Source organism: Apteryx rowi, unplaced genomic scaffold, assembly GCF_003343035.1.
Source record: "Apteryx rowi isolate R43461 unplaced genomic scaffold, aptRow1 scaffold_185, whole genome shotgun sequence".
NCBI lineage: Eukaryota > Metazoa > Chordata > Aves > Apterygiformes > Apterygidae > Apteryx > Apteryx rowi.
Window position 1 is genome coordinate 1,319,146 of NW_020448141.1, and position 122,613 is coordinate 1,441,758.

The 122,613-nt window shown below is 39.1% G+C and overlaps 2 protein-coding genes across 4 annotated transcripts; both read right to left on the minus strand.

Annotated features, from left to right (window-relative positions):
• Positions 1 to 40,672: 40,672 nt before the first annotated feature.
• On the minus strand, positions 40,673 to 86,104 carry MYRFL (myelin regulatory factor like). The gene is made up of 25 exons (XM_026061792.1): positions 86,059 to 86,104; positions 79,463 to 79,553; positions 75,236 to 75,303; positions 74,891 to 75,149; positions 73,360 to 73,451; positions 71,402 to 71,549; positions 67,952 to 68,147; positions 66,752 to 66,828; positions 65,687 to 65,797; positions 65,017 to 65,107; positions 62,058 to 62,258; positions 61,539 to 61,647; positions 60,937 to 61,046; positions 56,601 to 56,764; positions 55,914 to 55,977; positions 54,598 to 54,683; positions 53,766 to 53,837; positions 53,630 to 53,676; positions 53,350 to 53,514; positions 48,627 to 48,698; positions 45,763 to 45,850; positions 45,467 to 45,541; positions 43,604 to 43,712; positions 40,854 to 40,928; positions 40,673 to 40,759 (listed from the first exon to the last, which is right to left on the minus strand). The coding sequence occupies exons 1-25, from the start codon at positions 86,102 to 86,104 to the stop codon at positions 40,673 to 40,675; spliced, it is 2,703 nt and encodes a 900-aa protein (XP_025917577.1).
• A 2,743-nt stretch (positions 86,105 to 88,847) lies between these two features.
• Positions 88,848 to 114,548, minus strand: RAB3IP (RAB3A interacting protein). 3 transcript variants are annotated; one of them, XM_026061786.1, is made up of 10 exons: positions 114,276 to 114,548; positions 113,812 to 114,073; positions 106,614 to 106,709; positions 103,989 to 104,066; positions 103,406 to 103,609; positions 97,990 to 98,118; positions 95,917 to 96,029; positions 92,315 to 92,414; positions 92,145 to 92,214; positions 88,848 to 89,209 (listed from the first exon to the last, which is right to left on the minus strand). In XM_026061786.1, the coding sequence occupies exons 1-10, from the start codon at positions 114,524 to 114,526 to the stop codon at positions 89,127 to 89,129; spliced, it is 1,386 nt and encodes a 461-aa protein (XP_025917571.1). In that variant the 5' UTR covers positions 114,527 to 114,548; the 3' UTR covers positions 88,848 to 89,126. The 3 variants fall into 3 exon arrangements, with proteins under 3 accessions (XP_025917571.1, XP_025917572.1, XP_025917573.1); XM_026061787.1 differs by lacking the exon at positions 106,614 to 106,709; XM_026061788.1 differs by lacking the exons at positions 113,812 to 114,073; positions 114,276 to 114,548 and adding an exon at positions 104,350 to 104,526 and having other exon boundaries at positions 106,614 to 106,682.
• Between the last annotated feature and the right edge of the window lie 8,065 nt (positions 114,549 to 122,613).

Here is a 122,613-nt window from a genome sequence, read left to right on the forward strand (position 1 = left end):
ACCTGCTGGAAAGCAGCTCTGCGGAGAAGGACCTGGGAGTGCTGGTGGACACCAAGTTAAGCATGAGGCAGCAATGTGCCCTTGTGGCCAAGAAGGCCAATGGTCTCCTGGGGTGCATCAGGAAGAGTGTTGCCAGCAGGTCGAGGGAGGTCATTCTCCTCCTCTACTCAGCCCTGGTGAGGCCCCATCTGGAGTACTGCATCCAGTTCTGGGCTCCCCAGTACAAGAGGGATGTGGCACTACTGGAGCAAGTCCAGCGAAGGGCTACAAAGATGATTAGGGGACTGGAGCATCTCTCTTATGAGGAAAGACTGAGAGAGCTGGGCCTGTTTAGCCTGGAGAAGAGAAGGCTGAGAGGAGATCTTATCAACGTGTACAAGTATCTGAAGGGAGGGTGTCGAGAGGATGGGGCCAGACTCTTTTCAGTGGTGCCCAGCGACAGGACGCGAGGCAATGGGCACAAACTGAAACACAGGCAGTTCCATCTGAACATGAGGAAAAACTTTTTCACTGTGAGGGTGACTGAGCACTGGCACAGGTTGCCCAGAGAGGTTGTGGAGTCTCCTTCTCTGGAGATATTCAAAATGCGCCTGGACGCGATCCTGTGCAACGTGCTCTAGGTGACCCTGCTTGAGCAGGGGGGTTGGACTAGATGATCTCCAGAGGTCCCTTCCAACCTCAGCGATTCTGTGATTCTGTGATACTTCTCCCCACAATCAGTTCCCCTCGCTAAACAACTCTCAGCCTCTGTGCAGGGCAGGCAGAGCAGGAGGCATGTGTGTTGCAGGAGTTTTACATGAAAACATGAACATGAAGAGCAGTCGGGTTCTTTCATAGGGGCGATACTCAGTACAAAGATGTGCTTCATTTTCTGCTGCTGCTGCTGTTTGGATGTGATTGCCTCTGAAATACAATAACCATGCATACCCAACCATAATCATTCTGAATATTCACAAAATCCTTCCCAGGGGAGAAGGACAGCACTCCAAACCATTCCTGACCATTAAAAAAAAAAGAAAAAAAAGGCTCATTAATCACTTGTATAGTTGGGATTATGAAGCAATTAACTAGATAAAGTTATTTAAGACCAGCAAGCTGGGACTGACAACCTTCTCTTTTTTCACAAAGGTTCACAAAGCTCGGTAGTTACAACAAACCTCTAAAGGAGGCAACGTAAACAGATGCTTTTGAAGAGTGAAGGAATCTTCTAGCGGTCACCACTGTGAGACCAAATTCTGGTATGCTGCAGTTTCAGACATCCCAATGTTCATTTCAAAATTCTGAAAGCACCACGTTGCTAAAAAATATCAAAAGATCAATGCAGAGACTCTGTAACAAACAATACATTTCATTCCCACACAGTTCTTCCCCCAGGGTTACAGATCATTTAATGGAAGGATTGGTTATTTCAAAATGAACAGTTCATTATAGTATTTTCATTGACAGTTCAGTAAAAGTGTCAGCTCTTCTCTCTTTCTCTAATTCTTTTGATCAACAAAAGAAGATCTTGAACTCTTGAAATAAAATTATTTTGACACAGCTGGAACTGCTCCTTATTTAAGGAGACTGTCACATGAAAGAGCAAGCAACAGGCAATAATGAGAAGAGATAGAAAGAAAAAAATCTAACACATTTTCCCAAACATCACTTGTTACTTCAGTATTTCTGCAGACAAGTGTGGAAGAATTTATTTGGATCTGCTCCTGCTATCACTAAAGAAAAAGCCAATTCCCAGTGATTTGGGGGGAAGCAAGTTGTTAGCTTGTGTTGCATGAGTCAGATTTCTCCATGGTGCCATTCCATCAAGCTACAGAGATCAGTTTGGGTGTATAGTCCAGGAAAACCTGCCATGGAATACCAGTAATTGAATTTAGGCTACAACTCTAGTCATAACATAAGTGGTAGCCATGTAATCCTAAATTATAGTGGAAAGTGGGATCTGTCAGCACTTGTATTTATACAGATTTTTGTAAAATACCTTGCATAAAAAAGCCTTGATCCCTGGTTGGTAATTCATTAAGCATTAGTACATTGCATGAAAAACTGACCAGTAACATGCTAATTTAAAAATTAAACTGAAATTCATGTTCATTTTTGTCCTATTCCTTTTTCCCAAATGCTGAAATATGGAATAGAGAAAAAAAAAAAGTTGAATTCCAGTTACATTTTGGAATAAGAATAAAATCAAGACCTTGCACATTCACAAAAAGTACAGGAAAGCCTCCAAACATTGAAGAGCCGACTAGCTAGCAAATTCTTTGGATCCTTTGGTGGTCCAGGTTCAGATCCTTTGCAGTCTCTTGCGTTGCAAAAGTCAGGGCACAGATTTGAACCCAGGTCTCACCCATCCCCTGTGCCTCTCCTGCTCGTTTGCAGCTTTCCCTGACTGAACCTCAGAGCTCTTCCCTTCTCTCCCAGCATTGCAACCTCCACTGGTCACATCAACATGATGCAGGAACCAGATCTTGGCCATTAACTTCATCCTCCCTCGTGACTGAAAGCAACTGATTCCCTTTGCAGGATGCTAACAGCATCAGGCTTCACCCAGCAGCCTCCAGGAAAACCCCTGTGAGTGGGCTGAAGACAAATTTCCAAAATGGTGAGGGTGGTAAGAGTTGTATTTGGTTTCCAGCCAGAGAAGTCAACTCGGATGTATGAATTCAGGAAAAGGAAAGCAGCAACACCTATTGCCTAGCATATCTGGTTCATGCAACAAAATACTTTTTGAAAAGGACAATGCAGCTTACGGGCAGCTGGGGGACCGGGTCACTCATTGTTACCCTCCTTTGCTCCAACAAGGTCCTTGATTTCTGAACATTAAAGATTAGAATTGATTTTGTTTTAAAAAATGTTCTTGGCTTATAGTGTATAGGGCTTACATTATCTTCTAGCCAAAACAGTCACATTTGGGATTTCAGCAGAATGTATGAATGCTCAGCACTTCTGGGAATCAAATCACTTGGATTAAAGTATCTAAATATGGACTTAAAAGCTTAGCTTCTTGACATGCTCATTTGAAAGATGTGGCTACCTTGTTCCTGGTTATACATATATGAAGCAGCTGTAAAAATAAATAAATAAATAAATAAATAAAATAAAAAATGTCACTTAGCCTGAAAGATCGTATTTTGATGGCAGACAAAACAGAGGAGTGTCTCATGGGAGCATATCAAGGATGTCTGCGTTTAGCTGAGAGCACTGAAACAACCAGACTTGGAGACCAGAGGACTGGAAGATAGCTTGATTTGTCATGTCAAACCCAAGAGTTATGTGAAATTCCAATCCAAGTCTAACCCCTTGTTTCAAAAAAACGGTACTCAGGCGTGCTAAAGGCCTTTAAAGTTCAGCTACAAGCTCCAAAATAAAAGAAAACAGGAACACCCAACACATATCTGAAAGCCCTTGGTCTAAGCAGTAAAACACCTTGATCACTAGCCTTTGTCTAACCAGTGAATTTTCACAGTATGTTTGAGTTGGATAAAGTGTCTTGTTCACTCTGTAGAAACAGTGCAATTTAGAAAATCACTCCGGGCTTCACACAAACACATTTCCTTTGTGTGTTTGAATAAGACTATTCATATAAAGACACAGGGGTTATGCCTTATCTTTGCAGTGCTACCATTGTTTAGCCTATAAATGATCAAGCATAAGAACTGAAGGAACCAATAGAGCCCAAATGCAGTATCTGAATCCTGCAGTGATAGCAAACTTTCTTTTTATTTGATGGCTTAATTTTTTTTTCTTCCTTGCTCTGTAGCTCTACTAGAAGCCTCCCAGTCAGATTTCTTCCAATTTTGCCATTTTTTCTATTTATCGGACATTGATTATTTTTACTCCTGTGTTCCTAATGTAGCTTGAAATTAATGCAGCCTTTTTATTTATGTATCAGCCTCCTCAATGATGTATGCACAGTTTGAGGAGAGAAATAATTACAGGCTGTTGCAGAAGAGCACAACAGGCTGGTGTCATTATGTCCTAGACAAACTCCAGCTTTGTTTGGAATTCAGAGCATATGGGATATTTTTTTTTCAGATGTTTGATCTGAATGTCGTTTCTCTAGACAACATAATAGTTTAAATCAAATCAGGACGCAGGCAGTTTCATATTGCTCCTAAGCAGTGCAATGTATACAGCGCCTTGTCCAGCCTCAGAAATAACAGAAAACAGGGCTGAGAGCAGGGCTGAGAGGACATGCCCCTGCTGCCTGCTAGGCAGGGACCTGATCTTTCATCCAGGAATTTTTGAACCCAGACAAGGAACAGTAATGTTTTGACTAATGTTTTAGTTCAAACCACTCCAAATTAATACAAATAAAACCAAGAAATTAAGACACAAAGCTCAGAAAAACCTACACTCCCTATTCAATGCCACCACTGTTGGCTCTGCAATATATTATCAAACCCTGGATAACTCCCTGCCAGAAAAAATCCTGATAAGTCTCACACTCCTATTTTGGAGCAGAGGTTCGGCTGTGATCTGCTGGGGCCAGCCATGGCTGTGGATTTCATATTGTAAGGACTGCAAATGAGGAAAACACCAAGTGTCAAGTGCCGCGTTTTACCTGGAGGCTCTACCTGAGGCAACAGCTGAAGAACAAGGAAAAGAGAAAAGGGAGAGAAAAAGGATAAAAAATTTCCAGTGCCACTCCAGCAGGATTCAGGGGAGTATTTTACTGTGGTCCCTGAATATTTGTATACAATGAATACAATTAGAATGAATATGCCTTTCTATTAAAAAGAAAAAAAAATCGTCTATCATTAGAACAGAAGTATTTCTTGGAAGCTTATGGATTTTGAAGAGAATTTCATCAGGAGCCTTCTTAGGAGACGAAAAGCAGGAGAGGGTGAAATGCCCACTGCCATGCACAGGGCCCTGGCCCCGCTTGGCACTCAGCTGCAGCATGTGCCGTGCAAAGCTACACCAGTCCCAAGTGAGGGGAGGGAAGTCACCTGCCAGTGAGCAAGAGCAGCAGTAAATCACGGCCACTCAGAATGGGTCCCAAGAATTAAAATTTGGAGGGTTTTTTTATGTGACTCATCCTTTAAGGGCAGGAGTGGAAGAGTGCTGTCGTTAGACGTCCCAAGGTATTTAAGCTGTCCCTGAGCTGAAAATCAACATTGTTGACAGGCAGCCAGAGAGAATTTCTACAGAAAGAGCTAATTCCTCACCCTATTGCAGTGGTGAGTACCTGTAGCAGAGGGGTTTAAAAGTGCGAGAAAAGAGTATTTGCAGTTGTTTGCTGAGGACAGGGAAATGGGTGTGTCGCTCCCCTGCAGCCGGGGTTCTCGGGGGGGCAACCTGGCTGTGCCCAAAACACAAGAAATCCCTGTTCTTCGGGTGACCAGGAGATGAGCGCTACAGGATGCACTGCGGCGCGCTCCTGGCTGGAGGTCCTGACACAGGCACCATCACCGCAGAGTATTGCGAGTGTGGCTTCACTGAGAGCAGCGCCACGGATTTTCATCGAGGCATAAGAACACCATAACTTCACTGTATCAATTCCTTGGAGTTCACTGTAATTAAGAGTAATACTGGTTGGGAAATGGTTTTCCCATGCTATGGAAACCACTGAGTTTCTGCGATCTCTGCCCCTTTCCATCAAAAAAGAGATGATGGGTGGAAGCCCAGACTGGATATAAGAGGAAAAGGCAGAAGAACAAAAAACACCCCAAACTTTCAATATGTAAAGCACACATTTCATATTCAATAGAGCCCCATCTAGAGTATCTATGTATCTTTGCTTAGAGGAGGGATTTTACTGTACCTCTGGAAAGCAAGTGGGTTTTATCTTTTTTATTTATCATTTCTATTCATTGCTAAATTCAGTTTCCATTTAAGAATATTTGTTGGTTCTTCTTAATTTGATCATTTTACAAATGACAGATATAATATGAATAAAGATAGGAAATAATGAAAGAATTGCTTATAAAAATGAAATTCTAATTCATTTTAAATAATATGGCACTTACTATTATTTAAACAAGGTGCCACTTTTTGATTAACAATGTTATGATTTTTTTTCATTAAATAAGTTTGGATTTACATCCCAGGTATTGAAGCAAAAATATTTTGAGCATTCTCAGTGTACTGTGTGATCAATAAGATATTTCACAACCTCTTGGTCTAAAGACTTTTGTAACTGTTTAAGTCGCTAAATTGGGATGGGAATGGTAAATTTGTCTTGTTTAGACGTAGCCTACATTAGTCTAAACTAATCATCTAGGCTCCTTCTTCTGTCCAAGAAGAAAGAGGAGCATCTCCAAAGGGCAACTCATCTGTAAGTGTTGAAGATTAACAGGTTAAATAGTTTTCTGTAGGTGTCACTCTTCCTGCTCTGAATATAGAAAGCCTAGAAGAGTACTTTTGACAACACCACTTAATGCTGGACAAATGAAAATAGGGAGCAAATCTGCATTTCAGTAACCTGGTTAAATTAAAGCCAAACCCTTCATTCGTTAACTTTGTCATTAACTGTTACACTAATTACTAGGGAAAACAGGTGACATATTTTGGAAAAAAAACATGAAAACAGAACACACTGCACTTCAAAAGTCATTATTCCAGGTAAGCAGTTCTATATACAATGATAGGTCAAAAACCAATTTAAAAGAAAATCAAAGAGAGAGGAGAAAAAATTAACTTCCCTAGGTCAATACAATTTCAATCTGATAAGAAACTTTGGTAAAATTGCAGTTGGTTCAGTTGTACTCTGAAAAGCACATAAAAACATCTCAGAGGGAAATCTAATTATACTAGCAACAACAACAACAAAACTGCTTTTTTAGTTGACCAGCAGAGCAATGAGAAATAGAAAAATACCTATGAAGGTATTGAGAGAAAGAAGTGGATGGATTTTGTTTACTTTTACACAAAAAGTTTACTGGATACGCCACTATGTAAGTTTGGACAGCCTCAACTCTGCCGACCTCTCCATGCAGCTGGAGGTAGGGACCTGTGCGGCAATGTGCACTCTCCCACAAATTCCTCAGTGATTAGAAGAAAAAAGATTGGAGACAGGCTTTGTGCAATGGCACTGAGAGGTATAAGAAACCACACAATAAAACTAGGGGACACATGGCAAAAAAAAACAAACAACTCTTTGACAACAGTTTTTAAAAAAAACACAAGGCAAGGCACTTTCTTAGCACAAAAATAAGAAAACAGAAAAAATCATGGAAGACATCAAGGGCTATTAAAGACAAAGATCATTGTATTAATGACACTATTTTAAGCAGAGTAGTTCATATGCTGATAGCAATAGCAACACAATGGCTTATTTCTAAGTGTCTGTGACAGCAGTCTCGGTATTCCCATATTTGCCATATTTCTTCTCTGTGAGTTGGAAAGCAGCCATTTGATGCATATGTCAAGCATTTTGGGAACATATTCTTTCATTATCATTTAGTGCCACACTATGGGATCACATCAAGGTAAAAGCTCACTTCCAAGAAGGTTCCCTTCAGAAAGCTACACGTTGGCCTTGCTACCAGCTAACAGACCAAAACTCTTGGTGGAGAGAGAAAAGCATTCTTTGCTGTACATCTGAAAAGGCAAAAAGTAAAAATAAAAGAAGGTCATTATTTAAAAGAAAAGCTTGACTAATTGTTTATATTTCAAATGTTCTGCATTTCTTGAAGAAAGAACAGTATTCTTTTCATGACTGTTTTTTGCCCCAGGGACTAAGCAGACCCAGATCTCCACACACAGAACACTGAACCCCTTTCCAGTCCCAACCAGCAGGGTCATGTTAATATTTTTAACTCATGGGGCCCATTTGGGACATTGAAGTCACCACAATACCACCTACAGCTCATATTGTATCACTATCAGCTCCAAGAACAAGCATTCTATTAAAACGCAGGCTAGAGATATAGCAATCTAAACAATTCAAATGCTTTAAATAGGCTGCCCTAGCATGAACCTGAAAATTACTAATGTACTATTGTGCAATTTAGTCACAGTTTAAGTAGTTTGGAACTATGCATTATATAAGAGCCCACCAAGCCGATACCAAATCACTTAAGCCTATATTTATAGACATGAGAAAGTGGATTTTTTAAGCACCTTCTGCTGAAATTCAGTTTGACCTTTCTAGCATCAGAGGCAAGGTTTGGGGGAGTCTTCAGACCTCTCAGACCTTCTCTGATGGGTGAAACAGCTCTCCAGTCCACGGCACAGTGGGGGATGTGTCCGTGATGCTGGGGAAGGAGGGGGGTCACTGTGCTGTTGACCTTCCCCAGTGGGGCTCCTGGGAGCCCAAAAGCCCTCTTCATCCATCTCAGGTGCAGCCCCACACGGCAGCTGATTCTCCCAAAGAAAGGACCAGGTGTGGTGCTGTGGAGTAGGAGGGAGCCCATGGGATTGCCCCATAAAGGTATGAGGCACAAGGGAGGGAGCTGTAAGGTTGCTGGAAGTGAGGAGGAACATGAAGTGGAAGTGAGTTGCACAAGCCTCATGTCCAGGGGAGACTTGACAGGGCTGTTTTCTCCTTGTTGCCAAAGCCTACTTGTCTTGGTTCAAGAAGAAGAGCCATTTAAACTGAACAAAGATACTGGAGCCAGCCCCTGCCCAGTTACCACCCAAGCAGGTCCCGTGGGACGTGGAACCCTCCTGTGTCTTTTACCCCACAGTCCTGCAGCATGGCTGGTGCTTGTCCCTGGGGCTCTCCTCTGTGCTAGCAACCAAAGGAGACCCGATGCAGACAGAAATGCTTCCTCTCTTGCTGCTTGTAACTTGTGGGATCTGCTGTCGCAGGAAGCTGAGGAGATTAAAAAAAGGATGCAAGGTGTTTCAGGAAAAGTTTAGAAAAAGTCACGGGGGACATGTGTGTCAGGGGATGTGGCAGCCTTCAGCTTGGAAGTATTTAACCTGTCCATTGCCAAAAACTGGGAATCATCCAGACAGATAGACTGGAACTGCCACTCTATACTTGCCCTTGTTTTACATTTTTTCATTAAACAAACCCTTCTGTGAGTGCCTGAGACAAAGTACTAGGAGTGAGGAACCTTTGATTTGACCCAGGAGAGCTGCTGTTTTGACCATGCTGAAGGCTTGTGAGGTCTGGAGCAAGACTTAGTCCCTCCCTAGGATTGGAAAAGTTCAGAAAACATGGCCCATGCACATTAAGAAGAAAGAGCCACTGTTTATAGGCCACAGAAACATCAGCACTGTGTCCTGACCCCATGCGCTGGCTGGACAGATCCATTCTGTGCCCACTGCCCGTCACACAAAGCCCCTTTGTTCCTTGTGAAGTAAAAGTGTTGAATTTCACCCCTATGTGGACACAAAATGTTCTCCGCAGTGTTTTATATCTTTCTCTTACAAGATAGAACGCAAAATTCTGCAGAGCCAGTTAACCCCAAGCTGGTTAGCAAACAACGGCAGAATAAAATATTTGAGGAGAATGATTTTGAACACTATGATTATTTGACTGTAAAATCACCATTCTCCTTACTGAAACCAGTATCTGTTAAAATATACTACATTTCAATGTGATATCTTGTAAAATGGTAACAGTGCAATAGGCATTTGACTGCTGCAAAAGTTGTATAATTGGATGATTCAGGATAAGGAAAGTTTTTGGAATACGCTGGTTTTGTTCCTTTTAGTAAGACTGCTAACACTTCCTTTTAAGTCAGTGCATACATTTTACAGTGCAAAATCCCCCATTATCCTGGTAGTAGAAGGAAGTTTGGTTGGGCTGATTTACTTTCTCTGTACTGTTTGTCATTTTATATCCTTCTACCATGTCTCTGCATTCAACTCCTCTCTAAATGAAAAAAAATATATATATATATATTTTTTTTTCTCCTGCATTTCACAGAAAACTTTTCTTGCTATCATTAATTTTTATGGCACATTTCTGAGCTCCCTCTGCTCTGATAGACAACGTGCAAGCACAAAAGAGCACAGCATTTCTGGTAAGGGTGGACAGTGAAATTCTAGAAGGTCAAAATAATAATCCCACATAATTGTTTTTCATTCTGTTCCTTACACAATCTCACACTTAGGTTGTTATTTTTAAATCACTAAGCACGTTGGCTAGAGGTTTTCTGTGATCTGTCCGCAGTCACCTCTAGCTTTTCATCTCCATCCATTCTGCGAGTTAATCCAGAATCCCCTGGGGATCCCCTGTTCAAATCATTCCTGTCAGCAGCATGACAATGTCTCAGCTGGCTCACCAGTGCCAGCATCCCCCCAAAAGCTAAAGCTTTCAACCGCTTTCTCTTCAAGGCATCAGCATTATTTCCTTAAAATAACACAGACTCCATCCTTTGGCCCTGCCCCTTGCCCCAGCCGGGGACCATGGCGGGAGCTGCCAATTCCCGGCAGGATCTCACCCCACAGACTGTCTGTCCAAGCATCAGCAACGGCCTCCTTTTCTCCTCAGCTCCGTCCCGTGCTCCCTGCAGGATTGCAGTCTGTGACGGCCTGCCGGAGAGCCATGCCTAGGACCCCGCCACTTTCCCGCGCAGCCCAGACTGGCTCTGCTCTCGACATCTCGTGGCCCAGCTGAACTTCAAGCTGTCGCCTCATCCCAAACCTTATAACCTCACCCAGGAGACAGCTGCTTAGAGGGCTCAGCCGCCCTGCAACAAGAAACAGTCATGAATTTTATCTGTCATCAGATGCATTTTATCTATCAGCAGAAGGCACGCTCAGTGCTAACTTTCATTTCTCATCCAGGAGGGGCAGAAGTACTTTTGGCCTCCGCTCCCTGCTGTAACCTCAATGGCTTCTGCACCCCCTTATAAACACTAAGACACAAAAGCATTGGGTTAATCGCTTTTGCTGGTTTGCCTGTTCCAAAAGGGAAAGTTACTGTGAATGAATAATAAACTGTGCATTTGCATATTTTCATTTTTTCTTTCCTAACTTAAATATTTGATGTAATTTGCAAATTGTGTGCCTAGGTTTTTCTTCATCCCATTTTTAGGTTATTAATACATAGCACAAATACAGAATGCAGAAGTGCTGGTCTTCTGAACAGGTTCAAAACAGATTGCTTATTTTCTCTCTCTCTCAATTAGCAGAGAAAAGGCCGCATTAAATTCTGTTCAATTTGACTACTGTGTACCTCTGCTATTTGAGCCAAGATATTTCCACAAGATGTTAGAGGCACCAGAGTTACTTGGTTTCCTAGAGTCACTTCCCTTCTCTTGATTCAGCTGGGGTCAGAGAAACGACACAGTCGCATCCTGAGGAGTCCGGCCCCTTGGAAAATCCATGATGTGGTGACCAGTGAGGGATGGGGATCAGGCTCACTTAAAGTCTGTCAGTATTGACTTTGGGCAATACAGCCTCAGGGACACAAAAGAGTGTTTTCACGGAGAAAGCAAATTCTGCCTGGCTGGCTGAGCATAAAACCTGATGGAAACAAAACCCTGATAAAAAATCTTTCACCTCAGCATCACCATGAGGCAAAGCTCAGCTAAACAAAATACAGGCTTTGCCTCAAGTAACTGCAGTGTAATAAGAAAAACTATCTTCACTGGGATTTTTACATTACATTACTGGAGCTATTCCAGCGCTAAAACCTTTCTTGCAGTGAATACCTTAGCATTGAAATCAAGCTTTGCAAGATACTCCCACCCCATAAGAAACAGTTACTCATTCTTGCAGAGTTTATAACTTGTTCTCTTCTCTCTTGAAAAGCTTCTTAAAGGCTAACATTTAAGAGCAATTCATTTTCTAGTCTACCAGCAGAAAGCTTGAGTACAAATAATTGTGCTTTATGGTGCTTGAGAGAGTCCAGAAAGCAGTTCAGTGTTCGCTTTTGCACTGAGAAGAGCCAGCCTCGCAGGTTAAAGTACTATTAAACATACCAAAGATGTATAACTCTTGGTAAACTCTGAAGCTCATCATATTGTAAATGTAATTTCTATGATGACTACTTTGCCATTAATTCAAAACAACACCAGTCATGATTTTTTAAGCAAGCACAGTGCTTTTCGGGAAGTGCTGAACTGACAGCGCTGGAAGAGGAACTTCATCATTCGTAGACCCTGTACAGAGATGCAAGTGCAGTACTGGCTGCAGCAAAGTCGCTCACTGTGTGTGTTCGTGTCTATCTGGAAAAGCTGCTGCTTTTGGAGCGTGAAAAAGATCCATCCTTCGCTTGTCCCTGGTCTCTCTGAGGCAGCAGTGATCAGCAGGACATGTCTGCAGCACCAGCTTCGCAACATGTTCCCCAGACTGGCGACTCCCTAACACGCAGAATAACATCCATGACTAAAACCCCTCCAGATTACAACTGTGGGTGAAAACTCAAAGGGATGCCGGTCCTTACACTTTCGCCGTCCACAGGAACGTCCGTTCGCTTTCATTTCACGCTCTGCTTCTCCCAGATCCCCCTGCTGGAAGTCCCTCTATCGCTTGATGTCTTCTTTAGTGATATGACTCATTTTTCTCTTTCTATTCGTAACAGATTGGACACTGTGTGCCTTTCATGATTTCTGTAATACAGTAATGAGAAAAAATCTAAAAGTTGACAGTTAACTTACCTGAAGAAGAAATGAAGGGAAGCAGTAGAGAGAGGTGAAAAAAAGGAAGACATCAACAAATGGGAAGGGAAAATAATAGAGGAAAAAAGAAAATGAGGTGAGGATCAAGGAATAAATGAAAATGTGAGAAAGGAAAAGAAGAAGGGATTAAAGGCATTATTTTTATGTTAGCAACAGAGAGTCCCAGTTACAGGTGTGAGCTTCAGCGTACCAGGTAATGTACAGACAACTGGAAACATAAAAACTCTCTCAGGAACAGAATTTAGAGATTGCATTTTGTCAGCCATAAAATTATGCTTACTTTCTCATTTAGCTAAGAAGAGACAGGAGAACACTAATATGCCCAATATGATTTGTTTTGTTTTCCCCTTAGATCAACAAGGTCTCTTCGAGCTCACTCTGACAAAAGCCGAATGACTGAACCAACAGCAGCGCAAAGGTGGCATTTCCTTGAAATTATTTTGGGAGTATTGTTTTCACAGCACAGGAAGGAGAGTGAGCACCTCTCAAAGGCATCTGCCCATCTGGTCCATGGGTTATAAAACATTATTTGTGTCATAAAACATTAATATGTGTAATAATATTGTTATTTCATGTGTAAACCATCAATCCTATACGTGGCAAAGCCCTGTCCAAAGACATATACCCAAGATCAAACCTGAGAAACAGGGATGCAGCACCCTTTTCCCACCACTTTTTAATCTGCAGCCTATCCGCCCCCGGTTGCCGCTTTCCTCACCTCCAAAGCCCCGTAGCACCGGGCCGAGAGGGGCTGTGCGGCACCCCGGTTCCCGTGGTGGCTGGGAGCAGCCCCGGGGACGGGGGGCCCCGGCGCCCGGCCGCTCACCTGCCCACCGAGCAGGAGCCCCCGGCGCCTCCTGCGTGAGCAGCCTCCCCGGCCACCAGCCAGGAACAGTTTTCACAGCAGGCAACGGCAAGGCAATCCGGCATTTTCCTAGTGGTGTTCACCAGACCGATACAGATTTACTGCTTTATTACTTCTCAGTGAGAAGCGGCCTTCCTCTCCACGGAAGACATCACGGATACCAGGCAGAGGCCAGCGGGGCAGAGAGGGCAGCTGAAATCTCCACTTGGAGCAAGGGTCTCTCAGAGTGCATCCCGGAGCAGGTTTTGTCCCTTGCTCTATTTTAAGTAATCCATTGTGGTTTAACTAGAAGTCAGCAAGCCCAACAAACGTCTGTTTAAATACAATGCAACAGTTGTGGATTCATTAAAAGCCACTTGACTAAAAACATCTGAAGGCTGATAGCTATGCAACAAGTTTTATGTTTCAAAACTCTTGTTCTCCAATATTGTTTGCAAAAATCAATTGACACTTAATTAACCTTATACCATTGTCCCATTAAATTAAAACTAATAGTACTTAGGACATTTAACCCAATCTGTTAACAATGCTGTTTGTTAAGCAAAAGAATACCCAAAGTCCCAACTACGCTTTCATAAAGAAATTTCTTGAACACAGGTCCTGTCCCCCACTTCTTTTAAAATAAGGATAAGTCAGAACATATCAGATTTAACCAGAGGCAAAATGGAGGGCACTGCCGTGTCGTGAAAATGTTGCAGAGTCACATGAAGAGGTACTGGTCATCTGCACTGGCCTTCCTCTCACCGCGATCTCTGCAGAGCTGAAAAACACCCCCCATACGCTGCTGCGGAGGGCTCGTCCCTGATAAGCCACGTTCCTCTGTGCACTGGGGGGTGAAAACAAGCCAGCAGAGCCAACACAGCCATTCTGCCCTTAAAATTGAAAAAGGAAAAGAAAAAAACAAGTCACAGCCATGGTAAGTGCAGGGCAACTGAGATTCTCTCACTTATGGGACTCTAAAATGGCAAATTAAAAATGTCTCTGCAACACAAAATATAAGCAGGAGGTTATAATGCTAGATGAGGATGATGAAAGATACGGTACCTCAGGCATACTCTCAGTACACAAGATTTGGCAGACATCTGACCTAGCTGTGGATGCAGCTGATTGATTGACGTTTTGAGGTAGTTAGAGCCATAACTGAGCAACTAGGCTGAGGGGAGCCTGGATGGCGCATTTTATGTCCTTCCCCTAATTCACTGTGGCTATGAGACCGAGTATATTATTTGTACAAAATGCCATATTTAGCCTGATACCTTCCCCTCCACCCCAAAAAAAGTCTGGAGAAGTACCAGGATGGCAGGCCCACAGGGAGCAGCCTCTGTAGCTGCCCACACAAATGTGGTGAATTGGCCAAGGCCTCAGACCCACTGTGGGTTGGGCAGGACATGGTGCTCCAGGTGGGCACATTGCCCTTCACCGAGGCACACGTGCTTTCTTCTCCTCAGCCCCAAGAGCCTCCAGAATGCCAGGGGAGCAGCTGCCCTATGTTTTCCTTCCAACAGGGATGGCATTTCGGAGGCACCCCCTTGCCATGACGGGGCCCCCCAGCAGCACCCAGGCTGTAGTCCCATCAGATACACCTGAACAAGAGGATGCACTCCAGCTGCCAACAAGCCTGTCCACCTCACCTGAAATCACCCCTCTGAGGGGAATATGGTCGGACACTGGTCCTCAGTGTGGCCAGATTTGCTCTACAGGCAAATTCGCTCCTCCTGCCCTGTGATGCCAATGCAGACATGGCCACAGAGGTGGGAAGAGAAGGACTTCACCTCCCCTCAGTGCTGGGGGGCAGCAGCATTCATGGAGCCTGACTTGCCTTGCAGAGTGTCCAGGGACAACATCAAGCCCCAGGCTCTTCTCTCCCCACTTCATCTCTTTTGACCATCCCTTGTGCTGGCAAACAGCCAGATCCCACCTGTGAGAAAGCTACCTGTGAGAAAGCACCCATACACAAAAGACACTTAGACTACTGACAATTACGTACAAAGCAATGAGCCTAATAACAGAGATATACAGGATGATATCTTTAAAAAGCACTATTGGATTGAAAGGCTTTCAATCCAAAATACTACCTACCAGCCTCAGCTGTTACCGCTGCAACTGAAGTCTGTTTATAACTATGACGTATTTTTAGAGTTCACAGAAAACTTAGAAATATTAGAGAGTCCTCAAGACACCTTTTCTAGAGTGTAGCCTGCAAAAATATTCTCATTTTCCCTCTAATAATAATGCATTGGAGAAAAATTATAGGGATTATTGATACTCATGCATCAGACATAGAGTAGCTTGTGTCAAGAAAAATGCATTATTACAGGGTTTATGGACATTTTTTGTACCAATATTGGCCAGTATCAAACACAGGATGCTGACCTAGATGTGGGCCAGGGGTTTATCCTGGAATACAGTTCCTATGTCTGCAAAGCAGTGTCGACAACCCATTACCGAGAATCCCTCACAGATGTTTGTTAATCACCTTCTGACACGTTAAACCAAAAGAGAATTAAAACCCAGGGAAAGCACTTCCCCAAGAGTCATTTATGGCATGCCATATAACTCCACCTATGTACTGCAATCAGAGAGGCAACCACTGTGCACTGATAAAAACCAGCACCTCCAGGCAACAAGTCTTCAGGGTCAGCTTGAGCTAAAATGCAGCCAAACTCCCCTCACTTTTAAAGGTGCTGGAATGTGGGGTGTTCTTTCTTGGTGTCGCTTTATATCTAGGAGAAATAGTACACCTCCTGTTGGAGCTGACCTGGCACCTCACTCATTCCCAGTAATTCATTAAAATAAGAAAGTTTTGGAACCCACAACCTGTCTGCGATATTGCATGACAACAGCTGGAGAGAGGCGGTTACAACATATTTTTGAACCTTCTTTGGCTTTGGTTAAGGAAAAGGAATCATGTCAGTGACACTAAATGTGAATGTTTTATGATCTTACAGTAAGCAACGTCTGGAGCGACACACATGCATATTTGGAGGGATTAGGGACAAAGGCTTCAAGCTTGGCATGTCAGGCTACATGAAATCCCATGAAACTTTCAGGCACAGACAATTTTTGTTTGCTCATTTGCCGTATTCACACATTTCACTGTGATCCTCAGCCCGAATGCAACGTACTGCACCACTGCGCAATAGTGCAGCAACTACTGCTAACACAGGGAAGATACAGGAGCGCAAGGGAGGGCTGACGTGAAGGACAGACCCAGCCCTCCTGGAGCAGCACTACCTTAGATCACCTTAGGCGCCTTAAACTAGGCACACAGGCTTGCTTGGGAGTCAGCAAGTGGAGAGACATCAACATCTCTAAAGGACAACTCATCGCCAGATGGAGGAGCCTATCTCACTCACACCTTCTCTCCCCCCGCATCTGGATTGGATCAGACACCTCACTTTTGGAGAGAGGCCTGGAGCTGGATTCCCTTCCCTTTAAGCCTTTAAGAAGTTTTATGTTGATATTTTCTAAGACTGATCATGAACTCCTTGTGTAAAACAACCCACAAAGCTGAACGTGCTAGTGAGTGGCAATTAGCACCTGTAAGATAAGTAACAAGTCAAACCGGTACAGCCCTCGCTTCAGTTCTTCCTGGTACTTGTGTTTCATCTTGACGTCTCAGAAAACATTGGAGAAGACAATTATACTAAAACTTAGGTTTTAAAGAAAAACCCTTGTCATTCTCCACACTAAACCAAGCAACTGATTAAGTGCAACCCCACCGCTTTTGCAATGAAAGGCAAATGTTACATGAGCTTGAAACACAAAAGAAATACCAGAGGAAGGTTCAGTAAGGAGAAGTACCACTCAAATGCCTTTGGCTGAGAGTTAAATGCATTGGCTGTCAGGAACTTTACTTTGTGTCTGTGTATAAATATTTTCATGTTTTTGTGTATAAAGCATGTGAGGGTACCTGCAGGCAATATTTTAAGTGGAGGGCATGAGGCATGCTCAAAAGCCAGACTTGAAAATAGGATTTAATTGTATTTTTCAAACCATTTGATAAGCTCAGCATCAGAGGCTGAGACTGGGATAGTTTTGGATTAACTGATCCAAAGCTTTTCCTAAGTGCAGGCCCATATTTTAATCACATATTAAGGAAGAGCCATCATTAGCTAAGGTTTAGGTAGTACATGTGATCTAATTATTTATTTAGTCTAAACACACCTTTAATAACAATAAGTAAGTCATATTTTCTATGTTGTTTTCTCTCATCTATAAAATGAGTATAACAATATCTGCCTGTCTCTCAGGGAAGATACATCTTAACATTTTTATTGTGCTTTTACATTTTAGATGATGTCTAAGTCACTATTTATATTATTATTTCTCATCTGATTCTTCCTTACTGTTTCAGAGTTATTATACCCTGCCTGAACACATATTTCGGGAGACACATAGTCTCTCCTTTCAAGGGTATATTTATGATTACAAGTTTATTTTAAGTACAAAATATATGGAGTGGTTACCTCTGCTAAATACCAAAACAGTATTCAGTCAGGAGATTTAAGCTTATGCAAGAGACATCATTAACTAAAGACAAAGATCTTTTAGGAAGACAGAAGTTCTGTGCAATAATAACATGGTTGTATTAACTTTACAACAAAAGGCAATTTGACTGGATTTCTACAGCGCTGGTTTTGCTATTCTAGCTAACAATACGATTAACACTGAATAAATGGAAAGAGCCTTATCAATGTTTGGCTTAGCCCAAATTAATGTGGCTGATTGCCCTGTCTTTCTGCTCTGGCTGAAATTCCAGCATCTCCTAGGCCTTCTTTATCCAGACAGTCTCACTTTTAAGGGGTTTGACCCAAACCAGAAGCAAACATTAGCAGATGACTGTGAAGCTTTTGCTCTAACGTTTCGTCTTTTCCTATGAACATCCTGCTCCAAATTCTTATTTGTGGGGGTAAAAGTCCATGGCCCCCCTATTATAGAAGATCCCACTAGGCTCTCTCAGGACAGGTCTTAGATCTATTAATATAATAACCTTAGGAATCATTCCTTGCTCATTTTTATCTTAAATTATTGCCACACTCCACATATTGCCAATTATCAGACATCCTAGACAGAGACTAATTCTAGACTTGGGATTAGTTGCTTGTCCTCCCTCAAGAGTTTCCCCAGCTCCCCAAGATGCCATAAATTAAGCTGCTGCTGAATAACCTCTTTCTGCCAAACACCTGAGGAACCTGAGAAGACCATATGGGCTGCAAAAATGATAATATGCACATGCAGTGCCGTTTGTGTTCCCTGTGTGAAGACAAGTCCGCATGGATTGACATAAATGTCACTATGTTGAAGGCTGCATAAAAATACAAGCTGTAAATTTACCCTAGGAGCCTGGCAACCAGCCAGGGCAGGTGACAGCCCATCCCTCCCTCTCCCCATGCCCCACCTCTTTCACCGGAGCAACCCACTGCAAATATGTCATCGACACCGAGAGCCTTGCCTTTTCCTTTTCCTCATCCTCACCAAAGTGCAATACAGACCTCACTACAGAGGCAGTGGAAATAGTTTGCAGAAGATAGTCTGTAAACTTGGCAGTAGGCAGACAGCTTTCCATGATGCTCACACCCTGGGGTATGCAGGTATGGTAACACCTGAATCCATCCCCCTTCTCCCCCAGATCTTCAGCTTGATTTCTGGAACCACACTTATTGGTAAACTGAGTCCTGGCTTTATCCTTAAACACACACCACTTTCGTTTCATGGCTGACTCAAAGGAAAGCTGCTAAGGACACAGTTGTGCTGCACGGCCAGAGCACTCGCCATGGTATTGTCACAGACCAGCGGGGTCTTATCAACCACGCTGCGCCTTCTTACTGCCTCCTCAGCTGCCAGAAAATTGACTGTACTCTCCTAAATGGCTTTTTTTCCATATTAGCTTTATTGCTGTGTGGTAAACAAAGTTGCTGACATGCACAATAGCTCTGTGAATATCTTGGCTTCAATATAACCTACTTGTATTCAATATTTATTACTTTATACAATTTATTTCAAAGTAAGGTTCTTTTAATTGGGATTCAAATCACTTGAAATTATTTTTTTACAACTGCTTCAAATGTACCAAAGCACCGACAGCACTGATTCCCTGGCTGGACCAAATGCAGGTAAGGCCACAGGCTCCACTCCTATGAGCACTTTGTACTTATGTATTTAAATGGAAGCAAGTGCCTAAATACTGGTAGCACCAGCAGTGCTGCATTAGGGGCAACACAAGAGAGGTGGCTGACCCAAGCACAACCTGCAGGGCACAAAAAGGGGGCAAAAGCACCGAGTCCAATTAGCTGCAGCTTACCTGGTTTCTGCTTTTGCCTGGCAAGGTACCATGATGGGAGCAGTGGAGATAGCTCTGGGGAGCCAGAGGAAGCTGGGAGAAGGTGGGAGGAGGAGGCCCGGAGAAGGTGGGAGGAGGAGGCTTGAAGAAGGCCCTGTGGTTGGTGTATGGGAGAGGAAGAGAGTCAGCTGCTCAGATATCCAGAGAGATCACCGAAGAGAGCAAAGGAAGCCCCAATATTGTCATGTTACTTACCATTTTAAACAGCATACACATACACATTCATAGCATAAACAGGATGGCCTTAGAGAGGTATTTATAGGTTACTTAGATAAATCTGTTTTCAAGAATGATTGATGGAGAAGTTGAATGCCCTGGTTAGTACAAGGAGGTTTTTCCAAGCCAGGGAATAGGGTATTGATCAGTATTGTCGAGAAAGCGAAGGCAGCATCTCTGTTTTCAGCAGACTTGCCCCAGAACAGCAGCTGAAGGTAATTGTTCAGATTAGTCATTAGACAAATATTTCCTAATACAATTCTTAACACTATAAGCTAGGCAAATCTTAACTGCTGTGTTAGTTCAGGGAGGCAAAATCCAAAAACAATCTCAGAGTAAAGTTAAACGTAAAACCAGTTACCGCTGACTGTGAAGCATATGCCCATCTTAAAGGTCTTTGATCTTGTAGAATGGGTCACAGAAGCTTCTCCTTGCAACACATGTTATACTTACTTGAATAGTTTGGTTTTGGAGTCATTGCCCCTGAACAAACACACTGTTCCATATTAAAAAACAATTTGACTCAGAAAAAAAAAAAAATTCCTTCACAGAGATCACTGAAATCACCATTTTGGTCTGTTTTCATAAACTCATGTCAGACACAGAAAAGGAATTTGTGAATGCTCTCTCTAAATAGCATGCAAACTTCAGTACCAGTAGCTCCTGCAAGAGAAGAAGTCTTCTAAAGGTCTTTCTGGCATCTGCAGTGTATATGTCTGTGGCAAGCAGAAACAAGCCAAATCCCCCACAAGTCCTCTAAGACGAACAAGAGAAGAATAGGAAAGCATTCTAATATTCTTCCTGGCAAAACTCTACAGAAGCTTAATTTTTTATTACCATTGTGTAGATTATGCCTGCAAAAGAAAACAAAATGGAAAGGAAAAAGAAAAGGTTTCTCCAAGGATGCGCATATAATTTTCATAGCAGAATAAGTCCTTGAGTCATACAAAGGACAAAACTGTGATAATGCTAAAATAGTATCACCATGTTTTCAGCCCTACAAGCTCTAAACGTTTCATATCTAGCAATGTTTATGTGCATTTTAAAAGGTTAAAATAATGAATTACTACAGAAGCAAACATTCATGCATACATATACATAATATATATTTGACTCTTGACTGGAAAAGATGTGCATTAAATTGGAAAGCCCTATAGCACAGAATACATGAGAATGAAAAGAAAACAAAACTCCATTCCAGTAGAACGTATTGTCATAGTTTGTCCTTAATTAAAAAAGGGATCTACAATTAGTTGTGAAGACTTGTCACTGGGACAGACGTGTAGTAGTGTAAGCAAGAGACAGGAAAGACTATTGGATTCTGTTACTATTTCTACCACGGATTTCTTACTTTAGACAATTCATTCTCAGTTAATTCATCTATAAACTTAACTACTTGAACAAAAGGTTTTGTGGCACTTAACTACTTTATGCTTTTTAACACTACCCTTAAATAGAAAAGAAAAAAAGTATCATAAAACCGCCAGTACTGCAAACCATTGTTTCGATGATGATGATGATGATGGTGTTGAATCAGAGAGACTGACCATACACCCTCCTGAAATATAGTACATAGTCATTATCAGGATTTCTAGAAACAAAATAATAATATTAGTAATATGGCACTTAAGGTGGATATATAGGAACAGTCTTACAGAATATCACTGAAGGACTTGGTTTTGCAGAGTATAAAGAAAGGGCTTAACTCCTGACAAGGTAAACACAATGCCAGAGTCTGGGACAAGATACATATGGAATTGATTTCACAGCAGGACAAATATCCATGATCACTGCTATTGATAAAATACACTATATGTCTATTGATCAATCTATCTATCTACCTACCCACCTACCTATCCATCCATCTATCTACCTATCTAACTATACACACACTATATTACACATATTTTTTTAATCTTGCAGGTTTCCCCTCCTCTCACACACATACAGTTTTCCTGGCTGGCTGCTACAAGGACAGAAGCCATTTGTTGAAGGTCACCCCATAAGCAAACCTCTGGGGACAGACGAGAAGCCCGAGCCCCCTGGGGCCTCCTGCCTCAAGCCCTTTGATCTTGGCCACCTGGCTCCCCTCGGCAACGGGAATGTACAGTGTGCGCTGGCTCCCGGCCAGGCACATTTAGCGTCTGTGATTCCTGGCAGAGCAAGCGTGTAACTCATGGGAAGGAAAACCTTGTCCTGGATTCCAAGTGAGCAAAGCTAAATAATTCCTGGAAGGATACATAGCAGGGATTTTCATGCACAGTGAATCTAGGTATCAGTTTGCAGGGTCATAGACTGAACAGCTAACAAGACAAATGCAACTGGGGGCAGGAGGAGGGACAGATGGACCCTGGGAGATCTTATATGGGGGGTGGAGTACAGAGAAGATTCTCCCTCTTCGAGAGCCAAACATACTACTTCTGGCAAGAACATGATTAAGATTTAATTACTAGGTAAGAACAATCTTAGAATTCCCAAAGGAAAATCTTGTATTGTTCATGGCAGGAATAAAACATCAAATTAATTTTTGTCAGCACATATATAATCCAGGCTGAGGCAGAACTAACATTTGACTTAAAATTCCTTGTAAAGCAAATCTTTGTCATTCCTGACCAGTGTCAAATATCCATGAATACTCTCAATTGTGGTAACACAAAGCAATAGGATTTCTGGTAAAATAAACATACGGAATAAGGTTTTACAGAGCTCATTTCATAAACCAGACCATGGAGCTAATTTGGAAGGATTTTCAGTGAACCAAGCTTAGCAGCTTCACTTTGAGATGCCTGGGGGACAACTTGAATTCCAAGAGGGAACATTTGGCTACCAGGCTCAGCCAGCTGTTTCCTCCACAGCCTCAATTTCTCTTCCAGGAAGACCCAGCATCCTTTGTTTTCTGCATTTTTGCAGGGGCTAGAACAACCGAGTGAGGCAAGTTTGCCAGCTAAACATCTGCTTGGATAACATTACCCAACAATCACTGCACACTCAATAAGCCTCGGGTGAGATCACTGAACTTGGGTCAAGTGCTACCACCAGCTGCCTTCAAGCTCAGCACTGCTTGACTCTGCAGTACAGAGCTGAATTACTAGTCAGATGATCTGCTCTAACATCCTTGGTTGATTCCCAGCAGTGTGTAACTGAACAAATCATACATGGTAGACTAAGTGGCAGGAAGACAATCCTATCTTCCTTCAAACCAGTGTTGCTTCTCAACTTTTTTCACTCTTTTACTGCAAAACCAGAAATTACTGGTAGTTTACAAACTCAGATTTTGAGAAATGTGGATGCTTTCATACAATACTCACAAACAGCTGAAATTCAGTAAGTCTAGTGGAAACTTCCACTACAGTCCAGTTAAAATATTATTATGAACATCAGCAGCCTGTTGGCAATGCTAGCACGCTTTCTCAAGGTAATGGGGTGGAGGGCTGGTTTTAATGCCCTACTTTTTCCTTCCCTTATTGGGAGAAATTGAAGTCAGTATACAAGCAGTATGCTCATCCCTTTGGTGAAAACCAATGTATGAAGGATCCAAAGAAACAAATACCTGGCTACATGTTGGGAAATTGATTGCAGTAAATTTCCTTTATTGAGGTAGGGGAATAGGGTGCTTGTGAATTCTAGAGGGGCCCTTGTGACCAGGAAATTGGAGCTAGTCAAAGAAATTTCTCTGAAAAGAAATGTTTTCTTCAGTATTAGCACAATAAGCTTTGATGGTCTTCATGTTGGCAGCAAACAACTCATGAAGGCTTAAGCTCTTTTTTTTTTTTTCCTCATGAGCAAGCCTCTAGTCCTTCCCTCCAGGCAAATTTTAAATGCAAGCCAGTTGCTGGACAGAATCAAGAGAACTAAAACATTCACTGGAAGTTCAGGAATTGGGTGTTTGCTTGTTGTACAGTCCTCAGTCCTCAGGAGGGGATCATGAAGAAAGCTGCAGACAGCAGCCTGAAATGTTCCTAACGCAGGGTGCATAGAGATCTCAGCTCATCGTTAATGAGAACTCTGAGTCAGGACCTCACAGCATGTCTTTGATAAAATAACAGATAAAATAATAAGCACTAGAAAGAAGATATGAGAGCCTTCCTCCACCAAGCCACTGTCCCCACTGATTGTAACAGCAGTTGGTCCGAACCAAACCCCTCCAGTACTCTTAAAAGGCCAGTTAGACTCCCAGACATGCTGTGTACGCCTTTCAAACTCAGGCAAACAGTGGCAAAACTTCCAGTGACTCAATATTTCAGTACAACCAGGCCCCTTACAACCTGCACAGCTAATTCAGTTTCATAATTGTCCTCAGCTCAGCTTCTCCTCAGCCTAAAATTACATTTATGGCTTGGTCTACTGTTGGCTGAAATTTCCTAGCAAGTCTGTGACAAAATTCACAAAATACACATCTTCCAAAAAAAAACAATGAAAACAAAAGACTGAGTTTTTTAACTCTCCTAAGACCATAAAGACAGACTGAAATTATCATGGCAGTTAAATAAATGCAAGTAGGAAAGAATGAAGAACTTTAACAAGATGTTACACAGACAGAAACAGGAAGGGACCAAGAAACTCAGGTATATCTAATGGTACAAAGCTATAAATATCCCACTAGCCAATGCAAGTGAAGCTGCAAAATTTGGGGTTGCTTAAGAGCAAAGCTGGCTATTTCAGGCCTGAAGAAAGGCTTGCGTGTCCAAAACCTTGCCTGTTAGATCAGTTGAGACAGCTGGAAAATACAGATGATAACTCCTTCAGCCTCCAAGCCATGCTTTGCTTGCGTTCCTGGTGATGGAGCCGAACGCAGCTCCTAGGGCCACGCTCCAGACCCCTGCCCGGGACCCCCTGCGGAGCTGTGCCTGGGATGGTCCACATGTCCTGCAGCCCTCACTGCAGTCACCTCACCCCAGGCCCAAAATAGCTGTGCCAGCCCGGGGTGGCTCTGAGCTAAAGAGTCTTGGTTATTCCTGGGGCCCAGGCTTGAGCAGCACATGGTGGCACATTGCGTCACGTGCACACGCCAGCCCATTCGGCAGTAGCTCGGTTAGCTCAAACCTGCCATTTCACTGTGCACGTAAACATGCCCTTTGCACTGACGCAATCCTCTGGATGTTTAACGGATGCACACTCACACGTGAGCACCTCTGGGAGCAGCACTGGTGCTGTGCACGCTCCATTTCTTCTGCACATCGCAGCAGCTTTCCGCAGCGCCCGCTAATCATATTGCACACTGCAAATGGGACCACTTCCAGCATTTCTCGAGTTTCAAACAAAAGCACAAATCTACAGCTGAGTACTTCGGTGTCACCCTGGCTCCGAGACACTCACCGAAGGGGTGTGAGAGACGGAGCAGAGCAGCTCAGATAACCAGATGTACAACTGTGTCTGAACAGCAGCCGGCCAGTATGTCAGATGCAGCAGGAGCTCGCTAAAACAGGCCCATTAGCCAGAAATCTAGGGCTCTCTGACAAATAAATTTTTAACCTCAGGCATATTTAAATGCACTGAACATATTCAGTTTTTCTGCTTTTACTGCTTTTGCTGTACTCAGTAATACTTAGATGTCATACAGATAGCACTTTTCATTTCTAAATAGCAAGGTGTTTTATCTGGCTAGAAAAGCATCTTTATATATTTTGTAAATGAAGAGAAGGAGAGAATCTTTTCTGAGTCCTGCGGAAGATCATACAGCAAGCCAAGGGAAGAGCCAGAAATAGAAGATATTACAGCTTCTGACTCTGTCCAGTGCTCTGTCCCTCAAATCACTTTTCACTGTAGAGACATTACTGTATCTGCTACATGCTCATAAAGTTGCATGAATTCAGGCAAGGTGCTAAGCACGTTGACTTAAGCATACATGTTATCTTTTACTTAAGTGAACAGTCCCTTTGCTTGAAGCTGGACTGTTGGACTGTTTACATGGATAAAGTTATATACATTTTAAGGTTTAGCAAAGATCTTGCATTTCAAATTCCATAAGAAAGAAAATTTACAAAAATGGGAGAATCTGTTAACTTGCACAGTACCCTTTCCTCTTCATTTCTTCTTTCAAGTAAATGCATACTTCCATCCAATGGCACTTTGAGATATGTAAAGTAGGATGCTTTGGCCATAAGGAACCATAAAAACTCACAGCAGCAGCAGCACAGAATCAGAAACTGGCCAGATCCAAGTGAAATTTGATCCTCAAACTACATTTATGGTTTAAAATTTTTGACTGGGGTTGAACTTAAAAGAGTGAAATTCTTTCATTCCTCAGGTCTTTTTCTAATCAAGCCAAAACTTTTGAAAATCACTTGATCGTTTAAATCATTCACAGCTGAGGGTGCATTTTTCCTTAGACTGGACTGGGGGAGTAGAGACCTAAGTGCTGTAGGGGAAGAGCCGTAGTCTAAGAAACTCAGAAGTACGGTTCCTGCTGTTTTTAGATGGGAATTATGTCCTTCAATCGCACAAATGCTTTTGAACATTTATTCCGTCAATGCACATGTTCTTTGTAAGCCACCTGCAGAGTTGCACTGCAGGTCCTTTGGCATTAGAGGAATTCTGACTGCTCTCCCACTCCTTGTAGTCCTATTGACTTTTCCAGTGGCAAGTGGTGCCAGTCCCTGCCTTGTTTTACTTCACACTGTCAAGGAGCAAATAATCCACTTGTAGTACCAAGCGGGAAGCAGAGGAGAGAAAAAAAAAATTCCTTATATCAAATCATGTTGGAGCAGGATCATCTGTTCAACATAATATCAAAGAAATTTTTCCTTAAGTTAATATATTTGACAAGGCTTTTTGAGAGGGTCAGGGAAATAGAAACTACTTTTACACAGTCTGAAAAAAGTTATAGACAAAAACAAGTGTTAAAAAGCCTCTAACTCCGAAGAGTTTCTCCTATTATAGTTTCTTCTGGCTGTCAATATTTTAATTTCACAAAGCTGAGTTGAAATTCATCATACTAGAATGCTTTAGCACCATCTAGCTTGCATCTAATGTAACTGAACTCCATTATTTTCTCAAGCATGCAGAACCTTAATCACATAATTTCTTTCAAGTACAGCTGTCTACATGTGTGAGTGTGCTCCTTCCCCCCCCTCGATGTGCTCTCTCCCCCTTAACCTGACCTCCCCGTAAACAGCACGTAGACAGGGGCTAATTGAGCATGCGCCAACTAAGGCCTGTTTAGCATTCAAATATGACTTTGAGTCAATCATCTCCCCCCCAATAAATAGGGGGCAGCCCAGAGCCCATTGAGCTCTCCTGCATGGCAGCGGGCTGCACTGCAGAACCTCCCCTTGAGCAGGGACGCCTCTCAAGGTTACTCCTCGAGGTTGAGAGATTCCTCACCCACGACAGATCCTTGGTAAGTGATTAATAGCATGCTGAAACTTTGCGAACTTCGCAAAACTTTGCTAAGTTATATCTCTGACTGACTGTGCACATAATCCCTTAGACGTAAACTGTTGACCAAGTCTGAGGCTAGGATCGGATCCAGCCGCACCCAGGCTCCTTTCAGAAGGAGTTTGGAAAGCAAGGGGGTTCTTTCCAAACCTCGTGACTCAATGGGAGGGTCTCCTTCGCACACACTCCTTTAGACATGAACCATTGACCAAGTCTGGGACTAAGATTGGATCCAGCCACACCCAGACTCCTCTGAGGAGTTTGGAAAGCAAGGGGGTCCAGTCTGAACCTCGTGACTCAACAGGAGGGTCCCCTTTGCACTTGCATCTGACCCTGTCCTCCATGCAGTAAATAACCAAGTGAACCTTGCCAATCGAACCTCGTTAAATCGTTCTTATTTATGATTGAACTTTGTTAAGTCACTATCTTACCACAATAAACATAGAGCTGCTTATCTCTTACGAGTGAAGTGCATTACTCCACTCATCCACAACACATTGGTTATTTTGGGTACCTTGGCATTATAATCCAAATGAAAGTAAAATTAGTGAGCACACAGCTCCAGAGGTGAAAGAAGAAAATTCTTGAACAAATCTTCCGCAACACACATACGCAGCCCCACCTCAGAGCACCCTTGTACTGTTGTGCCTTTAAAAGAGCTAATGATTACAGAAAGGGTCACCAAACAGAACAGAGCCTTATCTACTGGAAACCACCTAAAGCACCCCAAAATGGATGGGACTTTCACTGAGCAATTCCTTAGGCTTCATCCTTATCTGTCTGTTTCTCTCTCCCCTCCTTTCTGGGCTTGAATTCTGGCAAAGATACATGTGCATGTTAATTTTTTTGAAAGTTTACATTTCACATTTTGTTTGCTTAAATAAAGTTCCTTAGAGGAACCTAAAAGAAGTCTGTTATTAAAGAGAACCATGAGTAAAAATTATCACAGTACAAATTATTGTTGTGAATGAAAAAGCACCAAATGGTAAGAAAAACAAACCACTTCAGAGAACAGTTAATGTTTAGAGGACAAGCAGGATTAACAGCAGGTGCCAGGAATGGGTTTGCTCACGTTGCTGGGAGGGACTGAGGTGGCACTCCCTGCCCATGCAAGGGGCCGTTGTACGCCACAGAAGCCACCTTGCTGTGCTCCCTGGCTCTTTGTCCAGCAGCTGTAAGAGCCAGATGGGGCTCAGATACAGGCAAGGCAGATAAGGAAGAAAAACCTTCAGTGAACCATTCAGCCACATGGGAGCTGCTTTTCAATCTGGATCACTCAGTGCATTACACAACACAAATCCGTTCACTACTTCAGTTGATATAAACTCTCCTGCCCAGACTCCTCCATGTGAAACTCTCAGTCAGGACAAATACCTGCAGATGTGTGAACTGTGATAAAAACTACCGTTATCCTGCTGCAGATGCCAGAGGACATCTCCTGAGGAATCAAGAAGGCCTTTCCTCTTTCCCTATTACTTGACACAAATGCCAAGTGAGTTTTTGCAAGCTGTGAGTGCTCTCCACTCTTGACTCCTCAAAGTCTCTACATGGCTCATCAGCTTGGGCTCTGTGCCGCAATGCTTGTGGCTACCTTGCTTCCATTTTGGAGTTGGTTTATATCTGACTTGATCACTTCTCCATGAAAAGCAGTGCATAGATGAACCCTCATTCATATGGCAAACACAAGCTATCACTGACTTCCACTGAGCAGTGGGTGAAACCAAATTAAGGAATCAAATTCCCCTTCTTCTGGTTACAAATGGACACAGCTGAATTATAGCACCTTGGTCCTGGGGTTCCCAGCGCAGGCTCCGTGAACCACATCACCCATTCAGGACAGCTACCGTGTATTTCACACGGGTGGAACAGCCACATGCTTTCAGTTTGAATGGTTTATTTAGGTACACTGAGACAATCCAGGAAGAATAAAAGGCCTCCAAGATGGAGACCAGCGTATATTCCCTTTGCAACCCATTGCACCAGCTCTGTTACACAAATGGCCATTTCCTTGTTCTGGCACACAGCATGGGCATGGAAAGAGAGAAATGTTTTCTCCAGATATATAAAGAAGTGGATGTCATAGTCAGTACCCATGCCTGGAGCAGAGCAGCTTAGCACTGCATGGCACTCAGTGGAAGCATGTTCATACAGTTCTTGCTCCATGCTGGCCCTTTTGCTGCATTCATTGCCAAAAAGCTTGGGCAAATCTATGGAAGAGAAAGGATTAATATTCCCAGAGATGCTGAATAAGACATTTCAAAAACAAAATCTGACATTGCTACACTGGAGCAGAGCACTGCACTGACTGTGTGTCCTGGGATTACCCAGAGCCTGGGGAGGGAGCTCCGTTAGCACTGTTAAAGCACGTTTGGGAAATGGACTTGTCAGCACATTTTGAAAGGTTAAATCTTCCCAGAGGGAAGGCAGTAATTGAAGAGATGACTGTGCAGGAGTCTTTGGAGGCATTTCCAAAATCAAGCTGGACAGGTACCTGCAGAAGAAAATTAACAAGAGTTTGAATGACTTGTAAGAGGAAACAAAGACAAGACACACAGGTGTTAGGATTTAGAATTCCATAATCCATACATATGCTGTAAATTCAAAATGGGTCATATGGAAAGCAACTCTGGCTCCTCTCGTCCCTTTCATACTGTCCTGTGTAGAACATGTGTTCCCAGATACACTGTGCAATAGTGGCTCCCTTTCCTTCCTCCCCAGAAGATGAGTCAGTAACTCCATGCAGCCAAGGGAGAACTTCACTTCTGAGATGAACACATTTTTCTGTTAGCCCTTTTGGAAAAATATAAATTTTATTCCACAGTCAGTGAGAATTCACACAACATGAAGCTATCTGTCACATCATCAGCGTGACCATGCCTGCGTTTCTGAGAAACATTATCAGACTACTTGCATTATCCTTCAAGCCTACATATGTTGGCTTTGCCACCTACTGAAATATGGGCACACAGCAGAGCTCATGAAGAGGGGTTAGGAGATATCTGTGCCAGAGGAAAAGTGAGCTGTTGGCTTGGAGGCTGCTCTGCGATTTAGAAGATGCAGTTTCTGCTCCTTCTTCTGCTATGGCCCTCTTGGGTAACTTCAAGTATACTAGTCTCTGTTTCTGCTGTCCCTGGCTCAGCTTGACAATTTATCCCCTTGCATGCATTTCATGGACGTCTGGGCTGCTTGTCAGTCAAAGTGCTCAATATTTTAAGATACACCATCACCAGTATTGATTGGTCCTGTGACATTATTCTTTTAAAGGCTGAGTCACCTTCAAATTCTGGGTATATAACTCCTATGACAGCTGTGAGTGAAAGCTCATAATTGCCTCAAAAGGTACAACAGCTGACTACAGCTGCTGTTGGTAAGTAGCGAGTTTGTTCCTTGAGAGAGAAAAGCAGCTACCCTGCCAGAGTGAAATATCTTTCTGTTAAGCAAAGATTATGTCACTTTCCCGTTTGATATAATGCATAGGTGCAGGCACACAGCCCATTTGTTTGAGATTTGATGCTCCCAGGTTTGCTGTGTTGAAGTGTTAGAGAGGTACTCGACAGGCTTATTTTCATGTTCGTGGCTTGAGCCCTAAACTGGCTGGTGAGTTATAAAGCGGTGATGCAAACCAAACAGCAATGTAGGGAGTCAGTTCAAAAAGAGGTGTATCTAGAGACCAAGCAAAACCCATCCTCTGCCCTACATTTCTGTCTAAACTGCAATTGGGAAAAGCCCTTAAGGCTGTCAGTCAAGAGCTTTAAACATCATTTTGCAACCATGATAAGCCTCCAAGACTTGAATCTTTTTAATAAAATTTGATGAAAAACACAGGGCCTACAATCAGTAGGTGCAGTGCCCTTCAGGGCAATTTAGAGATCTCCTGGTTCAGTACTATTCCAGGGCAAACCACTGTCAAAAACTGCATTTTAATGCCTGCAGGTTCTGACACACTCACAGAGGCAGAAAGCTCATTATTGGACCTAATTCAAAGCCAGTCCTTCTTGATTTACTGTCCACACATCATGACCACGCCTGAGTTTTTCTGCATATCCAGCCTCCATGAGGATTCCAGTGCTTCAGAGCATTTCCATCCCTGGGCAGGCAGCTCACGGGGCACATGGTGAGAGCATGTGCGCAATGACAGACAGCTCGTGTACTGATGACTTTTGGCAAAGCTGCATTATTTCACAGAGGACATGCCATCTGTCACTGTATTCTGCAACAGAAACTGACCTCACTAGCACTAAGGAAGCCCCAGCAGATTATCATTTAATGATGGTTCCAGCTCCAGCCCTTATAATTTTTCATCTTCTAGAGGGCAGACACAGAAGAGGAAGAAAGCTGTATATTATGTACAGCACGTGGGTCTTCTCTAAACCATCTCCTTTGATACTCCTGAGCTTGACAGGTTGGGATTTTTTCTTGAAACAATTTTCTCTGTATATATTTTACAGCAGAAACAAAACATCATCTGCTTCTTTTATATACATACGTAGTTTCTGTTTTGATTCGTGATAACTAATCCAGTTCAAATAAGTAAACACAGAAGATACAATTCTTGGTAGCTGCCTGAAGAGAAGCAAGGGAACTAAATATTCCTTCATGTCCAAGACAGAGGAATTGAGTGAGATCTTTCAGGTCAGTCTTTTTGTTGTCTTGGAAAAGACACTTAACCTCATTTTCCTAATGCAAAAAAAAAAAAAAAGCTTAAGGGGCAATAAGGGATACTCAGGGGAAGCACTATATTTGGTGGCTGAGCCTCTGCTGGCCTGTACTGATTTAGGTTAATGTTTGTGGGAAATAGTGAGCTTGAAGAGCAACTTACATGAGAAAGCACAGGGACAAAAATGATGGCCTGAAAGGAGGGAGAAATATGAAACTGACCAAAGAGATTCAAAATTGCTGAATATTTCTGGAAGATAAGGACAAGAATTTTGAAGTTGGCATGATATTTACCAAGCGACAAGGCAAGAGACTGATCCTTAAAGCAAGCAGATCACAAAGGAAAATGATTTAAGACATCTGCACAGAAGATAACTTAGGTGCTTCTGTCATGACACAGTAAAGGAAGCAAGATGGAAATTCAGGGGAAGAATATAAATTGAATGCAGCTATGAGCAAGTTCTGTGGCCAAAACCCTATCACTGTGTGCAGATATGAAAGAAAGCGCCCGAGATGGCACATGTCCAGTTAAAGTAACAGCTGCATAATCATGAGGAGAAATAACAAGGCAATCAACCTTCTTCACCCAGTAACATTTGAGGTTTGTTTTTTTAAGTAGTGCCCATGAACCTTCAGTATTCAAACAACCAGTGCTCGCCAGCATCCTGACAGTAACGAGGTTATCACAGCACTCCTAGTGCAAGTTTCTATGCCTTAAAAAATTAGAGCGTTGAAAATTATTGTAAATGCCTGGATAACTGACAAAAGTAAACTTGGAAGAGGGGAAGCCAGAACTAACTTTTCTGGACCCAAGACCCTCCAAAGTATGAAAAAATGAATGGCTTTTTGAAGATTAAAATGAGCAAAACTGTAAGGCTGCAGCAGCCTCCAAACCATCTGAGAAACTGAGAATTGTGGCTTCCAGGAGGGCCAACTCTGAAGAGGCTTATGACACCCGCAAGATAAAAAAACAGTTCAATTCACAAAAGACTAACTCCCAAATAGACAGAGCTTGTGTTCAAGTCATAGTAGAACTTGCTTTTAGGAAACCTCCTTTTCCTTGGTGTCGTGGAAGGCCATGTTTTTAACACAGCAGATACTTCACATTTCATAGCCCAACTCTGTCCTACTCTGCTGTAGGCTGGGTATCCCTGAAATGGTGAGAGACATGGTGAGCTAGAGGATTTCTTTTCTTAGAGTGAGAGAAAAATTTCTGGAAAACTCTGGCGCACAGACTCTTCAACTGGCATAACTTACAGCTCCCTTAGGAAGCTCAAAACAGATAACAATGACAGAATTCAAAAAACAATTTATTTTGAATAGTAAAAATGGATGTTTCCAAGTAAGTGTCACTATGGAGATAAAAGAGTAAAGTTTAAGGTCAGACTTGACTCCCAGTAGCAAAATTCCCAGGTATTAGTATGCATTATTATTTATACTGTGGCAGCAATCACAAGCATTCATCATCATTTTGTGCTGACTCTGCCCCTATCCTCACCCCAAATGTATGTATTGATACAGTCCCCACCAGCAATAAACAGTAGGGAAGAAAAGAGTGCAGCTAAAGCCTATATGTAAATCTGTATATTTACATAATATTTTCACTGAGCACCATCCTTAGGAGATGGTACTCATCTCGGCCAAAGTATAGGTGACATAAATACAGGATATAACCATATGAACAATACCTAGGTCCAAAGAGATCCAAATGTCTCAGCAAGCAGATCTGAGGTCCTAAACAGCCTTTGTGAAAAATCAGGAAAAGATAAATTATATTCAGATACTGCCTCATTTTGTTAACAAGAGAGAATTGAAAAAAATACATGCTAAAGTGATTGCCTAATCATCACATCAAACTAGTTATAAAGTCAGTTCATCATGAGCAAATCTTTTTAAAAAAACACACACACACACACACACACACACACACACACACACACCATGTTCGCAGTGCAGTGAACTCAAAAATGTTACTTGTTTGGGGTGAATCTCATTCAGCCTGGACAAATGGCCTGTGTGTAAGGAACTTCAGATCAAGCAGGACAGAGTCTGTACCCCAGCAGCCTTGGGATAAATTTGGGGAGTTAAAGCATCCTTCCTGCTGCTTCATCACCTTCCATCCGAGAACAGCTACTGTCCCTTTGCTGTGCATCCTGAGGAACTTCTGACACCCAGACAGGTACTTTCCTTTACAGCAACACCCTGACCTCCTTCTGCCAGCAAGTTAAAGGCAATGAGAGTCCAAATGAAGAGCTTGCCTGAATAAACCTGACCAAGAAAGGCAGGATTAGGCCTATTGACAACAAAAATGCTCAGTCTCTGGCCTATCCCATAATGACATTCTCTTAATCTAGGTTTTCACTGACGAAATAGGTCAGCCAAATACAAAAAAAAATTCTTGCTAAGTAAGTTGAAGAACTTTGTTCCAAACTTGTGTAAGGCTGTGTGGACGTGACGAGGCATTCAGGATGCAGCTTATTTTAGGAATCAGCAATATGCTTTAGGCAGAAATCTCGATTTGTAAATACTGCATTTTGCTCCAACAAATTTCTTTTCTGATAGACTATGACCACTTCATAATTCTAGGACAGAACCATGAAGATTAATAAAAAGCAGGAAGAGGATTTTAATCAACACAGCCAGCTGGTCTGTGGTTTAGATTATGTTGTGGAAAGGAAAGTGTAACATTAAGATTGAATGAAAAATTCAAAACACTGATTACCCCACAGAGTATCTCTGCAAGCTAAATTAACATTAAACTCAAATTTGCAAATCCTGTGCTTATATTACTGTGTGCATGCAATTGCAATATATTTAACATCAACAAGAAATTAAAGCATTGCCTTTAACAAAATGAGGGTTTTTTTTAAATCCTGTTCATAAAAGTCAGTTTCCTTCCTTCCCCTTTACTAAGAAGATGACCTACTTTAAATCTTATCCTTTAAAAGTATTGTAACAAGTTCCTTCTTTGGAAGGAGCAAAGCAGGACACAGGATGGCTGGAAAACAGCTAGTCAAGTAAGAGGAGAGTCAGCCTGCTCAAAGCCCAAGAGCAGCAAGAAGGTGAAGGCTTCTCCAGTATTTGGGTATGTAACCAAAGGAACAGAGCTGTGGTCTGAAGGGGAACTGTGCTGAGTGACTGGAAGAAGCCCAGCAAAGATGGCTCATCTGGGGGACCAACCTGGAGACCCAGCAGAGGCTACACCCTCGCTGTTGCTCCTCGCCTGCAGATGTAAGCTGTCGCCAGCTGCTGCAGAGTAAAGGGAGAAGAGAGGAAACAAGCTCCCTGGATCCAAGCCAAGGAGAAACAAAAGACTTATGTACCATCGCCACATTGCTCTGCCTGTGCTGACCGCCCAGCCTGTGCTAGTGCCATAGCAACTAAGGTTAAAATTGGGTCAGGATTGCCAGTGTGAAACCTATTATTTTGAATACAGGACTCGTACTTGGGCTGAAAACATTCATGTGCAATTTTGACAGAAAACATGCTGTTAGGGGAAGTTGGAGTGGGGGAGAGGAGACTACATTTATGAGGAAGTCAGGCTGCCTGAAGTACTTAGAGTCCATTAATTTTTCTTGTTTTAACCTATTCTGACTTGGACAAGTTCCCTCTATCCCTTCAAGAAGGGAAAATACTATCAGCTCAGTATTACCAATGAAGATTCAAGGCATAAAGGCTACATGACTGGCCCCATGTCTATAGAGGAGCAAGACTGAATCCAAAACTCTTTAGTTTCGAAGATGTCATCCAAAGCTCCAGACCTACAAACTAGAACGTCCCAAACAACTTGTCTGAAAAAGCACCATCTTCCCTGTGAAATCTAAGATACATCACTCAAGATTATCATTTGTCTGGAATGAACCAAATCTTGGTTTTAAACAGAACTTTAATTTTTCAAGCTTATACGATCAACTTGGCTGTTCTGCCTACAAATAATTTTTAATGCATTCAGCAATTATAATCAACTTTGATAGAGACTCAACTATATAACATTTCTACAAGATTCACGAAAATCTGAAGCTGAGTAGAGAAAAAGACCCAGATTAGTGGCCCACATACAAAGACAAGCACAATTCAATATTTTCAAAGGGAGGTGGAAATTCCCTTTGTGAGGAAGCAGCCAGCTTCCCAGTCAATATGAGAATAGCTCAAATGAGAGCTGGTCCTGCTTTTTGCCTTGTCAGGCAGGTAGGAGAAGTGAGAGGAAGTAAACACTTCTTGGATGGAGGATCCATGGAAGGCAGAAGAGGGGCTGAGGTTTCGGCAGTGGTGGAGTGTCAGGGATATAGAACACAAATCTGTAGGAAATTTAGTTTCTTTGTTTAGCTGGAACATTAAGTACAATTATTCCAAGATGAAGGTAAGATCAGTGTAAGATTCCTGTAATGACAGTTTCCATCGTTTGTGTCCAATGCTTTTAAGTCTACTGTAATGTCACTTTATAAGAGCCATGTCTTCATATAAAGCAGCATATTATAGTCTTAAAGCACTGCAACTAGTTTCTAAATCATGACTTTTCTGTGTATGTTGAAACACTAGCTTCTATACCTACAATGAACTGATCTATTTTTAAGCTGTTCTAACACTCAGTTCAACAAGGAGAGAAAAAGTAAACACAACATAAATCAGGTATTCATTTTTTTTCAATTAGATTGTCTCAGGTTCCATCTATGCAATAGATTTGTAACCTAAGAAATGAATGACTCCCGAGTGAGCAAATTACCACACTGTGGGTAGGACTTAACCTGTTAACAACTGTAGTGCAAGTATTTTTCTGATTACAGAAAGCAAGCTATGATCCTAGAAAAATGCAAATAAGCAGGACTTTATCAAAAGCTCACCTCTAGGTCTGCCTTCAGACCTGTGCAGTGCAGGACTTCAAACTCTGATTTTGGATCTCTAACTTCTCACAGCAGGCTCACATCATCTGACTAGATCAACAGAAATATCCTATTTATTACTTATCAGGCCTCTTCTGAATGAAAGAGATAGCTGTTTTATTTGAACTGAGCTGCAGCCAGAAAGCAGAACGCTCCTTTGCTCACAGCTGTATGCAGCTTCAGCTCGGGTTGTGCCTGAAGGTAATGCAGTTGCCTCAGCTATGCCAGCTGTGGAGTCATACCCCAAAATCACTCATTCTGTGGTTTTGCCTTGTGCTTGGTTTTCATGGGGTGCCTGTACAGGATTTCCCTCTTACAGCCTCTTCTTAGAGTATATGGCTTTCATGTGTCCTAAGGTGCTTGCTCCGTCTGCAATTAAAATGCTGCCATCACCACTAGATCAAACTGACTGAAACCAAAGCTAAATAATTTATGTCACAGTCAATAAAAATGTGAACTGTCATATCATGTTCTTGATATGAAAAACATGGCTTGTAATGCAGATGAGATCATACCAAATTGCCCTATTCTGGCCCTAGGGTGCTCTGCCTCCTGCAATTAATGGCTGGCTGTATCACCTAGAGTGGAAGTTTGCTCAGTTCCCTTTCAAGTTAGGAGAAAATACTTCAGCAATGTCTGGAATTGTGCTAAAAAGAGGTAAGGGAAGAGGGTTTCCCATTCCAGGTACAATGTATGTAAAACGTTAATAATGCATTATTCCATATCACAACACTTTTTCAAATTACGTTGTAATGACCACTGTTAAAAAGTGTAACCTTATCACTGAACACACAGAAAAGGCAGAAAAACAGCTGAAATGCTTGAAATCTTTAAGAACAATGTTTTTCATTCAGAAGAAAATCAATCTTTACTTCCTTTAGTTGTTCAGGAAGAAAAATGCTGCTGGCCATATCTTCCCCAGGGTATTCTCCTATGGACAGTCATAGTTCAATGTTGCTTTCTTCAAGGGATAACAAGACCAACTCACACATAAGGAAGGATTGCCAGAGGCAGCATATCACAGGTTCGGTGGTGTCAAGATGAATTCCACCTCTCTGGACGCAGGAAAGTGAAGGCTTAGCAGATACGGGAGTGAGAATCATTCCTAGATCATACCAAATCATACCAAAATGGATGAAAATCCAGACATCAACCTCTGTATTTAGGCAAGACTCTTGGGTTTGTTGAACCCTCTGAATATGCACTTTACAGATGGCCAGCACACAAATTCAAACTATTCTGAAAACATTATCCAGGTGGAAGGAGACTTACATCTCCTGGGATTTCACAGATGACCAGCAGCCAAAGGAGCCATAACGCAAGCATAGGCTGAACAGGGAGTAGGAAGTACTATGAATAGGAAGTATAGGCATGTACACTGGGTATCTTCTCTTGCACTTATGGACCTGGTGTAAGTGCTCAAACTATACATGCCCAGTGACTGTTGTGTGGTAGCTGTTGGTCATACAGAAATCCCAGGGAACAGCAAAGCTTTTCTTTTCCAACAGGACAACATTTCTGGATGGAAAAATACAGCATGTTCGGGGATGCTCAGGGTTCAGTTACACTGCTGCTATTTTCTCCTGGCCTCACTGATCCACTGACTCATTCAGTGGTACCCCTGCTACAATATAATTCACATCAAGAAGGGACAGAAGTCCCTTTTAATAAGGGGTAATAGGATAGGGATAATGCGATCCCTATTTAAAATGATCAAAACACTACTGTAAATATGCCCTCCCATTTTAAAAGTCTTTCAGCTCATTGTGACTCTCAGATTTTGTCAGGAGCCTGAAGACTACTTATCACAGTTCTTTCAATGCCAAGTATTTCATTTTGCCAGTTTTTTCCTAGCTCTTGCCTGACTTCAGGAACAGGCTGAGGTGGATTTTTGTTACCATGGACATGTTAGAACACAGTCTTTGTACAGCAACTTGTCATCTTAAATCTGAATCAAATCTTCAAGAGTGCCTCACCAAAAACATATGCCAGGAGTAAAGAACGGGTTGAAAATTCTTAAACTGGCAAATTAATTTCTAATAAAATCACTGTGAGCTTTTTCACAAAGAAACTATTTGCTCTCCCACATGCATCTCAGGCCAGATTCTAATCTTAGGAAGAGTTTTGATGACATTAAATACTGGGAGCTTATATTCTCCTACTGCACTGCTCTCAGCCATAGGAAGAGTATTTCAACCCAGAACAACATGTGATGAAAAGCAGGTGGGTCTAGAAATGTACAGTCTTTTTTCCAAAATGCATGTGCATTATCATCTGTGACTGGGTGAAACTTTTTAGGAATCACCCTCAGGCATTTACCACAGAAATCTAAAGGCAAAAACTTCTTCTGATCTTTTGGATCCATAGTTCCAAGTCCACTTAGTCTCTGGGATATTACAGAATATGTCATCTCTATTATAAATACTTTCCAAGCGAAAAAAGGCAGTTTAAGGTGAAGTCAAAGTAGTGAGTCATTTAAGGCAAACCAAACAAAGCCAAGGACATTGCAGTTAACCCTAATTGGAGCATATGCATCTCAAAAATTCAGTGAGAAGGTCACACTTAATAGAATCCAGCAATAGTGAGAAAAGAAGTGCCAAATGAAGGCACAGAAACAAATTAAACTCTCCCATCGTGTCATCAGGCAATAAATATACAATTAAGACATATTGGTGTTTACTAAGACTGGTCAGCTCATTTTTAGAGACATTTTTTTCCTCTGACTGCTAAATAATTTCATTCAGAGTAATGTTGTTCACATGTAACTTTTACATTAAAAATCTTTAAAAGCCTACAGTCTCTCCATTGCATTTACTTCCTTTCTCTACACAGAACAAATGATTGTTCTAGGCACACCCAACGCACAATTCATACTTGATTATTATATCTGTATTCCTTCTGTCTGAGCAACTAATATGAAATTTCATGCAAACAACTTTACCTTATAAATATATTTCCTAAGCACAAACAGAAAGATTTCTCCATGCAAGTGTGTATCCACATCCATCTTAGAAAGCTGTGCAGGCAAGACATTATTCTTCTCAACTATTTATTTTCATCCATCACACTAACACAAATCACAAACACCAAGAAAAAATAACCTGATATTAGGAGCAAATGGTTCATTCCTGCTGTACAATTAAAAAAAGGTAGCTGAAACACATCTCATTCAAACAGCAGCATCGTTAAATTGCACAGTCGTAATGGTAACGATGGTACTGCTTTCTGAAATGGAAATACTTACATGCACTGAGGAATCAAACCACTATTCCCTAACTTACAGCACTTATTTTAGAGCACATTTGCACTGTGCTACATTTCTCTCTCTCAAAGTTTTTGTTTTGTTTTGTTTTTGTATTCAGGAAAAATATATATATATAAATAAATAAATAAAGGCAACCGATACTAAGAGAAATACCTGCAGGACTGAAGCAGGCCTCTTGACTGCAAATGACATTTTATTACCATCTTCTGAAGACTGGAGTGTATCCCAGCTCAGTAGAGCTCCTACATATTTCTTTTTGTTATATTTACCATATCTTGTAATTTCACAACAACGTAATTATTTCCTTACACATCAGGTACTCCACTGCATCATGTCCTTTTAAAGCAGTTTCTGGAAGTGCAGAGCTATGGTCATGGTCAAATGCTTTATTTTTCTCCTTTTTTTAAGTTAAGATTAAAACAAACTAGAAAATGACATATAACTCAGCAAAAGGTTTTAAAAAAATCCAAAGAAATACACGAGTCTCTTTTTCATACCAAGAGTTTCATTGTTATTTCTCCAAAAAACAGAATGATTGGCAACATTTTATTTACACTGTCGATAAAAATAGAAGTAGTAATCAGTAAAAAACATTCCAGCGTAATAAGGATCTGTTGAGCAGTCTGCAAGATCCTGCAGAAGAAAAATAAAGGAGATTAATATAGGATCTTCTCTCAGCTCAGATGTTCTTTGTCTTTTGCTGTGTTCCCATTTGAAAAAAGCTTACCGGTGCAGCTACACGGAAATAGTATGCGCTGTCATACAACCTAGCTACAGGGAGAATCCAAATATGCTGATATCCCTAGATAATAAATGAGAGAGAAAGAGATTTGATAACCTTATTTCACATTCAGTTGGAGAGAAAGATAGGCTGTGGAAACATTTCATTGACAAATGCAGTGCATTCGATAATTATGATAACAAGACCTGAGAGCTAGTTGGAGCATTTAAAGACAAAGTGCTGACTTTAAACCTTGCAAATGTGGTTTTGCTCTGATCAGCTCTGAACAGGAACTGACAGACATCTGGCTCCCAGCGGCTCTCAGCTGGCTCTGAATAACTGAACTCCCTCTCTAGTCTTCAAAGCAAATTGTACAGCCAATAGGAGTTGTCACTGCTGTGCCAGGTGGCCTGAAAGCTGTAATAAAGGGAAATGGCAATTCTGCTGATTTAGAAGTAGCAACATTAGTCCTGTTCAGAAGGCAGTGAAAGTTTCTCTATATGTTCGAAAGATATGAGCAGCGTCTTCACCTTCACTCAATATTTCAAAAAGAGATGCTGGGAAGATTTCATTTTACTTTTGATTGCAGTGTCCTGCAATGTACAAATGAAATAATATATTTCGTATCTGTAATTTTTATCCTACACTGAATAAAATTCAACCCTCATCTTCTTTTTTTTCTAATGATCCATTCTGGTACTCCTAGGATATTTTTTATTTCATCAGTTCCTAATGTCTCAACTCCTTTCTCTTTCTTTCCTCACTCCACTTTCTGACATATTCTCTGTGTTGGAGATGATAGGCTTACATGACACAACTTATGTGAGAATTGCCCAGAGTCCAAATGATTGCTGTCCTGCCCTTTGGTAGGGGATAAGCCTTCCAGTCCTCAGGAAAATCCTCATGAAAAAAATTCTCCAACCAGGCAGTGTTTCTATTCTGAGTCAGGTCAAACCCGAATACTCACTGCTGCTGGAAGCTAGCTGGCTTTAGACTTTTGATGCAGATTTCAGGCTGACACATGAAATCTCTTCGGCCAGCTTTGGCAGTAAGCTTCAGGGATATTTCTGCATGGGCAAACTCTCTGGGTCTGATGTAATTTCAAGGAGTGTTGGAATTACAGTAGACTGGTCAAAATTTGGAGAACTTCATTTACTTGAGCCTGGTGGTTTTTTGCAGCTGTTGCAGACACGCCTATAACTTTTTGCAAAGGTAATTGGAAAGTTTATTTAAAGTCTGCGTAAGGATGCAGGTATCCCAACCGCTCTAAACTGACAAAGCACCAAAAAAAGTAATTTAAAACCAACTAAGAACATACTCTGTATGGTACCATAGACCAACAATTTAAAGTTGGTGAAAGGACTTCCAATTTCATGTAGGGTCCTCCTTCTGAACAGTTTGTTCAGAAATGCTACCATCCTTAATGCTACCATCCTTGCTTCTGTCTTTCCTAATTTTTTTGGCCAGAATAAACATTTCCAAGCAACGTGGACAAATCTGAGGACCTGGTAACATAAAGAGTCTTCTATTTCCCTAGAATTTGAAGGGAGTTTAAAGTCTTCATCACTTCCCTGGAGATGATCTACAGTTTTCAAGATCAGGTTTCTAAATAACTTTTTAGTGGTAAAAGCTAACATGTTTTAACAACTTTTATTCCCATCAAGATAATTCAGAGAATGACATGAAAATAATTCTTGCTTTTACACTGAATAACTTTCTCTACAGAGCTTTACTGGTAAACTCCTGTTCACACAGAAATAAATGGGAATACTACCACTGTTTTCAGTGAAGCCAAGACTTAAAAACTGGAATTTGCTACCCATAAGATAACAATGGAAACAGTACAATAGATGAGAATTTGGAGGACTCTGTCTTCTAAGGCCCTGGGCGAAAAGTACTCCCATTTCTTAAGTATCTCTGGAGATGTAATGAGTTATAGGAGTGAGTAGACTCAAAAATCTTTTCTAGGGTCTTTAGAGAGTCACTAGATGTTTTTTTACAAAATGCAGCAGAAAACTGACCCACACCAAAAGGTCACATCCTAGCTATCTGATTATGGCCATGCCAAAGCCAGTTATGTCTGGTAGACTTGAAGTATACCTGGATTTCTACCACCTTAACTAAGATCAAAATTTAGTGGCTAATAATTTTATGAGTCAGCTTCTAATGGGCTGTTTCTTTTTCCCAAGTGCCCATAAACGCACTGTTGACCCAGCCAAGGGGACTAGCTGCCATCAGCTACTCTCCTTTCCACACTTTGGAGATGGAGATCTTCTCCCTGGGGTCTTCTATCTCTTGATTGATTGATTCATTCATTCATTTCTTATAATCATGGCTCTGTGAGGCTACTCAGTGGAGCCAGATGTTATAACAAGTCTTTTCCATCTTCTGGATCTCCCTCTATACCAGAACGCATCCACACAACACCACTGGCGTCAAGAGCACCTACATTCAAGGGATCATGATGTCTTATCAATGAGACTTTGATGCTTTTATGAAAAACAGAGATAGCTAATAGAAGGAAACATCATTCTGGAGGCCAAGGGGAAAGGAGAAAGCTAATCAAATTATTTCAGTGCTGTATGGCTCCAATGGCCAAAACTGTCAGAGAATTGAACACTTTTTCCTCCACGAAGCTCAATTTTCTTTTCACTTTTGCAAATTACTTTTAATGGAAGAGATGAAAAAGCAGCCATGTGGGACACAGTATACAAATACGATTCCCACAAGCCAGAGTATTACTGCAAAAATATTACCTGTGTGGTTTCTGGGAAAACCTTCCCACTGCTTCGGCTTAAAGCATAATAGGGGCAATAATTTCCAAACGTGACTTTGCAGAGGAATACAATTAATGGTTCTGTAGTGCTTCAACAAAGAGAAAAAAATAAGGATTTATTCCACTGCTCTTAAATAAAATAACCATATATATAATACAATATAAATAATAGGGGGAAAAAAATCCTTACAGTGGAACAAAATATTAATTATGGAGAAATAAAGGAGAGGAAATTATTTAATTGGTTGATATGAAGGAAAAAAAACCTGAGCCACCAACCTCTAAACTTGCTCCATACCCTTCCATGAATGGAGGAAGTTTTGCTTTTGGAAATCTGGGTGATTTTTACAGTCATTAAGATAAATCTAGAAATGTATATTAACTTCCTTAAACCTTAAGCCTATTCATACCAGATGCTATTATATATGACTTTTTATACAACTCAATGGTCATGACAGGCTTGGGCTGCATGGCTTATGTCACACATAGGCATAACATGCCTATGCCAGAGGGTATTTGGGCATCTAAACAAAATAGCAGACAATTTTATGGAAGACAAACCCCAAATAAGCCTTAAAACAGGGGCCTATATAAATAACTAACACTTGCCACTGTACACGTGCAAACAAGTATTCATATATGCCACATCTTCTGTCCTAGACCAGATGTGAATATTGTGTGTTGGTTTCATTTGATTTTATTCAGTGGCATAAAGGTTTTCCATATTTTTGATGTATTATCTTAGTACTTGGACACAGCAGTAACTCAGATATGTTTGGGTCCGAGTTTTTGTTAAGTGAAAGGTTATAGAAAAAGTATAGATTGAAAACTCCCCCTCCCCCCCAAATAACCCAATATCCACAATAAATTCAGCAACTATTTCAGTGAAACTCTGAATAAAATCTATTACTCCCTACACGGGAAGGCTTCACCACTAGTTTATAAAGTTTAAAACGCAGATTTTCAGTTGCTGCAGAAAATGAGTAGGTACTTCAGGAGTTCTGTTATATCTCCTCTCACCTCTGTTCAGAGGAGTAGGACAAATCCACGCAAAACTAAGTCCTTAACTGAGACCTTTGGGTCTAAAGAAGGATGTTTACAAGGTGGTACTTTTTAAGATCAATAGATTGGACTTAAAGACTATCTGTAACTTCATAAGGCCTTGTCTTGGACAGACTGGAGTTATCAAGTGTCATTGAGCAAAGCGTTCAGCAGCTTTTCTGGCTAACGCTGGCCTCTATCAGAGAACAGCCCCAAAAGAAAGGATATGTTACTTCTGGGAGAACACAACAGAGCTAGACTTTTATTTCAGAAGAGCACCTCTGCTGAGAGGTAAGTCTGCTGCTTATTCCTGGTGTAAATCCTAATTCTCTGTATTACCAGAGCTAGTATTCCTGCACAAGAATCCCCTTTTACTGGGCTTGGTTCAGCAAGTCAAAAAGACGGTCCCTGCCCCAAAGACTTTACTCACTTATAAATGTCATTGTTGGGAGTTATTTATGCGTGTTCCTAATAACATTTCTCTACACTAAAAAACAGTCCTGCTGATACAGGAGTACATGTCTATTCAAATAATTACAAGATTAAAGCTTAAGACTACTGGATTTTAATACCTGCCTTGATGGGTGAAATTGTCATTGCCCTGAAAGCAGTACTAGGCTTATGTTTCAGCAAAGGATCTCCCCAGAGGTCTAAGTTAAGGACTTAGTTTTGCATAGATTTGTCCCGCTCCTCTGAATACAGATGGATTTCATTTAGTATCAGAATAGAAATCAGGCAAGAATTAGTATCAAAAAATGAATCACCATCTTGTTATGGACGCATTATCTTTAATTGCACTTACTTGATTTCCAGGGAGATTTCCACATTCGTGGGCGTGTGTTTGTTAATGGGAATAACATAGCTGTAATTTCCAGACCTGATAAAAGGTGGCATTAATGCACATAGGATTTTAATATAGATATCATCTTTGCAAAAACATGGAAGTTGCTTTTAAATTTAAAAGGAAAAAATGTGAAAATGTAGAAAAAGCTCATGTACACTACAGAAAGCTGTGAGAAGGAGCCCATCAAGTAGCCCTGTCACATTTATGGTACTCCTATCCCACCACAATAAAGCATAATAAAACAATTTACCTACCTGCACTGTAGATTTTTACTACAATAGCGACTGTCAATGCTTTGCTGAGTTTCCAAAATCTGTATGGATCTGATTGTTGTATCAATCCCTAAAAACATTAGGAATAATGTTTTCTTCTTGATTATTTCAGAAATCTCAGATAAGAGCATAATAATATTAGCATCTACTTGCTTGTTTGCCACTACAGAAGTTGCTACTGGTCTAAATTTGCCCTTGGTCATAACCTTTGATTGATTACATTCATTCTGAAGTTACAGGGGACATGGGATCCCTTGTTTGTGCTTTACATGGACAAACAGCCTGGGCACCTCAAACTGAAATATTTTCTTTTGACCAGACATTAAAGACCATTTTGATGATAGCCCAACTGGCATACAAATATGTCAATGTTCATTTTAATGTACTAGCAGCCATGCTCATGCAAGTATCCATTAATCTGAAAATCGTTACCTTTGCTGAGAGAAATGATTTGGTATGCAACAAAACTTGTTTCTAACCGTGTGTCCAGAGAAACTACCTAAATCTAAAGGGTATTATACTATCTTCATAAAGCTCTGCCTTGAATTTTCAAGAGCTTAGAGTTCTGTAATATTCTACATATAAGAACATCATGAAATATGGATCAAAATATACTCAGCTAACCAAAAATATATTTGCACTTTGATCCTAAGTAAACTGCGGCAATAGGAGCAACCAAACGCAGCAGATCTGGGATACTATGCTGATCTCTTTCCAATACTTAGATCCTGATCTTGGAGGAAGTTGACAATCTGAGGAATGCGAATGCGAAACACAAACTCTAAAAGTTCATATTTTAAAATTAGCTCAACATCTCATGTATAAATACACACATGTATATAATTGTATATATACATGCACATATATCATAGAATATGTTTCAGGGCAGCATGTAATGCAGTTAGATACTGCTAATTGAAAACTTACTTTCCGAAAAAAACTCAAAACATAGCTGGTGTATTGACTACCAGGAAAGCTGAGTAAAGTAACTGGTTACCTGAGTGGTTATGTCCCTAACCAGATTGGATTAAGTTCCCCAGTTTGCCACAGGCTTTCTGCCTTTCCATGGGCCCGTCTCTCTGTGCCTCACAGGTGTTATCTGAAGGGGGTAGTTATGGTGAGAGGAAGAGTATAGCCATACTGGCGTGGCTCTCCCCTAAGTGAATTAGCCCTGCAAAGAGTTAGGCAGCAAGAAGCAGCGAGCTAACACAGCTGTACTGCTTCTGTTTTCACAGCTGACCTAGGAATCACTGCACTGTGCTGCATCCTGCAAAGCTTATTCCTTCTGGAGACATCTACAGAGTCAGATCAGTGCAGGTCCACCATTCAACCATGTCTCAGGCCCCCAAGCTAGCCCGCTTCAGGCTGAATCATGGAGCGCCTGAAACGGAAGGGGCTGAACAGATTTAATCCCCTCAAGGGGCCTATGCTCACACCGCTGATGGGATAGGGATGACCCATGTGGGGTTGGGATATGAGACCCACAAGCAGATAGCCAGAATCCAGTTGTTGCCTATGCTGCCAATGCTTTAAGTCTGGCAATGTGGTGTAGAAAGCATACAGAGGATGTGTTTCAGCAGGCCCAAGTCTGTTCTTCACCTTGCACTGTGAACACTGCTTTTGAGTTTCTGTTCTTCTGTTCTGCAAAAACACTGCACAGGGACTTGATGATTATAGGCTGACTTGTGCTTCTATGCAGTAGCACTTGCTTAACTTTCAGCATGCAAATACCCACACACATACTTAAGTGATGGAGGGAAGGAAATCGAGTATGTCTGTCTCAAAGAGCTAGCAGAGAAGAACATTTCTGTTTGCCAAAGAAACCCTATTCTGGGGTGTGCAGCCACTGTAAAAAAGTCAGAAGGGGAGTGATTTTTCTCAGATCATCTCACTCTTGTGTACACAGGCAGCAAGCAGAACATGTGCTCTATTCCTTGCATGGCCATGGGTAGCAGCCTGCTTTCAGTGCATGCCACTGCATAAATGTTTTATTATACAAGTATTGCCCAATCTTTAATCAAACATTTATTAAAAAAAAAAAACAACTGTAGAACAGAGCATCCACATAACTGAAAAGACAAGGCATAATCCTGCTCATGCTGAATGAATGCCAGAATATATCATTACAATATCTGCAATCAGCGGCTACTCGTCATCACAGAAAAGCATCAATATTTTCAACCCAGACTGGCTCTGACAGCAGCGCATAGTCATTAAAAGGGGAGCCTGAAATCAAGCTGGAAGTCCTGTGCCCCAGAACTTCATTTCATTTCCACTAACGCAGGCAATGTCAGGATCCCAAGGCAGAGAAGGCCCCCTTCAACAGCTCATGCTTTTATCCATTAGGTCAATTGTGCCAAACCCCAAACACATCCTTTACACTGTAGCAGGCACTTCCTGCGCACAAATACACCACTCGCATGCTTAAGCATTTACTGTATAAGGGATTGCAGTGTTGATCACCTTACGAGATTTTAGCCCCTGTCAAGAAAAATGTCACTTGTCTTGCATGTGAAGCCAAGTCTTTTGTCTCAAGTAGTAGCTTGAGGAAACAGGTGCAGGTTTAGCTGAGACGAGCTCATTATGTGTGAGGCAATCTTTATGCAATAATTCCCCAAGGATGAGAGGAAGAACTTGCTGGGTAGCCAGCGTATTTACAAAAATCTAATGAAGATGTAAGAATAAATTACAATGACAAGAAAATTATAGTGCAGGTATTTAATAGAATTCTAAGTTCTAATTTCCTATAATAACCAGTTATAAATGAAACTTCTCTCAATTCTAGCAGCAGAATACCAAGTTATACAATTATGCATTAAAACAGTTTAAAAAAATGTGGGACTTACAGTCATCTCCAAGATCAGGTCTGTTACGATTTTTGATTAAATTACTTTCAAGCAACATGTTACTTTTGTTTCCTGTGAAAGAACGTTTATAGATGTTCCCAGGTTAGCTTTGCACAGTTATAGCAGCAAAATATGGACACATCATAAGATGTGTTGTTAATTATTACTTGGATAAAGGCACACATAACTAACATGAGAATCCTTTAAAATACAAACCACCTCTATTCAGTCTAAAATACATACAAACAAATGACATTTGTAGATAACAAGAAACAAGCTTTTGAAATTCTACAGGATATTTAACACATTTCAAAAACAGCCTAATAGAAAAGATTTCATGCCACACAAGAAATATCAGTAATGTTATAACAGAGAGAGAAAGAGAAAATCAACATCCAGCCAGGCACTTCAGCACAAGTCTGATCATAAAGCCACATCCTTCTTATTAGTGAGAAAATAAATCAATGGGTACCTGCCTTGTAAACATAGCCTATTGGAATAAATTAGCTTTTTGAATGTAAGACAAGACATTGAAGACTGACCCAAGACGTTCCGCTTCAGACACAGAGGGATGAGTCACCAGACTAGAGAAACTAATACAGAGCTTTAACAATGTTGTCACCATGTTCACTAAAGTCAGCTCTGTAATTTCAAGTGTTGAACTAGGGTGGGAAATCTAAGTTGATGGGGGGGTTTATTCTATTCTTTTTCTCAACACTTCTCTAGAAAAGTGAAGTTTAAAAGATCTTTTGAATAATCATTACATAGTCCAACTTGTAGAAGGCAAAAGACCCTTCGAGCCCTTGGGAGACAATTTAAAGCTACTCCTGTGCTTTTAGGCTAATTGCCAGCCAAGAATTTGTCCAGGCAAGTATTACTGATAAACTGGCCCTGAGGAATGTTGATCTTGCCTAAACTATCATGCTGCATCAAATATCATTTCATCTGGGAAAAAACGGAATCATGTATTTCTAAAATGCTGAAATACCCCATTCCTGTGTTTTCCAAAGGAAACATTTTGATTTCTAAATGAACGTTTAGAACAAAAATCTTTGTTTCATTATATAAAAATTTATTTTACAAAAACAAGGATTGAAATGCAGTATTTCACTTAGATGGAAACAAAACAACTGGACTGACCTTATTTATTCCAGATTTTGGTTTTGATTTCATTTCAGAATTGGGAAATAAGAAAATCCAGGTTTTCCTAGTGCTAATAGGTAACCTGGAACATGGAACAACACTAACAACTGGAATCTGAGAGCAGAGAAGCAAAGCAGTACAGAACCATCTTACCATCTTTAGAATTTCTGCCGGTTTTTTTGTTTTATTATGAATCAGTGATACTGCTAGTTTTTCCTTCCATCCAGCCATCTTCTATTTACTTGCTCATCATTCAGATCTGTCATTTCTACCAGTTTAGGTGGTAACTGTTGCATTTTGCAGTAATCTACCATCCCATTTCTTTTCATTGGGATCTGCTGCCAGACACCTAGAATGGCTACTGAACATATGGAATCAGTTGTATACATACAGTAGGTCTTGAGGCAGACCTAAAAAGGTTTATTCATTCTTCCTTTCAATTTAAAACTAGTTGTCACATCATCCTTCCCCTCTCTTCTATTTTCTGTCAATAGACTAGATACATTAACAATGCACTGATAGTTACCTGAGACTTTGCATGCTCATTAACAGAAAACTGTTCTGTGAAAACCTACATCCACTGGTAAGGGTAACAGGATGCTCACTGAAAGAAATATGTTCTCCCTGTAGATACAATACATCAGCTCTGCAAGTATTGGCAGGAATATTTATTACATATTTTGAATTACTAAATATTTAGCACTGTAATTCTTTGTCTGGCAGATGATCAAAGAAAGCATTAAGTCAGTATCAAAATTCTGTACAAAATTAGGATGAAGATAAATTTATTTTACTAAGATTTCAACTATTTGAACAAACTAACAATGAACAAGCTAAACAAGCTGGAAATGCATTTTTACTTGTTTCTTTACTCTGCATAAAATTACCATTTTGTTGTCCCCTAGGTTGGTCCAATCCAAATGAAATGTAGAAAACCAGACTGATAATATTTTTATTTGGAGCTCAAGATGCCAATCCAGAACACCAGGAATTACCAAAAAGCACTGTAGTAGCTTCTAATAAATTGTGGTATACTTCCACTCTGTCATATATAGTAACTCTGAGTGTTTTCCTAAAGGTCCACGTGGGATATGAAGACCCAGTTTACTCAATACTGAGTATAAAAGTATGGGCATGACCAAAATGAAATGAGGACAACCAAACTCTTCATACAATATTCAGATAAACTTATCCAATAAATCTGGTATCCTTTTTCCTCAAGTACTGCCTGGTTTTAATTCACATGAGTTGGAATATTCTATAAGCAGTACCAAATTACCATGGAAAAAACCTGCTGCTGATTTCTTGTGATGGTATCTTGCAGGGGGAAGGTGGTAAATGTGAATGCAGAAAGCTAACTGAAACCTACCAGAAGCTCTCACCAAGCTTTTATTGTGAGGGAAGAGATGCCAGGAAGGGGCAATATTTTGATGGAAAGTAAGGACACCCCCTTGTTACCAGGGGCACTTAACTTTAATAGACAGGCAAAGAGCATTGCTGAGATGGAAGCAGAGAATAGAAAAAGCCTAGATGCTGAAGGGTATTCATATTCCTTATGTCCACCGAAAGCAATAGGAGTTAGAAAGTCTAAATCCTTCAGAGGATCCAGTTCTTAAGACAAATAACGCAAAGGAAAAAAAGGCCATATTAAGCTAGAAGCAGGCAAATACTGCAAGACTTCATAAAGATGTGCTGAATTCTTTTTTTTCTTTTTTTTCATAAATATGGTCTTCCTTATGAATGTTTTTGTTCCGACTCGCTTTGAACACTGCCAACTCAGCCTTTTCCTCAACAAATTTGAGGCACAGAGGATTAGGATCTACAGTAAATGTGCTCATCCATTATTAGTGTCTGCACTCACAGAATTCAGGTGCCACATAGAGGGACAGTAGAAGGTCTGTTGAATATGCCCTCCTAAAGTAGCATTATTTCAACTGTAATTGCACATAGTTTTATCTTTCCATGATTTAGACTAATCAGCTGATTCTAAAATATCCACTGTTTATCTTGATTATTCCTCATATTAATCACAGCTTTTTGTTCTGTTAAAAGATTTTCCTTTTCATTTATCTTGGCTGCAGCTACATTAAGCAGCTTACTGGTTTTCTTTCTGTTTGGATTTCATATTGACATTGTTACCTTCTGTCTGGGGATACACTCAGCTTCATTAAACTTGTGCAGATCTGAAATATTTCAGTAGCTTGTGTACTGTGCAGATTTTTCACTCTTGGATCAACACTTAATGCTATCTGGAGCATGAGACTCTGAGAATGCTTTGTGTTTATTCTTATCTTCCATTTCCACCTAATATCAAAAGCATCCAGCTGGGGATAGAAGGTTTTCATATTTCATTTTCTTCCACCTACAGTTCCCTCATTTGTAAGTGAGATTAGTGTCTCTTTAATTAATCAACACACTTTCAGGCTTCAGAGCCATACAAATCACTTAGGTACGACCTCTTGAAAGTATTATGTTGAGCTACATCTGCCACAGGACTTAATGCAGCAATAATTCCAAGAATCACAAGAACCAGTTACACAGAACTTGTCTGCAGACAGTAGCACTTTGCAATATAAAGAATTGCCAGTGAGCGAGCTCCACTGAAACTGTTTTGTGGTAAGAGTTTCATAGCAATCGGCAATGCCTGTTCTTACAGACATTTGTACATCAGAGGCTGAACTAGGTCAGTTCCCAATTTCACCTCAAATCGTCAACTGTGGTTGATGCAAGAATTGTTCCCAAGGCCAAGAAAGGAAGAGAATGAACACTGGGTTTAGTAATGCTAACGCTTGCTTCTAGACATCAGCAATGTTAAGATCTGGGAATGGGGAATACAGATCCCAAGTTTTTTTCTCATCAGGGCTGAACTTTACAACTTCATAAACAAGAGTGCCATTTTTTCCCTACCACTTGTATGACCAGTATACCTTTACGTACAAGCCATTTCTTACAGATATTATAAAGGTTGCAAACAATATGCCTACTAATATGTTACACATATAACATCTGGCAGGCAGTATCTGAAAGGGAATTCATTCCAGTAAAAGTAATTTATTTCATAGAGCCCTGCCTTCAAATACCACTTCTCTGCTCAAAACCCCTGCCTGAAGGAGCAGTTATAATTCTAAGTTTTATGTTTTGTGGCAGTTCAATTTCTGTCTCTGCCCACAGAAAGATGCAGTGTCACCACACTGTGACACTATTAAGTGTATCAGTTCTTTAAATCTGCTACTTCACCCTCCACTACCCCCAGCTAATTCCTGGCCAATTGTAGCCAAAGGTTAATTAAAGCGATTAGTGATTTCCAGATTCACATCAACTTATTTACCAAGAATTGCCAGTAAGAACAGTGACGCCTCACAAACATTTTAGGACCCAGAACTCTAAAGGTAACCAGGCCAGATTTTCAAAAAGATATTAACTGCAGTGACAATTAGTTATAGCAGGACTTTTGAAATCCTCTAGACTAGGCACTTTCTTAAGAAGCTAAATACTTTTAAAGATTCCTGCCCCTTTCCCCAGACTCTTCATATAGTCTTTACTCAAATGGTAAATCATAGAAATTCATGTTTCAACTTACCTTCCTCCTTTGTGTCGGTTTCCCCATAACTTAGAGATTTGGTTTTTGGCTGATGAATTGGACAGCAGTAGACCTTGTCACATGGCAAAATGTCACAGAAATTCACTTCAGGGATCCCACTGACGGGTTGCGTGCTCTGAGAAATTGTGCTTTTCCCCTGCAAAGCTGAATTTTAAAAAAAGACACAATTCTCACTAATGTTGTTTGTCTATTGACATTTTATAGTAGCACAGAAATTGTAAGCCTGCTATGCGTATGCAGACCAGCAGAGATACTGTACCTGCTATAGTAGTAGAAGGAAAGAGTGCAACAGAACTTGAAGTAGTGCTGATGAAGAAAAAGAAAAACAATTCATTAAGAAATGGACATCAGTGTTGCAGACCAAAACAGAAAACAATAGTAATTCAATTACTTGCCTGGAAATGGGATGTTTTTCAAGAAGTCTGTCATGAATGCTAAGTACATAAAGGGTCGATATTGTCAAAGCACTGTAGAAAGAGAACTATTCTGTAGATTGATATACATCTCTTATATAACATAACATAAAATACTTTGAAAGTACCCTGTCCAAAAGCAGTAGTTAACTGACTGATCATAGCCCTTCTAGTGGGAAAAATTCCCACTGATTTTAACTAGTCAGGTACTTGTAAACAGCTAAATTAAGCAGAAAACATGGACAGTTTTTCCTTTTAAATAGAACCACAACAGTAGTTCAAAGTACTCAGCACGTGAAGAGATTGTGAACCACAAGTTTTTCGAATAGAAACAGAAATTGGCAATCTGGAAGTCCTGAGCGTAGTTTCCCTGCCACGAGTCTGCATTTGCACACAACAGAATCGCTCTAGTACTTAAGCACAGAACAATTACATAAAACGTGTGCATGTCTGCTGCATCCTGCTTTGGATCTGTAGCACAAGTCACTGAGAAACCTTCATACCCTGTGGCACTGACAGAGATTACAGCTGTGCGTGCCGCGTGAATGTTTCATTTTTCTAAAAGCATTTTGACTTTGCAACATTACCAGGCATATGCATTATTCATTTGAATATATTGTGTTCTTTGAGTAAGGTGGATGAGAGAAAAAAAACAGACATGGTTCACTTTTGAAACTGCTACTTCCTGAAACACTAAAAATTAATTAAAGCCACTTATTTCAAGCCAAAACCAAGAAAAAATTGCACTCTTTATAACGAGACAAGTAAAAAGGGAAAGAAGAAACAAGTCAACTTGTTGATAATTAGTTCTTACCATAGTGCCATAATAGCAATCAAAGCTATTATAGTCATTTGGAAAATCTTCTTGGAGCAAGACTCTTTCTTCTTTGAGAAACAAACCTGTAAGAAAAACAATGTGCAGTCAAATTAAGTGGCATATAACTAAGCTACTACTAGTAGATTAAGAAATACTACATTAGTCTGACTCTCAGTTAACCTTATTTATTTCAGAGGAACCATACAAGCCATACTTTAATTAGATGCAGGGGTTGACTTCCAGTGAGAAAAATGTAGGTAATGAAAGGTTCCCTAAAAATGTGAGAGTGCTGCGCAATGTTAATAGCCTGGCAACACAAACATTACACAGGAAAGAAGGATGGATAAAAACAACGGTTCCTTCTCTTTTCTTCCTGACTTTTCACACTCTTGAAGTATTTTAAAATCAAATGAAGAAATCAGTGAACGATGGCCACACCCAAAAGACGAGCAGCTTCCAGTATACAGTCAGACCAGGTTAAACTGGGGCTGATAATAAACACAGAAGAAAGGCACTCTCCAAACAAGAATAATAGTCTCAGATGACAGAGTATTTGATCGTCCTTATGGAATAAAGAGAACTCGACCTATTATTTTCTATATTACGTTTTATGTAATCATTCTGTGCCTAAATACTAGAGTGATTCTGTTGTGTGAAAAAAAGCAAGCTTTTTGGCACTGGCAAGAGCAAGGTAGGCAAAGGAGCAGTGGTTAAGATTAAAGAACAGGACATAGTAGCCTAGGAAGACTGTCCTGAAAAAGGTCAATATATATTCTTTAACTCATTCAATCCTTCTGAAAGGATGTCCTCTTTCTTTAATAGGATATGGACAAGAGTAGTCCTCCAAATATAGCAAGGACATCCTAACCAGGTCTTAACCACCTGAAGGGCGGTATTATCCAATACAAAACAGGAGATGCAAACAGCAAGCCACAGAGAACATGCATTCAAGGAACATAGCTGAGGAAGAATTATCACTGTGAAGACTTCTGAACCCAAACCAGCATTTCTGCATAGGGCATGATGTGAACACATCTACACACCTAACAATTCTCTCCTGATAGTCTCCCCCTGAATACCATTACACAATGTAGATCTGCCCTCATGCACAAAATGTACAGGCAAGAAGTAGAGCAGTGTCTTGTGCATGCTTTCTATCCCAGGACACTGAGCTTTCAAGGTTCTGGCATGACTCTAAAAAATTCTGGCAAAGGAACTTGATTCTATATTTAGAGACATGAAAACTTTCACCAGTATTTCAGCACTTATAAAACTCTCTCATAGATTCATTTCACATATTTAATTTCACTCACCTTGCTAGATTTTAGCATGACTGATTTTCTTGATGGCAACAGACTAGTAGCTCGACTATACCTACTGTAAGAGACAAAATCTCATTAACATTCAAACATTTCAGCAAACCATGAATGAAAAAGAGATGCTTTGCTATGGGGTTAATGTCACATGCTTTTGCAACTGTAACATTTAAAAAGAAAAAGGCAGAAAAGCCTTTACATTCATTTTCAAGAACAAAGGCCTCCAGTTACCTCAGTCTGGTGAATGCTTTTAAAGGCTACATTTGTTTTCAAAGGAAACTTGGAAAAATGGTTTAGAAATAGGGAATGCACATCATTTTTCCATTGAAGCACTAATGAAGATTCTTTCTTGTAAAAGAAGCTCTGCAGATTTCTCTTAGCAGCAATTTCTAAGTGGCAGCATTGTAACTGGAGGTGGTCTGCCTTTGCTTTATGCTACTGAGGAAATTATTAAAATGATTGCAATTTAACAGCCATTTCAGATATTAATTTTCTCAGTGATTTACAGAATGTGTGAATTTGCCTTTTTTTGCACAACTTAAATGATGAAGATTTGAAAGACAGAGCAGCTGGAAATGAGCTGAACTCTGCTGTCAAGCAAAATTATCTTTCACTTCTACCACAGAGGCTTTATCAATTTCTGTGACAACTATGAGAGAACATCCCAAGCTGGGACAGTGGTACCTGACTGTACTCTTTTCACTGACTGTTGACTTTAAACTGCTTAACCGTTTCAGCTTGGCCAGTTTTCTATTCCACTGTTCCAATTCTTCTATTCTGATTTCAAGGTTGTTGGTTAGCTTACAAAGCTGCTTTACTGCACCAACGTTCTCCATAAAGATCTGATCCTGAGAAGCAAAACAATGACAAGAGCAAGATACAGTATACTCATCAATCAGATGCAACAATCAGTGATGTGCACAGAATTCATCTATGTAAGGACAAACTGAATATTTAAAATACAAACACAAGTTAACTCACCATAAATGAGAGGTCACTTAGGACTATAAAACTGATTTGCCGGAGTCTAAAAATTGCTTATGTTCAATCTGCAGTAAATTGGAAAATGAGGACTTGCGGAACAATATGACTGAGCTAAACAGCTTTGTAGACCAAGAGTTTAAACTATATTTTGAATTCATATTGTGCTGAATTTTAAACCTGAAGACTGTCAAAGCAGGCACTTGCTATTTGACTTTTACCATTGCAGCTAAGCATTGATTTCAGAATCCCCTAGCAAAATGTACATTCAACCATTTACCTACAGGATAGACTAGCCTGGCACAGACAAGCTAGAGTTGCTGTCCACATTGCATGTGTAACATAAATTATATAGGAAGTCAGTGAGTCAGAGAAAGATCCAAAATATAAGGCCAAGCATGTTACTTCTAAGATTGGAAATGGCTTCAAAAACTGATGGCAGGATATTTTCTCTCCTCTCCAACCTCTGCAGCCTGTTACAGGATTCCTGTAAGTTCTAATACTGTGTGATCAGTTCCTCAACCACCTCAGTTCAGACAACATCCATTTACTCTCTCTGAATATTTTACCCAGCACCAGCAAAAGCCTTCAATTCTTCTACCTCCTCTTTGCCATCTGGATACCAATTCTGCTGCTGGAGTAGCTCTCAATACACCCATCCAGGTAATAAGGGGTTTATCTATTTCTAAGCAAAAAATGGTTACTGACCACCGCAGCAGCATGGCAACAGCATGCCCTCATTGCTGTGTCTGAAAGAACAGCTTTTGCACATTAATGTACAGCCAGGCTATTGCCATTATACCTTGGATGAAGCTATTACTGAGGTAAATGCTGCTAAGTGTTTTAGTCTACTCAAGGCATGGAGAAACAAGGCAAAAGCAGTTTTGCTTTTCACCTTGTAAACACCGTGCACAATAACTTATTTTAAAGGTGACTGCATTCCACACAAATAGTGTTTTTATAAACAAAAGCAAAGCACATATATTGGTGTTAAAGTGCAAACTTCTGTACTGCAAATCACACATGAATTTCTTCTAGGTGGCTTCAAAAAGCTGAGAAAATGGCTCACCTGACAAAATGAAGGAGTACTTTCTTTGGAAGAAAGGACTGATTAGAGTTTTTTGTGCCTCACTGATGACAGAGTATTGAGCACAGTGGGGTTGAAGAGAAATATTCTTACCCCAAAATAGCCAATTTCCCCATGGTTAAGACATTCCCTCAGAATGTTGCAGAGCCTGGGTCAAAGGTGTAATGCAATTAATTAATTTTACAGAGTGGTAATTACACAATTAATTAATTTTTACAGAGCCGCAAACAGGTGACTGACACAGAAGCACAACTAAGCCAGCCAACACCCTGCTCATCTGAAACTAAACTTGGGATGCAAGGTAAAGTTCAAGGCTTCACTACCTGCCTGACTGAAACCAGAGATACAGAGCACTGTCACCCACACGTCCACCGACTGCTCAAAGTGCTGAGGTATTCTGGAGACAGGAGCTCCAGCTTTTTAGAGCAGATATTCCACCTGGGACATGAGAAGTCCCAGAGCTCTGAATTCAATATACGTCTTCAATTGTTGGACACAGGCACACCTCCGCCACCCCAGGTCACAAAATGCTGTATACATTGATATTCACATGCTCTGCCACAGACGTTAAGAGAAAGACACATGTAGCACTGCAGTAATTTTGAATGCACCTCATTCGAATCAAGTGTCACAAGTATTTGTGAAGTGATCCAAGCTAGCCAAGAAGGCAAGAAAAAAGGAAGTAATAATAATAACAAAAAAAAACACATCTGTAACAACACATTCCTGCTTGGGTCACATCTGTGGCAGAATGATATCCTGTAGGGTGCAGTAGGCTTTCTCCATTTCCTAGGTCACATCACCGGAGTGCATCCTGTCAAGTGTTATCCAGAGTCCTAGGCTAGAGAGGACAAAGGGAACACAACGGGCCCAAACAGCAGTGCTTTATGAGGCACTGTGAGAGACAGTATTTTGTGCGATGCTTCAACAAAAAGAGATATTTCCATCAGATACATTTTGTAGCAGTTTTCTTCATTAAATTAGAAGTGCTCCTGTCCAATCTAAAAGTCTTGTCAGAAAAAAACTGACCACCTCAAAGCAGTTTTGTGGGCAAATAATGCTGCAATTGTCACACATTGTAACAGAAAGAGCTAAAGGGCAAAATGTGCCTATTGTCAGTAATAAATGCCACTGTTCTTCACAGAGGATCTGGAAATCAGCTAGAGAGGATGGAAGTCTGACCAAACAGAGCAAATTTTCCAACAGTTCCCCTTTCAACAGTGGCTCTAGAAAGTCCCACTCCCAGTGTTCAAACAGACACAAGGCCAATTGTCCATCCTGTAGGATGTAACCCATGGCTTCACTTGTGTTTCAGCTAGATAAGACTTCATGAGCAAAAATTAGAAGAAGCTACCTCAGTCACCTAGTTCAATCCTTCACTATTGCAGAGTTGTGTAATAGATAATTTAGTCCAGAAAGGACTTTTGACAGTCTATCCTATTCATCAACTTGCACACTCACCATGAGCAACACCACACATCCTTTCTGAAGGTACAGAAAAACTCAATCCTTCCCAGCCTTACTTAGTCTGCAGATAAATGGAATATCTTTTAAATGGTAGATGGAACAGAAGGATGAAAAATACTCTGGTCTCCTACAGAAAAGAGAACCATTGGGCTGGGAAATGGTCTGACTTAGCCTGGCTGATCTCCATGCTTCCCTTGACCTGAATTCACACACTGAAGGACAACAAAGACATCTTACCACTTTCAGCACTCCTGGGGGTGGGGAGGGGAGCAGAATAAGAGCTCTAAGCCACAACAAGCAGCATATGGAGCAGGTTTTCTGTTACAGTCAGTGGCCTCCTATTTTCCTGTTAGCCACCTGAAACCTGAAATCACTCCTGTGGATAACATGAATATTGGGATGTTCAAGAAAGTGTTCTTTCAACAGCTTTATTCAATGTGTTTAACTCATGACTGCTTTATATGGAATACAGCCTAGCAGATTTAACCTATTAATTTAACTTATTTGTAGCCTATAAAAAGAAAACAAGACAAGCAATATTTTCGATAGACCCCTTCTCCAAGTTTGGTGGTGTAAACTCATGTTTTCCATAGAATAAAGAAAGAATGCATGACTATAATGAATGACTTTGTTCATGACATCATTCAGATAAGACAAAATTACCAATCTGTGAAACCTCCCTCCTTCCATTATCAGCTGTCAGTGGGATGAAGCTGGGAAGTCATCTCTGACCTGCAGGGAACCAGTGGCTCAACAGAGGAGCCGCTCTGAGTAATGTTCTGGATGAGCGCTCCCTGCAATCATGTGTTACTGGTCTCTGTGACTGATTAGTCTTTTACCATCCTATTCTCCATGAAATGTAGGAGGAGAGAGCACAGGACGATAGAAGGCATTGTTTCCAGCCTAGGAGCATAGTAATTATTTTGTGTGCCACAAACATTTCATGATGTATGATTTTGAAGCTGTAATAAGGATTTAAGATAGTCAAAGAAATCTCCCACAGAGCACATAGAATTAGCATTTGCATTTGTTATAAGGAGATTACACAGGCTCTTAGAGTATGGAAGTTTTCATTTAACAAATCAAATGCCACCATTGCTTAATTTACCTCTGAAGCATTTAATTAATTTAAACACTTAGATGCAAAAGAATGTTTTGGAGGCCCACTTGTAGGACCAATGTTGTGAAATCTCTATCCAACTTTACTTAACAAAGTTAATTTAAATTTCTTGCATTTACCACTTTTATTGTATGTTCATTTATTATTATAGAGAGATGTTAATGTAAATACCTTCTATCATTAAAAGATTCAGCCATTTACCAACATCTGGGAGTTCAGTTTTCCTGAATGATTTTCCAAAGATTATTTCTATAAATACATGTGCTGGCCTACATCTTTGTATAAAACACAGTGTATATTTATAGCTTCATACAAGAAAGGAACAGTCTAAATATACACATCCTCTTTCTCTCTCAAAATCATACCTTATCAACCATGAGGAAGTTTTCTATTCTTTCTCCATCGTTACAAGCAACATCTCCAACTTCTGTAACGGCTTGAGGTAAAAGCTCCTTCACTTCCTGGGCTATTATTCCTGTTCACAAGATAACAGAAACTAAAGTCAGGAAATGCAGTGACATCTAGACATGCAGTGACCATGGTTTGTGTGCTTTCTTTGAGTTACCCATCCTAAAAGCCACAGGTAGGGCCAAGCATGATCTAGAATTTCCCTGTGGTAGGAAAATCCCGTATTTCACATTTTTTCTATCCCAAAACAGAAAACAAACAGAAACCTTTAATACTCCCTTTTCTCCCCAGTAACAACAGAATTGTTTCTGCTCACATACTTCAGTCTCATTAAACCTATGTAAAAAAAACCCTTATATTATATCTTCAAAAATTGAAACAGAAGCTAGAAACACACCAGAAATGCTTCATTTTGGTATTTTCATTTTACAGGAGAAACACAGCAGAAGTATACTATTGTGGTATCCTAAGAGATGAAATGCAAGACATTAAAAGGCATTGTGGCACAGTAGACAATAGTGGAAGAGAATGAAAAATTAGAACAGAGCTGACTGAATACCTGTTTCATGAGTATTGTTTATTCCCATAACAGATGCAAATTCAGGCTTGTAGTCATATTCCACCAGCTTAATTTGGGTTATTCTTCTCAACTGCTCATTTGTATCAACCTAATTGCACAAATACCAGGAGTCACACGTTGAAACATTAAGAATTACAGTGGCATCGAGGACTTCACAGACATAGCAGCAAGCCTGATATGGCCACTTGGCCAATCTTCCCACTGGAACATACTGACAGTCTTTCCATTCTTCCTTAGCAGGGTTCACTCATATTTGTGTTCCCAGCTACCCTTCAGTCTTACAGCTCCCATTTACACAGATTCCCCAAAATTCTATAGTCTGCCTTTTCAAAAGTCCTTAGGCGATGGCTCCATGGAGCACAGTGGTACACCTATTTTCCTTGGACCTGCATTTCAGCACATCCAGGATAAAGCAGCTACTTCACATGTGTCAGAACAATGATCCATACACATGCTGTGGTACAAATATAAATGTCTTAAATACCTCACAATCCTTACCTCTCGGATATTCTGTTTTGCTCGGCTGTCAGATGGATGCATGACTCTACCCATAACTTTTGCATTTCCACAGACAACCAGTGCTTCATCTGGTGCATCTGTGTTAATTCCTACTCGACCATGATAGACCATCGTCTCTGGAACATGTCCTCGTTGCCACAGTACATCACTGTCATTCTCAAACTGCCCTGGGTTAGATGCCTGGAAAAAATATATATTTAAAGATACACTATAACATAGATGTGCCTATTGCTTTAACCCATTTGTTGGTGAAAATCAAATGCCAAATCTTTCATGTTTAAATTGCATTCATGAGCTTTTCTAATACACCAGCATAAAAAACAGAGGGGAATCATTTCTAAGTAATTGTTTCTGCACAAACAATCTTGGCTTCACTGGTTCCTTTGAATTCTATTACACTTTAACATTCAGTTAAATCATCAAACTCCAAAGCTTTTCAAATTTTAGGTTTGAAATTATGCCATGTAATCATTCTTGATTTGCCAGCAAATTTTAGCTGAGCCTTGCTTTTTCTTAAGGGCTGGAAATTAGAAAAGAGAAAACAAGCCGGAGGTTAAACACATGTGGTTCAAAAATATTTTTTGCCTATGCTTTGGCCATACTGGTTTCTTTCTTTTGCATGCTATTTCGCAAGCTTTTCCAGCATGTATCCAAGGCCTGTGCTGAACAGATCAGAGGGATCTTGTATTGATTTCACAGGTCCTGATCTCCTAAAGCACATACTCTAAACCATAAACGATGTGGATTGCAGGTTTCTAGAAATAACCCTTGAAAACAAGTAAGTGGGAAAAAGAAGCCCAACTACATTACCTAAATTATGAGTTACAAAGTTAACTGTAAACCATTTGTGGAAGTGACTTGGTCTGTTCTTAGTTTACACAGCACCTAGCACAGCAGAGCGGTGCTCCACAGTAGGAGTGTTAAAAAGAGGAGCAGAAGGGGAGCCAGGAAGAGGTAGTGACACTCCCCTCCCCACCCTTTGCACCAGCACCAAAACATCTGCTGGAGAGCTGTGGTCTCAGGAGAGGTGTGATTTTGCTGGCCTGAAGTTTTCTTTTTAGGCCTGCTCCATCACCCACAGACACCCACTTCAGCACAACTGAGGGAAGGAAGAACTGCAGCCCAGGGGGAGAAAGGCACTGCCAAAATATGACCCCGGGCCATGGCTTGATGTACGTTTCCTTCTGCAGCAGGGCAGCGTAGGCAGCCCACTCCCCATCACCCATGTCCACCTCACTACTCAGTTCTGCTGATACCCTGATGTAGACCAGGCTAGAGGAACCAGCCTGACTTAAAATGAACCAGCAGAAAAAATAGACTTATATTTAACCCAGACCAGCCCCCATTACATTTCATCACAGGGCCCCTGAAAAACAACCGTATCAGCATGACTGGGGGGAAGCGTGGGGATGGGACCAAGCAGTCTCACAGGAGCAAAAAGGAGCCAGGCATTGCTCATTTCAGTGCTGCCCTGAAACAAAACATGCAGCAAACTTAAACTTAAAGCAAATTTAAATACTTCCCTCTGCAGGTGTTCCACAACACAGATTCGGCAACAAAATGCCCACAAAAAAATTAAGTCACTTACAAAATCAAAACTCTTCACACACTCTGAACAGGGTAAGCCTTACTAATATGCCTCAAAAAGAAAACAGAATAATAATTTTTTTTCAATTATTTGTGGTTTTGGACTGGTAGAAAACACTGCTCAATGAAACACACAGGAAAAGATTCCTTTTGTAACAGCAATTACTGCAAGTCATAGCTACCAATTGAATTCTGCTTTCGTTCAGTAACTGAGATACTGAATCATATTCAAAGCCCTATTTGCTGGGTTCCAGAGAAATGCAATGTTTAAAAAATGGAGAAACTGCAGAGGTCACCATCTCTAAAAACAAATAATTACTACTATTTAGTAACCAAATGCCAATTTCACTGAGGTATCCCAAAATAAACATAACTACATGTTCTTTAAAATCCTAGTTAATGTTTAAAATTAACTTATATCAGAAACACCATGTCAAGGAAAGATGATCTCTCAAAGAATACCGAAAAAAAAAAAAGGCCAAAGAAATGTGTATAATTAGAAAACTGAGAAAACCTGACATTTCATTTAGCATTTTATCCGCCCACTCCAAAAGGTCATTTGGGAGCTCCTCCGTAGCCCCACTCCCAAGCCAGCTCTGCCATTTCTCTCTCCCCTAATCCCAACCCTAACCCTAACCCCAACCCAGGAAACGGCTGAGCTCCCCGCAAGCACCACCAGACGTGGACAACACAAACAAGTGCCCACAACACCAACCTTTTCCCTCTCCCACACTTCCCTTGGCAACCCCTTCCCAGCCACGTTCACTATGCCACTCTTGGCTTTTTCTCTCTTTTAACTCTAAGCCCTAACTTTATGCAAATGTTGAGATCTGAAAGGAAAAAGTGGAGTGGGGCATTTAGAATTAAAGGTCATTAGGAAAAGCGTGGAAGTCTTTCTTTTGTAACGTTTATTATTACCACCAAGCTAAGATCTCAAACACTGAACAAGTCAAGCAATAAATCTTATCCTAGTACACCCTCTTAACCTTTTTTGCTTTAATTTTTTTTCCATTCATCTCCTCTCTTCAAATTAAGGATCTAGCTAATTAAAGCATTTCCTGGCAGATTTAAAAATTTATTGCAGCTCAAAACAACCCCAGACTGAAGGTAGCTTGTATTGCAATTCGAATCAAGAAGGTTTTTTTTAAGTTTTCTATAACCTTATTTTTAACACAGTGAAACCCTTATAATGAGAAGATAACAAAAAATGAATTCATTATCCAACAGATTTTTTTCAAGCTTTTTGAATTTATTTTATTTTCACTGCCCAAGTAGCACCCTCCCAACAGTCTCTTGTGAATAACAAAACAGTTAATATTGTTCATGTGAAAGCAATATATTTTCTACCTACCCTCACAATGATCTTTTCTGAGACGTGTGCAGACAGTAAGTAGAATTGGTCCTGGGAGACTGCATACAGTCCAACCACCAGCATGAAGTATCTAATTTTAAATTGATTTAATCAAGATAATTGAAACAATGTCTCATCACACAATATATTAAATGTTTTGAATACAGTGGCTATTATTGACACAAAAAAAGATGTTCAGAACCATTTTTAAAATATATTTATACTACAACGTGAAAGAAAAAAGTTTCCTCCCCTCTCAAGCAATATGCTCTTTCACCTCCCAAAAGTAACTGAAAAGTCAACAAAGATTTCAGTGACTTTGACAAGTTTAAGTAAAAAAGACTTAAAGGTGAAGAGCCTCCCCAGAAGAAAACAAACTTATTTTGTTTCATTTGCTTCCTGATTTCTGAGTCCTTCAGCCAACATTCTGGTTATGGTTTCCTGAAATAATCTTTAACTATGAGCATGAGATACTTACTTTTCTTTTGTTTTTATATCATCATTTGATTCAAGCAGAAAGGCCTTTAAGCAGACACCAAGTATCACAGAATTTGCGATAAAAATCACAGGAGTTGACAACATTGACATTTTTCACAAACATCAGTCCCATGCAAAAGTAGATGTTCCCTTTTCCCCTTCACACACTCAGGCCGACTAGCTACAACAATACCTTTGGTCAGGATTAGGTTTCCCTTTTTTTCGCATATTATTTGCTGTAGTTTCACTAAAATGCAACCTTCCCAGTGTTACTTTGATTATCTGGTCCCCCGGCAGATCGATTCTAAAACAGGAAAGGAAACAAGAGAGTAGAAATAAGCATCTTTCATCTGCAGAATCTGCTAGGTTCTATTCAGATTTCCTCATGCACCTTAACATAATTTTTAAAAAGAATTGACAAATGAAAAAGCAACAAAGGAGACCCAGTATAAGTACAATAACCCTGGCTTATACAGTGCAACGCATTTCCTTTTTCTCTCACAGTTCTCAACCAAAACACTCAAGTCACATTTATCCATCATAGTGACTGTGTCAAGGAAATAAATAAGCAAGAGACCAGGAGTGGGAAACTGTTGTTAGTAGGAGCTGTCTTGTGTTTCTTAGTCTGGTCTGTACACAGTGTTGAACATAATAAACCATGTGTGCTCAATTTGTGTGTGCTCATGTGTGCGTATTTGTTGCTTGCCAAGGGCAATATTGCTTATTATGGCTCTGAATTTACATATTAAAATAAAGTAGTAAATTTTACTGTTTGACCTTTATTTTCCATCTAATTTGTGTGTCTCAAAGTATAAATACACAGCTATGTCTGAAATACATAGTGGCACCACTATTGCAAGTGATAAATAATATGATTAAACAGTTTGCACGGTGAATTCAACAGTCCACCTACTGCATTCACATCTGGTATAAATAAAATAAAAAACTACACCATCATCACCCATGAAAAAAATACATCTGCCATCCAGCTCTAAACACCATATAGCAATGCTGTTAGCTGAATATACATATTTTGGCTGGGCATACATAATATATTTGTAAAGCTGCTCAAATTTTTCCTTAATAGAGGGCAACCAGGTATATATACTACTGTGATTCTATGCGTTCACCTGGAGTGGAATTTGAATAAAGATCAGAAGATTGGCTTAGAGCTACTACGAGTTTCCCAGAAACAAATTAAAATTTCAGCCCAGTCTAGTATGGAATTAAAACAGAGTAAATTTTTCAAAATTCTTACTTAACAGGATGGAAAGTTTTTTTGCTTCGATCTGACTGAGACTGTTCAATAGCAATTGTTTGACTTGGAGCTTCCACCTATGAAGAAACAAAAGTCTTCAAAAATGACAAGAACATTACATTTTCACATAAATAGAATTGCAGTAGAATTTAATAGCCAAATTATGTCTGAAACAGTGAAATCGCCTTCACTTCTTGTGGAGCACAGAAACTAACCTGGGAATCTATACCTTATCAGTGCTTTGCTCCATCTGGTCTAAAACCCTAAGTCATTCTGAGGCCATAAATTGGATATATATATATATATATATATATATATATATCTCAAAGGAAAAGTTGCACAATAATTTGCAAAAGAGAGATAGCTTCCTGAATCTAGACTGTTATTGGCTAGTTTCTCTCCCAAGGCATAAACATAGATATTTAACATGACAATTGAGCCTATGCAAGGCAATTTAAGTTATTTTAATGCAAATGTCTGGACGTTTCTTGAATGCTAGCAAGTAGCACTTTGTTTCAAAGAGAAACACAAGACAGTAATATCCACTAATTCCTTCTACATTAATGTTTTAGAAAGCATTAGGTAAAACTAGTACTAACTGCCTTTTACAACATCTACAGAGATTTTTTTTTAATCACTAAATTTCAGTAGCAAGTAAAAAACCTGAGAAAATCCTTCAGAAGGAAGGAGATTTCTTAGTACTTCTCCATAGGCAAGATTATGGACCCAAACTGGAAGGGAAGAATTTGGTTCTTAAAATGAAAATGGAAAACCTGGAAAGCAGAAATGGGGAAATTTTGTTGGTTTTCTACTTTTGAATTGTTTAGGAAAAACAGATTTGATTCTTCTTTGCTTTGTGAATTGCTTTTTTTCAAATCATCTTTTGATCTACAAACCAGCTGGTAACACTGCACTGCCCACATACAGACAACATTTCAGCCAGTGAGAGGGAAGCTGGTGAAACCACAAGTCAGGCAAACATGACACCTTTGAGCATGCATCAGCACAAGCATCCATAAAAACATCACTCTGCTAAAGGGTTCCACGTAACAGCCACTGATAACTTAAAAAGTTGTCTTTGGTCAGTTCTTGGTCAAAATCACTAAGAAAAAGAGTTCATTTCAATTATTTACCCTATTCTATGGATAATCACATACTTCTTAATGAAAAGCAATAAGCACTGAGAAGAGAAATACTTGCCTTTATTCCAAAAACTTTCAAGTAAAACTTTTCTATTGGTTCCACCCCCAGCAGAGTTTTGACATATTTGGGATGTCCAGGGATTCTAATATGGACTGTGATCTGGAAATGGTTCTTCTTCTGGCACACAAAGGCATCATCTGTTATTGAAAAATTAAATCCTTTGTCTGTGGCAATGTGATAAACTTTGGCAGGTCTATGAAAGCAAGAGGGAAGAACAGCAACCATAAGTACAGGTTCCTATTTTTTATGTGGATTGAAAATACATCTGATTTTTACTGATAAAAATGGGAGTAGAAATATATCTTCACAATCACCAATTCTACAGGCATTTTCTTTTTAGCTTCTTAGAAGTGTAAAAATGAGAATACACAGAAAGTGTACTGTAATTCTAGTCCAACACATGAGATGTTTGGAGACCAGAGGTGAGGAAGTTCACATAATCCTCACGTACAAATCTGATATAAAATAATTTTGTGTACCTAAAAGCACAACTAAATGTTTTAGTGCACTCAAGCACACATTATGGCACTGCTATAAATAACAGAGCTGAACTAGAGCTGCAGACAGCAACACAATAATAAGCCAGCAAGACACACTATTTTGTTCCTGAATTCCTACACCAAGGGCTTCTGCAGAAACTGCTGGGGTTGAATAATGTGAATAAGATTTTACTCAAGCTAAAAGTAAAGCTATTGATGCTGATCCTCTCACCAGGTCACTACAAAACTCTCTTTTAAAAAGTTGTCCATCCCACCCCAAATAAAGAAATCCTATTCTATTTATTCAAAGGACTGATTCGTCACTTAGAGAGAGAGAGAGGAGTATTGTCCTTATGACTCACAGCAGACAAGGAAGGTATCAAAAGATCTTTCTAAAACAGCCAGTGAATTCACCATTCCAACAATTCTTCCAGTCATCTGATTTCAGTGATTGATAATTCTGAAATAATATAGCAAGGCTGTCTTATATGGACAGTGAATTCACTTGTTAATGACAGTTTGGTAATGATGATCTCCTGTCTGATGATACTGCAGAACCTCTCATTAACACAACTACTGAAGATGGCTTTTCAGAGCTCATCTTTCCAGAACTCATTTGCCCTTTATAGGTTGGAAGAATTAAAATGTATAGATTTGTCAAGAAATGTAGCAGTACTCTATTATCTTTGCATAAAAGACGAGTAAAAGGCCCCTTTCAAACAATCACAAATTATCTGGCACAGGGAATAAAGACAAAAGGCTTCAAAACTACCAAGTCATATTGCTGTCAATTCACTTAAATTATAATAAAGGTTCTACCAGCTCCTCAAAGCATCATTACTAACGAAAGAAAACTCCTTAATGTTCTTCCTTCTACCTTCCTAAGGTAATGTTTTCTATCTAGGCAGGAAATGCACATGTTTTGTAGTAGGAAAAGGAATAGACTGTTTTGATTTAGGTGAAACCAAATTCATTAAGCTGATATTCTTAAAGCAATTTCAGGACATTTGCTTACACACAGGCAAACAGGCTGAGAAGCAAAAGTACAGATCAGCATTTCTCCAAGTAGAATTGTTTGGAACAATGACTCCAAAGAGGAATTTCTTGTTTATCATTTTCTGAGTATGCCCTTTACAGCAACTAAGAGCAAATACATATTTTGATTTGATCTTACAGAAGGTGTCAGCAAGCACAAATGATGGTCAGTCTTACCTAGCAGTACGATAAAACTTGAAAAACTTTTAGATAGCAAGGGCCCCTCCCTCTGACACAAGCTGTCCTACTAGAAATTCACTTTAAATTCCTCTTTCTCTTCAGAATTTGACCGTTAAGACCACATATTCAGAACAGAGCCCCACCAGTCACAATAATAACGAGGCAAGGGGACTAAAAAAGCACCCAGCAGACTCAGTGCAGGGCATAATTAATGTTAGAGTAACTTCTTCTAATAAATCTACCAACAGCTACTAACATTTGGTTGTGAAAATGAAAAAAAACAAAAGGTTAAAATACTGGATGAATAAAACAGAAAACGATAATAAACATGAGAAACACCCTTAAAGAGCGCATAGCAATTTCAAGAGGTACAGGATCAGTCCATCTACACTGAGCAGTGACAGGCACGTGACTCTCTTGAGGCTACAAGAACACAAGATCATTAGTCAGAGGAAATCTGTGCACTGTGTCACAATTATAGTGTGCCTTGAAACAAAGGTTACTGGCATTAGGATCTCACCTAAATATAACCTTGACTTCCTCTGCAAATAATATCACAATCCCCTTCCACAGTAATGGTAACAATACATGTATTTGGGTGCTTAATGCTCAGCACCACGTTGTCTTACCTCTGCTGACACAAGCCACGAAGAAATGCAAGTTTAGAACCTCAGTTTTGAGTATATGAGAAACAGTAATTGGGTTAGCAGCAGGAGATGGAGTCTCTCACCACCACCTCATAGCTTTAATGTAGTCGTTGACCAAAGGTGTAAGCACAATTTATTAGGAGTTGAAGGCCACTTACGTTTAGAGTGGCAATCCATGTCACAAGCGTCTGGAAGCACTGGGAGGTTTCTTGGCCCACCTAGCTCCCAAGGGGTAGAAAGGTGCAGACACTGAGCTACCTGTTCTCTCATCATGTCATTCCCTTAGGTAAAGACTTCTGTGGGACACAGTAAGATGTGTATTGCCCCTATCACACTGCGCGCAGACAGGGAATGTCTGTGTCCAGCACCAACACTGATACACTCCAATCTGCCATGTGCACTTTTGACAGGTTGAGCTAGAGGAAAATTAAAATCTACTATGCTATTTAGGTCCTGTGTAGACAGTGACAAATTATGTCCTCCAACTCTGGAAAATAAACAAGCCACTACACAGGGGCTTCTGTTAAAAGGGATCATTCACCAAGCACTACAGCGTAGAAAACCAGGGATGGAAAGTGAACCTAGAATGACCTTTTCTACATCTTATGGCAAAAAAAAAAAAAAAAAAAAAAAAGATTTACAGTTCTGATTTATACAGGAAAACCTCTAAGTCTCTGACTAAACAGATGCATATTATATACACCTATAGTTAGGAGAGTCAGGTTATATGAGCCCAGAAATAACATAGATATCTTCTTTTTTTAAAAAAATGTTTTAAGGCACCTTTCCCTGCAATGGCTTATGCTCAGTAGGCACTTGCACCAAAAGAAACAAAAATTAAAAGGTAATTAAGGTTAAACTTGTTTTTCTTTTGTTTTAAAATCCCTGAAGGGGAATTAGAAAACTTGGTATTATGTTCAACAAGTATTTAAAGTTCTCTGATACTTCTGCAGATTCTGAGTCCGCGACTGCTATACCTCCTTCTCCAGCCTTATTTTCAGTAAGAACAAAGGATGCCAAGTGTAGCATTTATTCCTGCAAAACAACAGTACCAGCAAAAAAGGAAAAAAATACACTTTTTTCCCAGTGCAAACATCATTACTTACAGTTTTTCATAATTAGAGTTAAATAAGGCATTCCACTGAGAAGTTTGATATGGTTGCCATGTTAGAGCTTGGCAGCATTTGTCCAAAGCTACATTCTGTTCATCACTGTCATATTCTTGCACTTCAGGAGCACAGTCTTTAATACTTGCTGTAGCGAGATAGTGACAATTCAATTATTACCTTTACAACTAGCCAAAAATCTTGCATAAACATTTCTATAAATGTATTTACATATATATACACACCTATAAAACACAAATACGTTGCATGTGTATTCAAAACTGATTTTCCTTTGCAGCTATTCCAAAAGATTATGTTATATTCCCTTGCTCCAGAAAACAAATTATTTAGCTTTCCTGATTTGCAAAATATTACACAAGTAGCACTTCCTATTTTTATTCTCTTCAAAAGGGTGGACATTTTCCATTGCAAAAAAAACCCACAGTGGCAAACTAAGCATTTTATTGTAAATCTGCAACACTGCAACAAGACTTAAGCAAAAGAATTATAGATGTTTCCTATTCTCTATACTACATGACTAAATTAAACACTACTCCAGCTCATTGCAACAGGTACTTTGTTCCAGAGCAGGAGATAAAATTTTCTGTAACAGCTACATTCATCACCACAGCTGGTTGACCGGTTAATTTTTCTGACTATATATTATAGCATTCTGAGATAGACAGGGTCAACCATAATTCTTTGAGATATTATACATTTCATGAAGACAGAGGAGAATGTGACAAGAGAAACAGATAAATGAACTGCAGTAAGGAGAGGAAAAAATATGCCAGTGAGCATATAAGCTAAGACCTTCCCGTGGCCTGAGGCAGCATAGTTTGCCAGACCACCACTACAGGAAAAATTTCAGCTCCAAGCTTTCATTTGCAGTACCACATTTCTGACAGATAGTATGGTGAAAATGAAAAAAAAAAGCACAGAATAAAACCTCACACCTCATTTCTAAATGATTCTCATGCTCTTTTATGCATGTTTGTGTTCTTTTTCCAATGGCATTTGTGTGGGTCAGATTTTATTAACACAGACTCCCAGAGAAAGCATATTTCAGTACTAAAAACAGCAACAATTGTAAACAGACACAGGAGTGTTGGCTCTGGAACCTCTTGCCTTCTCTTTCCCACAACAGCAGACTTAGAGGACCAGCCACAATCACGTAACACTGATCAAACAAAAGATACTAAAGGAAAGGTAATCTCGTAAACCCACTTGCTAGTCATTGAAGGAACCTACTAAAAGATTGATGCAATGCTTAGAAATAACTTGCTCTGAAGAAATGACAAGCAACTCTCAGATTTTCCACTAGCAGACAAGGCTGAAATTCCTCAGATAAATTGTTCGTTATGAACTGTTCATTCATAGGCAGCCTCACACACCACAGAAGCTGATCCATTCCTGTACGTGCCCAATGAGCTTTTTCATACATAACATTTAGTATAGGCTAAGCATTCTTATTTTGATGAACTCAATTTGCAGAAGGGGCACGGAGGAACATACAGCTTTTACCAAGCTCACATATGGATATACTTTGTAGAAAAAACACAGAGTTGATAAATCAGACAGTAAAGCTGAAATCTGTTTGCTCATCCACCACGTTAATGCCCTGTTAAACTGACCCAAGATGGTTTCTTTGCCCAGTCAATTTAGCACCAAGCAAGTCAGCAGAGTATGGTATCACCTGCGTACTGCAGGCTCCTGCGTAGAGAAAGGGCAGAGTATTTCGGCTGGAGGGTACTCAGGGGGCACAAACCTCTAGCACTTCACCTCCCTTCTCCAAATATATATAGTTTCTTGTTTTTGAAAACATTGGCCTGAATTTGGTAGCAGAGGACAGGCTGTTAATATCGCTACCTTTTCAGAGCCACTAACAGCTCTGCTTTTAAAATGTTTATTTGCCCATGGTATGAAGCAATAAATTGCACCTTCACACAATTGCTTACCTTGCCTGGAGGTGTTAGTCCATACTGGAGTATCAGTGGTGTCTCCCAGTAATTGTGAGAATTTTCTTTTTTTTGCTGATGCTGCAGAAATACTTTTAAAAAATATATGTTACATTACTCATTTAAGTTTAAACATGGATATCACAGAATCGTTACAAGAGAACACCCAGGCATCTCACTAACTGTCTTGTCACTCAGATTCAGATTGGTGGGGGGGGGGGGGCTTTTTTAAACTGATTTATGAAATATTTCCTTCCAAGAAATATTTTTTGTTCCACATATTCTCTTAAAAAAAAAAAACTCAATGAATATAAGATAGGGTTTTATTGTTTTCTGACATTTGTATTAAAATGACAGCTTTATCTTGAATAATTTTACACCCTTTCCTTCTCAATGAGTAAACAAAAAGACTTTTAGGAGTTAAACTAATGCACTGATGAGAAGATCTCAAGGGACAATGTTGGGAAATGGTTCTCCTCTTTCTCAGAAACTCAGATTTCAAAAACTGCTCTTTTCTCCAAAGAAAAAAACTTAATTCCAAAGTTTCGATATTATAAAATGTAACCCAGAATATCTTGATGTTTGGTCACTCCATCTGAATGTGGAAAACCCCCCACCCAAAACCCAGGGCTCAGTCAGGCCCAGCTTGTATTCAAACTAGGGTTTTTCTGCAAGCAGAGGAAAAGCCTGCCCAGCACATCAATTGTTAACCTTTCTCTGGACTTGTTCAAAAATTTCACATTAAGTCAAGAAGTATTTTCTGACAGGAAGTTCCACAAACTGAAGTATCAAAAAATTATTTGTTTCTGACTAACTGGCATTTTCTTCTAGAAGACAAACAAAAAAGGAAAACCTAAACAGCTTCACTGAGAAACCCAGGGCTAGCTTGCTTTACCCACATCGCTCGTGTAACATGTGATTAAGCTCTATGCAGAAAGAGGAGACAGAATCTGCAACCCCAAGACTAACACTGACAAATTTACCATCTCTCCCAACAACCAGAGAGATTCCCCCCGTGGCCTGGATTAATCAAAACAGTCTTACTAAGTATCATGGTTGGATGCTTGCAACACCTAGTATTTTTAAAAGTAATTAAGCATCCAGAACGTGCAGGTGGGTAACTATAGCAGATGGTATATGAAAACCATTTCACTTCGTCACATGGATAAGACAAGCTCTTTTTCCTCCCCTCATGCCACATGTCAGAATACTTAGAAGACCCTTACGGACAAACCCCTGCAATAGGTATCGCAAAACTCCTAAATATTTTTACAACTCAGTTACGCAGCTGATCTTTAGCCTTGCAACCTTTTTTAAACTTAAATCCATTCCAACTCAGTTTAAGCTTAATTTTAATCAAGATGTTTAAAGAACTCTCAACCACAAGTGCCCCAAAAATGTCTAAACGCTGCCATCCTGTGGAAAATCCTGCACCCACAGGGGTTTTACACTAGCCTTAAACCACACGCCTTTTTCCAGGTCCAGTTTTCTGTATCTCTCTCATCTCCTATGTAAAAGTTTCATCATTTACCCAGAAGTCTGAGGCACATTTGGCTGAAAATACGAATAATTGAAACTCAGGCTGCTGGAGGATGTGGAATTATCCCAAGGAGTCACGGCGTTCTCTGCCTTCAGACAGCAGCCTTGGGGGATGCCACAGGGATGCCCGCTCGCACCAGCGTCAGAGAAAGCCTCCGGGAACCTGCAGGCGAGCTTGCTAGGCGCCACAGTGGATGGGAACGGCAGTGGAGGCTGCAGGCCGGAGGGCCACGTAGTGTCACACCGCGGGGCTGCAAGGAGCAAACCGGCAAGGAGGTGAGCAGAGGGAAGAGGACCTTCCCACCAGCTGGGGACAGGCAGAATTCGCGTGACCTACTCTTCAGCTGCGGCGGAGAGCACGGTTCTGACCCCGAGTCCGGTGGAGAGTCTGGCAACTGCCTCTGCCTGGGGATGAGAAAGAGGTTTGAATTTCTGCTGGGAGGAGATGTGGAGAGTGACCACTAGGCAAGGCAGAAAGCACCCAGGGGGACCACCAAGCTATTGAAAATGCTTCCTCCAGGAAGCGCTGCCCACCGTGATTGCTGCCCCTTCTCGCAAGGGCAATACATTTAAACTTTAATCCTCCTTCCTTGCCACCAGTCATCCTTCAGTCCCCTCCGGGCACCTCAGCACGAAGTTTAACATGGGGTTTCCACGGGGTACGCTGACAAGCTCCTTTCCCTCTTTCCATTCCTACCTAAGTTTCTCCGTTCAGTTTGGAAGAATTGAGTGGAGAGCCACTAATTAGTACTTTCCATACCTAATTCACAATCGGATCAAAATTAAAGATGTCTAGTAGGCCCATTCTAGCAGCCTTCTCAAAGCAAAGCTTCAAAGGAAGATGACCCTGGGTCTCACTGGAGACAAGTTATCCAGTCGTGTTTCAGCCCCGAACACCGCAGTTGACAGGTTGTTTGTGACATTTGCAGTTACTGCCTGGAATAAGCTGGATGCATGGCAGAAACCTGAATTAAGAATATGCTGCATTCTTCGCGGGAAGGAGCCAGGAGGGACTGGGTGGCCAAGCCCAGGGGCATGGAGAGGTCCTGTGTCTCCCTCAGTGTTTAGTTGTTTATACTCTCTTTTCTGCAATATCCGAGTCGGCTATTAAAAGTTTCCGGTGAGCAGCAGTAAACCTAAGTAAAAACTCCCGGGTGGAGGCTGTGCCAAAGGGTGCGGGATCCACGCAGGGCTGCAGCTGGTGCTGCTGCCCAGCCGCTCGCACAGCGCCCTTGACGAAACCGCCACAGGGAAACGGGGTGTTGCGCCCAGGTTCAGGCGAAGCTGGGCGGTTTCACCTCACCTAGAGCTCCTCTGCGAGCTGAGGAGTAGGGCTGTCTCTGTCACCAAATAAACCTGAGCTACCGCGGTGGGCGCTTCCCAGCCAGGGGGCCCTTGGCACCCTGGCCTCAGGCAGGGTCTCTGTGGGGCACAGCACCTTCAGCCTCCCACGAGGGGCTGACAAGGAGCCAACGCAGTGGCAGGGGGACAAGGCAGAAAGGCAGAGGAGCAGCTGGGTCCCAGCCGTCGCTCCCGGAGCCGGGGTGTTGGAGGTGTGACAGGAAGGCTGCCCGAGAAGCACGAGGCTGCAGCAATGCACAGCCACCTCCTTGCCAGACCCCACAGATAAGCAGGGGAGACGGCTGTTTTAACACCCCTGTTTGGAGAGGTCACTGTGGAAAACAAACAACCGAAGAGTGTTTTGCATGGTTCTGTGATTTTTTTAAGTTTTCCTCGTTGCTTTATCAATCAAATAGGCAAATCTCTGGAAGCCCAGACTCCCCTGCTTCCCTTCTGAAGATCTTTGAGCTCACTGCACTGGAACGCGCCAGCCCACCGCATTTGGCCGGTGAGTTAATCCAGGGCAACTTCCTCCTGAGCTTCAGGCAGGAAGCGAATGCTGCCTTGTGCACAGCTGCCACTAGGAGCTTTGCTCTCAGTTTGCGACTCAGCTCGTCTCCAGTGGCTCAGCCCATTCACATGTCCGAGGTTTGAAAGAAGCTTGGGGGATTATTACTCTTTGGCACATACACTTGATTATATTGTAAATTAGAGCTCCTCAGTTACATTAGGAATAGATGGAAGTTCAGAAATGGGCTCTTAACCCTCTCAGGCATTCCTGTGAAATGCAGTCTCAACCCTCAATTTCAAGTACTACCTGAAAGAGCAGTGCTTAAGACCTGTTAGGCTAAAAACACTAAAAGAGAGGAAATTTTGTGAGGCACAACCTCCTTTACTAAGGCCCACTATTCTGGCAGGAGTTGAATACAGTAACATTGCTTAAAGGGACACCCCCATGTTATGAAAACACAAGTGTTCCCACGTGTACAACAAATACCTTTGAACATCAGAGGAAAATTTCCATGATATAATTTGCTTTCTGCTGTTTCTACTTTTCAGTTTTATATTTCTGAGTTTGGATGGCATGAGAAATAACAGAGATTCATTTTTGTCATGGCCTATTACTTTAAAACATCCTTGTGTGTTTCATAATGATATTGCTCTTGTTTTTTTTAAATTGCCACATCCCCAACCCTACATTTTGGGTTTAGCTTTCCAGTGAAAGCATGATTGCTCCTCTAAAAAAAAAAAAAAAAAAAAAATACTTCACATTAGTGAAATATTACAATAATATTCCAATAACCTTAATTTTCCTTCAGAACAAAGTGGTTTTTTTAAAGCTTTTCAATATAGTTTCTGCTGCTGCTGCTGCATTGTTTTCAACTTCTAACAAACTAGAGAGTTAGGATACTTTTGAATTATGTTTTATGTGGGATACTTAGTTCACAGTTACTGAATTCCAAATGTGCCTTGTAAAACTTAAAACCATGAAGCCCCTAACCTTTTCTTCTAAATATTCCTGGTTTCAAACAGTGCCTTGGGTACTTAGTTTCTGTTTAACGTTAGAATAGCTTTAATAAAATACAGAGGCATACTTATAAACACTTTCTAGAAGGAAGAAAGTATTCATAAAGTACAGATGTAGTAGGGATATGTCTCCTAGTCACTTACCTGAAACTGGCATTGTGTTTTTTAAGAAAGAAGAAAGGTATTTTAAAAGATTCTGTATTACGAATGTAATATACAATTAAATGCCTACCTGGGAAAGAAAGTATAACCCTTTTTCTCCTTTCATCACTGAAGAGTAAGCCCTTACTGTGGCAGAAATGAGGAAATCACATGGTGCTTCATGTGTGGTATAAGAAGAGAATAAATGTAAAGCCAGTGGCCTTTCTGAAGCCAAACAACCTTCTATGGAGAACTCCAGATGCTCTCAAGTCCTTGGTGGTAACAACATCCTTTCCTTTGCACTCTGCATTCAGTATTGCATATGCCATTATGTTCTTCTGCATTTCAAATGTATGAAATTTCTTCATATTTTCCTCCTTTGCCACATTTTGGCAAATTTTTCTATGAGATTTTGTTCTGTTTATGAACAAATAATCTGCAGTACAGATAAATGCTTCATAATGTTATATATAGACATTTAATGATTCGATAAATGTTCTTCCTAATCCCATAGTTAATGAAGTATTACTGTATTATCAATATAAAATCCTGCTGAGCCTCCAAACGTATGGTAGCTTTACAGATTTTCTTGCACATAAGTACTTAAAGAGCACTGCAACTATATATATATCTAATCTACTTAAGCTACATAAGAGCAGACATACATATGAATAATATAAGAACAAAGGTCATGAATATCTATGTACAGCAAGCCTTTTAATCTTCTTTCCTTCTATGAGTGTGAGCAGAGATGAAATCAAGTCATTATTCATGATTTAGAGTGGGTAAAAGCCTATTTAGCCCACTGTAAACATGCAGTGCCTGAGTGTGTCCAGAATGAAAAATGCTGTGGGCTGTTTAATTATTTTTAAACGTCCCCTTTTGCTCTCCCTCTTGGCAAGATTCAGCCTGTTAATAATAATATTTTGCATTTAACAACAGTCATCTGGCAGTTGTAGACATGAGTGATTTGGGTTTTGAAGTCTTTGATAGATCTGTGTTGCATAACTTTCCACCCTTGACCATGGCTCTTTGCATTATGTATCCTTTGTTACTCATAAAATTAGTCTCAGAAAAGATTAATGGACAGTTTCTCTGTTCTGAATGAAGCATTAGGATGAAAACAATAGCTCTTCCCCCGCCAAACTGTAAGATTTACATTAGTCTCACATAGTGCATTAGACATTAGTCTCATTTACATCAGTCACTTTGTACACGCACACTAAACTAGCACTTACAGTTATATTAAAATAGCTTTGCTTTAATGCCATAATTAGCATAACAGTTGTGAATTATCCCAGATTTCTTTATCATTCATTTGGTTGAACTACAAGAAAACCATATTTCCATCTCTAATTACCATCTCTAATTCATTTTTCCAAGTCATCTTATACAGTTTCAAGTAAGTAAATTTATCAAAGAGGAGCCAGAATCATATTAAAAAAAACCCTGCAGATTTCAAGTCTGATTGCTGCATTCAGATTTTACCAATGCACTAATGAAAACAATTTAAGAAATATTGCTAAGGAGAAGTGCACGTTGCTTTAATACTTACAAGGCTCCAAACTCAAAGTCGCTACTGATGAATTCTTCCAACATACTTGTGTCTACTGTGGGATTCTCCAAGGCTCCGTGTACATCTTGCCCTGTATTTAAAAATAAGAAAAAGACTGAAATACTGACAGGGGAATCTGGAGGGAGTCAGCGGTACTTCAGACTAAGTAATGCTGCCCACCATGTTACAGACAGGAAAACCAAATCTGTCCTAACACAAGTGAACATCTCGTGTGTAACAGATGGGTTACGCTTCTGTTGGGAAATCTAGTCACTGTGACAGAAAATGCAGGCTGAAAGAGGACATGCAGGGGACAGTGAAGAAGATGACAGGGTAGTTCATATATGTCATTAAGGCTTCATTAATTATCAAGACAGTAGGATGAAGGGTTCCAGTCTGCAACCAGAAAAATAAGGGTTTTGAAGTTAACATCTTACTGTTGCACACTGCGATCAAAACAGGTGATTAAGTCAGAGCTCAGACATTATCACACAGATCCACTTCCTGCACTCATATGGCCAGTAAGCTTCTAAAACACTCAGTGTAAAAATCTACTATCCTGAGCTTAGATTAAGTAAACAGAAGTAAAGCCTTAGAAATGTTATAGGAATTCATGGCTTTGTGTTATTTTCCCAGCAAAACCAGCCCACTAACATGCAATTTATTAATGAGTAGAAAGGTTCAGTACTTTGTCCTTTGTTGCTTGGTAACTGAGGGCTATAAATGGATTTAATGATTATAAAGTCTACAGAATTCATGAGAACTTTTTTTTTTTTTTTTAAAGTCAGCCCGAACTCTCTTAAAGAAAAAAACAAAACTACGTGGTAGGCTCCCCATCTTTCCAGCAAGCTGCTCATAAATATAGGTGTGGCCAGTCAAAAAGCAAACAAGATAAGATGTTTAAGTTACTGCTCTCTCCGGTGAGCTACTGGATTCATGTGTGGCTCTAGCCCACTGCTCCACAAGATAAAATGGACAAGCTTACAAATCAAGAGAGCTGCGTGGCTCAGCCCCACATGGCTGACACCAAACGTTTCCCCTTAACTCCGCAGCAGAGTGGGAGAAGACAAAAGGTTAATCACTGTCGCTGGGCGCAGGAGCAGTAACTGCCTTTAGTGCTTCAGCTCAGTTTTCTGACTGTAGCGAACATCAGACACCTGCATAGTAAGAGATCACACCATAAAATTTCTTGGTTTTTATTTTCTCTTTCCCAGATGATTCCATCTTGATCCAATGTTTAGACATCGCTTAACTGCAAGGAACGTCAAAAACCCACTTCCGTCAGTTTGCACAGGAATTGCCTCACGTGTGTCTGTCTTAATTCATAACCTCACGCTACTAATAAGCATTTCCTGAATTGCTTTGTGATCTCAGATGTATCTAGGGATCATTTGCTTATCAGTGTTGTGGTCTGAATTTCAGCTGCCCTTCACTGTGATCTGGCAACTTGCAGGCCTGTTACTGACAGATCCCTTTGCATCCAAACATACTGGTTTCTTACACAAAGCTGTCCTCAGCAGACCAGACAAGAACAGATTCAATAGGTGCACTATACCTATTTGCCTCAGCAAAATTGTACCATGGAAAGACTTGAAGGAACAGTGGACAAAGCACTTTGCAAAAACAGCTTGGAGTACAGAAGGGTCTAGCTGTCTTCAACAACATTCCTCAGATTTGCTGGATTCTTACTGTTTCATTCTTCATATCTGAATCTAGGATATTCCCCCTTGTGTTTCAGAAACTTCTCCTTTCACCACTCCTTTCATGTGGTCCACAGGAAAATAACTGAATCACCTTCTCCCATCCATTCGTGCTGTTCCAGTTGTGTGGCCCTCATGCAGAATGACACAATTTTGCTGTTAACAGGAAGCTAGAGGTCAGGTACAACGTGTTTCGCTTTACCACAGAACCAAAAATTTCTTATTTTGACCAAGGACAGAAACAAGATCTTCTGAAGTACAGCTGTGAATCAAACAAGGGCAGGGCCTTTAATATGAGCACCCCACTGCCCAGAGATTGGTTCTGTTACTAAGGGAAAACAGCAAAATACTATCATTCCCCCTTAATCTCTCCACTTTGCATAAATAGTTAAATGGATGGGAGGGAGAAGAAAGGAAAAAGTAATTCTATCCTGGGAGAGGGAAGAAGCACACCAGGGAGAGGGTACAATACCACTAATGGCAGTTTCCCAATACAGGTGCACAGAAGAGCCAAATTACATTTGACTGCACCATAAAACTTAACTCTCCATAACGTTTTTTCTTTTTCTTTCCTTCTTTCTGGATGTACTATCCTAGTCTATGCCATCGTGTGCTTGTATTAGCATCTGTTTCAGCAAAGTAGGAACTGCTGGATCATACACAAATTTATTTAAAATGGTGGCATCCATTCTATGTCCATTTGATCACAGTAAGTGTTTAAAATAGGTATGGGCTGTGGGAGGATAAAGTTGACTGATATTTTGATTGGGAGTTTGTTTACTGATCTTGTTGCTCTCTGGTTGTATGCAGGCGAGTTACTCACCTGGAAGTCAGACTGCCGCAAGAGCAGAGAACTACGTGTGCGTACGTGAATAACCCCTGCTGAGAGGCCCCTGCAAATATACAGCTTCCTGCACTGACCTGTGTGGCACAGCTGAGAGCGGCCCTGCGATGTGCAGAGTCAGCAGCCTGTATCAGCACGTGCTCAGGGATCTCTGTTCCCGGTCCACACTCCACTGCACAGCACAACATGCCCAGACGTTTCCGGGAAGCCTCTGTGCTGGGAGACACATTCAACACCTCTGCTTTAGCATCAGTGTGCAGATGTTCACGCCAGCTACCCAAGAAACTGACAGCATCATAAGCTGTCATCATTTATGAAAAGCAAGAAAATTGAAGGGGCAAGATAATACTGTGTCGGGGGAAAGGGGGGGTTGTACACAGTTGTTTACAGAAGAGGAATCAGAGACTGTAGTCATAGGCAGTACCTGATCATGTTTTGCTGATTTCTCCATACGCTTGATTTTCTGTTGTTCTGTCCATTTCAGCGTGAAGAGTCTAAAACCTCTACTGCTGGCTTCCGTTTCTCTGTCCCTTCTCACCTGCCCCTATTTCCAGCGACAGGCACCCAGCCTCCAGTGTGGTAATTGCTTGCTTGGTATATGTCTTTTTGGTAGACATCTCCTTTCTTCCAGCCACATTGTTCAAGCCACCTGGCTTTTTCATGTTAAAGGTTTCAAAGTATCAGTCACTCTTTAAATTGTTAAAGATTACCCATTTTGTTTTGACTGAAAGAGACGTAGAGTCACTGATGCAAGCCGCTCTGACAGCAGAGCTAAGGACATCTACCTCAAGCACGTGGCAGCAATAAAGTTAGGAAAGGGTTAGGGACCAAAACAGTTTCAGCTGGCAGAACTGTAACCAGCAAGGACATGTTGACAGCCTACAGTTATTCAGTGGCAGAAAGACCTAACACTCCAACAGGGAAGAAGTGAGCTTGTGTCAAGATAGATGTTTTAAGTACTAACATTCTCCAGAAAAACAGAAGTCTTACAGTTAATGTCTTAAATGTGTCACTTCATCTACTTTTATTCTTGTTTCAATCTCTAATCCTTAGAATGGTATAAGATACCTGTAGGTTTTAAATGTGTCATGTTTAATAGCATCTGTTTGTTCAGTAGCTTAATTTATTTACCAAGAGGCCCAAACTATATTTAGTATTATCCATTCAGAAGCATGCATATATAGAGAGGTGGTGATTCTACTACTAAGTAAAGAGAATTATTTAGATCACAGAGAAGACTGTCTGGCACATTTCAGACATCTCAAGCACTCCAAAACCCATGCTGACATCAATAAAAGACTGAATTTAACAGTGTAACTAGTTCAGCCTTCGTTCAGTCTCTCAACCTATTGATAATTTTAGCAAGAACAGGTTGCTCTGCTGTACATGGGCAGGCACAAGAGCTGATAAGGAGCTCTGACCTTCCCTTGGCCCAAATAGGAAGCTGCAGATTCAAAAAACCCCAAACTTTTTAATAAAAAAGTATTATTTTCAACAGAAATCATGGAGAAAACTTGCATCAAAGAGGAAATCTCTACTGGGGGAGGAGTGAAATGAGAAAGAAAAGAGAAAAGACAAGGACAAGAACTTTCCAGAATAGCCAATAGCACAAGAGAAAGGGCATTTACTTGGATGAAAAAAGCCAAGGTCAAATCCCAGAGCTGTGTCTAATCTAAGAGGTCTACTGAAACTATTGAAAGTAGTACATGGCAGGAAAACAAATATTGCATTATCCCATTTTTATTGAAAAAGTCCTTTTTCAGATAATGTTGTCACCTTTCAATATTGCAAAACCTAGCTTATCTTAGTAATGAATGTCAAGACAAATATGCACTATAAGGAACACCAAAGCAACAGGAAAAATGGGATCCTTTTTGCTCATGAATTTAAAATAATCTTACAAACAAGATCTATAAATGTGCTTAGTTGCTAGTTGATCCATTTGGAAATCAAAACTGAACCACAGACAAAACAGATATTTCCTCAGTGGCAACATTCGCAGCTTTATATTGCAAGATGTAGCTTTTCAGCAGCCTTTGAAAACAACATTCTAATGCCACTATGACTAACTTCAGAGGCCACCAAATTAGAATTAGCAATTTATTACTTTTGTCCTTTTGGGTGGTATTCTAATGCAAACCCTCAAGACTGGAGACAGGAGATCAGTTAAAGTTGGCATTACATTCCATGAAGCCAATCTCTGCTTGAAAAGAATGCAAACCCCGCTTTGAATCAGCTTGCTGCCTTTTCAGATTTACTTGTGGCTTTAACAGCCACTAGAGGCTTCTAGCTACCTGCATGCATTGAGTGAAAGAATGATTACCATTTGTAACCTTGGCATATATCTAATGTCACTGTCCCAATAACAAAATTCAGCCATCTAGCAGCATCCCCACATATTGAATCTCAATAGCAGACCTTTGTCATATTCTACTGCTACATAGAAGAACCACACAACACTACAGAAGGAACGTAGTCTTCCAAAACGTTTCATTTTGCTTGAGATTAAGTGGAATCGACAGGACTCTCCCACACACAGATTTGCCCAGACAGATGTCGCACCACATTGCCTCCTAACGAGTTATAGTTCACTTTTATTAATTCTGGTTAAAGAGCTCATACAGCTAAAATCTCTGAGAGCTCTTCCACCATTGCAGTGTAATTGTCACAAAAGTCAATAGTATCTAGCCCATACTCCCTAGAAAGTCCTGTTTTCCTAGTCGATTCCTAAAAAGTTTTCTGGTGATCAACTTTTTATATAATTTTTAAATAACGTCCAACACTATTTAGCGTATTTAAAAGTTATGCAGTACACCACAGTACATGAACAAATATCTTGATAAATACAAGCATCATCTTGCTGAAAGCCAAGAAAGTTTGTTACCTTTTGATCTCCATGAGTTAATGTGAACTTAATAACACAGTATGTATTTCTAAACATCTATAAACAACACATTTGCAGGCTAGCAGCTCTAGATTGTAGTTCTCTGACTTAAATTCCTTGGCTTAAGTACATTTCCTTGAACAATGCCAGAGAATCTTTAATTTGCCAGTCTGAAATTAAAACCCAACATTAGATTCGCCACCTCTCAACCAGGCCAATAGAGCACCAGCAAAGAACTGAGATCACTTATTTAGTACAACAGAAAACAAACATGGGCAAACAAAAAATGTCCATATTACCTAAAACAGAAAAGGTAATTTTCCTAGTTATTTTGAGATCAGTATCACATGAAGAATACTTACACAGATAATAAAAGGAAAACAAATACAGAATGAGAACCTTGTCATTGAAAGGTTAGTATTAAAAAATTGCAAAGTGAAATTGGAACAAGGGAAAAATATTTAAAAAGTTAAAAATACATAAACTTTTGAACAGCCATCTTGAATCACATCATAGGAAGTTCTGAAAAATGTAGTTTGATTATGGAATCTATTAGAAAGTAAATTTTGTGGTAAGAAAAAGGAAAGAGACTGTGCCAGGACCTGCTCGAGTGTGAAATATCTTTGGGAAAAAGACACAAGACAGATTCCAGCCAAAAGACAACAGAAAAATCTGCTTTTAATTTCTTGGAAAAGTCCAGAAAATACTACCATAATTACCATTTTACTGATTATATTCAAGTAATTCCAAAGGAATGTATCAGCGGAAAGTAAACCTCCTTTAACCTTACAGGATAGAGTAGGAAGGGGGCTACCTAGCCTCATGAAAATCACTAAGATTTCACAAGTGATGAATTGCAAGGAGACCTCAGCTACTTCCCAGTTTCTTCTTCTTGATAATTACCACCACAGTACTTAAAATTCTATTGAATCCACCTTTTCTTTGTTTTTCTCTCAAAAGCATAAAGAGGAACACATTGCAGTACATCTATACTTATTTCATTCTCGTACCTCATTTTGCGATAGTTTTGTGTAAATCTGGGGTTTGGGCTTTTTTTTTTTTTTTAATTTCATCCTCCTTTCTTCCTCAATTAATCTCAAACATTTACTACTGTACTTTTGATGCCACCAGAAGCTGCTAAAACTGTTTCTTAAAACTAGACTCTTACCTTCAAAGAACTGTTGCAAGGCCTCGTTTTCTCCCACCACATCCATGGCAAGGCAGTAGAAGTGTTTTGCTTTTCTACCGCTTGAAGAGTTCCGCCGGGGAAAAAAAAAATTTGCACTCTCTCTCTTTCAAATGATTATGTAAGTGTTAAGGAATCCACATATACTTTTTGCTGAAGGTTTTAGCTCCCTTTGTCCCAGTTAATTTCATTCTTTCATAACGAATGTCACAGACATTTAAACTCTGCCACATGTCAAGAATTTAACAAGACCTTAGGCAAGACGAAGGGGACATGTTTTCTTCAGTTCAGTATATGCAATGTGCCTTGTTTTAAGGACCTTTGATCCCAATACTGCCCATAATTACACATGCGCAAAAAATGCAGCAATAAAAATTATGTCTCTGTCCTTTCATTTAGAGGATGCAATTAATACTATTGATAAAACTGATCAAAAATGCAAGAGCAAAGCCATCACTGGTTTCAGCATATGCACAATCCCATTTAAATTGCTCCAAGTACCAGCCTATACAACTGCTTAAAACAAAGGCAAAAAAAAAAAAACAAAAAAACCCCCTTAATCTCACAGCATACTTTGATACTAAAGCAGCAAAACTTCTACCTAATTGCTGTAACAAAACTAAAGTACAGATTAACTGCTTGTCTAAGGTAACATGGGAAAACATATGGGAAAGCTGAAAATTGAACAAAGGTCTTTTAAGGCCAGTAGCAAACGCTAATTCACATTCTCTCAACTGATCTTTGTACAGTGCAGACTGCTCCTGTTCTGTTTCCCCCCAACCAAAAAGAAAAAAAGAAAAGAAAAACAAGACTTTTTTAGTAGGGTTCTCTAAGAGGCACTGGGTTATGAACAAAAGCTTCAGTATAGTCAAGAAACCTGGAAGAAGGCCATTTTCTAAAGTAGTTATATTCATCAGACAAGTAACTACAGTGTAACTGTGACAAACCCCAGCCATCTGTAGTGACACAGGTTTCTCATGACAGGCAGTTTATATTAAAAATATGGGAAAGAATTTTGGGGAAAGGACTCAACAAAAGCAAGCAGATCAGTATTTTTTAAATGGTGATATAGTAGAGCCAAACAGCCATTACCACTCAAGATACATTGGAATATTTCTGCAGGACCTAGCTGTAAGAAAATAGACTGCATACTAAACTTCTGCATACCTTTTAAGTCTTGACACTATCATTTATAGCAGGAACCCCTTTTTTCCTGAATGAGCAATCACTTGTAAAGGATTATTAAGTCAGAATAGCAGCAGCTATCAGGTGTCATTTAACTACTGTTATCTAATCCTGAAAAGGGTTTGGTTTGAATATGTAAGCTAAGGAGTAATGATGATTTATTTGGGGCATTTAAGAAGCATTTATGAGCATAATATAACGAGCTTATAATAAATGAGCAACAAATACAGTCTGTTTTCCAAGACTAAAACCAGACTTCTTTAGCTTAGGTGAAGTAATAAACTTCCAGCAATGGAAGTTAGAATTTTTCCAGGTTTCTACACCAAGAACTAGTATCCAGTGATAGACGGATAAATATTTCATCAGTAGTGAAGTAGTCCACACTGCAAATATTCCATTACTAATAAAAGATTAAGGTTCAATTGTTTCTTCTAGTCTTAACATTGAAATGACTGGCCAAAGCCAACACTCGCAGAGTGGTTTCAAGCACATAGCATGCAAGCAACACATGTATGGTATTCAATTTTGCTGCTCATTCTATTTACTTTTATAAAAGGGAAAACACTCCAGTAAGATGCAGTGACAGTGTTATTTTTGTCTGGAATCCCTCATTAAAAACCCTGCAACCACTAAGATGCTTCTTGTTGAAGAACCAACTATATAAAACTTGCCTTTACTTTGATGTTTGGGAGCTTACCTGCCAATGCTTTAATGATATCTATAGTTGAGAAAAGACTGTCATGATCAAAAACAAACTAGTATTTTTCCCAAAGGGCATTTATGTAGCAATTTACCACAAGCCCACAACTACGCTCCATGTATCCTAATCAGCTGACTGCTGTCAACTTAGAGTCCAGGGAAAGCAACAGGACTAGCTAAATGGCACTTGAACAGAAAAAGCATTCTTCCTAAAAAGCCATGATAATTTTCCAGGTTCCCTTTTGTAGCCAGTTGTGTGCATGGGGAAACTGATAACATAACAAGAGAACTACAATCAGCATGTTAAAGAAACTCATGTAAAGGATATTTTACAGGTGTGAGAACAGCTGTGGGAAGTTGACATATAAAACACTGCAACTTAGATGTACCAAAAAAGCAGAAGAAAAATTCATTTAAAGGAACAAAAAAAACCTAATGAAAGCAAGTTAAATGGGAAGAGAATGTTTTTAGCAACCAGAAAGGGGTCAGGACAGATTTCTAAACTTTGTCTAAGCGAGGGCCAAAGAGTGAAAATGTGATTTTATTCTTCCTTGATGTGTTTGAAAAGCATCCTAGCTTACAGGGAAGATATCCAGATGTATTATGCTGTTAACTCCTCATAATATGTTTTTCCTCTTACATTGTTTTAAAAATGAAAAATGTAGAAAATCAACACTTCAAAAAAATTCCAAGTTCTCCCAATTATTTGTCCCTTAACTGTATTGTGATACATGTATCTAAACACTTCAGTGAGGACAAAATGGCAGGCATTCATTCACTCTTCATAAAGTCTTCTCACAGTCTTGCAGTTTGGAATGAATCCCCTCTCTAAGGGAGGTTCCCATCATTCTGTATCACAAACTACTAAGAACACAAGACAGAGACCACTTCAGACTAACATTTATTTAATCAGAAGTTTCATTTTCAACTGTAAATTACAATCACTAATACACCTGCAAGTGCTTACCACATTTGTTCAACTATCATATGTAAGCATATACAGCATTAGTCAGTTTAAAACAATCACAGTACTTCTTAGTGCAATCTGCAAAAGGAGAAAGATCTTGGACCCACTTTGTGGAAATAAATAGAGTGACAAAAAGATTCAGTTATTTTAAAGTTATGTATATTAAATGAAGTTCATGCATGTGCAAGAGTAAAAAGATTTAGAGTTCTTCCTTGTAGTAGCCAAGTTTTGCTAGTGACATTTCTCTTCTCAGCTGCATAACTTCCCAGAACATCTGATCCACTAAAACAACAAAAGAGGTAGAAATGTCATTAACATAATGAAGTAATGAGAATATTTTATTTCAACTGACATATACAGGCTGCCTCATACATCAGCTTAGGGAAACTTCAGAATTAATGTTAACATCCGTAAAAAGGAATCAATGCATGAGAGATATCATCGCTTGGTTGGCTTTAACAAAGTTTGTAAAAATAAATATTTTGAAAATTGTAAAAGATGGTCCTATAAAAAACAATTTAGATTTTTTTTAATTAGGGAACAAAAAACCAGCAGTACTTCTTATCAACTTCAATTATTTGTAGTTTCTCAATTTTCAGTTTCCCTGCCCATCACTCATTTTCTGCAAATTTAAAAGACCGCACAAAGAAAAAAAAATAGTATAACTTGTAGGATAAGCAAAAATTGTTTCATCACAGAACTTGTGACTTTGTTGAAATTCTCCTGATTTTAATCTTTCTTTCTCCCAGTAATCTGACTGCAGCAATGAATTGGTGAGGGGGGAAAAAGACCTTTTTAAATTTCATCTGTATTTTGCTAAACATGATGTGCATCCCTCAAGCTTTTAGATGCCACAGTAATACAAATCAAAGTTATTAACTACATAATTGTTCAAGACAAAATAATTTCTATGCAGCCAAGACTATGATGTAGAATGAATTCAAAGATTAATTTCTGCAAAAAAATGCAAGGTCTTCCCTACCATATTTCAAAAACCACTTTTGCAAAAAGGAGATGCACCTCAAAAATGATATGATGTAAGAGTGGAAGCACACGCAATGCATAATGCAGACAATTATCATGAGTGTTCACATTCTAAAGGTGTTATTGAAATATTTACATAAAGCTACAAATGCAAATTTTTTTTTTTTAATGGTAAAGATGATACTTTAACTGGAACCCCAGACCCCATTTAACTCAAAACTTCTTGTGAAGAATAAATAATTTTGATAATGCTGAAAACACTGATTACATGATAGAAAGAAAAAAAAGTATCTCAAGTACTAGCGAAGTAAGTTTTTAGGTGAAACTATACAGGCCCTTCTAGTCAAAATAAAAGACAGTCTTCTAAATATAAACCAAATTAAAACTGAAAGAATGAATTTTCAAGACTTTCTGCAGTGTTATTAAGTCAACAATAATCATCACTGATCTGAATGTTGTAAAACAATTTAATGTATGAAATAAGTGGCTTTTTGGTGAATTCACTGAAAATAATTCCCTTTGGCAAGGACAGTTAACAGCACTATTTGTGTGAGGAATTGTGTGTCAATTTGTCACCTCAGGGTACACTTCAGGTTAGAAATGGAAAGACAGGATTTGGGTGTAGCCAAAATCCTGAGCTCTTGAAACAGAGAAAGATCAAAAGAGATGACTACAGGCAAGGTGGATCAAAGTGGGGATATTTGGACCAGTTGGGCCTATCCAAATTCTGGATGAAACAGGCCTACAAAAACTCGGAGACTAGAAGAATGAAAAGCATAGACAGCCATAAACATTACAATGCTATTTTATTCTACTTTCAAAAAACGCAACTGAACTCCAAAGAATTAGCAGATTTTAAAGGGTGACAATTTTTTTTTTTTTTTTTGAGAACTATTAACAAAGGGTTAACGGCACTTTTTCCACTTTCTGAAGTGCTTAAGCAAATCTCAAAGCCTAAGAGGCATGGTCTATTTCAACAAAAACTTGGACTAAAGGCAAGCATTGCTAGGTAATATTCTTTGACCTGGACACAAAATGTGATTAAATTGTGTGCAGCTTAAACACAAATCATCTTAATTTTCTTTTATAGTGATAAAAAGCAAAATAGCCTTGCAAATGAAGATCAATAGCTACAATTCCAACACGCAATAGATTTTTAAATTCTAGAATTAAGTAATCTAGATGTACAGTTCATACATTTTCATAGCTGCCATCTTTTATATGGACATTTTACTTGAGCCAAATAGCACAGTTAAGCACATTTCTGAATTATTAGCCCAGACAGGAGTTTAAATAGGCAGCTGTTAGATATGCTAGCCAGACAGGAACAAAGCAACCAGGTAACTGCGGTGATGGGGGGGGGGGGGGGGGGCCCTGAAGCAATGGCCGCAATAACGTTTCTCTTGCTGAAGAGCAAAGGGGAAGGGGAGGAAGCCTTATATTATCAGTTATGTTTAATAACAGAGCCCTGATCAAGAGACTTTGCAATGCCACAGCAAAGGTCAAGAGCTCATTTCTCAGCTGCACTTAGCTAACTGCTTAAAATCTGGTCTCCTGTTTTATTTTTTTTACAACTTAACCCAGAACTGTTGTCATCCTTGTCAGTTCTCCCTGAAAGGCAGTCTGATGAGGAGGGCTGCGTGAATTTTCAATGCACCAAATGAGAAAAGATGCACTGACACACCAAGAAAAAAAAAAAAAATTGCCCAAGTCAAACCAAACTGAAGGTTTTTCTGGCCTCTCTAATCAACCCAACACTTTCGAGTGAAATGACATATTTTATTAGAACCAAAATTCTGGAGGTCAGTTTCAGGCGTTAACAAAATAAAACAATGGAATTGAAAGGCTAAAATGAGGCACTGTGAGAAAAGGGCAGGAGAGAACTGAACCTAGAACATCTCCATTTCCTGTGAAAGAACCTTAATTTCTTGAGTACTGTGTGAACAACTATCACTAACTCCTCCCATCACAGAGTTCTTCATAAAACTTCTCATTGAACAATGTTGGAGTTGTTATAGGTGGACTAAAATCATTTTTTCCTTTGTTGTTAACATGTTCACAGGGCCGAAGCAGAGTCAGAGGGATATCACCAAATTCTAGTAATGATTACAACAAGTACAAACATACGGTTTTCCTGTAATGTCAGGTCAGTATTGTTGTGCACAGGTAACAAGTTTTAGGCAAAAGTACTATTTAAATCGCTACTTATATCTGCAATATTTTTGCTACTCACCATCTTGCTGCTTCAGAAGTCCTTGTTGGATATATCGAATATATGTAAAGAAGTTGCACACAGAAGTGATCTGAACCAATATAAAAATAATGGTGGTTAATCTCATATGTTATACAATTGTACGGAAAAATAACTACTACTCAAAATGAAATGACAGTAAATCTACTTACCCTGTAACGACAGAAAGGAGAAATGTAGTAATAATTGCTTGAATCCCCTAATTTGATTCTATGCTTGCATGACTTACTTTGTCCACTGAGAGCACATTTCCTGCAAAATATAAAGTTTGCATAATTTAGTAAACAATTCTGACATTAATGTCTAAATACCTGCACACATTTAAGGTGCTAATATAGTTACTTTATACTGAGACAGGTACCCGAGTCTCTGATTTCATTTTATAAATTATTATATTTGGTTGCCAACTATTCAAGTTCCATATGGATTAATTTTGTTTTAACACTGGTGCATCATGAAGTATTTTGATTTTTAAATCTTTTTTTAGCTCCTGCATACTTGATCAATTCTGATCGTATACTCCCATATTTACTGGTTCAAGTTGCTCTGAAACAGTGGGATTTCTTTAACTCTTCATATGTGAAATAAACAGTTTGAATTATCAGTTGATGCCAACATTTAAACAGAACAGAAGATTTCTGCTTGAGGTTACATTTTATCATAAAAACATCAGCCCTGTAGAATAACAGTCAATTCTCTGAAGGCTGTGCAAGATGCGTTCTAAGACCAGCTTTGCATTTATGCCCAAATTTAAACTGCACTTTATATTCAGAGTATGAAAGAATTTCAGGCAAAGAAAAACAGACTGCCCAGCAATAATTCTTTCCATTGGCATTATAAACAGTGATGGTAAAATAATAAAATTTACTTTTTCTGGTGTATTGCAAATATCACATTCACAAACAAGGAAAGGTCACTAGTCAGCAGAAATTCTTCCAAAACATAATTTGAGAAAAGGCACACTGCATTTAAGATATTTTCTCCAACACTCTTCAGGAAAAAAAAAAGTTCCACACCTCTTGAAAAAACTGCTATTAATACAATCTTAATAAATGCAAATAAACCAGAAACCTGATTTATTTGGAATTTCTATATTGCAACATCTCAGATGAACTAGGTTGCTATGGTACCCACTGTTTAATTGATTCTAAAAGCTGCTGGCTCTTCTCCCTTCCATTGCTACCTCACATAAAATTAGAGAGTCAAAGAACAAGCAGCCTTTCAAAAGTGAAACAAAAATAACTAAGCTTCTGTGGTTCTACACAGCGGCCCAAAGGCCCTCAAACAGTCAGCAGCTGGTCCACAGAACCACATAAAACATAATAAAACAGAAGAGTGCATAGGGCTATCCATAACAATTCATGAGGACTGGCAGCAGCACATTCATCCAAGAAATCCTGTAGTAGCTGAAACAAGCTGATGTCCATTTCAGTTAAGCTTTTTCAAGACAGACAAACTTTCAATGCTAAGAAAATAAAGCCCTTTTTTCCTCCTTGCTATAGAATTACCTTCTGCATTTTATCTTCCATCACGCCAGGTTAAATGCTGGTGTGACAGTTGCTAGTAATGCCTTGGTTCTGTGCTGTACGGTGTACCTGCAGCTTAGTGCTTTGTTCCCCACAGGGACAATTACTCGAACCCTGTGGGAAAATCCAGCTGTCTCACTCTAAGGCAGCACTTACAACACACATCATCACAAAAGTTATTGAATGGTGCCTCTATGTCAGGAATCTTCCTTCACTATTATCACAACTCCCTGCCCTCCCCCTGCCTCATTTTGCTGTTGGGCTATTACACACTATTTTATGTATCTGTTTCCCCCCACACACACACAGGCAACTGTACAAGAAAATAATTCCATTAAGAAGATTATTCTAGTTTGTTATTTATGCTGTTTTTCTATACTATGCTACCTATCAAAGAACATTGTTTCAATTAAAAAAAAAAAATGTTTTTCACTTTAACAGTGAGAAATGTGAAACTGTCATTCTGATTCAGTGAAAACTGGAACACCTGTTTCCCATTAAGTGCCAGTAATGATATTTAAAGCAAAGCACAACTGCTGTCAAACTACATTTAAATACTGCATATTCCTCACCTATTACTTATCCACAAGCAACAGACCAAAACTTTGTCACTAAATGACAGCTGGAAAGGGAAGGAAGAAGTAAACCTATTTTTTAATATGCTTTAAAGTAACTGAAGTACAATTCGTATGTAAACATTTCTAAACAGTTAATATATAGTCAGCCAACTGTTTAAGGACTATATAAGCTTTAATTAAGAATTTATCTTAGATAGGACAAAATAGATTAAAAATCTCATGGAACTTTTGAAGGATGCAAATGAGTACTCTGGTTTGAGTGAATATTTCATCAAGTCAAGATGTAGAGAAGTTGCCTGAATTGCAACTATTTTAAATCAATTTGCCAATTGCTCTTTAATGATATGTGACTTGTTTTAATAGTTGTCTGCATTCTCCACTACATTCATGGAACACACGTCATCGTGACGCACCTTGGAACTGAAATCACCACCCCTTGAGGAGCTCCATTATTTGTGGCAGGCCCTCCTGATGGGGGACTGTTACAGCTCCAAGTAAACCTTCTGGTGACAGGACTAAGTTGAAGAATACATGAATTCCTGAATTTTGTAGGCTAGAAATGATCAAAGACTAAGTCATAAAACATAATTTTCATTTTAAGCAGTTTCTTTAAAGGAAGAGTAAAAACTTCCTTTGAAGCATGTTAAAAAGTATTTTCTCTTCTCCTCAAAAACAATGGGAACAAGAACTCAAAAACAAGGAGTACAGGAACAAAAAGAAAGAAATCTCATGTCAAGTAGAACCAAACAACAACATTTTGATAGAAATTTTCTATCAAAAAAATTGAGTTTGGCCAAAACAAGTCAATTTGTCCAAAAGATTTCCAACAAAAAAGTCAGACTTTTTCAAGAGTTGAAAGGCACGGACTTGACACGGACTTTGCTTGCTTAACCCTAACATACGCTGAAGTGCTCTACAAATCCCTCCCTTCTCTTCCACACCCATCAAAGCTCTCCTGCCTCAGCCAAGTTCCTCCCACCTAACCTTACAGCCTTCATCAGTGCCCTCACACAAAGTCTCGCCTCAGATTCCACTAGGACCATCCCAGTTTCATAACCTTCCCTCGTCATTCAACCACACCTCCCACTTTACATTCAACTCACCCTCATCTCAGTTGCATTCCCTCTTCATTATATTGCTCCTGCTCACATTCAGAGGACTTGCTCTATATACTTCCTCTTAAATCCTTCAGCTGCCTTTGCCAGTGTTATATATATCCTCAATTTCTTACACCACAAATATTCTAGATGCATGGTATTCAGTCTGTACTACTTCATACCTATTTCTTTCATAATACCTTCCATGCCATAGCCCCTGTTTTAAGTATCAGGATGATCTTCAAGTGAGTGTTACTTTTACAGTTATGTACTACAAATAAAGCAAATGACTCTCCCAAAAAAGGAATTTCTCTTGAAGGCTTGTTCTACATTAGGCTTTTTTTTTTTTTGGGGGGGGGGGGGGTAAGTTTGATTTGTTGTCTACTTTCCCCATAAAATTTTGCAACAGCAGTCTTGACATCTCATATTTTAGGAAATATTTACAAATTTAAGATATACACATTTGAATAAGGTGATCGGTTGATAGCAGTTTTCTCAATCCAAGAGTTCTCAAATGGTCAAGGTTCCCCTTTTGTCTGTTAGCTTAACATACTTTGGTCCCCCACATTCAACTGCAGAAGCTTTCACAAATCGAACAGGTTGCAAGCCAACAGGTTCAATGCTCAGAGTGTTGTTTTCAACAGCTTCCAGAACAGCTGAGGCCAACTGCAAAAGAAGTTTAGAAAGCAGTTAAAACAGCTTAGCATTAGCCATTGTTCTCAAAGTAGTGACACATTTCTGCCTCTATAAAGCTAGAAATACTGAAAAAACTCAACTCATTCAATTACAAATCAGATTTGCTTTATATGCTGTTGTAAGCAAAATCAAAAAGGTCCCATTCCCAGACTGGGGTTTAAACTCTGTCCTCCAAATAACTGCCTTCCATGAGGCAAGATAACTGTCTTTACAGCAGAGTATGTAGGCAAGCATGTTTTAACTGTTAACTGTACATTAAATTCATTCCTCATAAGCCCAAACAGCATATACATTTGAACAAGCAATGATTTTGTCAAAGACTGGACACAGCACAAAACCTTGTTTTAAAATTGCTCTAATTTTACTGTATTCCATAGAAAAACAAAATTATGCAATATGCCTTCTTTATCTCACACAAAGGAAATAAGTATTATGTCACAGTTTTTGAAACATAGCTTTAGAAAAGCGTTCAAAGAAATAAAACTAAGCAATAAAGAGAAAAACCAACAGGTAATTGCAACTTTAATACAGTGGCCTAGCTAAAACATCATCTTCTTGAAACAAAGGGCAGCTTTCCTCAATGTTATTTGATGTTAGCTCTTTATAAACACACAGCTTTTAGACACTAGAAACATGTTAATTGTTTGACAGGCCTCAACAGTTGCCCAGGTTTACTGTTTAAGTATGGCCAAATAATATTCTACTGTGCATATTTTAAAAACAAAGTTGTATTAAAGTAGTTCAAATATTTTTTCTCTGCCACCTCTCAAAAGCAAACCAGAACAGTACTCATGCACACAAGAGACTACCAAGAGTTAATGTAATGCTTCAGCTAGTCAGATAACCGCATTTCCAATTATTCAAAAACATAACACATGTAATTTATTAATTTAACTGCACAGCAGTTGATAATCAAAAGGAAAATAGGGGTTGGTCAATCCACGCACAACATCTGGAAACAATAACTGATATAACTGACAAGTGCTAGATGCCTCATTCTTTCCTCAAGAAAAAATACAAATCTACAGTAATTGTATCACCACTGAAGTGGAAACAACAAAATGAAGTTGCTGGGGGAAAAAACAGGATGGCCTAGTTATACACACTACAGAAGCAAATCAATTCCTACAGTAACAAGGTAAATTTTTTAGTGGGAGAGGTTCATATGATGCTCTATACCAACCAAAAGGAATTAGTATACAATTACATAGAGCATTTTCCATGTGAGGTTTTTCAGTTTCTAAAACATTCTTTCATTTTTCATTTTCTTATAAAAAAAGGTGCTCAATAATAAGGACTAAGCAGAGGACTTGCAGCTGCAACCACTTCCACATTATTCCCAGTCTTTCATCTCTATTTGAGGGGACAGGGAGATCACAAACAAAAAAAAAGTCACATCATTGTTTTCATCTAAAACTATATTCCCGAAATGTTCCTCTTAAACATTAAATCCCAAAGTTGAGTTCTTGCAACTCAAACTTCAAGAAAACATCCAAGTTGTGCTTTCCAGCTGCTGCAGTTAACAGAGAGAAAATATGTCCACAAAAAAATCAAATATATTGTGGTCTCTACTGCCCTCTATATAAAGTAGAGACAGTGATAGGACAGTCTTTCTACAAAAATGCATCTCTGAAATGTCAGTGGAACACCCGCCATCCATTCCTACAAACATCAGATTCAATCAGACAGCAGTAAAGTCTAAAAAAGGAGTAAGACAGCCTCTACCTGAAAAGCTGGTATCTAAAATAGCAAACAGCAAAGAAAAACTGATTATCTCAATACTCCATACTACACTACTTCACTGTAAACTGTCCCACTGTAATGAAATAAAAAATGCTTCATATGAAAGCATTTTTACTGCAGTCTATTATTGGCTTTATGCAAGATATTCAAAGGAAAAATGTCAGTGACAACATTTAGACTACATTACCTCACTTTTTGAGAAGGTTAAACATGGAAAAATATCTTCCCGATAGATTTTGTCCAAGAAAGGGCATGTTCTGTCCATAGTAGGCTCATCCTTCCAAGATCTGAATTCATTATACAGAGATAGGTCAGCCTAAAACACAAAGATTCACATATTTTAGTACTATGGTTATCACACTAGTGTTGAAAATGTGTAAGCATCCACAGATAAATAGTAAGCATTAAAACTAAATGCTTTCCATTGCACTGTGAAAGAATGCTATTGCACTCCAGCTCTGAGCACCTTCTAAAACCCCCTTTCCTAAGACTGTAAATTTGAGCAATTCAAAACGTACCATTTTCAAGACAGACTTAATGCATTCATTGGTCACCATGACACAAATGACAAGCTAATCACCTCTCCCCCATTTCCTAAGCTTCCAGGACAGTTTTGAAAATGTACCAGCTATTGTTTAACAGACAAAAGCCAGTAATTTGCTTCTTTGCACATCTTCCTTACAGTGTTTTAGTCCATCTGTTTTCATGAATCACAGAAAAGCAAGGAAATCTAAAGAAAACAACAATTGCAATCCTAGACATTTTATATATTCACACAGCATTTGAATGTAATGCACTGCTATCTGAATGCAAAAAAGAAAATACACATTTAACAGTAAATGTACTAACACAGGAAAACTAGAATTCAATACCCAAATCACTTAGAACTTTACTCTTATGCTCCATTTTACATCTTCAAGTCCAAACTTCCTTCTACACTATGCTATGACAGGAGGGGGAGGATATTCACTGAGCTTCATATTAGGCTCCTCGTTTGTGAGCTGACTTTCCCCAGTTCCTATAGTCAATGGAGAAATACTAAAAAACAAACAAAAAAAACCCACCCACACATGAAATCACAATAACAGCTATTTGAATTGGGAAAATAGGAGTAAGCATGCTCTGTATTAAGAGACAGTTTTATCCGTTTTGAAAATACCTTGTTTTGCTCTCTCCATGTTGCAGTTTTCTGGTGAGAAGGCACCTACCCAGTCTGGTATTCAGGAGACAGGTACTAGGTCACTATTAAAGTCAATGGTTCCATTAGGAAACAGCCTATCCCATGGGGTGAATGCCCATTAACGCCTGGTATCCACTAGGCACTCGCAGAGCACATCATCTGGTTTTGTTTCACCTGACAAGAATCCTATTTATAAGTGCCAAGGATGCTCCAAAACGTGAGCCAAGCCCAGTGGGGATGACTGCTTCTGAAGCACACTCCTAATCCAAACTAAAACACCAAAGTAGGCCACCCTCCCTCCACCCCCACAGGATCGTCATCCCGATGTGCACTGACTACTCAGACTGGCTTCGAGTCTGTTGACACATACCTTCAGCACCTTTCCTCTCCTACTGTTTGTTAAATCCCTTTCTTGTACTATAGCAGAACTACACTCTCCAAAGCCAAGACCTGTGTGTCTGCTCACTGCGAGGCACTATGGGAGCCTACTGGCATAAAGGAGATACAAATCCAGGTGACAGTGTTGAAGTGATCTAAAGCTATATGAAAGGATATAAGCAGGAGGTCAGCAAAGTCAGAGGAATGAAAAACAAAGATGATGAGATACAGCAAAGGTAGGAAACAAAGTCATGGAGAAAAAGTGTCCATAGAAATGGTGGCAGATAGTCATATGGAATGAAAGGAAAAAAGAAAAAAAACTGACTGTGCAGTCAAGCAGAGAAGCCACAAACAGATTATTATGATAGGAAAAGTAGAACCTAATGCTACTGCCTACTGACTCCTTAGATTACCTCTCCACTCCAGAGAGTATGGAGAGATACAAATAGGAAAAAAGGGGGAGTGAGGATGAAAAGTATTTAGAAGAAAGGAATTTTTTTAAAAAACCCAGACACCAACAAATACTAACACTGGTTTTACAACATGCATCTTAGAAAACAAATGTGATTTTAAAATCTTGTAACATTAAAAACAGATAGTGTAGATGAGATACTGAAGAGGGAAAGTAATTCATGCTAGAGGTAACCCAATTAAAAAGATGAGTATACTCCTTTGAACCAACCTCCTTCAGTGTTCTGTTCTTCCTTATGCACCTCCCTTTCTTTGAGCCTTCAGCACTTCACCATTTTCTTTTACAGATATATTTTGGTGAGTTCTTTTGTTTTGAGAGGGATGGAGGGATTAAAAACAAACTACAAAAATTAGATTGGCAAATTTGTTTACCATTAGACCCATTTGCCTTTCACTCAGGTATAATCAGAAACAACTATCTTAATTAAGCGAGTCCATAAATGCTTTGGTTGCTAAGTCACCAGCCTCATTGTATAAATGAAACTCAATAGGTGTAACTTGCTCCCTAAAGGAACATTTCCCTACCTTAAAGCCCATCTCAGGTCTGGCTTTAAATTGAACACCATCAAGAGATATCGGCAGGGAAAAAAAAGCCATTTTCAGTTTGTTCTATATGATTCTAAGCATTAAGACGCATTTCTCATTAACCGAGTTGGTTATTTTCTATATTTAACTCAATTTCCCCCAAACCCATGATTTACAAAGAAGCTGCCTTAAAAAACTGCTCAGTGAACATAACTTGATGCTTTTCCTCTCTGATCTACACTGTGTGCGTGCTGTATGTGTATCTCCTCCCTGCCTTTACTTGCATTAGACCAAAGTTTTGATTACTTGCAATTAAATATACAGCCAATTGTAATTACAATTTTGGCTGAGTTTTTAACATTTTAATTTTACAGTAAACAATTAAAATACAACATCAGAGAAACATTTCAGTTCTTAAAAAAAGTGACACATTTAGCAGCATTTATACTGAGTGAACGTTACCTGCCTGCCTAAGATGAATGCAGCTATTTGGCTTGCCCAAATCCTGTTGATGCCTACATTCATTAAGCACCCATCTGCTTATCCTTGAGGTTACCCACACATGCTTGGTAGTATTTGTCTGGGAATATGGCACCTTTCTGTCTCCCCTGCAATTTAGGGTAGACAGTCACTTGGACACTGCTTGTGTTCCACAAAGAAATCTGAAGATTGATATGGCTTTATCCAACATCTGGGAACGGAAAAGTCTGGCTTCTGGACTCTCCATGAGGGTATCACAGCCACACTTCCTGCAGCCCAGGATAACACTGCCATCACAAGGCCACTACTTACCCCCGAGCAAGAGCATTCTTTGCCCCCCCCCCCCCTTCTGAAGCTCAGTCACTCTAAAAAAAAAAAAATCAGGAAAATGGCACATGAGGGAGGGAACTAACTTGGTGGTGAGAATATTTGGCAAAAAAAGGGGGCAGAATTAAAGTTCCAGACCCAGCTCCCAGAAACGCATAAGCATTTACACTAGGCCAGCAATAAACAAAAGCAGTTCTGAGAATAGGGAAGATAAACAAAAACACACAGTACAGGATAAAACAAAGCAGTAAGGAACGTAAGTCCTCCCCTCCTTAAAACTGAGTGTCCTACCCACTAGACCAGAGGCAGTCTTGCCTTCTCCGCCCCATGGTGCACTCCATTAAGTATTCTCACTCAGGAGAGAGAAAGACTTGACTCCCCATGGGCAGAAAATCCAGGTATTTCTTACTGATTCCTTAGGCTGTCACTAGAAGAAACAGTCACCTATTTTAAGCAGACTGGATCAACTTCAGAGTGTTTCCTTATGTGGCCAATAAAATGGAGACTGAAAGAAAGAAAGAAATACAGACCAGGCAGACTGGACCTTCTGCTGCACGTCCTTCACATGCACCACTTTCTCTCCATAGGAAATTGGGGCAAAATCATTCCCCGCCCTGCCAGACACGCAAAATGTCATTGAGTCATGACCTCAACATGATGTTTTCAAAGTGACTGGGCTTTCTCAAGAGTGACTGAGATTCAATTTTGAAATGAAAAACATTTTGGATATCATGTAAAGTGGGTAGGCAGGACGTAAAGCTTTTGAACAGAGGCTTGAAAATGTCTTCCATTTTCTAGATTTAAAGGCACATACTATAAGTGTGCTTAATGACAGAAGTCAAAACAAAATACAAAATGGCCACAGAGAATCAGATTAAAGATCCAACTAGCCCACTCCCTTCTCTGACAATGGCCAGCAGTGACTTAGGGCTAGCTACAGAGCAATATAGTGGTATTTCTTCATTACAGCCTCCCAACTTATAGTCATCTGTGGTTTAAAAGCTTCCTGAGTCAAAAAATCATGCCTGTATTTTCTATATACCATGACAGGCTTCTCTCTTGTGAGTATGCATGATTAAATTTTGAACCCATTTATATTTTTTAGTCTCACTACCTTGTGACAATGAGTTCTAAAATTTAGTTTTGTGCTGACTTTTCATTTTAGTTTCCAGAGAGTTCTCATTACTAGCAATAATTAATATTGTTCACCATTCATCTTCCCCGTGTCACCTGTGACTGTACAGATTTTTGCTCTACCTCAGACGCCTCTCCTTCGCCACAGAGAGTCCTAATTTCTCTCCATACAGAAGGACTTCCATAGCTTTGATCATGTATGTCACACTTCATATTTTCATTACGTCCTTTCCGAGATGGACATATCATAGCTGCATGCAGAATTAGACACATACATTTACTGTGTTTGTACAGCAGCATAGTACTTTTTGTTTTGCTATTTATTTCTTTCCTGATAACTTCTGAAGATATGTGGGTCTTCAACCACCACTGAATACAGAGATGGTGTTTTCAAACAGTTATCCACAAGGACACTACAGTTGGGGGGGTTTTCTGCACAATGTACCTAATTTTAAGACCACAACTGCATGTCTGCTAGAGTTGCATTTTTCACTAGACGCTCTATTCTTCATTTATTGATTTTCAATTTCATCTGCTGTTCCATGACCCAATCAGTATCATGAGATCCTTATCAACTCTTCAGTCATTTTTTTGCTACTATCGTTCTGAGGACCTAAGCACCAAACTGTCACCTCGGTATTTCCCCACTTTCAATGGCATTTACAAGTAGATCAAAAAATCACAGGTCCCTGTGGGACTTGACTGGTAACTCTCCTCCATATCTCTAATAAATTATCATTTATTTCTTCTTTTTGTGTCCCCTCCTCCCCTTTTCACCCATTAGTGATGTATAAAACAATTTTTCTCCTATGACAATTTAGTTTAAGAAGCTTTGGTGAGGACTTTCATTCAGTTATATATATATTTTAATTCAAGTATTTCATATTTTATCTCATTCCCCTCCTCCAAAGATTTAAAAGTAAAAAAGACTTAAATACCAATAGCCGGTGATTTTTTTAAGAAAATCTTTCTTTCATTAGTGACAAGATATCTCTGAAAGCATGCAGTACTACATGAAGATTTAACACACAGGAGATTTACTGTGATAAAAATGAAACAATAAAACTAGCTTATCAGCAAAAGAACCCAACAATCCTTGCATTGTTACCTCTTTACAGTCTTTTACAATTGGCTGCATCATGGTAAGGTCCTGATGACTGCCACCCATAGCACTACTTGTACTCTTGTTTCTTGCATGCCCTTTTTTAAAAGGTGTTTTTCCACTAGACTGAAGCTCTTTAGTTGGAGATGTCGGTGAAGTAGACAGTACCAGTGTTTTCAATGCTGCTACTTCTGCCTGAAGGACATCGATCTTGAAAATAAAAATATAAAGTCATTAACAGACCATATCATGTTAGGGCATGAATATGTTAAATCCTTCAACAATTTCCGGTTATCTTCATTCAGATCAAGACTTGTTTTTCCAGCAGTACTAGCACACATCCCTATGCAATTGCACGCTGTAGTAAGACTGGTTTCCTAGGCACCTGGCTAGCTATCCAAGAACGCTGTTGAAACGCCAGTTGTGCATCCACAGATGTTAGCTAATACATCAAGGCAACATGGAACAATTTAGTATATATTTTAAAAATGTATACATGCAAGGCTCATTTTTACGTCTTTATCATTCACACTTTAGATTCAAAGACACGTGAAAAGACAAAGCAAGGAAGTTCAAAAAAACCCCTCACCTTTCCCTGTGCTTCTTTTAACTGTTTTTCTGCTGCAGCTTGTTTGACATTAGCTTCTTTAACCATTTTGTGTGCTTCCTATAAAAAATATTTACATAGTGTAAATACAAGTTTAAAAGATTCACTTAAAAAACTAAGGAGTATATCCTACTCCTTTGCTTCATGGATATTACTTGTGATTAATAAGTTGTGCAACAATCCACTGGAATTAGATAGTTATGTACCCCCAAAATACCTACAAATGTATCAATTTGAATTCATCATTGGGCCAATAAGTTCCTTTTCCTTGGGCTGAGCCCAGATTCAGAAAATGAGCAACTCCACCCATTCACAGCTAACCCACCTCCGGCAGAAACAATACCTGTCAGGAATGCCAGGCTCCAGTCATGCTTCAGTGGCTTCCAGTTGAAGTTCCTTGACCCCCCAAGAGAAAGACTCAAGCCAGTAGCGACAAAAGCAACATGGGCACAACAGCACATTCAAAAGAACTGCTCCCTTCTTCTGGCCAGAATAGCCAGTTTTAGTCAACTGTAAATTTCTGCATGAAGAAACTGGTCAAATGACTGTGAAGCCTGCATTCTTACCATCAATAACACAGGCAAAGTAAAAGCTAAAAGTAATTTATGGATTAATATGCATTTCTTAAACAGAACAGAAAAGGAAATACTAAAAATAATCCAGGTAAGCAAGCAAATCAAAAAGAAAGTGTAAAAGGCCCAGGAATTTTTTTTTTAAACATCCTTTTACCTCATACCTCTAAGCCTTCTGCCTGCAGAATGTATTTGTCTAGGCCCTGATCCAGCAATTTGCTGCCTACGATCAAATTACTATTCTTTCTTAGCATTTACTGAAGGCAACACAAACTGAAGGATCAGGGCCACTGACTAAATTACTTGGGATAGGGATCCTTCTTATATCTGTAAAGCGCCTAGCACATATCTGGACGCTATATAAATAAAACAAAATTTAATACATCACCATACCAAAAGATCTGGCTCCCACTGGCATACAACACAACTGTATAATATGGGTTTGTAAGTCTCTTAAATAACAACAGACACATGCAGGAATGTGAAGATACACATTTATACAATGTGCACAGATACATTTAACACTGACCATGCAGTTTCCGTCTAGGGATGCACCTTTGAAAGCAAAGCATGTTACATTCCCAACACTAACAGTGCAATCATGTAACATATACACCCAGCTGTGCAAAGCAGGTCTTGATCCTCCATTGGGATACATTAATATAAGCTCCAGCACCCGTTTATACAGTTACTGCAATTAGTAGGATTCAGAATAGAACATGAATCCAAGGGCTGTAGATCCCAGTGCAAAATCAAGACACTACAATGATGCCTTTCATTAGAGGCTCTTAGCAAAATCAAATGATAAAAGAAAATTCAAGTGACATGCCCATAACAGTTGGGGGTTATGAATAATTAAAACTCATTAAACAATCATTACTAATGTGTTATATTTCAAATGTAGCATTAACAGATTAAGTGATGGATTGCTCTAAGTTATGAAGTGTCATTAATATAAAATTTCATGGGCAATTTTATTTTTATTCTTACACACTTAAGATACCTGTCCAAGATTTTCTTCACCAGTTTCCTCCCACCAACATACACACATATTATGCTAAAAAGTATCTTTCCAGACTTTATTTATTGCCCACACTCCAAAGTTACTTAGCTTTAAGTAACTTTGCCCTACTGGGATGATGAAATAAGATGTGTAGCCAACCCACAGAGCAGTTTGTAATTTGATTTTGAATGTTAATATTATTCAGTTTCTGATAGCACTTCTATACCAACACAATATCATAGGTTTAAATACTCTTTCTAAAACATACTTAATGTTATATCTTTATGCATATACTGAAAATCAGTACTTATAATACTGTAAATGTATAGAGCATCCCTGCATTATGAAATTTATTCTGACAGTTGTGTGTATCACAATTTAGCCTCCAGGCATTCCGTGATAAAATGGCAACTGATCCTGCTTCTAGGATGGATTTCAGATTTTTTTCAGATGTGGTGCAAGATCACAAACTTTGCTGGCACCACTGCCCTCTTCTCAAATGAAAAGGTCCCACTCAAAGTTCAGGCTTCTCACTTTGCAGCCATGTCCAACCCGGTGCATTACTCAAAGTTTCATGCTTCTTTTCAAGTCTGTGGGAATAACATGCTGCCAGGCCCCAAATTCAAAAGCTGAAAGCATGAAGTGTGCTGCCTCCATTAATCTCGAACTATCTTATTTTGTATTTAGTCACCATGGCAACCCCAAATTTAGCTCTTTCTAGATAGTCTTGTTGACAGACAGAGAAGCTGTCTCAGAATAGTTATGCCAAAAAAATAAGCTTAGATAGTTTTAAGTTTCCTGATACATTGTCCTTATTTTCTTCATTTTGTATCTAAGCAGATTGACAAGCTCAGCAAGGTCTCTTTCATCTAAAACAATCTACTGCTTGCTCTTAAGCCTCTAGTTCAACACACACTGGTCTTGAGCTTTGTAAGCTTATTGCAGAAAAATTCAGCATACAATACACTGATTCTACATAACACATCTGGCTCGGCCTCCTTTAAGTATATCACATCGAAGACTCCAACAAACCTCAAACAGACTAGCTGTAAGTTCTTCCAATTCCTGTCCAAGTTGATCTCGCACTTTAGAAAGCCTTTCACATTCTTCATCTTTTAACTTCAGCTCCTATGGAAAATTGAAAGTTATTTATTCTGACTTAGAGTAATAATTTGGCCTTTTAAAGCTAATACTACGGGGGGGGGAATATATATATATATATATATATATATATCAGAGGAACATATACAACCTTTGCTAAACAAAGCCTTTCAAAACATTAATCTTAATACTAGAAGCAATAAAATTAATGCTGCACATACATAGCTATTCCTGCTATACAGCAACCTACCAGGCCAATCTAAAGCATCTCTAACCTAAATATCAGAATTTCCATAATACTCTGAAGCATAAGCAGCTTTTTCTGCTTGAAGTATAGAAGACTAGTCACTTAAAATATGGATCAAATTAAATATTGAAACAGGCAGAATAATACTGCTATTACTGTTTGCCCATTCCTTAACATACACTTAAAGTAATTCTTAAGTACTTATTCTTAAAAAAAAAAAAAGTTTCTTTCAAAAATAGCTTTTGTCTCAGGTTTACTCACAGAATCTTAAAATATATTTTACTATAAATATTTCATCTCTCACAAGTCTCCTTACAACTAATACAATTCCAAAATTATACTCCAGTTATATCCTTACTCTTGTTTATGCAGTGATTAAAAAAAAAAAAAAAAAAAAATCAAATGAAAGCAGTTTAATGAAATTCAAAATATGTTACTTGTCTTCAGTATCACTAGAACATGGTTAGAGGAAGCCTGGCCATATCACTGGTACAGTATGACCTCAATACAGATTTAGCAGTATAAAGGTTACCCATGCCCAAGCTTATCAGGGTTTTCCCAATTCTGAGAAAAAAGTGGGACATTTTTGCAGGGAAGTACAAAAAGTTTAACAGGAAATTTGAAAGAAGAGTTACTCTACCCTTTCCCATCCATTAAACCCTGAAATTTCTTGTAAGAGAGAGAGAAGGATGGAGAGGGAGGGGGAAAAAAAAAACAGTATATAGCCAACTTCTAAGCATTTTTGGACATAACTCCCCTTCCATCCCCCGCCCTGTCTAGTTCTTCCTTCTTTTCCTTTCCCCCCACCAAGCTAGCTATGACACTACCACCACTCCTGAAACGCAAGACTCAAAGCCACAAGTCCGTCACTGACACGTTAGAGAACTCATACACACACTAGCAATAACTTGCTTCAAAAACCTCCAGAAGCTCGTTAAGAACCTACCTGCCTTCAGAAAACTCTGGGAGACCAGTCACTACAAAGTCATAAAACCAAAGGTCAAAAATCTCAGCTTCCTGCATGTTTCTGGAAGGTAATTAGCATTTCTCCCCAAATCTTCATGACTGAGTAACCTTTTATGCAACTATACCGAAAATTACGTTTTGCCTTGTAGCATGGTGATATGAGGTCTTGCTCTCGATTTCTGCAGCAAGATTGGCAATAGATTTTCCTCTAAGATGAAGGGTCTTATTAGACTTCAGCTCCTAGATTTGACAAGTGTTTAAGGACTGCTCTAGACTTATGTAATATTAAAAGCATTTGTCTTTTTTTTTCCATTTGGTTTTAACTTTGGACGTTTTGACTGATTTTTATTCTAGTTGTTTTCCATTTTGATCTTTTAATTTCCATATGCAGCCTTTTAACTATTTTGAAAGGCACCATTTAAACGATGGTGCTTTTTCCACAGTATTTCCTCAAATAGTACTCAACTCCTACCTACTATTCCCTGTTCTGTACACAACTAGCTATTCTCCCCCCAAACACACCCTACAAAAAAGGTAATAAAATACAAAGAAAATAGAATACAGAAAGCCAAAGAGAAAGAGAGAGATACTGGAGAGGAAGAAATAAAGTTAAAGAAAAAAGGAGAGAACAAAATTTAATGTTTTTGTTTAAAATCTTTGTAAGTTTAAAATGTGTTTTCCATGTAAAATACAGTTCTTAATATGGAAATGAAAAATTCTGATGCAATGTGCTTAAAATTTAAGTTTTGTGTGTTCCTACATATGTGGAGAACATGTCAGCACCTTAATTTGTCAGTTTATTCCACTGGTTTGTAAAGGAAATGCTACATACATCACTACATCTTAAAAAGAAGCTATATTAATATTCAGGTCAAGACCTATCAAACTCGCATAGAAGGTAAAACTACCCTGGCTCACTTTGAGCTACACTGTCAATAGTCTGTTTTAGGTAAGGTTGTTAGTTTCACTTCTAAGCGGGAAGATTAAGAGGTTTTAGATTAAGTTTAGGCAGCGAAGTAAAACTACTTAATGAAAACAAAGAGAAGACAACACCATGCAGTCTACTGCTCAGGGCTGCTTAGCTATATTTGTCAAATATCGGGCAAGTTTCCACAACATGATTCAGAAGGAGCATAATATAACACATTATTTTGTGAAGCAAGTTTAATAGCTTGGGTTGATGTTTTTTAAGCAGGGAAGAAACACAGAGTGCCCAAAGCAGAAGCTTATCAGTTATTGAAGCCATTACTGCTGCCTGTGTCTTAAAGCTGTTACTGAACACCTTCCAGCCATACACAACACAGAAGCAGAACAGGCAACTGGGTACGCTTGGCTAACCATCCATGCTGCAGTCTTTCCCATGTGACTATTTTGAAAAAGTAGTTATATGGAGCAGGTGAACTATTATTAAGCAGAACACACACAAATACTGAAATAGGCAATTAATTTTTTAACTTGCATGGGAAAAAAAAGTTGAAAAAATATTCTTATATCAAATAGTCATATTACTGCTCACTTTACTTTGATCTTCATGAACAGAACATGGGGTGGGTCTTTAGAAAGAACTAGTGAGATAACAAATGCAAATTACTGCTTCAAAGCAATTCATGTTCTAAATTCTAGAAAGAGAATCATCCTGGATCTAGTTTAGCAATTTAAACAAGTTATAACTAGAAGCAGAAGATTCAGAAAACAGCAGAAGTTCTCTAGAGAAATTATCTAAAACCAGAACAGCAGGATACTGATGAAATCCAAAATTGTCCAAAAAAAGTTATATCTATATTAGAATACACTTAAATTTGACAGGCCTTCATTCAACACACAAGATAGATAAGCTACATTAAAAGTTATTCTGTTGCAACCACATTTACAAAGATATTTAATGTAACTAAGCCCAGAAAATACTCTTATCTCTGAGAAGATTATCATAAACTATTAAATTATAGCCTTACAGAGCAGGTGAAGATGCTTGTCTTGCTTGCACATAGTCTTCTACTTGCTTGAGAGAATTTCTATGCTTGTTATATATTGCAACACCATAAGTCAACAGAGGTGTTCAAACTGAAGTTTTCCATCATTCAAAGATGGCAATGAACTGCTAAAACACCTCTGGAGAACCCATCTTCAACAGCCGCAATGCTGTTACACACAATTCAACCGTAATTTGTTTTAGAAAAGCTTGAAAGTAACTCTTCAGCAGAGTTCTGGGATGGTACATTATTCAGGAGCATCCTCATTTTTATTCTCAGTTAACTCGAAAGCAAGTGACAAAAAATTTAAGAATGCTGAATATTCTTCTACAGTACTATTGGAACTGATGGGCAGTTACTGTGAATCCAATTATTCTATTAAACCCTCATCATGTAATATCAAGACCTGAGGACAAGAGATCAGATTGGAGAATATGGTTTTGTTTCTGAGATGAAGAATGCATAAAGAAACCATAGCCTTTGAAACAAAATCCAGAATATCTGAGTATCAGATTCAACAAAACTACATTGAATTTTACAATACCGTGTTTATACTGTTACCTGTTTCACAACAGGCACTAAAACAGTATGGAAAAGCCCCTGGATTTCACTCTAGTAGGAAAATATTCATAATTCCTATTCCTGGTATAAAAATCAAAGATATTGTTTCACTTGTTGACAGCCAGCCTACAGGTTCTACTCTAAAGACGGTAGGAAGTATGGAACTCTTTGTTCTCAAACTGAATGAAGTATTTCCAACCATAGTCTCTGGTAGACTGCTCTTTCCTCAGACACAGGGGCTAACCATCAGTGACAGCTGATATTTTTTAAGACCCCAAGAGAAAAACATATCACAATGGAAAACAGTTTCCCTCTCTGCAGTCATGGATGTCACCATTACGTTGACCATCAGATCAATGAAGAAATAATTTAACAGCTAAAAATTCAAGGGAAACATTACCATGAACTGCCACTGCTCATATATTACCAAAACAAACTATCTAGAACACATGCAATGTGCCAGTTGCTTACTGTGAAAAGCAAAAAAGGTATTCCCTTGAAAGGGCTCTACTAAACTTACACATCAAGAAATACCACGTCTCAAAATACCAACGCTATCCTCTGAGACATTACCTCAGTGTGCTTGACTTACCTTCAGTAACCACTGTGTCACAGCTCAATCCAAGCATGGTAGAAAAATTACTACGTAAATGCACAGAGACATAAGGAGATGAGGTCTTAAGCATAATTGCTAAGCCTCAACACCTTCTCAACTTTCCTGATGCTGCCTTAAAAAGCGTAACAAAACAAGGAGGAAGGTTCAGATCATTTAAAGAAAGGGCTCTTCAGCTCCACTATTTAAGAAGTGAAAAATCTATGTCAATTTCAATTTTTAATTTTTAAGAGGACATTTTTCACACAATAATATGTCAATACTGCCCTGATGTTATCTCTGACCTTTCTCCAAATCTTATGATATGATTTGGTGTTGCAAGTCAACTAGTTTGAAGTAGAGAGTATATTTCCTCTCACCAAGACACAAAGAAATCTTTGGAAGGTTTACACACACATGCACACACCAATTTTGCCAGTGATGCTGTTTGTTTTGAGCAGTAAAGTTTGAAGTCTTAAAAAAATACATGGTATACACAAGGCAAAAAAGCTTTTTTCTGTTTCTGCGTATTTTGTTCAAGAACCATGCTTATATGCATGGCATGTAGTGTTTTTACATTTATTCTCTAATATAAAAAATGAGAGATATTAGAGAAAAGTTCCATTCAAAAAAGCAGAGACATGAAAAAAACAATTAGGTAATGAATCCCTAAGCTTCAGAATTCCTATTTCTTTTCTAGTTTCCCTTCCAAACACAACTGCAACAAATTATAATCAGTATGTCTAATGCATATTACAACAGCCTACAGTTTGGGTAAGAAATTTGGAACAAATGAAAAAGGCAAGATACCAGATTTGTTTATTTTGTTCACTCTGGGGATGTCTGTAAGCTTTCAAGGCTCAATGAGCCCACAAAAATTCAAGTGCAAATTGTAATTCTCATTTTTCTCACAGCTCCTAACAAATCTCAGAAATTGAGGAATGTACAGAGTTACAAAAAAAGTTTTAAAAGAGTTAAAAAAACAACTAGCTAAACACAGGCACCATGTATGGATTACATTTCTGCAGATTTTTAAACTGAATACTCATTTGAACATAGGTATATATTTGGAAATAAGTGTTTCAAGACTGCATGGCGTACATCAGTACTGCAGAATGGACGCACCCCTATATGAACAGCCAAGACTTTCGGGAGAAAGTAATCAGATGCATTTTTAGGAAGTGATGACTGAGGGATACAAAAAGCTAGCTCTTATACAGGAAGTGGAAGAAAGATGATATTATGGAAGGAGCAGTGTGTATTACTGTACAGTCTGTAAATACTTCTGTTATGACTGTGTTACTGAACAATTCTGAAAGAGCGAAAATTCAAGAAGACAGGCAAAAAAGTTATCCATCCAGTATAACACTGATGAGAAACAATCAAATGGGCTGAGAATTAACAAAGACTTTGAAATCAACATTCAAATTAGAGCTGAATTACTTTTGTTAGGAACATCCAAAGCATTTGAAAATACATAATACAGTATGTTCAAACAGCTTTAATGCCTTTTCCTGAAAAACTACCTTAACAAAGCATGAGCTATGAACTAGACATAATCACCCACACAAGTTTCAGAATAAAACAGGAAACATTTCTGGTTTTAAGAGACAAGTGAGTATACAATAGAATAAAATTTTCTTTTATTCAAAGGAGAAGTGTAACAGATCTAAGCTGAAGTTTGTTAACTGTACTTTTATATATCTTCTACAGCTGGAGAGCTTTTCTGAAGTTTAAACTTTAATTTGTTCTTGCTTTCTAAGGTTCCAAGTTTAACTGCTAGAATTACATATTCACATGCAAGGCCCACAAACTTAGCTCTGCTGAGCGTCCTGTCTCTGGTGAAATGCTAACCAGATAAACACCTTACAGAAGGAAGCAACTACTCAGTGATAAAATATCAACAGAAGTGATATCAGAATCCATATTTAAGATGTACATTAATAAGGGCATACACAACTATAACAGAAGTGATGACAACATTCAACAGGGAGAGGTAACAAGCACAGAAGAAAACAAGTTCAACCATAAGATAGGGTGAGCTTAAATCTACACAAACAGGGAATAATGTAGAGAGAGGAAAGGGCACAAATACAGACAGCATAAAATCTACGAGGAATTTTAAGCATAGAAGAATGTTAACACAATAAATAATGGTTTTGTATTTATATAGCACCTTCCATCCAAACAAGTTAAAGCGCTTTACAAATATTAATGAACTGAGTCACAGTGTCTTTAAAGGTAAGCATATTCAATCTGAAGAGTGGTATAATAGTACTCCAAAGAACACCAGTGACATCTTTATTGCTTCTTTCACATACAGGCATCCCTATGATACGTCACAAGTACCTGTGTTCTAAAACATTTCAATATTCCATGACACACACTACACTTTCATAGTGTAGGGGAGAGAAGACTCAAGAGGTACGTAATCAGTGTCTATAAATACTTATAAAGTAATAATGGAATGACAGAAAATTATTCCTATTCTTAAATGTCAGAATGAAGGAATGGCCTACTTTTTAAAGAAAAAGCAAGTTTAACCACATATTGCAGCAAAAGCTTTCCATAGTAAGTAGCAGGAGCAGTAGAAAAAGAAACTATCAAGGGATATTTCTTAGACATTTGCACTGCAAACACTCAGAATAACTTTACATAAAATAACTACATTGTAATAATTCTATAATAAATGAGTAGACTCAGACTGCACCTTCCAGGCCATCTATCATTCTGTAATACTAGAAGCACTTTGAAGAAACAAACAGCAGGAGAATACAAGACAACAAGCCTTACCCTCTGAGCTTTTGCAAGTTCTTCTTTCAATCTTTCATAGCCCTTTTCTCTTACTTCCAGTACAGATGGGCTCCGTAAGTGAGATAAACTGTCTGTACTCAACCCAAAAATATCTTCGTTTCCTTCAGCAACATCTGCTACTGTAGCACCCTGCAAAAACTCTCTCTCTGCATTATTGCTTTCCTTTCTGGAATTACTGTGATTGAATGACCCACCCTGGAGTCCAGAGGTAGAACAAAGTACTGCGTCGGTAACATTGATGCTGTAAAGAAAGTGATATTTCTTTATTTAAAGAATATATTAAGAAGAAATATTTTAGAAATGGCATTAATGGTGTTGAATGTACTGTTACAAACAGTTTAATGTTATACATTATAAATATATTTAAATTATTTCTCTAGTAAAAGAAGCAGTTTATATGTAACATCATCATCATTTTAAATAAAAAGATGCACACAACTTACCTGACACCTGAGACTTCCCCACAATTCAGGTGTCTGGGAGATGAGTAAACAGGTTGTGTGGGAAGGTCAGAAACATTTAATGCATTGGGCTGGATTGGTGCGGAGGACACAACAGAAGGATGTGGTCGATAGATAACGCTGGGTGAGGTAGTTTGTTCCTGAGTCCCTGACTCATTTACTCCGAGAAGATCTGGCGTAGTAGGTGAAGCGAGGTTCACTTCATGAAAGCCTTCCAAGGGGTCACTGGCCATAATAAAAGCCTCATCATATGTAACCCTGAATTAAATAATCACATTATCAGAATGCAAACAGAATATATTTAATTACATCTGATAATTATTTGAATAAAAAAAATACACAAACGCAATTAGAATATTTCATGATATAATGGAAAATGTAGACTAATCTTGCAAAAGTATCAACTTCAGCCACCAATAATATGTTTTTTTCCCCACACTTTGGACTGATGAATTCAGAAGGTCTTATAGTAGACTCCACATCTAAATAGGGTAGTGAAATCAAGGATATGCTCTGTATTATAAACAAAGTCATCTTCAATACAGTCTAGAGCTGTTTTGCATGAAAACACAAATATGCTATATTCATGAAAGAGGGGGAGACCTGGAAAACCATGGGGGGGACCTTTTTTTTTTTTTTAAACCCAAAGCTTCTATTTTAATCTCAATGAAACAGAAATAAAAGGGAACAGAAATACTCACTTTCTAGAGACAGAAATCAATGTACTTTTAAATAAGTTACAGTCCATAGCATTTTTTGGTTAAATTATGTCTGATATTGTAACAGTTCACTGAAGTGACAGAACTAGTCAATAAGGCTTCTCATGAAGCATGACGAGGCAAGCAAAAAAAAAAATTACAATTGTGTATTTAATGAATATCATACCAAAAATGAATTCACTGTACATAATAAAGGTAAAAGTGTACTATGAATTGGCTGTTTAACTGGTATTATCTTTTATTTATATTTTTATTCCATATGCCTATCACAAGGTGTTAATTCATGATTCTTAATCAAGATCAATAGAAAACAGGTACACCACATCAATTTTACAAGCCCCAACAGAGACAAGTAAGCTGTTTTTCAGCAGTTTATCAGAAGTTACAATATCTTTGCATTATTCAAGACAATAAATTGGAAGTAGGTTGGAGAAACTTGCAAAGAAATTACTTCACAGTGGTTAATCACTGCAAAAATATCTTGCATGTTTTACAAATAAAGAACAGATAAAATTAAGGCTTCACAAAGGTGCATAACATGGAAAAGAACCGTAGCATCTAAATGTCAGAATGCATTGCATTTTACAAAGAAATCTACTTGGACGTTACAACTAAAAAAAAAAAAAAAAAAAAAGAGAGAGAGAGAGAAACAAAGGATGAAGAAGAAGAGATCTAGGAAAATTATGTTCATAACCACAAAGAGATGATAGTATCTGCTTACTATTGTATGTATGTCCAGCTCATTAGCTATTTCTTAAAACACAGGGAAAATGTTAATGGAAATCTAAAATTGGACTATGTAGTAATCTTAACTATTTCAATGCTTTTTGAATATGTTAAACTCGAAGAACACTGCCCAAAACTGTTTTCTATCTCAAGTTCTGCACTAATACTGAGTATGTAAACATCAAAAATTACAGTGCTAAACAAGTTGTTTTATCACATTATCAGGTACATTTGGAAAGAAAGGTAGAAGTTACTTTGGACAGCAAGATGAGTTATTTACCATTTCTCTTGTTAATTGTCCCCTTCCCCCCCCCCCACAAAAAACCCATCAACATCTAGGGAACTGCCCAGACTTGAAAAACAATAATGACCTTGCATGGACAAAAAGGGACGTCAATATATTTTTCTATTATTTGCAGAAATCTGTTCTATTTTGAACTATCAACACCAGTTGCACAAACTTAATTTACAAAGAAAACACTGCCATAGTTTGTGCTCTAGAGCTTTTCTATTGTAACACAAATACGAACAGCTTATTTTCAAGTTTCATTTAAGTAAGTCTGACAAATAATCTTGCTTGCTTTCCCTATAGACCTTCTTAACTATCACAAACATTCTAACTATATGCACTGCTTGATGATAAAGCCTGTTGAGCCAAGAGATTAAAATGAAGGGGCTGCCAAAGCTACAGGCCGTTTCTTTAAGGTTAAATGTCAACTATGCTTTCAGCTCTACAGTGCAACTCTTACATGTTACTGTTTAACATTTAATAAGCTAAAAAGTTGCCAGCCTTGAAAAAAAATATTTCAGAACCATCCCTTTTAAGTTCATCAGCCCAGCTGAAAACATCCATATCACCAGTCTCAAAGTCAGGCTCAAATCTACATAAGTGCCTTCACTTTCAATGTCCCCACCACTCTTTTCCACCACCAAAGCCATTCCCAATACTACTATGTTGGCAACAATGCTCTTCACATTCCTGGTTCTCCTTTGAAATTCAGTCTGCATAACTAACAGAAGATGTGGGAAGATTCAGGCTTCTGCACAGGTTGCCTTCTCTATGGCAGCAGCAACTAGGAAATTGCACCAAAAATAGCAGAACAGAAGCAAAGGAGGAGCACGTAGCTGAGACAGTAAAGTGGAAACAACTTTTCTGCCAGTTATTCCTCTGCACATGAACAATGGTTCATGTTGCCTAGTTTACATTTCAAACTTGAAAGATGCTTTGCTAGTTCCATCAAAAACTCATGATCTGTCTTGCTTAATTTTTGGTAGTGGCACCATAGCTATTTAGCATCATTACCACCATTGGTTCTTTAGAGTTGCATGCCCCATTGGGCTGAAATTTTCTAAGGTTCTCCCCCAGTTTGATTTTTAATAAATATTATTTAGTCATCTCTAAGAAAAATGGCTCATGAAAAACTGCTTTGTCAGTTCTAATGAGTTCTCAGTATTTCTGTACAAATCTTAGGACTTTAATGTTTGGAGCAAATACATTAAGTATATCATGTAGACAACAAACTCAAAGATCTGCCATTTTTTATCCTTACGACAATTTATGCAAATTCAGCCTCATTATGAAGTGCAGAAAGTCACACTGTCTCATGCAAAGAAAAACTTTTTAGAAGCCTGCTTACTATTTTGTAAGTGTTCAAGTCCTTTTCTACCCCCACCACAACTATCACATCAATCTAAGATAAATAAGGTAGTATGTTTATCAAAAAATTCTGTCCTATCTATATGATCCTACTCCTATGAGAAATATTCCACCTTCCTACCGCTTTTCCACAAAACCTGCCTATATCCTGTAGTGTACTTAATAGTCATAAAAAGACAAAAAAAATTACAGAACTTTTTTATTTACAGACTAGCACTCTGCTTATACATCAAGTATTAGTCTCAGTTGAAACAGACAAGACAGATGTATATTATTAGTAAGTAAATCCATGCATGCCTTGCCCATTATTAAAAAGCAACCTCATTCTTACACAGTAAAAAAGTTATACAAATTATTTCTGGAAGAGCAGGAAATAAGATCCCTCAGCTATACTTTTTCCAGAATCTGTCAAATGGGCACTCTTAAGCATACCATCTGTGTAAAACACTTTCCATTCACAACTTTTTTCTTTCCTAGAGTCGCTTCTCACTCAGCAGTGAACACGCAGAAGTTGGATACATCACCAATACAAGACAAAGAAGTCCATATCAAATATCTCACTTTCAAGACTGATGAAAACCAGAACATTGCTACAAAATTGTTAGCTAATGTTATGCATTAACGCAAACATACATGCAAAAAACTAAGCTATCTTAAAAGTAAAAGTGCTCTTTTGGGAAAAGAGCTCTTGAGAAATGGTAAACAAAAAAGCCACTAAACTTCAGTGTTATTAAAGATTATAGGTTTGTTTCAAGGCTTTTTTGGGTTCATATTATTGGCTGGGAGGCAGCAATGAACAGCCCTGCTGTGAAGGAACATTAAACGCATGGTAAGCGGAGAAGGAGTTTTACTAGGAGCCATGCTGACAGTGTGTAAAAAACTACACTGTTGACACAGCACTCTTTAGTAGTCTAAATTCTGCTACTGTGAACAAAAGCTGATACTCTGACATATTTCAAGGCAGCTAGCTGTTATTAAATAAACAAAATCATGAATTATCTTAATACTTGTTATATCATATTAATATAGAGTGAAAATCTGGAATAGCATTAGTGCCCAGCAAATATATGATTATTTTTGTTTTAGATGATAGGATGCAATTTGGATGACATACAATATTCAATATTGTAATAATCCAGTATGAAACAAATTAATTTCCTTATATTTTCATCTGAAAAGAATGTAAATTTGGTGGAGGTTGTCAAAACATCGCACCTTTTTATTACCTCTCCACTATCATACTTGCAGTGCTAATTACCCAATTAATTTCTTGAGGAAGCTATGTGTACACCTTGTTTTATCTAATATTAAAGTGTACTACAAATAAATCAGTTGAAGGTCAGTTTGATATATCTCCGTAGATATATCAAACTGTAGCTTCTAATAGGAAGCTAAAACTGAACATTTTCAACAGTAGTCAAATGAAAATGCTTGATCTGGTTTGCCTGTTGTTACTGTAAGAGTAGCTCAGCTACTTGTCTGAATCAAAGTAGTTAAAATGCTCCCTGAAAACCAATAATTGTATTGTGGGTTATTTCTTTTTGAAACAAAAGCATTATCTAAAACTGTCTACTACAAGCTCTGGAATCTTTCACAGGTTGTTCAAAGTTGTCATGTTCAGCCTGTCTTGTATTTAAAAGCAGTTTCCTTGGTTAACACTAATAGTTCATTTATTAAACACCATCACCAAAAATTTCACACTTCAAAATTTCAGTTTTCACTTTAATAGTCAAGAGCATGATACAACAGAACTGTTATCTGCTCAAGTGAAAAAAAAATCTGAAAAAAGTTATTATTTCTAAACATTCTGATGAAAGATAATTTTAGTTAACATTTAAAAAAAAGCACATATCATGTTTTAATTAGCTATAGTGTTTTAATCTTCACATAGCAGGTCTTTCAAAAAAGTAATAAAGTCTCAAGGACTTCATTTATTAGACTCCAAAGCCTGCTTTTATTGAATTTTTTTTTTCAGGGTAGGAGAGTAGACTTTGCACCGATTCTTCAAAAGGACTGACATTAGCCCTCCACTACGCTTGCATTCTTTTCAATAGGTTTAAAATAAATTAAAAAAAAAGTTTCGAAAGATTTTGCATTATGCAACCTGGAAATTAATATGCTTTAAGTCCTAAAGAACTGAGTAGGGCAGGCTGTTCTGTATGCTAGCAGACTAAGAAATAACTCTTAAAGAGGCAGTCCAATTAAGTACAGCCACTCTATAACTATACACATCAGATGTAAGCAGGCATTTTTCATACGAAGTTTAGAAAATATTGCTGTAAAGCTTATGAGGACATTAAATTAAGGTTTAAAACACCAGTTATAAGTCACCCCTATTCAGTATGGACGAAAAGAAGTTTGGAGGGGTTTTTCTTCAGGGCTAAACAGTGTTTTAAATTTAAGTTTAAAGACTCATTAGCCACAAAATTCAAGCAAGTTTAAACACTTATCGATGCTAGTTCATTGCACAATTACAATTCAAGATTTGGCATAGAAATTCCCTTGAGGTTTACAGAAAACAATTCAAAACTGAATTACAAGTTTGGTTCACTGCCTCCCTCCAATCTACCTTGACTCAGATTACAGCTCCCCAGATAACCTTGGAGTTCCTGTAGCCCTTGCCAATGACATAAACAATGAGATGCCAGCAGCCAAAACCTTCAAAGCGTTGCAAGCATATTTAAAGTTTTTGTTTAAGCACAACTATGCAATAGATTGTGATAAAAGTAAATTTTTCACAAGTCTGATTTATTAAGATTATATCACAAACAACTAGAGATAAAATAAGATAGCATGGCCTTTAGCTACTTCAGGGACATGGAAGAACAATTAAATTTTAAAGAAGCCATCCTTACCTTTAGGATTTTGCAATTACAATAGAACTCTCTACTTAAGGAGCCCAAACACTGAACAAATAATTTGGGGGAAAGATATGAGAGAAAAGAAGAGCACTGAAGTACTCCAGTTTTCAAATATTCTAGTTTTATTTGAGAGTGATCTTACACAACCTATTGACAGCAAAAGAAACAGTTATGAAAATCTAAGGAATTTAAGAACTAGCAAAAAAAAAGTTCAATTCAACAATAGGATTTTTTCTATCATATTTCCACTAGTTATGCCATATGAAGTTATTATGATCAGTCTTTTTTATTCTTTACTCTCATGTTAGACATCCAAAATATTTCACACTGTTTTAAAGAAACATGCAGTCTATTTGATAACAAGGTTTTATCAAGTCCATTAAAAGTATTTTTGTTTTGCTGAAGTGAAGATTAAAAAAAAATCTCATTTGAAAATGTTATTATTGGGATATCTTCAACTAGAAAAGTACAGGTGACTGCAAGTGTTGTATCTCTTGCACAAAGAGGTAGCACACATGATTTAAAGACTAATATTTATGAAGTGTTTGTGAAACCTATAAATAAACACAGTCTACAGTCCCGTGAATTGTATACCTTTTACTAGAGAAAAAAAATCAGTGCTTTGCAAGATATAATACTTGGAAATTTTAATATAAACAAACATTCAGTGAATGTTATTCAGTTCAGAAAGCCTCTCTAAACCAAGTTAATTTTACTGCAAATATTCATCTCTTTCCAGACACTGCTCTTTTTAAGGCACAGCACTGTTCCACCTTATTTTGGAAATAACTTTACAGCACCATCTCAGTTTTAAGCCTGATCATGTTGACTGACAGCATTGCAATTCTTGCCAAGACTTCAACTAAAGACCTTTTCATTTTTTACTTAACACTAAAAAGATTTAATTAATAAACTTAAATAAAAATGATTACAATTTTCATGGTTTGTGAATTTTTTTAAACCTATCTGCAAATGCATTAAGGAAGTATTTCCTTAATTTCTGAAAAAATTGATTACCATACTAAGTGTAGTTAAAGTGTCTAAAACAAATTTTAGTAAAGTTACAGTTGACAAGACTTTAAACACTGTAGTTAAAAGGCTCTTTAAAAGGCTCTTAAAAATAGAAAAACAAAATATACATTTTCTGGAAAAAATTTAAATGAATTTTAAATGAAGTCAATATAGCTATGAAGATAGCTGAAGTTTGTAATCAGAAGATTTATTTTGACTGTTTTCTTACAGAAAAATTTACCCTTTTAAATATACTGTAACAAGATGGATATTTCAGTCGCAGCTGTGAGATAGTCACATTTGTTATTTATTAAAAGCATAATGAGAATGGTAAATTATTTATCCTTCTTTGCTCACCAGGTAACATTAACCAAGCACAGCAGAAGAGTGATAGCTGAGACAGAAATACAAAAGGCCTGATTTTAACCTACCCCAGAACTCATTAAACCAATCTATAATAAAACAAAAACAACAATAAAAATATTAAAGCAACAAGGCCTAAGGTTCTACCCTAATTTTACTGAGGAAATCAAATATTTGAGCAGATGGTAGCTGCTACTACGTGCTTCTAGACTGAATAACCTTACATCCACTTCCAAAGAAAAGCTGGTAATTCACAATTACTGCTAGCCTATGGAAGACTATTTTAGCTATCTAGATTACCGTTTCTGAGATTTTCTAGAAAGGTGCCTACAAATGAACACGACGAACAAATTAAGGAATACACAGCTAAGTAAGCTATCTGCAGACAAAAAGGACAACACTTCCAAACTGATGGAAACACTGTTGCTTTTTGCCGGCAGTACTTCTGGGCCTGCGGCACCCTCAAGGATTTTGCCCCTTGGTGCGCTCCTGCTTCCAGCAGTCCCACGATCACCGCGGGACCGGCAGCGCGTACGCGCAGCGCTCCTGCGCCGCTCGCGACCAACTTGCAGCCCGCATTTCCTCTTCGTGCCTTGCTCCCTACATAATCGCCTTACGAAATGAGGGGAACGGGAAGCCCTCGCTCCTCAGCTGCTCGCGGCTCACCCCTGCGGCGGCGCGGCGCGAACCTCGACAGCGCTGGCGGACCCGGGGGCGCCGAGCGCAGCTCGCCCCAGGCCTCGGCTCAGCGCCGTCCCGCCCAGGGCAGCCGCGCCGGGACTCTCTCTCGGGACGGGACGGCACCGCCCCGCCTCTCCCGCGCAGGTGCCTAACGCTCCCCGCGGCGACCCCTCCCCCCCCCAACGGCCTCTCCGCCGTTTCGCCGCCGACCGCGGTTCAAGCCAACGGTCCCCGGCCGCGGGCGCAGAGCCCGCCGGCCGCCACCGGGGAGCCCGCCAGGTCGGCCCCGGCGCCGGCACCCG

Coding starts and splice junctions, on each gene's coding strand:
- MYRFL (XM_026061792.1), bottom strand. CDS start 86,104: ATGGATGTGGTGGGAGAAAACGAGGCCTTGCAACAGTTCTTTGAAG. Junction 45,851..48,626: donor ACCTGATCTTGGAGATGACT/GTAAGTCCCACA, acceptor TAATGTTTTTAG/GGATTGATACAACAATCAGA. Junction 43,713..45,466: donor GAAATCTCCCTGGAAATCAA/GTAAGTGCAATT, acceptor TCTTTGTTGAAG/CACTACAGAACCATTAATTG.
- RAB3IP (XM_026061786.1), bottom strand. CDS start 114,526: ATGGCCAGTGACCCCTTGGAAGGCTTTCATGAAGTGAACCTCGCTTCA. Junction 104,067..106,613: donor TTACAGCTAGTCTGTTTGAG/GTTTGTTGGAGT, acceptor TATTTTTTATAG/GAAGCACACAAAATGGTTAA. Junction 89,210..92,144: donor ACTTCTGAAGCAGCAAGATG/GTGAGTAGCAAA, acceptor TTGTTGTTTTAG/TGGATCAGATGTTCTGGGAA.